This window comes from Aspergillus homomorphus (genome assembly GCF_003184865.1).
Source record: "Aspergillus homomorphus CBS 101889 unplaced genomic scaffold BO97scaffold_6, whole genome shotgun sequence".
Classification (NCBI taxonomy): domain Eukaryota; kingdom Fungi; phylum Ascomycota; class Eurotiomycetes; order Eurotiales; family Aspergillaceae; genus Aspergillus; species Aspergillus homomorphus.
Genome location: NW_020291892.1, coordinates 132,420 through 265,026, shown reverse-complemented (window position 1 = coordinate 265,026; position 132,607 = coordinate 132,420). Strand labels below are relative to the sequence as shown.

The following is a 132,607-nucleotide window of genomic DNA, read 5'->3' as shown; positions in this document are numbered from 1 at the left end:
CCACACTGACGAACACGCCTACCTCGCGGCCCGGCCACTCGTTCACTGTTGCTTCGTCCAATACCTGCGGAGCCGGATTGTATGTGCCGGCACCTTCATCAATAAACACGTGCTGTCCGATCTGGATGGGCTTGAAAGCCATTCCGGTTGCCGAGGTGGCTCGGCCTGCCTGCCAAACGGTGCAGTTGAACTCGGGCGGGGGTTCTTTGCGGGAATCGTAGGAACGCAGCAGGACAGACGATCCATTCCGGGTGGTACCTTTGTAGAGAGCGGTGACCGCACTGAGAAGTCAGTCAAATCCATGTTATTATTTGGAGTGCGAGAGAGCACATACGTTTTGGTTCTATATTCCCGATTGTCATACAACAATGCATCCGGATTTCCCCACCGCAAGCCATTCACAAAAGTAGAATTGCGATGACTACCATGACCAGACGAGTGCGCAGTACCAGTCGTGCTGAAGCTAGCGCGACTGCCCGAGCGCTGAGGAATAGCGACCGCATTAGGACTATAGGGGGCACCAGCGAGCGAATTGCGCGCACTGCCGGAGGCCATGTCGTTACCCTCGGCCTCGAAAACGGTATGTTCCCGGACACATTCGCGGATAGCCTCTTCGAGCCTGGATGCCTTGAAGAGGGTGGACCGAAAGGGAATGCCGGCGATGGTTTTATCGGTTTCGAAAACCCGGCGGGTCATGCGCACATAGACTTCCTTGCAGGTCTCGAGGTCAAGGCGGAGGCGGCCCAGCATGAGGGCGATAAGACCGCCGGTACCAGTGCCGACGATGAGATCGAAATGGTCGCATGGTTTGGGTATCTCTTCACGGCGAGGGGCTTTGCCTTCGCATTCAACGTAGACGCGATACATGAGTTCTTGGAGAATAATGAGCATGGAATAGCCCCGGACGCCACCACCGTCTAAAGATTGAGAGAGAAGAGTTAGTAAGAGAAGAACCATGTAAGCTTTGGTGTTAGAGACGAAGGACCTACCCAAGGAAAGGATCCTCAAGGGCGGACCCTTGGTGGTGTCCTTGCGGCGGAGGTTGACGGAGTAATCCATGACCCCGCGGGGTTGAGACACGATCAGGCGGAAACGATTGTAGGCAGTAGAGGAGGGAGAAGTATCTCTGTTGGGAATAAGGCCAAGGACAGTTCTAATGTGGATGGCGCAATAATGAGAGAGCCTTGGAATTGAGGCAGGGAAAGAAGAAAGAAGGGGAATGGTAGATATGGTCAAGACAGGCGGACAAGAAGGAGAACAGTGTGAAGAATGAATGACTACAAAATGATTAACCAACTAACTACGGATTGGTGATGGAATTGATGGGCGCAGTGGCTGTTGCCGGCTGCTGCGCCACGCCCCGCTGATATAATCATTCTATAGAGCGGGGACGTGTAGGTCAGATGTTAACCCTGTCTGATTGGCCTCATGCAGGGTTGCCGCGCAGGTGGCGGTGCAAGGAAAGTGGGGCGGTGCGTATTCTTGTTTACTATTGTACGAACTTGACGTAATGAAGCGAGCCATCCATCTGCTTCTCTTCTGTGTTCGGAACTTCGGCTCGAGACAGGTATGCAGTGCTGATCATACTATCTACTTGTAATACCTTATTCTGAACTGAATTTTGCTATCACCAGTTGACCTGCTGTTGTACCATGGGATCATTCAGGAACCGGACTTTAATACCCCGAGATATATCATCGATGAATGATGGTCCACGTTGATTCTCATTTCCTGTTCGTACTCTGGGCCCCCAACCAAAAGTCTCAATTGGTCAACCCAGGCCAGTCTATGCAAGCCAGTCAGCCAGTCAGTCAGCCAGCCAAATCGAAGTTAATGCACTTTCCCAGACAACACTCACCGTAAACCATTCGTTCCTCTACTCGTCGAGCGACCACCACCTCATCACCCACCTGCACCTTCTGACCCTCGGAGTCACCGTCAAGGAAGACGTACCGACCGAAGACTGGACTATACTTCGCTCCCTTATCGACCCTACGATCTTTCATCAGTTTCTTTAACACATTACCCGTTTTTCCTTGTGCCATTGCGCCCGTCGCATAGTCGACGTTGAGACTCTGACACCGAATACAGTTGGCCGTCAACAGCAGCCGTGTTTTTCTTTCCTCGTCAGACCCAACCACCACCTCCGCCCAGAAATCCTCCTCGAAGGCCTCGTTTGCGCCAGCTACCACGATGTTTGGGCGAAACTTGGTGACATCCATTTTCAGGTTCCCTTCTAGCCGCTCCGACACGTTGTCCACCGACGTCGCTGACACCAGCAGATACGGGGCCGTATCCGCAAAAGTGATGTGTTCCTCTTCTTCTCTTCTCGAATTGACTCGAGCATAGACAGCCATCCCTCCAAGCACAACCACCAGTAATGCGACCGCCACCGCCGCACTTGACATTCCGAGCCTTGTGCTCTCACCCGTCGCACCCAAGCCCACCAAAAGATTAAACAAAAGCGTTACCCCAGCAATTCCACTTACTGTCCCAACGGTTAGAACGCCCTCGCCTTTAGAATTTCCCTTTCTATTTCCGGGCTTTCCCTTTTTGATCGCCTCGGTATGCGCCGCACTTTTTGTCGGCGCAAAACTGCCCAAGACCCCCCTCGAATGTGGTCCCAGATAGGCCAGCACGACTGGAAACCCGAACCACTCGCTGAACCAACCATTATACTGCGGGCCCATATTATATCCCTTTGTGGGACTCCGATGCATCACGATGGTCAGCTCGTCCAGTCCTCGCGTATCGGGACTGAGGGGAAGGCGGAGGATGCGGCTTGGTTTGCCATTTTCATCAATCGATGCGCCTACAGCCGGCCGATACGTCACCACAATGTGTCCTGGTTCTGTCCCATCCTCACTAGGGTAGATTATATCGGTATAGAAAAGGGACATCTCCGGGAAGACCGGAATGTGCATGTTCTCGAGGGTGCCATCATCCAGAACCTTGAGAAGCATGAACCGGCGATCATAGAGAAAGCCCGTTCGGGTGACGGTGGCGGAGGAGAGGGGAGTCCCCCGAATAGATTTGATGGGGTAAGTGTACAGCTGAACGATGGTCAATTAGCCGAGGGGTCTTAGTCCTTCTGTCGAGAGAATGATACGTCATCATCACTCGAGTGAACCCAAGGGAAGTCAAGTCAGGAGATCGACGTACCTGGCTAATGCGCATGGCTGTGGGTTGGCTGGCTATAGAGGATATTTGGGTTGATGCTTCAATCACTGCTCCATATGGACAGGAAGGCCTTCCTCCCTTGAATCAGTGTGGAGGGCGACATGTTGGGGAGAATTAGTGCGGAGACGGACTGCACGTGCTGATTAGTTAGCTCAGGCATGTACCAGTCTGACTAAGACGCGGTGTTTTGAGCACGACGGATCAGGATGGATGAAACTGGAGTTCAATGATAGGAAGTTATTGTGGATGATGTAGTTAGGTGAGCAATGTAGGTCATATCTTCGCCAGCAGTGCCAACATGGAGCGTAAATGCTACTGCTACTACTACCAGGTAGTCATAGAATCGAGGCGTTGCGAGCAGGCCAGGGGCCAGGAGTGGTGCAATAGGAAGTAGATAGATAGTAGGTAGTACTAAGTTCTAACCGGTACTCGGAAGTCGGGACACAAAGCTGAGGGATTAATCATTATCCGTACCTGGGAATCTCCGAAAGTAATTGGTTGTACAGCCCTGCGCTCACATCCAGATTGTCTGGCGAATAAACCTAGACACACACTATCTGACCTCCTAATTAGCTCAACTCTTCATTCTCATCTATCGTCCATAGCGAACCCTCTCTCTCCCCTCGATTTAATTGAACCTTGTTGGACCCGAGACACAGCCGGTCAAGCCAACCTAAACCGGGCAACGATGGTCAGGAGTCCTCAAATTGGATGGGTGAACTGGGTCCATGACTCTCCATGGCTCCATAGATCCTACCCTTAACCAGGGAACCTCTCAGGAACACCTCTCTCCCACCGTGGACATTCTGGACTCTACCTAAAAACAGACTCGACTCTTGACTTCCTTTTAATTATTATTGCCAAGTACTTACCGGTAGTCTAAGACCCTGTTTTGCCCGGAAGGGAAATTCAGTTTACTAGAAAGACCCCTGGTCTAATCTAGTGTGACGACCAAGAGTCTAGCCTCGGGCGGAGGAATTGTTTGTTGTTTGTTGAATGTTTCCTTAAATTGAGTCGGTTGAAGACCAGCTGATCGAGCCAAGCCCTATACTGTAGTACTGTGCCTGGTGCCTTGCATCCTGCATCACCACCATCGCCACCACCATCATGTCTTTCTCTCTAACGTTTTAGAAGAACACTACCCCGTCTCTTTCCCCGTTCCCCTGCCAGTGGTTTACTACTACACTAAGTAAAACAGTCAGTCAAGCCACACGAGCTGAAGAACGCCTTTCCTTCCCCCCCCTGGCGTGGAGCCCTAGCGAATATTACGGTTCCGCCCCCGCTGGAGGTGAAACGGACTAGTAAAGCAACTAAGCCATCCATGATGAGATTTCATTTAATCTCCCATAGGAAAAAAAGGAAATGAAGAGTAAGTCAGTAGACTAGTCTATTCTAGTGGTCCCTGAAGTGAACTGCTTCGCCAGCAGCCCGTTTCTCCTTTTCTACCCTCCCTCCGCCCTCTTTTCTTCTTCCTCTCTCTCTCTCTCTTCTTCTTCTTCTTCTCTCTCTCTCTCCTTCTCACCCCACGCACTCGCTGTTTCATCTTGACAATCCCGGTCTCTGTACCGATTACGTTCTTTATCTCGACACCGTCGATCAACTCGTTAAACCGTCACTCTTTTTGACACCAATATAAACCCACCGTCAAATCATTCCTCCGCCAATCTCGAGCTCAACACACATATACACACACCGTCAATCATTTCATCATGCGTGTCTCCTCTGCTGCTGTCGTCGCCTCTCTGGCTGCCGGTGCCATTGCGACCGAGTACAAGACCGTGGTTGTGACCGAGTACGCCACTTACTGCCCCAAGGCCACTTCTCTGGCCGCTGGTCCCGGCACTGTCAGCCAAGGCAACCCTTCTGCTGCTCAGGTGAGTTTGTCGATGCCTAAGCCAGCTGCTTCATATTATTTTCTTCTTGGAAGACTTGGAGACTGATTCGTGAACAGCCTACCACCGTCACTATCTCCGGCACCGCCTACACCTACAGCACTCCCCTGGTCACCTCCACCGTGACCCACTGCGACAAGTGGTACGTGCCTCGTGTGCCTCCAAACAAGACCAAGTAAACAGCATGACTGATATGGAGAATCTAGCTCTGCCACCGCTGCTCCTGCCACTGAGACCGGCGCCGCCGTTGTTACTGGCTCCGGTGCCTCTCCCAGCGCGGGCTCCGGCTCCTCTGGTTCTGGCTCCGGTTCCGAGGCCTCCCCTAGCGGTGCCGACGCCGTTGGTACTGGCCCTTCCCCCAGCTCCGGCTCCGGATCTACCCCCGGCTCTACTGGCTCTGAGTCCTCTCCCAGCGGTGCCTCCTCCGGCAACACCGGCTCTACCCCCAGCTCCGGTTCTGACTCCGGTTCGGAGTCCTCCCCTAGCGGTGCCTCTGCTGTCGGCAATGGTGGTTCTCCTAGTGAAGGTTCCGGCTCCTCTGGCTCCCCCGGCTCCCCCGGCGCTGGTGCTTCCGCTCCCAACGGACCCACGGGAGCTCACCCCCAGGGTGCCAAGCCTACCCCCGGACCCAGCGGTATCTTCTCTACCCGTCCCGTGATCCCCTCCGGCCGTCCTTCCTCCTCCAAGCCCATCCCCTCCGCCTCGGCCAGCCCCGTCGCCAGCTCCAGCTCTAGCTCCGGCTCCAGCTCTAGCTCCGGCTCCAGCTCTTCCTCGGCCACCGGCTCTTCCCCCGAGGGTGTTTCTGCCCAGGGCACCGGCTCCAACACCGGTTCTGCCACCAGCCCCTCCGCTCCTGTCTTCACTGGTGGTGCTTCCCGCGCTGCCGTCGGTGCCGGTGCCGGTCTTGCCACCGTCTTCGCCCTCGTCGCCTACCTGCTGTAAATCGCTCTCAAGTCCATTTGAAAGCTAGGGGTTTCTCTAGTGTATAGAAGACCCGGAGGAAGACTGAAAGGACAGATGAAGATGTTGTAGGAGTATCCCTTGTCGACCCGACTTCCTATAATCTTCTCTGCCCTTATTTTCTTCAGTCAGGGCCCGACGTTGGACTATGAAGAGCAACAAAATCAGATTCAAATCCAAATTCAAATCCAACTCACTTACTATGATGATGTATCTTCTACCTCCGTCTGCTGACCATACTTGGTTCTTTATCCCCCCTCCCCTTCCCTTCGGTAGGCAATCTGGGTGGGTGGCGGCCGACTGGGGTAAGAAGTACTAATTTCGTCGTGACTGGAATGATTTAGAAGGGGAAGTGGAAGACGGTCTCCTTTGTTCGCGTGTCAGTGACTTAACCTTGTGTTTGTGCGTGAGAATATCTTTCTGTTTTCATTTCTCACGACTTGCCATATAACTTGGTCTGATTCTTTATGATGGCTTGCTTATTATCTTTCCTCACCCCAACTTCGATGATCCATATTCTGTTTCCCCTGGGCTTGGGCTTTGCATGTCTTTTCATCTTTGGTTTCCTTAATTATCAGCCCTCCTCATCTTTGTGTATAATCTTAATGTCGATGTGTGAGGCGTGTCTCTCTGACATTCAATCGATTCCAAGTTTTATCGATAATTCCCCGAAGGCCGCACGCCTTTAACCCGACCTTGATCTGGTACTGGTAAACTCTAGCTTAAAAGGCGTACCGCAGTCGAGCGAGACCGTGCACATATGGAGAGATTCCCTTGGGTCATGCTCGTTTGGGAAGGCCAGTTCTTCTTGTATACTGGCCCCGAATGTCGTGACACGAGCCGACTAAACATCTTCTAATTAAGATGGTTGGGTTGACAGACACCGTTGGTGGTTAGCAAATCCCGGCTGTTGGGTATTCCAGAAGAAGTCACGTCCTAACGGTTGCCCTTGCCCGAGTAGCTGACCGCTCCGATCAGCGTCTGTACGACCCGGCTACTGGTAAAGGAATATGCGAATATCCGACCGGTCATCATCGGTGGCCATGCAATATTGGATTCAGATCAAACAAAGGTTGATGCTTCCACGTATTCAGGAAGAGCAAGACATCCGCTACCTGCGTATCCTGCTGTCCGCTTGAATAGCACATTAATTCGTGCTCTGAGGCCGCCTTCAACTAGAGTAGGTAGCGTTGTTTCATGGCGTTTATCTCTTTCAATCAATAGTCGACTTTTGTTACGAGTTAGCCTGTCGTTCAATCTAGTCTGTGAGGAACTTGCTCAGTTGTTGTGCCAGCAGCGCCTCATACGTTCGATAACTTCCAGCTTCAATGTTCGATGATTGGATGTCTTCGAAGGATATCCACTCTATCGTAAGTCATTAGCAGAGACCGGCCTTAATGCAAACTTTTCTTCACTTCTTTTCTTGTAAAGCTCAATCAAAGCCAGGAGAGTCTTAATTCACTCGACCGCAATAGGACAAAATGAAAGGGAAGATAGGAACTTAGGGGATCGCTGTCATAGCTGTTACCACTGCAGAGATCCGTGGTAGAACTGCTCCTCGTCTTGATATAGACGGGTAACTGCGGTCGGCGCCAACCCAACACAAGCTTACCTGTGACGCCTGGATGCACTTTCTCGCCGGCATCGTCAATGACATGCGTATCAAACCCAAGCATCGGCTGACTCGCGGATTCTAATCAAACATGAGATGGCAGAGATGATGAGGCAGGCGAGGATGGAAGCAAGAGTGGCGGCGCTGCACACCCCTGAGCCAGTCCAGTGATGGGCGTCGTCCCGGACGGCTACCATCCATCCCGGAACATAGCTTCGGGGAAGGATACACCAATCGAACGGTTTTATTATGCCTGCACAATGCTGGGTTCCCGATTCTCCGCAGTCAGAAATGGGCCACGGCAAAGCTACAGAAGATCCCAACGGTTTTACATTCATAGAGATTGCTGTCGCCCTAACAACGAGAGTCCCTGCCAGCTATCCACTGTCAGAAGCGCAAAGCAAAGCACCCCCAAATATCTGGGAGGCAGACTTGAACATGGCCACCTGCTTCTCTCACAAGCCCTTGTTGTCTGGTAGCTACTCCGGTGGAACTTTTTACCAACAATTGCTGGGCTATGGGGCCTTGAACCCCGATGCCGTAGGACACCATGGCCTGGATGCTCGAACCCGTTATTGTGTCGCGAAGTTGTCGACACCGCGACACCGAAGGGTCTTTAAAAGTTTGGCCGCTGGCTAGCGTTTCCTGTTATCTCAAAAGAAACCACCGTGCGATAGTCGCCTTGCACGAAACACGGCAATATGCATGGCAAACAGGCAAACTCCACCAGTGGAGAATGGGAGCCGCAGGAATCATGGCATTGTGGCCTCGTCAGGGTTTTTGCCCGTCCGGAGTAAGGTCGTGCGGATATCAACATCAGCTATACTGCCGACATAAGCTAATATGGTCGTAGCCGGAACAGCCTCACAAGGGGCAAGGCATTCGACTGACCTTCGATGACACCGGTTGAGCGAATATGCCACTGCGTATAGCATGACGGGTCAAAAAGGATCCAGGGGCGTGAAGAGACGATTGTACCTCTGTATGCATGACCTTGACGGTAAGTTGAGAAAAAAGACTTTGCCCCCGCACTGCACAGGAACTGAACAGATTGCGTACCATGAAATCATCCGAAGACGCAGCCCAGGTGCAGTGAAGTAAGGTTTCCAAGGCTGCTAGCCGTGTATGTAAATGTGCAAACTGGAAAATAGATTAGGTTGTTTTCAATAAGCGAGAGGGAAAGAAATGGTGGTCAACTGAGCTGTCCACGGCGGCAGAGGAGGGAGCTTTCCCCACACGTGGAAGAAGTCCAGTCCTCCCGGGATCAGATCGACCATTTTTCAGCTACCAGCCTAGCACAGGAACAAGGGGAACATGGTCATTTCACATTGCATTCTATCATTTAATAAATTGAGCCTTCTTTTGGTCTTTTGTTTTCAGTACAGATGCATCAACATGAACAGAGCAAAAAATCAAAGGTAAAAGGAAAGGGAGAAAGAAAAAACCTCCAATAGAAGGGAAACAGAACAAAGCACAACTCGAAAGAGTTCAGCCATAGGGTATCATATCGCAATGCCTGCTAAACGGTCGACTGCCATCCTCTCCGCTGGCTTCCAAGCGAATCATTCATTGAAATCTCGTGTCCACCAATGACATCCATCGTGCCCATCTCATTCGTCCACCTTAAGGTGGCTCTCTTTCACCCGTGAAGTTTATCGGCTGCGTCCATTCCGATGAACTTCACCAGGGTGAAGCAGATATGAAAGCAGAATCCATATCCAGTTTGGGGCTGGGCCAAGGGGCATCGAACCACAATAGCAATGGAGAGAAAGAACAAGGAAAGGAAAGAAAGGAGAGAAGAACAAATCCACACACAGATTATTGCAAAAGAGAGAAATGAACAGAAGAAAGGGCGCACGCGAAGCGCGAACCTCTTTAGTAGTCCCGAGAGCTCCTTGATCCCCATGTCTTGAAACATAACACCCTCCTGTAGCCGAAACACCCTGCGATAGATTCAAAAGTTCAGTCCCCACATGACATTGGGAATGCGCAAACGCAATTTGTGCATCAAGCATATCCCGATGCTCAACCTGCATTGGTGGACAAAGGTGCACCTATGGCAGCAAAAGAAAATGGCACTGTTAACTAAGCATGACATATCGGACGGGAAGAATTTGCAGACCGCACTCTGAAGAAGGGCAGGAGGATCAGCAGCCCGTCAAACAACCAATATGAGCAAGTGAAAGGCAGAATAATAGATCGATGTCGTCAGTTAACTCGAAAAGGCTCGGTTAGAAGGGCCACGCATGCAGAAGGTCGAGTCAGGTATAAGACGAAAGAGTGATTTGGGCACTGTCGCCGGCCCGATCTCTGATACTTGGCTATTGTGTCTTTCGCTTCTTGCAAGATTTGAGACCGACGCTGAACGGTCCCAAGGAGCCAGTCGGCTGACCATTTGTACATGATCACAGAATCACAGAATTGTGCACTTGAACGGACGTCGATGACTGCCGTTGCGGTCAGGTCGGAACGACCGAGGATATTCAGGGCCAGGGTCACGGGCTCCTCCTGTCGGCCGCCGATCTTGCGAGCGGCCTTGCTGCTGGCGTTGCTGACGAAGCATGCGCACGACATCATAGAATGCCTTTTCCACGTTAATGCAATTTTTGGCGGAGGCCTCGACGAATTCGCAACCAAGATCTTTGGCAAGAGCCTGTCCTTCCTGTGCTGAAACCGCACGCTCGACAGCCTTGTCGCTCTTGTTGCCGACCAGCATGACCGGCACGGGGAGCGGAGGGCCAGAAGGGGTGTTCATGGGAGAACCCAAGTAGCTGGCACCCGAGGGAGATCCAGAGTTCGCTGACTCCTTTACCATCTTGATCTGATTATAGAACTTCTGTATGCGGGAAAACGAAGCTCTCGACGTGATACTGTAGACAAGCACAAATCCCTCTCCATCCCGAATCCACTGATCCCTCAGTGCTGTATACTCTTCCTGGCCGGCGGTGTCCAACACCTCCAACATGCATGACTGCTGGTCGATTACCACTTGTTTGCGGTAGGAATCTTCAATAGTCGGATCGTAGGTTTCGACAAAGTGATTCAAGCATAACTATAGCACAAGGAAATGGTCAGCTACTGCGAGTGAGGGCGCTGAAAGATCGCGGTGGCGGCTAACCTGAATCGTAAGGGCCGTTTTCCCTACACCACCGTCTCCGAGCACCACCAACTTATAAAGAGTCATTTTTCCCGACATCGTGAGCCAAGTATCGTTCCCGAAGACGATGAATACGATCGGCTTGGTGAGAGTGTCCGGCGATGAATAGAGCCGTGTTATGATTTAGGTCCCGAGTTACGGAGAATGAGGAAGAAGAGAGAAAAGCGAAGGCGAGAGATGTATGCGGGCTCCACGGCGAGCACGGACGCGGAAACGGAGCGTTGCGAAACGATCGGGTCCGAAGAACTAATTGGGTGGTGCGATTAGCCACTGAAATGCAGAGCTTTAGACCGCTGCCCAAGCTTACATATCCACAGCGGAAATGAGATGAACAATGGGCTCCCACGGCATGACCTCGGATAGAGAGCAATGAAAAACAAAAAGGGTGAATATTAGTGAAGCCATACCTGAATCAATTGGCGAAGACAAACAGGCTCGGTAGCAGGCAACGGCAGCGGTCGGTGGTGAGACTGCGTTGGTGATTTTTGAGATATGGTGATGTAGGCGTGGGCGCAATAATTGGAGATGGCTTAGGGGGACTGGAAGTTGAGGTTCAACGAGAGGTCCCGATTTGACTCGAAAAGATCTCAAGTAAGCGGCCACCCACAGCTGCAGAAGGGTACGAGCGGGCGGAGTTTGATTGATTAGCTGGCCCGTAACTCCGTGCAGATTTGGTAGGAGGGAGGGGAGAGTATTAGAGGATCAAAAAGAGAAGAGTGGTGATAATTGAAGAAGTGGGACAAATAGAGCTCGCGCAAGCTTCAAGACACAGGTGAGAATGGATACTTCAACATGAACGCTGCCACGTGAGATGGGGGCGAGGTTGCAGTGAAGAATTGTCAGCAACAGATCAATTGGCAGTGAAGTCAGCCGCGTCGAGGAACCGAACGAACGACTTTCTGAATTTGAGTTGGCGGGTAGGGAGGGGTATATGCGCAGGACCAAGAAGCAAGAAAGGCTTGGCCGGCCAGAGACAAGTGGGAGGGGCAGCCTATAGATCTCGAGAAAAGATAAAAAAAAAAAAAAAAGGAAAAGGGAAAAACCCCGGAGCTGTCGCAAGATGCCGCAACTGGAATCTTGAGAGATTAGGTGAGAAGGAGAAAGTGGAAGAAGACCGAGAGGGGGGGGGGAGGGGTCGATCTGGAGTAAATGGGAAGAGAGAGAGTGTGGGAGGCGGAAGAGAGAGGGGGGAAGAGGATGAGGAAGAAAAGACCGAAGATTGAATTTAGATTGAAGAGGGAAGGGAAGTTTGAAGAAAAAATTGATTAAGTCAAATCAAGTTTGAAAAGGAATGAAGAAAATTGAAGAGAGAGAGAGAGAAAGCACTGCAGAGACTAGGATATTGGAGGAGAATAATAGTTGATAATAATGAGGCAGCGGAGACGTGATCCCTGTCGGAGAACAACAACCGCGGTCTAGTCTGTTGGTAGTGACTTAGTGTAAGATTTGGTGCACTAGGGAAAGGGGAGGAGGGGAGGGGTCGGAGGTGAGGTGGGCCGGGGGAGGGGAAATGTGAGAGGACAAGCAAGCAAAATCAAGGTCGGACGTGGTCGGTAGGTAAGATAAAAGTGTGTCAACTAAGTACTTTATCAGGAGGAAGAAGGAGACGGAGAAGGAGAAGAAGGAGGGAGGGACCTCTGGGAAGAGAGGGAGAGAAGAGGGAATGGTCGAAGTTACAGTAGCTTACCTGATGGCGGGCAAGTCGAAATACATGAGCAGTGCAAATTGACTGCCTACTATTAGACAGCAAGCACCTCTCATACAATACAATACTGTACAGTAAGCCTCTATCCTCTATTAGCCGTCTTCTAGGCAGGAGCAGGCAAGGAACTTCGGAGGCGAGATAGGTTATGTATCTAACATCTTCCAGACAGGTGCTCTTATCAAAGTCTACAATACAATTGCTAGATGCATGTCAAGCTCAAACTCACTCGTTGGAAAAAAATCAGATCGAGTTTTTTTAGAATCCAAGTATCTACGTAGATCCGAGGTAGGAAGTAAAAATTGCCTAGATGATCTCTGACTATCTGTGATAGACTCGGCCCCAAGGGCTTCAATTTACTCTTAGGCTACATATGCACCCAATGCAATTGCTAGGAGTCATTTCTGATACAGGCCTAACAGACAATCCGAGGTTCAAACCCTTTTCAATTTCAAGGCTCGGCATCCGGCTTTGACATCTTTTGAGAACTCGACTCAGCATCGTTTGGATGCCCTTTTAGGTCAGATCATCATTTCCTCGACCGAGCGATCTCCCCGTTCAGGTGCCTGTTCCAGTCATCTGGAATCGTTTCCATGTTCCACCGAGATTCTTTCTCTTTTATGAACGGACAGCAAACCCTTCTCAGCATGCATGAGCCATGAAGTCAGTATTCCTTCAAGACGGTTTCGGGTAGACACGAAGTGGGTGCGTAGCGACACTAGGTTCATGGCCGCACCCCACATACGCATGAAAAGTGTGGTATTGGCCGAGACCCGGTCAGTCAGGAGTTGCACACCAAACTCGACTTTCTTGCCTCAAGCTTGGAGTGGTATCATCCTTGTTTTATGATCGCATGCCTTAGACAGCAGAGGGCTGGCGTGGTTGGGCATCTCTAGCAAGCGAGAATCTTACTAGGTAGGTGTGTCTCAATACTGCTATCCGAAACTCAAATCTCTCGTCTGTATGGACCGATACAGAACACGCGAGGCTCCATCTGTCCCGCGCAGTGGGAAGCTTTTCACGATTGGCGATGTCCTAAGAAGTTCCCGTTCCACTCAAATGCAACGGGGAGAAGGGTAGAATATTCCGCGGCCCCGTAGAAGAAGACTAAAACCCATCTTCTCGATCATCGGGATTCTCAAAGCGTAACCTTCCCGGCTGCAGGATGATGATGCATCGAATCTTCTCCCCGTCGGCCAGAAGAGACATTGGAAGGAGAATATGATGGCAAGGGAGAAGGGGAGGGGTAGGGAAAGAAGCCGAAAAGGTACTGTAGAATCTCATGCCCTTCCAATCTGCCTTGACTATCCTACCACATGCAGAAGTATGCACAATACGAGTACACAAACCTGGCTACAGAACGAAGGCTAATGAGCAGACCGGACTAGAAACACGACGATACCCCTCCGAAGTATATGACGTTTAGGCGAAGCTGCTTCCAGTTCGGTCTAGGTTGGGCCTCACCCCCCGAAGTACGACTTAGTACGAGGGTAATCCGTGATAGCTAAGCAGCCCGGTGGATCCCAATTACCCCCTATTATCATTTATACACGGAAGAAGGTCCAAACTTGGCTTCCAGAATGATGATTGACTGGCTTCTAGAAGGCACTAGCATTCATTTGCGTCAGTCACCGTGCCTCTGACGCAGTACCTATGAATCGATTTCTAACACGGATTGTGCACAGCGATGGTCTTTTCATATGTGGCCATGAGAGAGAGAGGCAACACAGGTATAGGGAAGCAGACGTCGGGCCGGGCCATAGTGTAAGCACGGTAGGTTCCAGTCCCAGTCCCAGTCAGTCTGATTGACTCGACGATTTTAGTCATAGCAGCTTTGTAGACCATAAGTTGCATTGTTGGAAATAGAGAGGAGCTAGGGGCCTTGGATCGACGACTGGCGGAAAGCTGCACTGACTGACTGACTGGATTAGATAGGAGGGGTGTCTTTCACTTAATGCTTATCAAGCACACAGTCTGGGCTGCTGGGATTGATGGACCAGCATAACGGTTCAATCTAAATTAATATCGAACCAGAACCCAGCGGCAATTCCGGGCGAGGGTCACCACTTTCCCCTACATAATCTCCCAGCCCCGGCTTTCATCCCACGTGGAAAGCTGTTAGCTTTCGGAGACTATGCCGTAGCGGTCCGTGATCCCGAATCCGGCGTATATGCGCACTTCAAGGTTGCCAGCACTTCGCAAGATTACCATTTGAGTCTTTTCCTTCTCGGCTAGAGATGTCTGCTGCAGCTGGCTGAAAGACTCTGAGCACTGCACAAAAGCAGCAGGTCCCCGAGTACCCGGCCTATTAGACCTCTTGCGCTATTAATCAGTTGCTGTTGCTATCCCAATTAAACTGACTCAGTCAACAGCAATGGCGGATACCAAATACACTAATCCCGAATAGGCAGAGACCATGGTTATGATGGTAATCATCCATCATGGATCCATCATCCCCATCAATCCAAAGCATTCATGATCCACCATCATCTTTCGTCCTTTACTGACAAAAGAAATGGCCTAACCTCTGATCAATGGCGAAGTGTAGAATATGTGTTGTAGTTAGGTTCGCGAGAAGGAACCGAGAAGGAACCGAGAACTTACCTTACAGTGTTGACGTACCTTCTGTAGGAGGATTTAGACGGTGAGCCAGCCCGGGACAGTAGTAATTAGACATGAGATTAATTGAGTTCTTCACCCCTATTGACCCTTGTATACATATACATGCAGTTAGGTACTCAAGTAGGGAGGTAGGTAGGTAGGTAGGAATCATCACAGATTGTACCAAGGTACCAGGTACATACAACGATACATATACGCATAGACTACCGGATCATGCAGCTAGGATCCTCATGCAAAGAGAACCGGATCATTGGCCGCCAGCGTCCCGCCGCCATGGGTCGGTCGCTGACCTGCGGCAACTGCCTGTTCATCTCCGTGCAACCTGACAGTTACCTCCCGGTCACATCTGGTATAGTAAAAGCAGCACTCTAAATTAGACATGACGTGAATTATCAATAGTGACAAAATATCAGCGAGTAGCCTCAAGCCAGGGGATTAGCCTACCCAGTCTCATTGGAAATAGTACGATCAATCGCTCCTGAACCACAAGTAGCCTGATTTGCGATGCCAATTGATGCTAGAAGTAAGTTTACAATACATGCATCATGGATACCTTTTACCTTACCGTGGTTCAAGCTCCTGGATGCCACCCGGTGCACCGGTTGTTGCAAAGAATAGTAGCGTTTCAGACAGTTCCATGGCCTTTTTTTCCCATCATTCAAACACATCCAATAAATTACATTTCACAGGTCCTGTGATTGAGTATAATTCAGCTCTGAAACCATAAACTCGACCATCAAACCCTGCGTCTCGCCTGTTAGCAAGCTTGTGGCGAGTCGAGGTCCTTCGTGTCCTTTCTGACATTCCCCTTTAGGTGTATTGAGACGAGCTTCATACACTCGGAACTGGAGGAGCACTCTGCGATCTACTTACTAGGACGCTTGATTGCCACGGTTCCACTTGGTACACATGCCATCCAATTCGACCTGAACCTGCTTCCAAGCCAGCTTGGGCAACGGCTGCAGCCCGAGCGCTGGAGATCACCCGGTCTCACTAGGATGAGATGTACGACGATCTCGCTGGGTCGCTGTTGTCTGCAGGGTAAACTGAGGTAAGACCCTACTCCTGTCTTCGGAACAACAACGGTAGTTATAATAAATAGGCCTGGCCTTCTATAACGCAAACAGCTCTTGCGGCTCGCTCCCCAAGTGGGGTCGTTGTTTTCGAGAGAAGGATTACCTGTTATGGTTTTGGACTTGCTGTGTGAAGCTCGTCTGATTGTGTCATCCTAGCACCAACCAGTCCTATTCGTTGCAGGTCCGCAGGCAAGATATTTGGAGTTGGACCCGTCGGACGGATCGTCTGACGGCTGCCCGATCACTTCCTCAACGTCACGCGTCACCCAATAGTCGAATTAATACTGGTGGATGTGGTCAGTATTTATCCTTTCTTAACGATGAATCAATGCCCAACTCACGATTTTGAAGAATGTGATGCTCCTAAAATCCGGCTGGGCGTACATACATGAGGTCTCGTTATAAAGCAGCCCTCAAAATCAGTGATAGATCAGCGGTCACCTATACACGATCATATGTAGGCCGCGCCGAACAGCCATATCGATCCGAGCGATGGTTGTATATGACTGGATGTGCGCTCTCGGGAGTTCTTGCCACAAGAGATACGTTTGATGCCCTCGCTAGGCCAACTACTCCTCAAACCCCTCGAGTGCTCTAAAGTCGGGCAAATCTAGTTCTATACCTCCTGTTTTTGATCTTGCCGTATAACCATTCGTTTATCGTGTTGGAACCAGTCCTCAAGTGTAAAGGGTAGAGACTCGGCCGGGCTAATTAGCCTCTTGCAGTTCTTCGGAAAGTATGTCATCGAAATCAGAATTCAGAAAAGAACATCCGGAAATGATCTCGCCGCTACCGTTGTTGACAATCTTTTTTTTCTTGTTTCGTAACATTGAAACTGTGACTTGGCCTTCACAATCGTTGTTCTTTTAAAATTAAAATTAGCTCCATTGAGTGGGTCTGCACAAGGTATCTTTTAACCATATCGAGCGGGGATAATCCAATCCTCAGATCCTGGCTCAGGATAGAAAACAATAAGCTATATGGTGCTATCAGAATATTTGAGTCATCGGACTGGGTTTGTTCGATGCGCCCAGGGACACCCATAGTCTAGGCATTAGACATAATGGACCCTCCATGCCGGAAACGCTGCCTTACTATCTCTTGAAATGAACGATAGTCAAGTCAATGGCTTATTCTGTCTGCACCAGCATGACAACGTGTGCTGAGTTCCTAGAAATTCACAGGTGATTGCGCATCAAAAGCATACGAGACGAACATCCGGACCTGTCCATGAATTGTGATGGGGCTTTTTTCGAGAATCGAAACAGAGTATCGAGAGTACTGCACGAAGATAGCTCTGTCAGTTCAAGTATCAGTATCCTGCTCGAGGAATCGAGGTTCCGGACCTGTGTATACTGTTGATAAATCGAGGAACTCTTGTCAATCATGGGACGGCCTTCATCGGGTGGTCACGACCGCAGCAGAAATTCGAAAGCCAATGTCTGAAGCTGATACTATAGCATGCGGCCATAATTGGGAGATCGCCGCGTCGCAATCCTTCCTGCCTGATAACATTTGCATACGCTGAACATCTCCGATGCCAAAGGAATGGCATGATACATTTAACCGCATATCGGAGTCTGCGGGGCTGTGATGTGGATGGCCCTCCCTACAATAGCAAATCACGAGGTCCAAACAAGCTAAACATCACATTTACTGGCTTTCAGTGGCGGGGTCACTGTTCTGGGCGAATGCTCAATCGTCGAGCGACCTCGACTAGCCCGCCCGTGGTATCGTCGATCCACTCATCCACATACTGCTCTTTGGCTTGAGCGACTTCTTCGGGAGTGAGGCACTCTTCATTTCGTTCGACATAGATCGTCATGAATCCTAATGCTTTGGCAGCTTTCAAGTCGTAGAGGTGCGCGGCCACCATTGCACAATTGCAGGGTTCCAGTCCAAAGCGCTTGGCCGCGCCAAGATATACCTGCGGCGACGGCTTGTATGCCCCGAAGTGTTGAGCACTAACAATATCCGTGAATGGTAGAGATCCATGGCATTGAAGGTCTTCTAAAAGAGAGACATTGCCATTTGATAAGGTGCAAGTCCGGAACCTGCGATTCAGTAATTCGAGGCCTTCTACTGAACCAGGCCACGGCTCGAGTCGGTGCCAGCTAAGCACAAGCTCCCATTGTTCATCCGCAGTGAATAGCCCTTCCAGATTCCGCTGACGGAGCAACTCTTGAATGGAGCTCAGGTGATGTTTATCAACAGAGAGGAAGTCTTGTGAGGGGTCAAATGTTGTCGTGAAACGGCCGTAGGACGCCCGCCACGCTTGCACCATCATCTGCCAGTCCTTGGACGACATGGTCGTTGCGCGGCGACGTAGGTCCGATGACAGGGATTTCTGGGGGTCTTGTAATGCGCGCTCAGCAGCTTCCCTCAAGGCGCGGGTAACACAATTGCGCCACTCCACAACCGTCCCAAAGACGTCAAAGAACAGCGCCTCGAGACGGGTTATGCTCGCCATGGCAAGTGTGGGAAGGGAGAATGTGAATTGTCCAGTGATTTCTGGGAACAACTGCTTCCACAAGTCCGTGACTGCCCGATTATACTGAAAAAAGGCGGCTCGAGTACACAGGTGAGCTTGATAGCTGGAGCCGAGGATCAGGCTTGATTAGCGGGGTAGTTGACAAGTCAGTAGTCAGTCAGTTAGTTCGTAACTAAGTGAGAGACCATGATGAGTAATGGACATTAGCGCATGTCGACTCGCCTCGCGGCTGAACTGCATTGCATGGGTTAGTAAGTACAAGGTTACTTAGTACAAAGGGACATAAGAGTAAGATAATTGGCGGTCGCGTACTCCGCGATAGTCAGTCCATGTGATGGGCCAGGTTACTAGTGATGAATGAGTGCCATCACATCTCCCATCGTTGCCACGCTGGACTCCTATAGCCTGCCAGTGAGTCTTTCGGGACCCACTCTTTTGAGGTTGATGATTAGAAAGGCTTTCAATCTTTGGATCATAGATGAATGAAATGTTTATTGTATTGTCAAACGGAGAAAGAGGGATGGTCGGGGAGATTCTTGCATTAGTCTTCCCTTGTGTGTGTGTGTGTGTGTGTGTGTGTGTGTGTGTGTGTGGGTGGTTTGTGACAGCTGCAGCTATTGCTGATCTTCTAACGGCGCAATCCCGGTCCGTCATGAAATCATACTTGGCATATAGATACCGGTACAGTACATTCTCCTCCGGCCGTTCCCAATAATTTAATCAATACAGAGACATGGACTCGAGAATGCGAATCCAATCCCTTTTCTTTTACGGTCGCACGGGTAGTTTTGCGATGGCAATCCTTGAGCAGCCATCGCATTGCTGAACGACACCTTCAGCGTCCGAGACATTTCTTTGCGTCGTGCACGGTGACCTGTCAGTCGCAGGTCGCGCGCTCTTACCCCTGATCCGGCGTCCGCCAGGCGCAGAAAGCTACTAGTCGATTGGCCGCGTGGGTCGCCAAGGATGAAGCCAGTCCGAACGAGCCGGGTTGACTATGATACATGGTACTGTTCGTAGTGTACATGGCTCCCTACTAGCCAACTAGGCACATGGTCATCTATTTCAAGCTCAAAAGGTTTAGGCCATCAGTATACTAAGAGCGAGCTTCCTGACTGAACGACCGTTATAGTGCACATCATCATCGCCCTGCGACAGCGATCGGATGCGAATGGACACACTGCTTAATGGGAAATTGCAATTGCCACCTTAATCCCAGTGAAGACTTCATCACCGTACCAGTTGCTTGCCAAGGCCATAAATCACCCTGATATTAATGTCGACCCGCTGATCTGAGATGTGCGCTGCCTGACAGAATGGTAGACTCATAAATCCAGCCCATTCTGATGCGCATACGAACCTTCAAAGGCGCCCTTTGGTGATTCGACCAGCAAAGCTAGACAAGGGCTTGCCGCTTGGTACTCCGCCTCTAATTTCCGGAATGGGGTCACTACCCAAAAGTTGAGCGCCGGCCCGTCCGTCGCTTCTGGTAGTCTTGAACCAGGAACCGGCGGAAATAAGGGGTGGGGAGCTCAAGCTGGGCCGATCCAGATTTGCGTTCGTTCGTTTGTTTTTTTTTTTTGTTTCCCCTCTCCATGAAACTGCTCGGCTTCGACTTCAATTGAGAAATGGCTGGCCCGCCACACCAGGGCAATGCTCCCAATTTGACGAATTGAGCAAGGCGCAATAGGACACTATAATCGCTCTGTCTACTATAGATCAGGGACTGCACGGATGTCGCGCCGGATTATAGGCTCATAGGGCTATTCAGAGGGCTATTGGAATTGCCCAGATTGATGATATTGGGAACACGGGCCACAAGATCCCGATGATCAATTAGAAGCTAGATGAAGATTGGGAGCGTTGCCTGTCTGGCGCCATAATCTCAGTCGGAAAGATTTACGGAGTACTAAGAAGGCTAATCAAACACTGACAGAAGAACAACAGGATTTTGCCTGATTGTCTTATAGGCTTTCTTCCGGTTCATATACGAGAACAAGTTATCGAATTCTTCATCGTACCAGGGCAGCGGATATTATTGAACCAAACAAAGGATACGGTCGTTTCATCGAGCACCTGAAAGCGACATCATAATCATGATGATGCCTCGAGAAAGGAAAAGGGTTGGTTGACCTTAAACCAGTGGAACACCGACTATCTGGGCCCGCAACTAAACTGCCTAGGGCTTGACACGAACCCCCCGTCACCACTGATGCTTCTTAGCCCTGACTGTTTAATCTCTCCTGCACCTACTTACTTCCTTCGCCGCTGCATTAATGACTTGGTGGCTCGTGGAGTCAGTGTTTTCTTTGTCTGTGGGCTTCGGCTTTGTTGACTACCTAATTTCCCCTGATATGAATGTGACTATTTTCTATCCCTCTCTCTTTTAGGGAGGGCAGAGACAGGGATGATCGGCCGCCAAAGCGGACCTCCTTTTCCTTTCTCTCTCCTCCGCCTCCTTTTTCTACTCTCCACTGGTTGAAAGAACAGAACAGCATGACAAAAATAGGGTGTCATGGTGTTTCAGATCCTACAGTCTTGCTCCCCCCCTCTCTTCCCTCCCTCCTCCATTCATTGGAAAAGACTGTCTTCAAACAACATGGGACCTACCGACCATTACACCTGCATCCTCAGCCGATCCCGTCATCCTTTACCTCATATCGATTGGATCGGGATCGCTCTCTAGGCCCGCCGTGGCAAGCTCTGGTGGAGTCATTCGCTGACTTCTCCTCACTAGTAGCTAATTGGTACGTGGAGGTTGCCTTCAATAATCCATTCCGTTTCCCCATCCCACATCCACCTCCCCCTAGCTAACCACCCCCGTCCCTCCTTGGACGAGGCTAAAGCCGTGGTGGCAGGATTGTTGTGCGTTAATCGTTTCGTACGGGTCCGTCGACCAACTCAGCCTGGTCCAATCATTGAGTATGACCGGTCGACTCTCCCCGATGCTCGGACAAGGTTTCTGTGCAGGTGCAAACCCCAATTTAGTTCCTGATCGGGCGTGATCAAACAGACATCTTTGCAGGTTATCTTTTCCTTAGCCTCAGACGGCCGGTCTGGCTAGAATTTCGGAGCGTCTGGGATGTGCATTATTGTAGATAATCACTCACGTTTCCGGTTTCGCGAGCTGCTGTTGCGCCGCTATCAGATTTAGTACTTTGCTGCTGCAGCACATTGTTCCTCCATACTTCCTGCCCGCCTTCCCCGCGTCAAGCACTTCGAATCAGGCTTGTGATACTTTCAAGCACTGCAACCCCCCTCACAGGGTGGCTAGCAACTCTCCGCACCGCAATCGTCCCCCCTGAGTATCTCCAGGACAATATCTGTCTCTCCCCAGTTCAAAGTGTCTGAAAAGATCCGAGGACGCGCAAGTATCGAGAGCTGGTTTGATGTATGCAAATTCATTGTCTCCAACAATGCTACCGGCCACTCGGCCTCCCGGCCCCCTTTCTGAGCACAGAAGGCTGACTGGTCACGATGGATGCTATTCCTTTGTCTAGTAGTTCAATCGCTCACTGCAGCTGCCTCTGGGCCATTACCATATTCTCTGGCGAACGGTCAACGGACCTGTTCTGCGCCACTCAGGAGGCGTACGCGACTTATGTAAAGTCGATGGAAGCTGCATGACATACTGCGACTGGATCTGACCGACCCGTGATAATCACGGTGACGCTTCTATCTGACATCGCCTGACTACGAACGCGATGGCCACCAACACCGTGTATACCAGCTCCTCAGTAGCAAAAGCAACGCCCTCGTCTACACCTCCAAGAACCACGCCCATCCGAATACAGGTGGACTCCCCACACAGTGAACTCTCCTCTCCTAGCTTACTGCCGATTCACAATTTCTCATCTCCGGTAATGATCGATTATGACGACCTTGGTGAGGAAGACAGTCTTTCTCCGCTCGATCCTCGGCGCTTCACCCCAACGCTGCATGCCTCTTTGGTTTCAGAAATCCTATCGCTCCGGCGAGATGTGGAAAATAAACTGAAGGCGATTGAGAATCTGGAGCATACATTGGACGAATCGCGCACAGAGAATGAAAGCCTTAGTGAGCGGCTCTCAAAGAGCCTGAAAGAGTCTCGCTCGCTCAAGCAGCAGCTGCAGCTTTTAGAAGGTGGTTCGTCCTCCGCTATTAGTGAGATAGCTAAGGAGAGGGACCAAGCATTGGAAAATATTGCGGATGTTCGCAAGAAATTGGAGCAAGCACAGAAGAAGGCTCGCACTCGCGAAGAGGAAGCAGAAAGAACAGTGCAGCTGTGGGATCGGGACAAGGATACCTGGGACGGGGAACGCAGAAATCTAGAACGTAAGATCCATGTGGTTGAAGGTCGTTTGAAGGTGGTCTTGAATGAAATGGCTGCAGCACAGGAAGCACGCTCTTTTCATCTCATCCAGGAAAGAGAACGCATATCAGGAGCCAAAGATGAGCTTGCAGGAAAGGGTAGTGATACAGCAAGCATCGCCTCAAGCAGCGAAGGACGCCGCCGGACAAGCATTACGAGTGTGAGCACCGAGAACTGTGACGAATTCGATTACCACAATGTGCGCTACTCCATGGCAAGCATTACCAACCTCCCTGGTGGCAAGGGCGAAGGATTGAATCTAGCACAAGAGCTTGCTTTTGATGAAGATGACGGATTTCAGTCTTTCGACCATCGCTTCAGGCCTGATTCTCCCGAAGCTCTGCCAGAGGAGCGGCCTGCCTCGGTACATTCCCAGCTATCTAGTACGATAAGCATGGGGGCCAAGGCAAGGAGAATCCTCGGGCTTTCCCTTGGTAGCATGGATGGTTATGGTGTCAAGAATGAAGTGGCATCGGAGCCTGGAAGCCCTCTCAAATTCTCTTCAGAGACATATGTGTATCAAGACACAGGGGTGCAGTATTCGCCGCCGCCATCACCTACACTGCATTGTCCATCTAAAACTGACTCCTCGACCCATGCTCCGGATGAAAGTGAGAGTGAAAAAACTGGGTGTATGTGTCAAATGAAGAATAGAAGTACAACACTCACCATTGATATGGTATCGGCTTCTTGTCAAACCGTCGGAGGCCTTCCCACACCTCCTTGGACACCTAAATTAGACGAAGTCTACACGTCCAAACCGATTTCGATGGTCTCATCTTCCATGCAGACCGTTGAGGTTCCAGCTGTGGAAACAGTCGAACGGGGGGCCGCTGTGTCCGATGTCGAGATGAATTCGTCGGGGCTCGAGATCCCAATGATCGCAATACACCCTCCTTGCTCCGAACCACCTTCTCCCCGGGGTAGCGTAATGCTGCCGCCACAAACCAAGAGCGTCTCTTGCCAAGCCAATCTTAGTTCTGGGGTCGAATGTCGAACGATTGGTGTTCAAACAGAGGTGATAAGAATTAGCCAACAGCCGATAAAGTTACCGGCGAGCCTCCTCCCATCAGCTATACCAGACCTGCCGCTTTGCGAACTCACCGAGGATTTTCCCGTTCAGCCGTACTGCCCACCGCCTCCGCGGTCCAAGAAGAGAGAAAGCAAGACTACTCCAAAAATTGAGCCTCTTGAGACAGTGCAAGCTTATCCAGGCAACAACGACAACGGACCTTTGGCTGATGGATTCGAAAATGAGCTCAGGCGGCCGGTTCGCTCGAGTAGCCTCTTTGCTGGTTTTGAACAGGGAAGCGACGATGAAGTACCAGACAAAGCTAACGACGCTCTCACTGATGATGATCTTCTCAACCGGCCGTTTGCTTCTTATACGCTCAAAAGAGGCAAGCTGGTCTCAACACAATGTGGCCCAAGCTTGGATGGAGGAGTTCTGGCCGAAATCGATGAGCATAGGTTGGAGACAGAGGCTCGCTCCCCTGGCCTGCCTCTGGACTATGAACCTAAAGATAGGCCTGGGTCCTCTTGGAGTCAACGAATGGGGCAGGGTCTGCGACAACAAAATTTCCGCAAAGCAGCCATGATCTCCAATGGAGCTGCAGCTCATCAGAAGACCCGTGCTAGAAGTCCCAGTGAGACCGGTGTTGACAACGTTAGTGTGAGCGGGGCGTCCAATATTGCCCCTCCCATTCCTGTGCCAATCCGGCTCAGTTCAAGGAAATTCCCCGCCCGTCGAGACGATGGTCAGCAGAGTATAACACCTCCCAATGATCGAATGGTTCCCGATCGCGGACGTACGCAGATGATGCGGCGTCCAACTCTCCGGCGCGTTCGGTCGGCGGCTGCGATGACACAGATAGAACGGCCTGAAAGCCGATCTTCGCCCACGTCTATTTCGACCTACAGTCCTGATAGTCCACGGCACTCTGGTCTTCCGTACGATGACATCACAGCTCCTTCCGGAAGTCGAGCCATCCAGCGGCGCTCAGCTTTTGTTCCTTCAGCATCTCGCACCTTTCGGCATGGACGACAAGATTCTACCGCTACCTCTGTCCAGCCCACGAGCGTTGTCGATGCTATCGCACAAACCATGGTCGGAGAATGGATGTACAAATATATTAGGAGAAGGAGATCGTTTGGGGGTGTTGGGGAGGCTAAAGAGAATTGGCAAGGACGCAGTGCTGATGAAGTGTCGGCGAACATCACCAACAGCGGTGTCAGGCACAAGCGCTGGGTCTGGCTAGCACCGTACGAGCGAGCCGTAATGTGGAGTAGCAAGCAGCCAACGAGCGGGCCAGCGCTGCTGGGCAAGAATGGCCGCAAGTGTGAGTGCCTTCTTGTGTGACCTATGGCTAGCAGATTGGACTAACGTGACTACAGTGACCATTCAGTCTGTTTTGGATGTCAAGGACGATAACCCGCTGCCAAAAGGATCCAACGCACAGAGCCACTTTAATCGATCCATTCTTATTTTGACGCCGCAACGTGCCCTCAAGTTCACGGCTACGAGTGTTGAGCGACACTATGTCTGGTTGACCGCATTGTCCTTCCTGAGCCATTCTCCTAGGGGGATTCATGATCTGGCTGCCCTGCCTCCAGTGCCACAGGATGAAGGCGCTGCACCTGCCCCGTCGCCTTCGCTTCGCCGCAACCCGATCCGGGACTCGATTCGGATCGCCAAGGGTCGGCCCCGTCCCCGACCAAAGGCCAAGCGGTCTTTCCTCGGTCTGGTCGAACCCGTTCCTGAGCTTCCTACTGGGCTTGCGTCTACTCCGTCGATGGATGCTGCTGATCCGCCGACGGTGCCACGGTTTTCGAATCATTCACGAAAGAGAAGCAACACTACGCCACGGATACCGATGATTCGGAGCTTCTCCAGCCAGGGCTCAATACCGTCAGTGGAATCGACACGAGGCTCTTCAGATACGTACAACGGTCCAACTTACGGGCCAGGACCACGCAGCACGCGGAGCAGCGGCAGCCGACGTACGTCGGAGACTAGCGCGAGAACTGGGAATTTCTTTGACGCGATCGGAACTGTTCGCATGGAGGCATTTATCGATCAAACGAATAAGAACCCAGGGCCTCGGTCTGCCCGACACAGTCGGAAAGCATCCAACGCATGGAGCACAACCCATGATCCAGGTTCGCCCCATGGCGTCGGTGGCGAGCCTAGCCCCCGTGTCGATCCCTTTGTGGAATTCTGAGCAAGCAGCGACAGCACTCTCCCTTCTTACCCTCTCGACTAGACGATAGCAGTCTTCTACTGATCGATTCATTGTATGCACTGCTTTTCCCGATTTCAGCGTGTCCTATCTACGGGCGTCATAGCGTCTTTGATACCACCTCTTACCGCACTTTTCAAGATCATATTGTTTAATTTCTTTAGATTTCTCTTGAATTAGGCCAGGACTATGCAGAGATGTTATCAGTTTTTGCTAGAAATAATGCTGTAGACCGCTGAACAAAAAATTTTCACGCGCGTTCATTAAGCTGTTGATGGGTGGGAATGTATAATTGAGTCGAAATAAATCTCGCCCTCGCTCGGATTATTCACAATAGGAGATAATTAAAGATATAGGGACTCAGATGCAACATCGCTTGACTAATCCCTGACAAAAGTGAGCAATATTATGTCAACGGGCCCTGATTGCTGTAGCCGGCGGACCCCAATCCCCTGTGATGGCCGATCTTCAATGGTTTGCAGGCGTTGGATGGTCATGTGTCTGTCTGTCTGTATATATGCCCTTATTCCTTATCCACAAGGGCTTTCAACAAAGATAGAATCCATGAAGACACTCGGAGGAATTCCCAAGAAACACTTATGATAATCAAACCACCATCGTACTAAATCGTGAACTGATGCTGGATCAGATCACAATTTGGCCGCCTCCTTGACCTCGCCGACTTTCAACTTGGGCGTATATTTCTTCAAAATGCCTTCGTTGTGATACTAAGTAGCCGGAAAGAGGAAAGAATCAGCATGGCACACGCGAGAATGCGGGAAAGGGGGCCCGTGGTAAAATCGGGCATTGGACAAAGGGAATCATGATTCCGAAGTCACATGGGATTCCAGTTGTAGCTCATAGAGGCGGAAATTGAAGGAAATCATGTACAATCCGACACAGAAAAGATGGGCGAGGTGTATGCGACGAGCGACGACACTGTGACTGGACACTCGCGGAGCAGCGGACGCTTCAGGATTCGCTTGCTCTCTTACTTTGGTTGATCGCAAATCACGCAAGGAGACCGATTCCTGGGAAGGAAGGAAAGACAAAATCACGATGCAAATTAAGACAACGAACCTTCCAAAACTGTTTTGTAGCATCCTTGCCTGCAACGCGCTTTAGAATCTTCGCGCCCCCCGGGTGCTCGTCCACAAAGTTTGTGATATCGAAGACGTTGTTGTCAATGATGATGTAAAGACCCTTGTCCGGGGTATTGTGCGCTGCGACATCAGCGGGAGAGAAGGTTTGAGACATTTCCTGTGGGGATTGATCCTGTCCCGAGTTTAAGGTACCAAGATGAGAAGGGGAAGAGGGAAGATGACGAAGTTGAAGTCACGATGATGAACTGATGAGGGGAAGAAGGTGGATGGGATGATGGGGTGGGAACGTGGGGGTGGGCAAAGGCGCGGAGGACGTGCCGAGGTCCACCTGGGGATCCCGTCAGTGAGTGCCTCGGATTGCAATGCAAGGTTGCTGACTGGCTGCTTCTTCGAGAGTGCTCACTCCTCGGGTGATGTTTAGCCCGAGCTAGGTATGTTATCTGGGTTCTTGTTCTTGTTCTTTGTCATTTGACACATATCCCATGATTGAACATTTATACAATCCACAACAACAGACATAGATACAATTAGTCACACAGACGTCCGGCTTCCTCCTCCGCCCCTTCCTCTTCTCATAAGCATCGACGTTAGCCCCGACTCTTCTCTCCAGCCGCTCCCTGTCCCTTGATCTTCTTCTCCAAGCCCAGCGTCTCCAAATCCTTCTTCTTGTAATAGTGTGGAGCGACCTCCACCAACCACTCGGCCTGCAAAGGCATGTTACTGCGCATATACTCCTTACTCGTCAGCACCAGCTCGAAGTAGATCACCCACCGCGGGTTGACCTCGAACAGCGTGCTCGAAGGGTGCAGGTACACTGTCTGTCCGTTCTTCACGGTGCGATAGCTATCACCGCCGCGTTGCAGGCGCGCCGCGTTGGGGAAGAACCCGGCAGTGATGGCCTTCTGGATTGGCACCAGATTATTTGATCCACAGGTGCTCACCGTCACCTCGACCCGATCACAGAGCTTGGCCAGCTGGTCACGAACGTCGCGGGCACGCGTCAAACTGCGCTGCTGCAAAAAGTTCTCCTTAGCCCACACGTAGCTGAAATCTGAGTCGACCCATTGATTCCAGATGTTGAGCAAAGTGAGGTGGTCGCCGCCGTCTTTGATCGTAAACCGATTGCGAGCGCTATCGGCATGGATTTTCTTGTCCTTGGGCCGGAAGAACAAAGCGCTGGCTTCGCCCAACATTGACACAATTGACAAGACCTCTTCCACACAGCCGTACTTGTCCGCGGCAAGAATAGCTTTGGCCAGCATTGGATCGGTCGGAAACTCCGCCATCTGCCTACCAATCTTTGTCAGCTCGCCGCGGTCGTTGAGCGCTCCGAGAGCGTATAATTGCTCCAGGGCGCGAATGATCGTTTCCGCAGGTGGCGGGTCCATGAAGTCAAATTCGAGCAATTGGTCGATGCCCAAAGACTTCAACATCAGAATCACACTGTTCAGGTTCGTCCGCTGGATTTCTGGCGTCGTGCTTTCTTCGAGCTCGTTATGGTAGGCCCACTTCGTGTACAACCTGAAGCACTTTCCTGGGCCAACACGTCCAGCGCGCCCAGCCCTTTGGTTGGCAGAGGCCCGCGAGCACGGTGTCACCACCAGACTTTCCATGCCTGTCCGCGGATTGAAAACATTTTCCTTCACAAAGCCCGGGTCAATTACGTAGACGATTCCATCAATGGTAAGACTTGTCTCGGCAATGTTCGTTGCTAATACCACTTTCCGTGCCTTGGGTGGCGTAGGCTCAAAAATCTTGGTCTGTAGCTCGGAAGGCAAGTTGGCATAAATCGGGCATATTATCATCTCCGGGATCTTACTCCCTAACTTTCGCGCGGTCTCCTGAAGGCTCTGTTCGGCCGCCTCAATCTCCTCTTGACCGGTCAAGAAGACGAGAATATCGCCTTGGCCCTGGGTGATATGAATTTGAAAGACGGTTGTGATAGCCGCAGCCAGGTAATTCGCCTCCGGCTGCGAAGTGTAGTGGATATCCACAGGGTACCGGCGACCAGGGATATTGAAAATGGGTGCATCATCAAAATACTGCTGAAACTTCTGCGCGTCCATTGTCGCAGAAGAAATGAGTAGCTTTAGATCGGGTCGCGCTTTGGCTATGTCTTTCAAAAGCCCGCAGGCAATGTCTGTTGGCACGGTTCGCTCGTGAGCCTCGTCGATCATGAGCGCCGAATACTGCCCTAAATCAGGCTCTGTAAGTAGCTCTCGCAACAACATTCCGTCGGTCATGTACTTGAGTACCGTCTTGTCACTTGTATTGTCTTCGAACCGGATGGCATATCCAACTTCGTTGCCGAGCTTCACCCCCATTTCATCGGCCACACGCGAGGCCACACTCATCGCAGCAACTCGACGAGGCTGGGTGCACCCGACCTTCATGCCACCCTTGGTAAAACCGGCCTCGTGGAGGTACTGAGGAATCTGCGTTGTTTTACCAGAGCCGGTCTCTCCAACAATGATTAGTACTTGGTGATCGTGCACCGCCTGAATGATTTGATCTCGGAATTGATAGATTGGCAGGCTCTTGCGTGTTTCCTCCATAGACTGCGCCTTTTTCTCTGCGGCGTCCAATTGCTCTTGAAGCCTTCGCTGCTCCTGGGTCAGTGGTTTGCGGGTGCCCTCCATCTTGGCATCCATGATGAAATTGATCTTCTGTGAGTCGTCGAATACATATTCGTAGTCTCCCTCGTCGACGAACTCTGCGCGGTTAATCTGGGCTTTGGCCTTCGCCGTCTGCTCCAACTCCCACTCCTCATGCTCTGTGATGAATCGCTCCTGGCCATGCTCGTCACGGTCTACATATCTTTTGTAGAGCGCTTCTTCCTTCTTCTTGCGATCGATTTTGCCCTTCTCGGTGATGTAGTCCTCTGGCATCATGTAGCCATCTCGGTGATCGTCTATTTTGAGCCGTTCCTCTGCAAGCCGCAGGACTTCCCGGTTTCGAGCAAACTCCTCCTTTTCTCGCCGGGTCAAACTGGGATTATCACGTAACTCCGCCGTCTCCTCCGCGACCTGTCGGCGCAGCAAAGCCAAGCGTTCTGTCTCTCGTTTCTTGAGATATTCCTGCCGCGACCGCAACCGGATTTCAGGCATTACGGCTTCTCGAGCAGAAGCATCGTCAGCCAACGCTCGTCGCCGCGCAGCCTCGCCCGTTTTAGTCCGGTCTTCGACAATCTTCTTTGATCTACCATCATCTTTCTTGGCCAATCGTTTGGCAAATTCATCCCGCTCCTCAAGGTCTCGCTTCCGCTCCAATTCTTTTCTCTCCTCGGGATCCAGATCAACGGACGCATTAGACCGTGGGGATGTAGAACCATCCTCCAATCGGGTCCGCTTCGAGGGCGACTCCTCAAAGTCACTAACCTGCTCAGCGCCTTGATTTAATTCCTCCTCTGGGATTTCCTCATCGCCCCAGCGATCCTCGAAATCCTCCATATCTCGGTGTCGCAGCCTCTTAGTACGGTGACGGTCTTGTTCCCTGGACGCCTCCTCCCGACTACGATCGCGCTTTCGATTCTCGTCTTTTTCCGGACGACTGCGACCGTCAGATTCTTTGCCATTTCGCCCACTGCTCCACTCTTTCGCGTTGTTTCTCCGTCCATCCCTTCGAGTCTCGACATTCAAGGGGCTCAGTGATTCCCGTGCATCTGGAAAGTCATCCGCCATGTCCAAAAGGCGGTATTTCTTCCTCGGTGTGGTATTCACGCGGCCCTTGCTCGTCGCATGGCTGCTGCTTCCACTGATACCAGCCTTTGTGCCTGTGCCGACCCGTCGGTACAGCTCCGCACAGAAGGATCTGACTCCATCTGGACTACCTTCCAGGAAAGGGAGGAGCTTGTCTTGTAGTTCGATAGCTGACTTGGCCGAGCTGGCGGTTGCGAGTACGTAGTCTACCACGGTAGGATCGGACGCGTTTGTCAGACGTAAGAGGGAGTCGGACACAAATGTCTTGTGATCCATTGCGCTTAGCAGAAGATTGTCGAGGTCAAGGCGCGGAGGGATAATCGGCCGAGGTATCTGGGTTATCAGCCGTCCATAGGACGCCAGTGTGATCGGTCTTTCAAGACGTTCCGATTTGTTTGTGTCGGGTATCAGGTTTGCTGATTTAGTCGCATACCAGGGATTCGACGGCGTATAACACGGACAGTGAGGCGATGGGCAGCCGGTGAAATGTAAACGAGGCAGCAAGCGCGACGAAAATAGGTGGGTGGGAAGAGAACCTTGAAGCTCCATGCCAAGACGTCGGCGGTCGGTGGCAAACTTCCGCCCTGGCTTCAAAATACTAGTAGATAGGATTTGCACGCACATTTTCTTCAATACAGTCTCAGCTGCCACGCTACAAATTCATTATGGCGCGAATCAACAGTCTGTAGTGGTATTTGCCCAACATTCTTTTATCAGCATTACTTTGCTCGACTAAATACGGCCGTTTCCTGTCTGCCAGGACATATAGAGACATACATAATAAGAGGAATGAGACGTTGAAAGTGAATCGAAAACGACGCTGAGAGGCAAATAGTACAGCCAAGGGATATTTGATACATGGACATGTAGAGAAAAGGGGAGGTCATCAAATGCTCAAAGTGCACGGACAAAAACTGCGGTCATACTAGTCCGTCCGAGCCTCTGCAGCCAGGGAATCCATCATAGCAGACAAGTTAACGTCCAGCAAAAGGAATGGAGAAAGGGGAATCAAACAAGACCTGCCGCATAGTTTATTATAAACATCCTTGCTCAAAATGCAGGACTGAACGCAGGAGGAAGCAGATCAGGGTCATATGTCACTTCAGTCATCACGAATTGCAGAAACCCAATCATGCGGAACACACAGGTACAGGGCTAAGAGAAGAGGATTGATCAAGGATGAGAAGGACAGATGTCGGCGATATGTGAAATGCCAGTAGTCTCGCTAAGTAAGCGACCCATTGATAAAAACAAAAGAAATGTGCGAAAAGGAAATGAGTGGAGACCCCCCATTCGATGAAACCGGATACGTCAGTCAGTCATATCAACATTATCCGGTTCATGCGAGATGGTCGGTTGGCAATCTCGATTCCATCATGGTCATCGAGATAGTCAAATGGACATTAAGATTGATAGTTCGGAATCTCACATAGAACGCCGTCATTAGATGGTATTGTAAAGGAAAGCGCCAACTCCGTCCAAATGCATTAGATATGTCAAGTCGTACTGGTCAAACATCGATCATCTCTGCGTCTTCAACGAGGACCTCATCGGCAGGACCCCAGTTGCCTTCGTAAACGATGGCTCCAGCTCGACGTCGGCCAGCAACGAACTGCACACCGTACGTATCAAGGACTTGCTCTGCCGTGGGTCGATCAAGCGGTTCAGGTGAAATCATCCATCGCACAATCTTGTCTAAAGCTTGCTCATGGTTTGCATCGACCATGAAGCCAGGAGGATCAACAAGCTCGCCAGATCGAGCAAGGGAAACTGCGTTTCGATCAGTGGACTCTCGAGCTCCGAGAAAGCTGTCCATTCCAAAATCGTCATCCCCAAAGTCGGATGCACACAGTTCTTCGAATGACGGCTCCTCTAGGATTGGGTTCCCGGATGCATCGCGAAATATGCTTGTTTCGAAGCTGTATGTCAAGCTAGGAATGTCACTCATGTCACCGTTCCGCAGTTTTTGCCACGAAAGCCCATTATCGGGCAATTCAACATTTCCAGCAATTTCGAACATAATCAAGCCGAGGGAGAAGATATCCGCCGGCTTGTCAAAGCGACCCATCAAAATTTCGGGGCCAATATATTCACGGTCACCTTCGCCTTCGATTCCATCGTCAGCTGGCCAACGTGCTGCCATGCCAAAATCGGCAATCTTCAAAACACCTTCGAAGGTGATCAGGATATTTGCTGGTTTCAGGTCGAGATGGATGAACCCCATTTCATGGATGCGTTTTAGACCCTAGAGCATTTTGTTAGCACTTTCTCGACTACCATGTGTCCTGCGAAGAATAGAGTTGGGTCGTACCGTTGACAGCTCCATCAAGATCTTCCAGATCCGAAAATCGTCTAACCGTGCCTTGAGTCCAACTTGAGCGAGGAAGACATCCAAGCTACCTTCTTCGCAGAACTCCGTCTGGATATAAAGGTGACCATTATCTTCCCAACTGTCCATAAAAGAGATGATGTGATCCGAATTCGTCAGTGATTTAAGTATATCCACTTCCCGGATCCGACGTTCACGGTCTTTGAGCCCAGAGTATGGCTGTTTAGATTTCTTCACAGCCCATACTTGCTCGGTGAAAACTCTAGGAGTGTCGGTTCCTTCCGAGAGTAATGATGACCTTGACATTTGCTGAGGTTCCACGACGCGGTAGACCTGAGAAAATTCACCTGTGCCAACCAGTTCTACTCGTTCAAAACGCGAAGTCAGGCTTGGATCCACGTCGGGTACATGGTAACCAGCCAATGGTAGGCTAGGACGCTTTCCTGACTGAAAGAATGAATCACGCGGACCAGTTGGGGTTGCTGGGAGGTTGGAAGAGTCAAAATCTGGTCTGGTGGATTGCTGATCGTTAGATATTGATAGCCCACTCGGATCAGGGAACAGGTGATCTTGGGGTGTGTGAGGTGATCCCCGCTGGAATCGGTCGTGCAGTGGGCTGGAGCTGGTCCCTTTAACTTCCGCGAGCCTTTCTAAGGAGGCGATCTGTGAGATGGGAGGGGGATAAGTGCGAGAAGGAAAGAAACTCTGCTTCGTAGGAGTCGGGGGAAAGTCTGTTTCGCAGAAAGATTGACTGTTTGGTCGGCCAGACGGTGACTGAGATGCGAACAAGTCATCACCATCGATGCTCGCGAAACTACCACGACGGGATACCTCCGGTTTGCTGAACGAACTTCCAAAGATCCCCATACCTCTTGCAAAAGGCCCCGGTTTTTGTCGAGCACTTGGTGGGTTGAACGGCGTTGGAGGAACTATGTCCGACCGACGGACCGAGGCTGATATGTCCAGAGGTCGCTCTGGCTGAAGCTTGGACCCAGGAAAAAGGTTGATTGGCCGTTTACATGGGGTATCCGGCATGTTTTTGCTGAATCCGAGGCCACTCTGCGGGTCTTCTGCATTGCGGTTCTTCTTGGAGATGAGGCCTGTGGACATGAAAGCAGCCGGTAGAGGTTTGACTAGCTTGTAGTTCTCTGGCGTTGCGAACGAGTCCATAGAGGACGTCGAATCCTCACGAGTCAAGTGTCGTAATGGTACTGGTCGCGCGCTTCCCGCAGGAAGCGATTTGGAGAAATCAAAGACTCCCCTTGGGCGATCGGCCTTGTGGACAGGTTCATGGGTAGGAGAGTCGTCAACCAAGCTCGAACCAGAAGATGACTGCGTGATGGTTCTTGAAAGCGGATGGGCAGCAGGACGCGACTGCCCGGCGTTGCCTCCTGTGGACGAGAACAGCGAGCTGCCAGACACAGCTCGAGAAGCAAACGGACTCTCTCGGTTAGGTTGGAAAAGGTTGTTATCCAGGGACATACGTGGCCGTACAGTTAGTGGAGAACCGGTTTCTGCAGATTCGAACGAGTCACCACTAGGCTTCGCACGAGAGAATAGTGAACGATCACTCTGTCGCTGCTGGAGAGTAGAGCGCCGGAGAGATGATGATCGTTTTGGGATGGTAGCGAAAGGGCTGAATGGGGTGGTGTTCGTTGGGAAAGGCGGCGTCGTGGCCTCGGGTGAAGATTCGACGTTAGAGTCTTCTTCGATCTGAGAAGCATCTTCATTATCAAAGATGCTGAACTCGCCCGACAAGCTTGTGGCCTGGACGCTGCGCCTTTTCGCCGAAGGGCTGCCGCGAGATGCCCGATCCAGGTTCATGATTCCGTCGCTGCGTTTCAGTGGGCTGACTGTGGCATACGAGCCAAATGTCCCGCTGCGTCGCTTCTCAACGCGAGAATGTGTTTGCCGGGGTGCCAGGGTAGATTCTGCACATACGAGAGTTTCACTGGGATGTATATCGACCGTGGAGTTGCTGAGAGACGGAAGAGCGAGCCCAGGTCTTGCGGGAGAATTCTCCACGCCTGGCGTTGTTGGGTTTGATTGGGCAGGCTTCGCGTTTCCCTGGTCTGTAGAGATATTCAGGGCGCGTTTGACGGGACTTCTCGGAGACGTGCGCACACGACGCATAACCGGTCTCGTTATTTTGCCGCTTGGGGGATACGGTACGGCGAAGGGCGACTGGTGGGATGAACTGGGGAAGAGGACAAAGTTGCTCTGTGCAGGTCTTCGTGAAGGCGACAGAGGTGAGGAGATGAAAGGCGCACTCTTGGACGGTGAGTGATGTCGAGGTGCCAGCAGTGAGAAGTTTGAGTTTTTCGAAGGTGAGCGCGACAATGACCGGCGCAGTTGTCGAATAGCCGTATTAGCGTCCATGTGGTGAATACCACCATGTGATGGGAGGTGCAATGTGCCACCCGCATCGCGGTGCGGCGAGAAGGTTGCAACCATAGTGACTGTTGATGAGTAGTAAGTCCGAGAAAACAAGCTTGTGAAGACCCAAGTAGGGCTTGGGAGCAGACCAGAGCCTGTGTCGGTTATGCGAATCCTATTATCTCCAATTCACACAAATCAACAGAGGTATACCTTCCAGACTCGTCAAATCGTGGCAAGCGGCCACAACAAAAGACAACCTTGAGAACGAAGCCTGTGGCGGGGCGTCCTGCTCCAGCTTAACCAGTAATCGACGCGATATTTGTTTGTAGTGGAATGCTTGAGATGTAAGGTGCAGCGTTGGTGGTTGGGCTTGCGGAGAATAGGCTGGCGATGCGACACGACGATTGAATGAACATTACCAGCTTAGGTCGAGACCGTGGGGGCTTCGAGAGCGCTTGTAGAAGCCTCCATACACCCCCAGAGAAGAGCAATTCTCCCCGTGTGTATGTGGATAGTCGCAGGATGTAATTCGGGAAACAAGCGGCCTTCTTCGCGCTCTCAGGCACCCGGGGAGGGGGCACGCGCCTGAAACAGACACACGCACACCACGCACACAACGTTCTTCCAGGCCTGCGCAGTATGCCTCGGTGCTTGAGACGAAACAGACCTCTATGGAATGTTTCAAAGTGACAACACAGACGTCAAAACAAGCAGGCGCGACGCGAAGATGCAGGAGCGACAGGAACGAGGACGGACGCGATAAGAATTCCAAGACAGTGCGACCAGCTGCAAGTGTGCGCGAGATGGAGGCAGGCGAGTTGCAGCGCAGGACGTGAGAGAATTGATTCTGATTTGATGAGAAAGGAACCAGCAGCAGCAAGATTCACCACCCTTCCGTCTCCCTTTCTTCCTTTAAAACCTGGATGACTGCGCTGCTGCGGTAGAAGTGACCGCGAGCGCAAGGGGTGGCAGCCTGAGAACCCAAAAAAAGAACAGATGATAGCCAGGCGAAGTCAAAGAGGGCGAGACGAAGGAAGGGATGGGGATGGAGTAGAAGGATGGACGACCAAATGGAGTATGGGAGGGGCTGGCGACAGGGCGGAAGTTGCGGTATGCAGAGCCAACCTTTCAATAATAATGATTCAATCGTCCGAGGGGTTTCCCTTATGGGGAGGAAAGTTCGTGAGTTAACTTTGGAGGGGAAAGCCGATAGTCGTTTGATGACGATAATAAAAGTGGAGGGGAGAGGGGGAGAGAGGTTGGTGAGGGCGAGCGAGGGTAGGAGGGAAAGAGAACGAAAAATTCAGTATCAAAAAAAAAAAAGTCAGAGGGCGCAAGAGAAGGCCAACGTTGTAGTTGGTAGTTAGTGAGTGAGCAGTTAGTAGGAGGGAGGTACAATAATAGGAAGAGAGGGAGGGAGGACCTGACCAGAACAAGGACGGTTCAGGTACCCGGCCAAGGTGGGAGAGTCCTTCTCTCGCTCTTCGACCAGCCAAACTCTCCAAGGCGGGACTCGATGTTTCTCTTCGCACGCGCAAGTCGCGTCGTTTGTTGTTGACGGCTGGCTTTTTTGAGCTTAGCGCCGGGAGCGTCACGCGTAACACCAAGGATTCCCCGTGGATCATACGATACATACCGGTAATTTTCATTTTCTGCGCTTCCTCTTCTTCAGCATCGTCGTATTCTTGCCATCTCCGCGCCCCGCCTCTTTGCAGCTCTTTACCCTCCATCAGACCATTTCGCATATACAGCAACCTCAGCAGTGAAAGATAGAAAGGATCTTGGAGGACCGGGAAAAGGCCAACACCTATGTGCACTGTCTCACAGCTATCTGTAAGCGCTTTTTCTGAGCATACTCAATCTCAGGATACTGTTCTTCTCGAACAGCACTGCCGGTCTGAAGCTACTCTCACCGCATATCAAGTTGCAATTAGGAATTCCGGAACCCGGCCATTGAGAGTCTCGGTTGTGACGGTTAGTGTGATAAAAGGGTAAGGCAAATACTAGGTACGAGATCCGCGACGATACACCTGTACCAAGCGAGAGAAGGTCCCAGATGACTTCATCAGTGCCACTTTTGCCCCCCATCATCCAACACTTACTGTACGGAGTACTTATCCATCCTATCGATAATGTCGATAAGGCACGCGGAGGTTCGAACGGCGATCGGATCACCCTTTACCCTTCCAGATGGTTTATCTACTCGTAACTAAACTCCCTTGCATGTGCGCCAGAATAATTCCATGGATCATCCCCCTCCTCCATGAACAGACATCTGAGATTAAAGATGTGCTGTCCGGTAGGAATGTTATGTATGTTAACCAAACATTGGATTTGGCTTTGCGACTTTTTCATTCCATTATCTTTTGGCATTTTTCGTTTCCTCTTTTCCACCACAATCAATGTTTCCAGAAATCTTGCATCTACCTTCAATCTATCAATCACCCATTATTGTTGGTTGTTTCCGACAATCATCCAAAGGTCGTTCTGCTCGGGCACAATTAGGGCCACTGGGGCACGGCTTTTTTCTCCTTGCTCGAGAACGGTTCATTGTCCGTCCTCGACAGTGCTTGCTCTCTGATCTCTTCAACGCTCTAGGCTCGCCTGCTACCACTAACCTGGTGTCCAATTCTTCCCACATTATCTAGTATACACCACCACCCTCCCCCTCCGCAACACGTGTTGGTCCTAATAATTTCCTTCTGCCTGTTCTCGGCATGTCCGAAGCAGACAGGAACACGGTGCTTTTTAAGTACCGGACGCGTAAGTTCAGTGTTGTGTATACCTAAACATGCATGCCGGCTATGCAAATTTGAAATACCTTTCCGTATGTATCTGCGGCCGGGCTGAGATTCGGGCATCACCCCCACACGATCTTTCCTTACCCACTCGAATTTAAGCGCCTGGGAGATATGAAACGGTCTGGTTGCCTCAGGCAGTTGAAGTCCCATGAGATCGAAAACTATGATGCACAACATGATATTTCTTGCTGTAGCGCTTCCGAGGTGATTCGCTTTTGCTGCCGCTCTCCTGGCCCGCCAGCCTGGATTACCATCTTATCAAGCTCCCGCAAGCCAATGTTTTTGATCATGCCTGAGGACCTGGCCATCTTCTAAATCGTCGGCAAAAGAAGATCTGTGCCCAGTTGCGAGCCATACTTATCCTGAAGCGAGTTAATCTGGTAGTAAGCTTGATTTTTCCAAGTCTTCAGCAATAATTGAGCCGATCGCAGAGGAGCCATAAAATTAACCCTTGATTCGATTTATTGACCGTTACCTACCGGTAGGTTCTAGTCTACGAGGGGCGGCCTAGGGCCACCTCAGGCACGCCAACTGGTAGTATGACTCAGCAAGGTCTAATGAAGTTAGTTAGTTAGTTTATTGGTTGGATGGAGGGGAATCAATCATCCCTCCCTTGGAAGTTGGGTGCCCCGGCCGCCGCGGGCCCTACTAGGCTAGTACGGGTAATAGGTGCCTATCTCAGTATCCATTCTCCCCGCCACTCCCTTACACCGCACCTTCTGGGTTTAGCAACTTCAGGATTTATCCATTCAGTTTTCCTCAGTCCTCCCTGCTCCTCTTTCCACGACTCCACAGTACACACTCTGGGGTTGGCTATCACTTGGCAGACTTCTTCCACAATCTACCTGGCCATGGCGACACCCGGTCGATCTCAGGACTGTCTGGATGCAAACAATCATTCGGATCTGTTGCCTTGAATTATTCCCTCACTGCCCCATCTGTAAAAGCCGCCCATTCCTACTGTGTCTGCTAGGATTGTTTTGAAGATGACCCCCATGGGTAATGGCCGCTTTTGGCCAGTGTAGATTCGAGATTTGCTCGCAGCACCCCATGTCGGTTTCGCCGTCCACATAACCTCAGGTGAGATCTTGCCTGGGCTCGAGAATTCCGAAGCCAGGTCCATCAACAAGGCGAGGAGCCGTACGACTCCACTCATACGTCTGCTTTCGATCCAGCTACGCACAATCGTGGAGCTTCGCAGCCTTATGGTGAGCTTCTCAACCTTACTCGACCCCAGCGTAGATGTCCAGCTCGATTGCGCTCTACCGTTCCATTACCGGTGTGGGATTTCACGCACCTAGTCTGCCTGGTCGCTCAATCTCCTTGTCTCAGAGAAATAAGTAATGGTTATGAATGGTTGAAGGACACCGCAGAGCCTACATGTGCACATTCACACACATGGTATGGCTATGGTTGACACGCACCTAGTGGGGACGCAGCTCGCTCTCTTGACATTCTGGGTCCCGTGGCCTCTATCGGTTCTATGCTAATCAGTAGCCTTTTTGAGTCACTTGAAGTTGTGTAAAGTAAGCCAGAATCTCGACGAATGTACCAAGCCTGGAGAAGCTGGCATTTGTACTTTTAACGGCCTCCACCCACAGGTGAGGTGGATCTGCGAAAGAAAGCACCTCCGCAGTTACAGCAAACCCAAGCAAGTCTCTGGTCGGCTAGGAAGGCTGTCGACTTTAAGAGGGGCATCTTGAAGGTGGTCATGTATACAATATGGTTATATCTTTCCTTGCCTTTCCTCATTCGAGGAATATGTAGGGCTAGAGAGGAGAGAGCACTACCTGACGGCTATAAGCTTGGCTATATAATTACTCACGTAGGCGTTGGTCATAGTAATAGTGATTAGTTCTCGCTCAATGCAGACTGTACGAAGCCATCAGGTTGTAGATGTCAGTTTTGATATCCAAATCGGTGCAGCAAGGGGATGGGGCCTATGCAACCTTCAGGTGCCATGTACAAGATACAGGCTCAGTAGTTCATGACCTAGCCTGAAATCGGCCCATCACTAAATATCGGGTCAACGAATGTTGATTGATACAGAGAATGTGGTGATAACAACACATCATTACACTCTTGGATCTTTGACTTATCTAGGCTGTTTGTGGTAGGCGCGATATATATGTTATATGAAGCATAACTTACCAACCGAACTGGCGCCACAATAGTCTTCGTGTACAAGAGCATTGAAGAATCAGATATTCTATGATCAATTCTTGGTTGAACTCCAAATTAAATTGTCTGATCCCAGGCTCTGAAGCCACATAATAAGTTGGTATCGCGAGTAGTTCTTCAATCTATTAGTCTCTAACTCTTCGTTGCTTAATCATTAAATGCATTCTCTCCCGCGATGGACTTTGCATGAGGCGCATCTGCTGAACAACACATAGCTTATGGGTTACAATCATTATAATCCACAAGCTATACTTGACTGATATGATTTGATCTGCCCATCGGAAATACTGGGTCCTAACACGCGTACTCATCTGCCACCAATGGGTAAAGTAGTATTTGGTTCAAGTCAAATCACTTGAAAGATTATCACAGCCTTCTCTCAAGCACTTTCCCAAGTATTCTTAGCATCAATGCTAGCTTGTCCTTGGCCAGGACAACTGGAGAGCGCGACGCTGCGCTGTCCATAGCTTATGGATACTTATCACATCTTCTGGCAATGGTGACAGGAACTGTTAGTTACCGACTAGTTATTCATAGCATTTACAAAGCCCTATGGCAGTTTATTCTAGAACTATTAATTGACAGATCAAGAACTCTTGAAAGAGCGTTGTCAAGTAGGGCAGCAAGATAAATTGACTAGCTTCAGCTTTAGAAGCTGCAGAGCACTTGAGGTATTGTCGATCAGTAGGCGTATTCTAGCCAAGGTCTTCATGTCTACTTAGTAAATTATCACTTATCTCCTGCGGAGAGAGGACATCTGGTCATACTGACCAGCCTGCCCCCAAGCCAAAATTGAATATTGCAGACAGAAAATCATACCACTTGAAGATTTGAGTTTTGCTGGTTCAAAATCCCACATTGGACATGGTGAGCAGGCATAAAGATATTTTGAGACCGCTTTCTCTGCCATTAGCCATGTTCTATACTAGACGCAAAGTGAAGTGGGCAGAGGGGCACTTATGGGGCCCACATATCAACATACTGCATTGACTTCGCTGCAGAAGGCCGGCTATCCGTGAAGCACCAACTGGGATTCATATGGAAGGCATAATTCAACCTAGTATGCAGTTCATCGGTGACTGTGCATACTACATACTCCCATGTAAATCGAAGATCAACTAGCTTATTATCTTTTCTGTTGAGCATGTTGCTCAACTCTTATCTCAGTCCATTCGAGCTATGAACCTCGCGTTATTCGTCCTCATCGCGTGTCCAGAGTTCCTCTTCTAGCAAGCGCGAGTATTAACCTAAGATGATGCTTATAGCGCTCTAACAATATCTTTGCCTTGAGTAGATAGCAGCTTATATACATATAGCTTAGTAAATACCGGACAGTTCTAAGGCTCCTGGAGTAAGCCTGCTACCTGTATCATGTGGCCTTGCATACAAGAATCGGCCAGGAGAATTTTAACAATCGATTTTATTCATGTTTGGAATGAATTTCTACCAACCATATCCGACCTAGAAGGCAAAGCCAACCCGATCCTAGATATAGCTTGCCTTCTCCAACAACTGCTATACATCAATTAGAGTTGAGCATCCATATAGCTGCAGTAGATGCCATCAACCCTAGATTGTCCTGTTATGCTCATACCTTTCGACGACAAAACCTGTAAGTGGGCGGGCTAGAATCTAGAGTATGTTAGTGGTTCACCTTGGAACCATGATGAAGTGTAGGAGAGCTTAATTTACTCGCCCAATCATTTGAAAAGTGCTTCAAACAGCCCTTGCAACTGAATATTTCAATATACTGTCCTAATATCAAATGTATCTTAGGAAGCACATGAAAGAAGTATGTATAACAGAAACATAATTGATTCAACTTAGCTCTTACCCCAGGGATTCCATAATGCCCGCGGATGTTTGACCGAATGTACTAAGTATTTGCTAGAATGAAAGACGTGAGATGAACCGAGTGGTACTTATTATATTTATTCGTTTTGTTTTGGGGCAATTCTTCAACTCCTTCATAGATAGACAACAGAGTGCTAGCAGCCACTGGGGCGCTGTAGCTCTACGCTCAACTCACACAACATACTCCAATGCAGAACCCCCATTCCGACAACTGGATTTTAACCATGAAGAGAACGTTATAAGTCAATATTCCCAGTTTTGAGAGTAAGGCGGAAGTATTGAAAGTCCAGAAAGGGCTAAATCCACCTCGGCCAATGATGGCTAAGTTGGCGTCGTCATGGCTGGTCTAGGATATTGGCAATCTTTCATTGACATCTGATGAATCAAACCGCAAGTTAAGGTTATCTCTAGAAAGTCCTCAGCCAAAGATGGCCAAAAGCTTTATGCTTGTGTAGGAGTATCACTCCGACTCTTTTGCTACTCGATCACTTTCCTGGATGGTCTACAGGACCCTGCATATCACCCTTAGTCATATCGCTCCTACCGCGGGGAAGAAATCAGAGACTGCATCGTGTCATACACTGGTAGGTTTCAAGAACTCACAGGCCATTTTTAGCATTCATGAGAGTCTCGTAGACCGTCTACGCTGTTGGCGCTGAATGTTGTGCATGATGCATCATGTCTTTTGCAGCCCCATGACATGAGCGGGATATTTCAGTGGCAGACGACAAAAGTTATGGGCAACGACTCAGCTGGACTGGCTGTATTCGCCAATGCAGTTCGTCATCTCATTGGCGATCCCATTGAGATGACAGGTTCACGGGTTAAACGGAAAGATCGTCATTTCATCCATGACAGAGCTCCAACTAGTGTATATGAAGGTCAACCAACTAGAACAAATACATTCATAATCAACAAGGGCGGCCCGGGAGAGGGGTTAGTGAGGGGTAGCTGGTCTCTTCTCAAGTGCTTAACCAAACATCATCCGGGACCCTTGGCGTAGGCGGGGTCAGACCTCATGGATCCATTAAGACTCGCCTCGAAACGATCACAAAGAATCACACCATCCTCAGGCAAAGTAGAGTTATAGTATAAGGCTGTGTTGGTGGGGCGACCGAGTCGTAACCTGCTTTTATTAGAACGCCTGGCCAGCACTGTCGACTCGCTGTTCGGATCAGTAATTAGACCAAGCACACTTAAAGTCTAGTTTCTATCCCGAGGAGTATGCATTGAGGAGTGATGTGACACTGTGATACAAGCTTAGCTATGATTTAACTTGACCGGCATGGTCCTGGAAACCCATAATCACAAGCTCAGCTCGAACCTACAACCGTTGATAACTCTCGCCGTTCCATGAAAGGCAATGAGTATATCCACAACGCAACCATCAGCAAAGAGTCTAGTAACGAGAAGATTCTCAGTGATATCGACCAGGATTTTTTTTCGTGATTAATCCGGTGATATGGATGTACTGAGAGATCTCAGCATATAGAACTCTGCGGGTTTCTCAAGCGAGCGATTGCGTCAAAAGAGATGGTTATTCGTGCATGTCGCCTAGAGGCAGGTAAGTCGATAATTGCGGCGAGGCTACTCAATAATCGACTCCTGAGGGAGGCTTATGCTTTAGCTCAGAGTTCAAGGAGGATTGAAGGCTTACACTCACAGTCTAATACTTGGGACAAGATTATTGAAAGCGTACAGTTGCCGGTATATTGGCCGGAACCGCACAAATCATATTCTGTCTGGCTGTATTGTAACAAGAGAAGCGTGACAGGACGAATACAAGGCCGGGGTTAGTTGATTTTTCCGACATCGGGCGACTGCGGATCTAATCTAAGCGTTCATCACCATCATCATCCCACTCTTCCACATTCCACTTCCAGGATTCTACACCGGACATGCTGCGGGGCACTCAGAATGTTGTCTGGTCTCGGGGGTCGGACTCTTCACCCACTTTATGTATTGCCATTTGTTCCATTATCTCGGCCCTGCAACTAACACTTGTGATCCACCTTCTTTTCCAATTTCAAAACACAACAAGGACTGTTGGTACCTTTTACTCATATCCTTGGGCCGGCGGAACCGCGTGTCTATTCAAAAAGCCATTCCCGGCCCGCTGTCAAACCATGGCCGGACGGGTGTGCTGATGCGCAATAAACGCAAGAAAAGATAGAAGAGAACCAAAAAGAAAGAGAGGAGAGAGAATTGCATATAAAAGGCTTAGAATATAGAGAAGGAAAATAGTAAGAAAGAAAGAAAGTGTGCCGTAGGAATCAGAATCCTAACAGTGAGGTGGGGTGGAAGCCTACTCTCATCCTTAACAGGATCCGTTGCCGCAGAAAATAATCTTATCCAATCTTTGACTCCTCAGAACAAAAAAATAGGTTGTATCTAGGGTAAAATCCATTTAATTCGTAGGTTATCAGATCTTTTTCCCCCTTACTCCGAATGAATGGAAAGTTTTAATTTATCCGCTTCTATTAAGAATTCTGTATTCCATTTTCGGCGCGCCTGACTCCGTTCTCTCTACCAGTGGCCCCCCTCCAATGATTAATCCACCGGTGCATATAACTACCTATGATCCCTCGCCAGCAATACCGCGGTTTTCCCTCTTTCTCTCTCGTGCGCGCTCTCTCCCCTCTCCATCTTTCTCTTCCAAAGAGTCTCCTCCCAACGGTGTTTTATGCCCCCTCCCCCGTCTCAATCTTGAAACAAAGTCCCCCCACCTCCCCCCTCCCATCCCCATCCTATCTTCCCTTTTGCCGCAGTTTTCCTATCACAGCTGGTAACAATGGAATCCGTTACTCGGAAGCCTGAAGTGAGCTTCCAGAGCCATCGCAACATGTCTTCTAAGCAGCAGCGGGAGCCATCCCGACTAAGAGCTAGCCCCCAGGACGAGCTGCACGATCTGCTCTGTGTGGGTTTTGGTCCTGCATCGCTCGCAATTGCAATTGCCTTGAACGATGCGCTGGATCCTTGCTTGAACAAGTCCACCTCCAGCTCTGGCTGGCAGCCCAGAGTCTGCTTTCTAGAGCGTCAGAAGCAATTTGCCTGGCATCCAGGCATGCTGCTGCCTGGATCGAAAATGCAAATTTCCTTCATCAAGGACCTGGCCACCCTCCGTGATCCTCGCAGCAGTTTCACTTTCCTCAACTACCTCCACCAAAAGGAGCGGTTGATTCACTTCACAAACCTGGGCACGTTCACCCCAGCCCGCCTGGAGTTCGAAGATTATATGCGATGGTGTGCGCAAAGATTCTCCGAAGTAGTTTCCTACGGAGAAGAGGTGATCGATGTGGTTCCGGGCAAGAGCGATCCCATGAGCTCGGTTGTCGACTATTTCACCGTTCACTCCCGAAACGTCGAAACCGGGGAGATCTCCTCCAGGACGGCACGCAAGGTCGTGGTCGCGCTCGGTGGCAGTCCAAAGATGCCGCCTGGTCTTCCCCAAGACCCTCGGATCCTGCATTCGTCCCAATACTGTACCAACCTACCCGCTCTACTCAATGACAAGCGCCAGCCTTACAACGTCGCTGTCCTTGGAAGCGGCCAAAGTGCAGCAGAAATCTTTCATGACCTCCAAAAGCGTTATCCCAACTCGAAGACTACCCTGATCATGCGAGACACTGCCATGCGACCCAGCGATGATTCTCCATTGTAAGCAGAATCTACTCATATTCCTCATCCTTTAGTGCCGTGAGCTGACCCAGAGTCTCAGCGTCAACGAACTCTTCAACCCTGAGAGAACTGATAAATTCTACAATCTCTCCTCCGCTGAACGTCAACGCTCCCTCAAGGCCGACAAGGCCACCAATTACAGCGTGGTACGGCTCGAGCTTATTGAGCAGATTTTCGACGACATGTACACCCAGCGCATTCAGAACCCCGACGAGAGTCAGTGGCAACATCGCATTCTGCCCGGCCGCAAAGTCACTCGAGTCGAACATCATGGACCCCAAAGTCGAATGCGGATACACGTTCGGGCTGCCAAGGATGGAGCGGACAGCTTGGTTGGTGATGGCAAAGAAACATTGGAGGTGGACGCTCTTATGGTGGCGACGGGCTACAACCGCAATGCACACGAACAACTGTTAAAAAACGTGCAGCATCTGCGACCGGCGGGGCAGGATATGTGGACCCCCGGTCGGGATTATCGGGTCGCTATGGATACCGACAAAGTTAGCGCCTATGCAGGTATCTGGCTTCAGGGCTGCAATGAGAAGACGCACGGCCTGAGCGACAGTCTTCTGTCGGTTTTGGCCGCTCGAGGCGGAGAGATGGTGGATTCAATTTTTGGTGAACAGCTCGCGGGTGCAGCGGTGCCGGCCACCAGATTGCGCGCCATGTTGTAATACAAATTTTCGGCCCAGGGAGTCATTCGCAGGTCTCCCTCGTCGTCGACATATCTTGCGGATGCCAACTAATACTTTGAAGACTGGATGGGGAAAAAAGGGAATGGAGGCGAGAATAGAGGGGTGTAAGAGTGCCAAAAGAGGCCTGCTTCAGGATTTACCCCGCTGTAAACAGTATATCTGTCGATCAATTTCTTCGTTCCAGGTTGTACATACTATACTATAACCACACCCATACCGAAATATCCCCTTAGCATATTACATAAAGAATATGAAGCCATCGTTACTTTGAATGCTTGAGTCCCTGCCGATGTGCAGCGGCGATCAAGCCAAGGGACTCACTGTAACCTACATGTAAATCTGGTAGGGATATTCAATGACCGAATGAATGCTGGATAGTCTGCTCCAATTTTCTGGAATCATCGCACGGCCTAGCAAGCGATAGTAGCCGAGGGAAGGAGGGGAACACAGTGCGACGGCCTCAGGCTGGCTTCAAGACGGACGTACAGTGTGGTACACAGCAGTGCAACTGCAGTGCCTAGCACGGTCCCGCTGACGTCAAGCGATTGGTGCTGATTGGCCCCCACGATGACAAACGGCTACACGAAGGGATAAGTTACACAGGCGGGAGTTAGGGTGAATCCAAATCACACGCCCGAAGAAGAAGAGAAGGAATGAGAGAGGAAAGGAGCGACAGTAGGAAGAGAAATGAACCCCTAGTGGAATGGAGCTCTAAAAGTGGTCTCACTCCTCTGTCATTGTCCATCCTTTCTTACCCTGAGGAAAATTGAGCCGCGCACTACCAGCTGGATCTCAACCAAGGTCGAAGGGAGAATTATCGGGAGAGATCCCGATAATCTGATCTGATAAAAATTTTCACTCGTTATCTGATGGCGCCATCCCGCAACAATTGTACTGTAAATCGCGCAGTTCCGCCCGGGCACTTCTGGGACTCGACCGCACGTACCTGGCAAAGACATGCTCCACAGCGTACATGTACTGTACATGCGAAAAGGTATGTATTCATCTTATTACTTAGTACATTGCAGAGATGAATAGATTGCGCTGGCATTACTCGATAGATAGGTAGTAAGGTACGGTACTATCGCCTCCCGGGCCCTCTAGGCCTCTTCTCTTTTAGTCTGTGCTGACGGGACGGGTCCACGGTGACGGTGTGCATCACAAATACCGCATATGCGAGGGAGCATCACGGCCCACCCACTGATTCAGCTGATTGATTAGATGAAACCTTTCTCCGAATCCGCTCAGCTTGGCGACTGCAACTCATCGGTCTTGCGCTGGGGTTTTCGACCTTGCGAACCGAGGGTTTCGCTCGGAGCTTTTCCATAGAGTCGGAAACTTCTAAAAACATCCGACCAGAACGCAGCTCCGGTCTAGTGATCGGTTACGGTCAATGACTCGTTGACCGGGGGCGCGCTGATGATTGATAAAAATCCAAACGCCCCACTTCCTCCCATGTGGTGTCCACAATACCAAGGCCCTAACAGTAAAAGACGAGGAACTAAAGGAGAAGAAACCGCTCCTGCTGCCCAGTTCGGATAGCGCCTCAATCAATCAGATCATAGGCAAGAGTCTCCATGATCCCGAAGTCTAGGAGCAATTTTTTTGGTTGCCGTAACAGCAAGCCGTCACTGCCTGAAGACTTGATTAAACTTTAATCTGCGAGATCAATATTGGTGCAAGGGGACCATAGCAAGTGTTGCCAGTAGATCCATTCATCATGCCATTACCCCCCCCCCCCCCCCCCCTTTTTTTTTTCCCGGGGAATCATTCGCCCCCTCGGTGGTGATTACCCGGCTGGGATGATTTGACGACCGTTCGCCTATCTTCTCCTGTATTGCTTGGCTAGTCTATGCTCGCTTGTGGTGCCATAGCGTATGCTGCTTCTGTATCCGGTTTCTTTCGTCTGACAGTCGGATGCATGCATGCATACCTCCAGGGTAAGCACTGCACGGGATCATGTCTAGAACATGTAGCTGGGTCCCATCCATCCAGTCACTACTGTGGATTCCGCGGTGGTCAGGACCAGCGTGTGTTATAGGGAATAGAAAGTCCTTAGTCGGACATATCACTGGACAAGCTAGCTGAGCCCAACCGCTGTCATCGCAAAGCTCCCACGTGTTTCGGTTCTGCACAGGGACAAAAGAAAAGGTAAGTAATTGTTGGTTCAACAAAATCCCCCTTTCGAACTGGAAAATATCTTGGATCTACTAGGTAGTAGGTACACAACCCCGATCAGCGGTGTCTCTCGTCAGTCAGGACCGCCACGCTCCACATTAAGTCACACCTCAAGTCCGGCGATGGCCGGCAAGTCTTCATGCACCGAGCGTAGGTGGGCTGCGTTTCATCTAGGTATACACTGCATATCAAATGTCTGTCTTACACGTTGCATGGGGTTTATAACATGATTTGCCCTAATCAATCAGTATCCCCCTCCCCTCAAAGATCCATATCAGATCAGCCGAATCAACACAAGACAAAACAGACAAGCCCACTCATCGTTAGCCCATCGCGAAGACCATGTAAGTCGCGACCTAGAGACCTCGGGCGGGGAGAACATTGCCCGTTCATTTCTGACACCCGTCCAATCAAAGCTTCCAAGCCCCAAGCTCCAGCCGAAGGTCGATGGTGAAAACCGTTTGAACAGGAAATGTTGGGCTACACAGAAACGGAGACGCATTCAGATTCTCCACATGATTGGTTTCCGTTTATTATTACGAGAGACTGCGGCCATTGTCGGGCTTGTTCTTGATTTACCCGGAAGAGGTCTAAAGACCCGACAAAGTCTTCGAAGGTAAGTGCTACCCCAATTGAGGAAACCGAGGGAAGCGAAGAGAGAAACCTAAGAGGAGAGAACTAGAATGGCAAGGAAAGTGCGATGTGCAAGCTAACGACCAGAGCATGTCGATTCTTTCTTCATGGTGGTGATGGTGGTTGCCTGCCGAGATAAGATCTTAGCGTGAGCCCCCTTTGGGCGCCAAGGGGGTTTGTGTTTTCTGCGACATCGGATTTTTCGGCTCTCTGATTCCAGGTTCGGTACCAGTCAATGGACGGTATATTTGGTATGCTCTGTACGGACACCGTATATACAAGAAACATACAGCACAACAATCGTTACATGCTGGGGGTTGTCTTCGGCGGGTCTTTGCAGCTTCCACTGTATCTCTCGCCCCCAAGCTTATTTTCTCTTGGTGCGCTTCTGGCTTCTCATCACGACATTAAAACCAAATCTGACAGTGAGTTGTCAGCAAGAGTTCTGCCAGCAACAGGGGTTTGCAAATTGGTCAACACGAACACACCCCGCTGCCTTTGGAGCATTTTGCTATCCATGGCTGCCAAATTGACAGTCACTTTACCACTTCAACATTTTCTACCAGTATATGCCACCGCAATCACTTCTAAGCAGGAACTCTATAGGCGCGGCTATGATAGTTCCCAGCACTTCATATGCAGATAGCGGCGGCGCCCGCTAGCTCAGATACATCCGATGAAGTTCGTGTGTTACTGGCATGAATGAATGGATAGAAATTACTATAATATATCATTTATGTGCAAGCATAATACATGAAGATTGTGGTGAACACTTGCCACCAGGGAACAAGTGCCACACGCGACCAAATCGCACAGGCATATCCTGATACACAATTCGTGCCAGTTGATTTACGCCCTTCCTCCCCTCCCGAAAAGATGTCACAGTGTCTGGTTTTAGGCCAGGCTTATATCGCTAAGTAATAGGGGAGGTGCGAAGTCATCTAGGCATTTTGCTCCAGATCATTGTCGGCCACGCTGCGATACGCCCCGCCACTGTGCATCCGCATTGGGGCCTCATACATCCGGTTATAGTTGACAATTTCACCACCGAGCATACCAGAACCTGGCTCTCGTCGTCCAAAGTAGGGAGCCGGATCGCACCAGAAATCTTGACAATTGGTGACGATGCCGCGTGAAAACGGATTTTTAGGCCGAGCGGCACGTGGGCCATCCCGCAATCCGTCTCGAGCCGTTGCGAAAAATGTATCGATCCCTAATAGAGAGGACCATTGTTGCAGGCAGCCATTCCTCTGGTGTCGGTGAGAAGCATTCTGCGCCAAAGCCGGGTTGGGACCTTGGCCGGCCGGCGAGAGGCCAGCTGCATCTAATGAGGTTGTACCTGCAGTCAAAGCTGAGGCAAATGCTCGTGAGCTTGGATAACTCCGGTCAATCGAATGACCACGCATGTTCTCGTAAGTCGTCTGGTTTCGGGAGATCTGAACAAGCTGAACGGCACAAAGCATGGTTATCCAGACAAGCTGAATGACAACCCATATATCAAGTACTAGAGTGAACGTGTCACGGAGTACGAGATCACAGAGTTTGTCATTGATGACGTTGCATTTGGGATTCACGGGAGCCGGCAGAGCGTTGATATCTTGAGATCTGTCAGCCGAATCACGCTCCTTTTGGGCATCCGCTTTGAACCTGTAATATGAGAGATGGGCAACGCACATGTAAATGTCAGGCGTAAGAATAAGATGATGCCAATTTCCAAGCAGATGATATACGAGACAAAGTGACGCAAGTTGTTCGCTCCAACACAATTGTCGATCCAGGGGCAATGACTGTCAGAGGTTAGTGCATTCCCAACGAACGCTTGGCGGGGATCTCACTGATCATGCTTTGCGACGCATCGTCCACAGCGCTTGCAATGCTTGCTTCGTAATGGCTTCCGAATCATACATGAAACACAAAAGTTCTCTTCATCGAATTTCCACAGCTCGAAGAGTTCGGTGACTACGGCTCGTTGCTGATTCCGACTGCCCATTTTTGGGACGAAGCCCGGATCTCCGAGCATCGCGCAGAAATAGAAAAATGCTGTCAGAGAAAAGAACACAGTAAAGGAGATGTTCGAAAACGGTGACAAAGAATACGTCACTAAGCGCACACGAAAGGGTTAGTTGAACGATTTCCAATCGGCTCATTACCCAGATCCTGCCTCAGGTATAGAGAAGGCGAAGAAAGTAGAGAAAATTGAGGATTCTCACCAGGTAGCAAATAAAAGGCGTATCTAAAGCCGACCCAGAAAAGAGAACCTGCAAAAACCCCAGACAGGTATGGCTTATTTCAGGATGAGCGCTGACACAGGACAAGACCTGGGGACAATCGATACGTACCGTCTTTTGAAGAATTCGGTACTCCGAGGGGCCTTGATTAGCAACCTTTTGAGCCATCCATTGCATTGCATAAACCGTAAGCAGCATTAGGGGAACAGCAAGAAATACAACCAAATTGCTGAGTATCCAGACAGCGACGAAGATCATAAAGAAAGGCCACAGAAAGAAGAACTTCGACATGGCATTCTTACTCCGCACCCAGGGCGTCAGGCCCATAGGCAGCATCTTCGTGTTCCCGTCGAAATCGAAGCCACATTCATCCAAAGCGCGATACCATACCCGCGTCGAATTCATCTCGCTCGCTACGGTGACTGGCGTTTTACCATCCCGGGTCTTTGCGAACCTATCGGCACCATACTCTATGAGCTTATGGACACAGGGCAGAGAGCCCTTGACCAGAGCCCAATGCAGAGGGGTAAGTCCGCCGTCATCAACAGCATTGGCGTTTGCGCCCCAGCGCAAATATATATCCACACACGCAGGGTATCCTTTATACGCCGCCCACATGAGGCCTGTGTGACCTTGTTGGTCGGGGACATCCACCGGTATTTCTTGATGTAGAAGAAGCACGAGAAGAAATGCATTTCCATCAATCGTGGCAAGATGTAGAATATTGTAGCCTTGGACATCGGTAAGAAGAGGATCTGCGCCGCGCTGTAGTAGAAGGTGCACGATATAGTAGTGACAGCGTTGCGCCGCCCACATCGCCGGAGTGGCTACTGACTCTCCTCCTTTGGCATTCACATCGGCACCAGCATCCAGCAAGAACTTGCACATGGCATATTGATTATTGATAGCAGCCCACTGAATCACGAGGCCACAACCATCAGTCAGCAATCCGCGACATAAGAGGGCAAGCAATGGGGAAAGCATAAACCAGGACATAGGCTCTCAGATCTTACAAGTCACATAGAACATACATGTAATGGGGTAATGCCTTCTTCATCTTTGTAGTTGGCCGAGAAATTTTTCTCGTCAAATAATTTCTGCATGACTGGAATTTCTCCTATGCGAGCAATCTGCATAATGTCCTCGCCGAGTCGAATGGCGCCCTTGACATTGCTACGCTCGGTCTTCATGCTTTGAAGTTCGACGGTCGCATCCTGCTGAACCAGTTTTGGAGGACTAGTACTGCTCTTGCTGCTTGGCATGGCCGGTGGACTAAGTCCCAGACCTGCAGAATTGGTGCTGTTCTGCGGACCGGTCGAGGAAGTCCCTGACGACATTTCGCATGTAGCGCAGTTGTGGCGAGGGTGAGATATGGACGTATGTCGGCGGGAGGAGAGGAAGGCTGGCAGAGCAGTTTCGGGGACGCAGGGAGTAAAATCGGTGGAATCGTTTGGCAGTTGACTAGTTGGGAAAGTAGCCTTGACACATCTAAAGAATCATTGCGAGATCCAAGATGCTGAAAGATCGACGGCGAAGAAGAAGGCTTATGGCCCAAACGTGCCACCTGTTCGTTATAACTGCCTTTAAAAAAAAAAGATAATGATGCGGGAAAATAGTCACCGGGCGAACGGGGGTTCAGAATAACCTGGACGGAGAACACTGACTGTTTTGTTGTATGGCAGAGTCGACGAAGAGGGAGACTTGGATTTGGTAAGATGCGCATTCGGGGCTGGGGCTGGGCTGAACGGCTGCCTGGGGGCCTGGAGGCCTGCGGCTATCTATGGGGATGGCACTCAGCCACACGGGCATTAATAATGTGTCCCTAAATTGACCAGGTTGACTACCGCAACTACCTAGTGGATAATTGCCCAGTGAAGTTCACATCTTTCCGCTATTGAACATCCGAGCACATTGCGGTAAGAAAAAAAGAAAGAAAAAAAAAGATATTTATAAGTGAAGAGAACCAAACAAACAAAAAAAAAAAATACAAAAAAATCCAGCGCCTTTGTGGCTAAACTAAGGAAGCCAAAAAAGAAAAGAAATAGGATATTGCCAAACGCAAATAGTATATATACTATCTCGCCATCCCCAGATCCTCTGCCACAAATTGCTCAGCTTCGATAAAGTAGTTTGCCAGCTAGGCAGCTAGGCAGCCGCATTATGACAAGAAATTTTTTTCCTTTTCCCATGCCTGCTCTCACTTAAATTCATGCGTCAGTGGTTTAGCACCGCCACTTTATACCCATTAAACGGTGAGTTTGGTTACCGACCAAGAAGCATCCCAGTCCAATCTCACTAGGCATCACTTCAAGAAATATGCAAAAAAATCACACATCCTAAAAGATGCTGAGCAAGCAGGCGCATGTCGCTTCTATACAAGCAGCGGAGTATAGAACAAGGTCAGGGAAGTAGTCAACATGCTCTCACTCTTGATGTGAACAGTCCTCAACTGCTTCGGTAGACATGCTGCTAGTATGATCCAATCTTGCTTGAAGCAGCCTTGCCTGCTCAAAAAGCATCTGGGCATCAACTCGTAAATCGAAATCTGCCAAAAAACAGAAACTGACTTCTAGTTTTGAAAGCTCACGTTCGGTCACACCGCCGACTCTGGCTACCCGACTATGCGGATAGCTTAGGTCCTCCAGCGTTTTCATTGCAACTCGAAGCCCTGCGAGAACTAGACGGTGCATATTCCTTCCATTGACTTGTATCACTCTCTCAGTAGTAACCATTTTGGTGATATACATGCTCGCAGCCAGATAAACGCCCGTGGACATGGGACAATATTGGTGGAGACGCAGTAGGTACTCGCTCAGCGTGATCGGGGGTACCCGTTTTGAAAGGAATCTCTTCGACAGCACGCTTTGTTGAATAAGGTCGTGTCTTAAACTATCGTAGCTTGCTGGAAAGCAATGCAACTCTGAGGCGCTGATGGGTGTGCTCTCGCCACTGGAGATGTGGTCACCAGGGTTCTGGATACCGGTAGGGGCTGCGGTTATTTTGGTGTATTGTAAATCTTCCGTGGATGCTTTTACAAGGATTTCGATGCTGGAGCATAATAACCTCAGCGCGGTGCGCGGAGAGATTTGGAAAACATCGGCGACAAGCCAAGCCTTCGAGTCATCTTCAGTCCCAGACTGTGAACCAATTTGATCGGAATCTTTTGCTGGGGTTGTAACAGGAAGTAACTGTTGAGCCCCTTCACGTTCACCACTATAACGGCTCATTGTGGGGTTCTGCGTACAAAGACAGAGATAAGTGCGGCAGTATGTAGAGCGGCCTTGGACCTACAGGCGAAGATCAACCTTTCAGATACGGATAGCATGGTATGTCTGATCCCGGCGTGTGAATATACGATTGAATCCACATCAATTGTCTGCTGGGTCATGCATACGTCGGGATTGGAGGGAAGAAAGGTCCGATGGTGCGTGTAAAGACGAGCCTTTCAGATAGCTGGTTATGGGAGAGAATAGGCTAACTGCTGCAGGAGCGGTCGATACCTCGGTCAACTTCTGATCAATCGGTGCAACAGTCAACTCACCAAGTATAGGACGTCGCGGCAGATTGATAAGACAGCAGCTTGGATAAATATGTAGGGACAAGACACATCTGGACACCAGTCTGCTCGTCTCAAACACAAATGGCAATTTAGGAGAGACGTGCTGAAGATGCAATGGACCGGACATTAGTTCGCCCGGTTGTGTACACCCAACCCGATCTTGCCAAACACTTTATTGTCAAAGAATGTCCAAGAATGTCGGTTCGATTTGCGCTAGACCCGCAGAAAGAGTCCGTTAGAACAATCTTGAATTACAGCCTTGACTACCCTGTCTCGCCAATGAATTATAGAATTTATGTTATTATATCTAGCCAAGCATTGTCCAAGACAATCTGCAAATAGAGCCATAAAGGCTCTGTGGACGTCATCATATCATTAGCTTGGAAATCCAGTCACTCGTGGATCATGAAGACCAAATTTGTATATGCACAAGTCCGGGACTTTTTATAATCTTTCCACGAACTCGGTCTAGTCCTAGAAATTCGACGTCTGTCCGTTCCATCTCTTCAAGAAACTTGCCGGAAACGAATCGGGTCTATAAAGCACACCAGGCTCCAGTCTCTCTAGCTCTTCCTCAATATATTGCAATACAGACTCAAGTTCAGCAATCCTGTTCTCGCTGTTGACACTCGTTAATGAGGCCTTAGGTTCTGAATTGGTCTGGAGTCGAGGCAGAAGAGATTGGATTGCCCAATCTGTGGCGAACAAATCAGCGTCTAACGGTGAATCTGCAGCTAAGCTGTAACCGTGTAAAGAATCTACCAAACTGCATCTCCTTGCCTGCAAGTATTCCAAGGGCCCACCTATTCCTTTAGATGATAAATTGTCCAAGATCAAGCCTACTCTGCGTTGAAGCCCTGTGAAAGCTTGGAGTCCGAAGAGCGGAGCAGTACAACTTGCTGAAGGGGCGTGTAGAAATGCTTCCTGTGGGGCTTGAATCCTCGCCATTTTCCGCTTCTCAGCAGACGAAGCCGAAAGCAGATCACTCGTTTCAGTTCTGTATGCAGCAGTGAAGGCTTCCAGTGCCCCACAGGACGAATCCTGATCCTGTAAGCCCATGGCGATCTCTCTCGTGGACGATGCCATCTTCGAGACTATGTCTCCAAGCTATGAAGAGATCAGCATTTGCGCCCAGTATGTTATAGAATGTGACATACATGGTGCAGTTTCTGATGAGCGGCCGTGCGGAGCGCCCCGTGCTGTTCCTGGATCCCATGCAGTATGGGCTCCACGAGTTGCTTTTTAGTGGACATTTCTGCTAGAATTTCGATCTCGGGATACAACGACTCCAGTTCTTCTTCCAGAGCACCCAATGCTGACTCGGCTCGTGTTTCGCCCGTTTGTATGGTGGCATGATCCGTCTGCACACTTTCCAAGTACAAGCGGTCAAGCCGATACCGTATCTCTCCAGCGACATACTGAGCATGATGTATACCCAGTTCTATGGCCCGCTTGGAGATAAAAGCATCATCCCCCGCGTACTGAAGGCCGTGCCCAAATCTCTCAAGGCATGCGAGTTGTCCATCATCGGCTTTTAATCGAGTAGTCAGAGACGAGAGTAAGCCTCTCCCTTCCGTGGCTACCTTCTCCAACTCCAATCTGACGTTGAGTTCTAATTCACGAGACATCTCATCAGACTGAACGAATTATGAGCGGCTTTCTCGTATTTTCTTCGACTGCCCCAGTGACTTACTGCGACTGAAGCGGTCTGTCTCCCTGATAGAACTTGCGCACGTAACCTATCCGCATCTCTCTCAAGCTCAAACTCCCGTTCTTCCTTCCGCTGGAGTTGTATACTTATAAATTGTGATTGTGAAGAGACTATGGCAGTTTGTCGTCGTATCGCGACCGTGGAAGCGTTGAGTAAATTAATTGAGTGCCGAAGTTCTTCGTCAGATAACGGTCGCGTTGCGCGCGTAATTCGACTGCTGAGGAGGTTGCTCAAGTCGTCTGAGTCCTCGAGGGCGGAGTACCTGCAAGCTCAGATAAGAGCAAAAGTCAATGATTATTGAGCATCGGTCATAAGTGGAGGGATGTGTTGAATACAATGTAAACTCTTCCTGCGATAATAGCAAGTCGGGTATGACATGCTCCGACACCCAGTTGGCGTGAGCTGTAGCGCCTGCTTCACTGGTCAAGGCTGACAGGACCTTATTCCGACTGATCGGGATCTTGCGTTCCTTGGATTCATTAATGATGATATATGCTTGCTCCATTGAATTGACTAGTTCGTTTATCGATATGCTGGCCTTCCTTGGAACACACTTCGGCGGTCGCCTGGAAATCCACCAGTCAGCCTCGGCAGTCAAACTACGGAAGTTCCGCCGGACTCCCCGTTCTCCCACAACATCATTGGCCTACAGGCTAGATAGGTCAACATATTGCCGGCCCGGGGAGAACGACCCCTACTCAAATTATGTTTGGACATATTTTGGCTCGCAAAGCATCTTCTAACAAGAGCAATTAGTTGCATAGGCCAATCACTAATGAGCTCGGCTGTTATGGAAAATTACATCAAATATGGACAGAACCCGAGATGCTTTTCTAGCAGACCTATCATGCCTCTGACTCGCCTTGTGTCTCAATCTTGGGATAATACCATGTGCTCACGGCTATGATCACATACACCAACACGCACAGGCCCCCTTCGAGGTAATTAGACTTGCCGTCGCGGAGGAAGTTGCCAACAACCAGAATGGACAACACTACCAAGACAATCATGAAGATCTCAAAGTTCAAGCCCAAGTCTTTTCCAAGACCCCATCCCACAATCACTGCCAGAGGCGCATTCAATAACGCCGTCTGAATTGATGGCCCAAGGCAGTGGAAAAGGGCGAAGTTGATCTGGTTATCCCTATATACGGAGTCAGCACAGCGAGCAGACGAAGGGGCTTTTGCAATGCATAGTCGGGAGCCGTCGCAGGAAGTACACCTACCAGGCTTCATCAATTGCAGTCAGATGCTCTGCCGCTTTCTCGACCAAAGGCACAAGGATCAACCCGACAAAATTGTCGGACACTCCTCTCTCAACAATGTGCTCGATCTCCTCCACCAAGAAAACCGCCGCCATGCAAACAAAAGCGAGAGATGCTGCAATGGCGATGAAGCATTCTAGTAAGGTGAGCTTTGCGCGCTTCAATTCTTTTTCTCGGTCCTCATCCTGATGCTCGTCAAATTCGAGGACTTCGTCGAAGATACTGTGGTGACTATGAAGATTATAAAATAGATACCTGAACCAGTCAGCAAAAGACTCTAGACGCGAATGCTGCCGTGGAGACGACCACCTACATCAGGAAGGCGACTAGGAGGATTACTGCAGTAGCTCGACTGATGACTAAAGTAGATTGATTCAGCACTTCCGGGGTGATTTGTGTATGCGTTGAACTGCTACTCAAGGTGGAGTAGAAGGCACTGGGGATCAGCAGTCCGAAACCCGCAACCAGCAACAGCCCGGAGCCTACTTCGCTCACGGCTTCATGGAATGACTGCTCTTCCCGCCCGATGCCACCAAAGAAGAAACAAAGCCCAAGGCAGAGTAACAGATTTGCCAGCACGGAGCCCAGAATTGCAGCCTGGATGACTGGGATGAGGTCGCCATTCTTGTCGTTATGAATCAAGACCATGAAGAGAACAATTTCAACCACAGAGCTTAGTGTTGTCTCTAAGAGAACGCCAAGGACTTTGGGAAGCTTCTTCGCAAGCTCTCCTCCGGCGAACCCAAGCAGATTCGCGGATGGAACCATAGCGATATAATTGAGGGCGAAGACCCAAACATGAAGATCAGGCCGAGCAAAGTGGATGGCAACAGCAGCGGGAACAAAGGGCCAAAGAACATTGACCAGCATGGATAACGTACAGGTGCTCCGAAAACAGACCCGTATAAAGTGAACAGGGTGAATACCCGTTCGGCCGCTCTCTCCAGCAGTATCAATACGAAACAGTCCATAATGTCGCTTGCGGTCTTGTCCACTGTGCGTAGGAAGCAGTGTATCATTGCCTTGCGGTCCATCAACAGCTTGTGTAGGGTCTCGCGATAAAACCCCGAGAGCTTTTTCAGAGCCAGCCTGTCGGCCGGAGTGGACACGCCGGCTCATATTGCTTGTATTTCACGAAATCCGGGAGGACCGTGTAAGTGAACACTTTGGCTTGATCTTCACCGACTGCGTAGTGAAAGTAATCTATTTTCGAGTGTTGTAGGTTGCTTGGGAGGAGGGTCGCAAGATAGAGAGAGGCTGGGCCCGCACGTCTTACTGCTGATGGGCAAAAGCTGACATGGTGTAGGGGGAGAAAGAAACGGCTCAGGGGAAGATATATATCTGGCAAAATGCACAGGCAACCCTCCGAGATTATGCATGATGGGCAAGAGGTGCGCTCATATAGGTATGGGGATATGAAGATTCGAGACCTAAGAACAAAACACGAGTCTTGGCAAATGAGTTGGCGGCGAATGGTTATCGCATGGGGGTCTAATTCCATGCTAGGCCGTTCTTGGGTTTGAGATCATACTTAGTACTTCCAGTCACTAACTTACTACGGAGTAGGTAGTAGATGATCACATACTACTCTGTACTTTGTAGTCCATCCAGCACCGGTGATTATACCACACACAATACTAGATATTGTTTTGCTTTTCCCCGAGGGTCCTGACAGAGGCTGAAGCGAACTTGATGCTCCAGCAATGAATGGTCAGCAGCAAACAGTACAATCAGTGTGTAAATTGGCTTGACTATGCTACGTGTGTAGATACCCTCCCTTCTCGTGGGTGGTATAGTACGAATACTAAGTACAGTACTATCGCTAAGCATATGTACAGTACAGTACTGTACTTCCCGTAGTACCTAGGGTCAAGGTTCCACCAAGTTCCAAGTTGATACCCAGACCTTGCCTAGACGGGGACCAACTGGGGCCATGGAAGACACTGTGAAGCCTTGGCCAGCGTATGAGCATCGATGATGTCAAATAGTGGAAGCTCAGTGGCGCCCCCGCCAAGCTGAACACAGCCACAGTAGACTAGGCCTGATGCTCAATTGTCCAGACTCTCGACTTATCCGGCCAGACGGTGAAGAACCTTGAAGCTGAGTCTGGACTATTATGAGGGACCAGGAGGCAAGTAGAAAAGTTCAAGGGCAATTCATTCTCCGGGAGGGCGGACGGCATGCTGGGAATGATTCGATAATATCCATGATACTACTAGTAAGTACCAAGTACAGTACAACAACTTGTGTACAGTATGTACTGTAGATACACGCATACGATACAGGCTTTGGCGGGGGCTCGGATGCGCGCGAGGCCCTGGGCCGAAGCGACGCAGAAACTCTATGACTTCTATTCTGTACCTTTTATCTAGCTGATTTTGATTTTACATTACTACCATATCATTTACCATGGATGTCACTATAGTTTCGATTGGTGGTCAGTTGAGCCACTCCCGAGAGACGAACGTCTTGCAGGCATGATCCGGCCCAGTTAACGGCTACCGTCGGGCGAGGGGAGGGGAGGAAATGGGTGGATTACGAGATTTTTTATCTAGTTTTTCTCATCCCCTCACTATAACACCTCTTCCCCCCCCCTCGCTATCTTTACCTGCGGTGTACTTAGAACTACCACAGAGGCTAGTTGGGAAATACCTTCGAAACGCCATTTCCCTGTCATTCCCCAACTGCTCGGACGCCCACCACTTATCATGTCCTCTACAACCGCCTCCACCGCCCCTCCAGTGGCCCTCGAGACGATCACTCAGCACATCGGCAACACGCCTTTGGTACGGTTGAACAGGATACCGCGCAGCTTGGGCATCGAGGCCGCGGTGTATGCGAAATTGGAATGCTTCAATGCGGGGGGCAGCGTGAAGGATAGGATTGCTTTGCGCATGATTGAAGAGGCCGAACGATCGGGGCGCATTAAGCCTGGTGATACCTTGATTGAGCCTACCAGTGGGAACACGTACGTCCGCTTGAGGCTTTGACTATGCTCCATCCAGAAAATATGAACTAAATTCCCAAATTGACGCTTAGTGGTATTGGTCTTGCTCTTGTCGCCGCTGTCAAAGGTGAGTCGTCTCGCCCAGATTAGTTGATCACTTCTCTCCGGTAGTCGATATCTAACCCCATCTCTCGCTTGCATTAGGCTACAAGACAATCATCACCCTTCCCGAGAAGATGTCTGCTGAAAAGGTCGCCGTATTACGAGCCTTGAATGCCACCATCATTCGTACACCCAACGAAGCTGCATTCGATTCTCCTGAGTCCCACATTGGGGTTGCAAAGCGTCTCGAAAAGGAACTTCCGAATGCCCATATCCTGGATCAGTACGGCAATGAGAACAACCCATTGGCTCATGAGCTGGGCACAGCCGAGGAGATATGGGCCCAAACGCAGGGACAAATTTCGGCAATCATTGCTGGTGCAGGAACCGGCGGAACCATCACCGGTCTAGCTCGGGGCCTTAAGAAACATAATTCCCGTGTTCAAGTCATAGCTGCCGACCCCCATGGATCAATCCTGGCTCTTCCCGCAACATTGAACCAGGAGCATCTAAATGAGCCCTACAAGGTGGAGGGGATTGGATACGACTTCATCCCCGAAGTACTGGATCAGCAGCTCGTTGACAAGTGGTACAAGACCGCCGATAAGGAGTCATTTCAGTATGCTCGCCGCCTAATTGCAGAGGAAGGGCTTTTGGTCGGTGGAAGCAGTGGAAGTGCCATTGCGGCTTTGGCCCAGGCCGCCAAAGATCAAAGATTCACCAAGGACGACGTGGTTGTTGTAATATTACCGGACAGCATTAGAAGCTATCTTACCAAGGTTTGTCACAGGTCTCCTACAATATCTGAGGTGACTAAGGTTCTGACTGATCTCAGTTTGCGGATGATGACTGGCTTGCTGCGAATGGGCTTCTGTTGACCGCCCCGGTCGTCGCTGATGTAGCGTCCATGCCTCCAACGCTGAACCCTCAAGGACAACAGGACGCATTTTCTGGCTCAAAGGTCAAAGCTCTGAGACTTAAACCGATTACCACGGTCCGGTCGAATATTCCATGCGAAACCGCCATCGAAATGATGCGCGACAGAGGATTTGATCAACTCCCGGTCTTGGCAGCCTCTGGGAAAAAGCTTGTTGGACTGCTTACCCTAGGGAACATCCTGAGTCGGCTTACCCACGGACGTGCGACAGGGAAGAGTCCTGTTGCGGATGTCATGTTTGATTTCGGTAAAATCCCTGAAGTTGTCACGGACCCCAGAGATATCGGATTGGCAAGCCCGCAAAACGAGCAGCAAAAAACCCAGGTCACAAGCCGGAAATTTGTTGAGATCACCATGGAAACTCCCCTCAGTGTCCTGAATAGATTCCTGGAATGGAACAGCGCAGCGGTCGTCACTGAGAGAGACGAAAACGGAGCAATGAAGCCAGTAGCCGTTGCCACGAAAGTCGACCTGTTAAGCTGGATGCTCCGTCACAATGAGAACAGCACCCAAGGGCCTCAGTAATGGCACCCAATTCACCGTCTAGCAATGGTTGTTTTTTTTTTTTTTTTTCTCTTCTTTTTTGGTGGAATGGGTCACTCTATTTGGTTTATTTTTATCTTTTTTACCTGGCGTCTGGGGCTGCTGAACATCATCGGCCACTGCAATATGCTTATCGTCAGGCCTCACTCACATCAGGAAAATAATTGGATACATGTAGGGTCTCAAGCTTGGTGATGCCAGGTGTGTTCACATGTGAACTCGGGCGCTGGTCAACAGTGCCACCACTCGAAAACCGCCTTTCGATAAGGGGGGCCAAGTGGGCATAGGAGAGGGCTGAATGTACTGTGATCTTTCGGCAACGTGAAACCAGTCAGCTGAGATCACCGGCTCATTGTTGTTAGTACATGACGACGGAACATCGTAATCTGTAACGGCTGTGAGACATCTTGAAAGAGCTCTTCCTTTACTGGCGATCAATCACAAAGACCTTGAATTATGGACTCGGTTCAATCTATCTTCTCTAAAGGTTGGGATGAGGTTTTGCCGCTGCAATGTGTGTAGGATCACTGGGCGAGCCTCCGTCAGAGAACATAGCCTCGAGGATGATGTTGGTTGCATTGATTATTTATCTGGCCGCAATCGAAGTCGGCGGGACCTCTCCGGGGCCAATACACAGTACATTCTCATTGCCAAGCTTGTGCAGCAACCAGCACCGCAGACAGCTGCTGCGCCCGACGCCGAAGCAACAGGATACTCAGATTGTAATTGGCAAGACAAGGGGCAAGACAAGGGGCATAACAGGTCGCGGTCCAGAAATGAATGCTCTATTATCTGATTTTGTTTTGACATTGGGTCTTCTCAAAAGTGCTCTCGACCCTTTCCAGTACTTCACATGTCAATGTTGTTTGATGCCCATCGTGGAGAAAATGCCATGAGTGTACAGTGCAGAGGTGAATGATCACCAAGGATATTTCGTTTCTCACGCCTTGTTGCACAATATCTTGAGAATATACAGGGCGACATATAAAACCCTGGGGTCCTATACCAGCCCACGGGCAACGGCGCACTCTGCAAATCTGGAATTGTATGCCCTACAGACACTGGCCGATCCATTCCTCCCACTTGCGGACCCCAGATCCAAGGTTTCTCTCTCCATCACCCATAACTGCTCCTCCTCCGACGTCTACTACTATACCGACATCGTCCTTGAAAGCCTGGAATGAGAATTTACCGTGGTGATCGCTGCCGCCGAGAATATCGTCATCGCCATCGACGTTCTCAGAATCAAGACTAGCATCCAGGAGGCTTTTGCTTCGAGAGTTCCGGACTCTATTAATCTCATCTTCCAACCTTTCCCGCACGGACCCGGGCGGCAAGGCCGTGAAAAGGTCTTGCTTGTTGGCAGCCACAAGCACAGGAATCTCAAATGCCACTTTCTTTCCCCTACTCAGAGCACGTTTCTGGAGAATCAGAAGCACATCGTATAAGTAATTGGCCGCATCTCGTAGATTCTCCGGGTCGGCGAGTACTGCGGTGTCGACCATGTACAGGACACCACGCAACTTCGACTTCGCTTCCTTTGACGTTGACATGGAAAGCAACCGCGAGATACCTTGAGATGCTCGTAGTTTGCCATGACCAGGAGTATCCCACAACCGGTATTTGACTGGATTTTTGGCAACATCCTTTAACGAAGTGTCATTCAACGACCTATAGCGATTTGATGCAGTTGGCACCGAGGCGGGGAGGCTGATTGTCGCCGCGGTGGATATTTGTGACGTATGCGTGACTCGAGTATCTTTACGCGTAGTGTGTGACGACTTTGCTTCAAGCTGTTACTCATGAGAGGTCTGTCAGCTATACGTGGAGGGCGGAAGAGCCTTCTGCGGGGAGAGGTTGGGGAGTCAGACCAGAGTCAGGAGAGCGGTCTTTCCAGCCCCATTCGGACCCAAAAGCAAAAAATTGCTAGAAGGTGGAGAAGCCACCGTTCGGTAAAAAAAGAGATGCAATAGAACGGGAAGTCCAAAGGCGATGAAAACCGTGACAGCAATCGCGAGAGGGCTGCCCTCGAGCAGGCTAGTGGCTATGGCTTCCAATGAGGCCCAATCCCCTTGCAACCGCATCGTGGTTAGACGCGCTCGTGGGATAAGTTGTAGACCGCAAGATGGCACAGGCACAGAATGGAGGACAGTAATGACGGAGTTGTGGTTGAAAGCAAACAAGATGAGAAGCCCAGAGAACACGAGGAGGCAATTAATATACGTAGCTAGATGGATAAGATTAACTCGACCGGAGGTGGGACACTCATGGCTGACGCTAAACCGCCTTCAACCTTAGCCTCAACCAGCCATACGCGCTAAGTGACTGTAACGTACGGTGTACTTCGTACGGAGCAGTTAGTAAGTGGTGTGGTAGCAGATCAGGAATAAAAAGTACGAGTATATAGTCAGTGACCGACCAAATAGTTGACCCGTTCTGTTGGGCGCACGAGTCTGTAAGCAGGTCACTAATACAAACTAGTTTAAGTCTTTTCGTAGGTATTTAGGCCGCTTGACCGCCTGCAGTGACTGCCGGGATCGCCTGGCAGACTTCTCAAGGTATAAGTTTGACAGCCTGGAGAGTCACTCGTTGTGTCCTGATCCCTTTTAGGCGCGCGTTCCTCGCAGTCCTGCGGTGGAGTGGAGTGGAGTGGTGCCAGTGCAGCGTAAGAGAAGACCTGCATACCATCGGATCGCAGGGGTAACGGAAGGGCGTCAACAACTCTACTTCATTCCTTTCTTATTCTGTCCCACTTGACTTTCTCCAGGCCATCCACGTACTTCGCATCACTCTTTGTTCTGTCTTTCTTTCTGGTACCTGAACCTCTCAGGTTATTCTTTTCCCATTCGTCTCTCGCTACACCATGAAAGTCACACACTCAATTCTGTTTCTCTTTGCACTGCTTCCCCAAGCCCTCGCCGATGTCGAATTTGTGTTTCCATCACCCAGCGCCATTTTGCGAACTGGGGATGTCCTCACGGCCCAGTGGAGAGAATCGGGCAGGCTTCCCCATATCTCTGAACTCATACATTATGATCTTTATCTCTGCGTCGGCGGGGAGTTAGCGGGAACACATGTGGGGCTCCCGCCTAGACCAAGTATCATTGATCTATTTGTCGGACGTCTACTGATCACTGAGAGTGCGACAGGAGGTTGCAGTTCTGCTTTCGAAAGATACTGTGTTTGCAAGAGGTAACTCGATATCTTTCAAGCTGGATCCCAGCATAAGCGGCAATACTACAGATACATAGTAAGGGGACTCTGCCAGGGTGCATTTGCGGTGGCAGTCTGGCACCAAGCCCATCGCTAACAGTGGCGTCACCGATAGCTTTCTGAAAATGATCTCTTGGGGCCCGGATGCCTCGGTCATCAACTTTTCTAAGGATTTTACCATAACTAACATGGCCGGCCCTAACTCAACATCTGTCTCGCAAGGGCCGTCTCCTACAATAGATGACTTCGCAATTTCTGATGGTGATTTGATCGAGCCAGTGGAGCTACGGAAGAGACAAGTTGATGGAGAGGCCTTTACAGTACCATATCAGTTGCAGACTGGTCCAACCAGATATGCACCAATGGCCAAGAAGCCTGCAAGCACGATTCCAGCCAGGTCGCCAACCCCCCAGTTTCCAGCAAGCGCATATACCATTGCCACAACGTATCTTCCCCCGGCAACGGTTGAAATAACCATCGCCGCATCTGTGACATACTCTGTCGTTAGTATTGAAAATACGGTATGTTTCACCTCGATGCTTTTCTCCCGCCGATACCTTAGCATAGGTGACGGGCTTGATTATTGAGTTGATGGTGACTTGGACAGGCCTCGCCCGCACCGCATCTGCACGACGCACAAATGAAGCGATACTTGGAAAGATGGAAGGATTAGGCCCGGAGCCTCATGGCAACATTGGTACTATCTCAGTAGCACATTGCCAACCTTCCTTTTCTTATTTCTCAATCGAGAGCCGGGCCAATGAATGTTGTACTTTTATACAGTTTTATCGTTCCTTGACTATAATGTATGGTACAACGCCCTATCAAACAGGTTTCTGACGAACTATATATGGTTCTTTCCCATATTTGTGTGCTCTATGTCTAGCACAGCAGCATTATACTGTAAATTCAAGTGAGCATGGAAGGTCGTGGCATGTTTCTAGTCCAGCACAAAGCGCGTCTCGTCCCACTCCTATGATCATTATGATCTGCAGAGTGGTATAAGCATTGGGGGTGCGAAGTCCCAGGCTGTAGCGAATAAGGACGAACGAACATGATTCTTAGACCCTGGTGGTGATCCTTCAGACAGGCCCAAGCACACGCGTGATTGAGGCTCGAATGAACCATCGTCCACGCAAAGCCATGCAGATTTGGTGGAGTTTATCGACGTGAAGTGTCATCTATCTGCAGAAAAGCAATATTTTCCCGAAGTGCCACATATTCACTATCAGCATAACCAAGTAGAGCTTGTATTTGGGTGCTTCTGTGGCCCTTGATGCGCTCAATCTCCATGCTCCCATAGTTGACTAGGGCACGCCCAACCTCCTTAGGCTCTTTCCCATGTTGAAGGAAATCACCATCGAGCGAATCGGGCGAAACTTTCCCAGTTACAACTAGTCGTACTACTTCTTGTTGGGAGAAATGACCTTCGACCCCCAGGACGCCGGCAGGAAGAAGACCGGCCTTTTTCTGGAGAGCGCTGTATGCACCGTGATCTAAGTAAACTGTGCCTCGAGGCTTCATTCCGTGAAGTAGCCAAAATGACCTGGACTGGATTGGATTTTCAGACGGAACAAAGCGTGTATGTAATGGGGGCAGAGTCTGCGAGATGCGTGTTGGGACCTCGGAGCTCTCAGACGATTCAAGCTCTGCATCTGTTGCAGTAGCCTTCTGGCTCAGCTGGAGATAGTTGACTATATCATGGACGTTTCCCGGCTTCGAACTTTTGGTGATGATGGTCATTACGCCGGCGCTAGTTCCTAGCTTTGCAGCGACGATCTTTGTACTCATACCACCAGTCCCTAGAGATGATCCAGCTGACGAGACGTCCGCTTCCAATGTAGAGATATCTGTGACAACTTCGATTGGGCGCGCGTCAGGGTTAGTACGGGGATTGGCAGTGTAAAGACAATCGACATCGGTCATCAAAAAGAGGTAGTCTGCCTTGACCATGGCAGCTGTGATCGCCGAAAGTGTATCGTTGTCACCAAATTTGATTTCCTTACAGGATTAGTGTGATGATCTGCGACAAGAGGCGTGGACGAAGGTTCGACGTACGGAAACAGCCAAAGTGTCATTTTCATTGACAATCGGGATTACGCCCATGTCAAATAATTGCGAAAATGTATTTTGGGCATTGATATATTGCGTCCTCTAGCGGTGTGTTAGGGGGGCGCATATTGGTGCCAGTCGACGAGGATGCTTACGTCTGCAATATCGTTCCTAGTCAACAGTATTTGTGCTACTGGGAGACGCAGATGCGCAAACAACCCGTCCCAGAGGCTCATGAGTCTACACTGGCCAACTGCCGCTAATGCCTGGATTTCAATGGTCAGTATTCGCGGATCTGATGTCTGACAAATTGTTTTTGTATTTTGTACCTGTATGCGAGGTAAATGCTTGGGTCTCTCTTCCACATCCATTCTCCGCAACCCCACACCGACAGCGCCTGAAGAAACAAGAACAACATTGTGGCCTTGTTTGCGAAGCTTAGCAACCGTCTCAACTATGAGCGTGAGGATAGATAGTATAGGTTCATGGGTGTTCTCGTCTACTATGGAACTGGTTCCTAGCGTAACGTTAGTTTCTGGTCGTAGTCAAGCATTGTGTACTCCACACCTAGTTTGATGACAATAGTCAGACACTTGAAAGCCATTTTGATGTAAAACCGCAGAAATATAACTTTAGGTCGCAATTGAGTACATCACACAGGGTTACTGTGGGGCGCCGGAAGTTGGTTGTACACTTTGCTCTGGTCGCCCGTGAGTCAGCTGCGATGACAGGCCTCCTCCGGAGGCGTTATCCATTTCTCAGGGCGATGCCCGCGGAGATCATTTTCTGCCATCTTCTACCGCCCATGCAGCGAGTTGCCGCGGAATCGACTGTTGAGGCAGGCATATGGAATACTGCTAGTTCTTTACTAGCAGCATAGCTGATCCCAAGTAACCCGCTCGCAGGTCCTACTCACAATGGCGGATCCGCGGGCAACCGAAGCTTCAACAAAGCATGAAGTCCCTAATCGCAGTGACTTCATTCCTGGTAACGACACCTGGACTCAGTGGCGCAACATCTTCGCTATCCTGACTGGTAAAATGAGCGATGAGGGGAAAGAACAATTTCGTTCCGCTCGGGACGCACGAAACGAGGTTGCGGACTGCACGCGCTGCGAGAATCAGCGAGATTACCTATTGCAGTTCAGTGAGTCGGCCCGTGCCTGCCTGCAATGAAGATATATGGACTCAACGTTGCGGGATAAGTCACTAATCGGGTACTTCCAAGGTCCGGTGATTCGATTCATGAGCGACAGTATCCGACAGCTTGGAGGAGATCTTTCCAGTCATAATATATACTGCCGCCGATGCACCAGTCGGAAGGCAGGGGGGTTTGATCCTGACTACGGTATCCTGCTCTGCGCGAATGAGATGAAGGATCAGGGCCATTTAGAGGATACATTAGCGCATGAAATGGTTCATGCCTATGATCACCTCAGATTCAAAGTCGACTGGTCAAATAATTTAAGGCACGCGGCTTGTGCAGAGGTAAAGAGCCATACCCTCTACCGGAGTCTTTTGCGCTTCGTGGGGACACAGTAAAATGACTGATCTTGTGTAGATTCGAGCCAGCTCGCTTAGTGGAGAATGCAGATGGGCACGAGAATTTTTCCGCCGGGGTCAGTGGAAACTGACACAACAACACCAAGAATGTGTACGACGAAGAGCAATCTTGTCAGTCCGAGCAAGGCCAGGATGCAAGGACGAAGCCCATGCTGAGAAGGTTGTAAACGAAGTGTGGGACAGCTGCTTCAGAGATACCCGCCCCTTCGACGAAATCTATCGCTAGCACTTAAGATGATGATTCCATTCCGTTTAAACCCTTACACAAAGTGTGTGCTATGCATTCAACTGGAATCCTCAGGGTGTCCGTGACACGGATTCAAGTTCCATCGCTAACTCAAGAAAACCGGCATCCGTTCTAACAATAACACCAGCTCTATCAACTCCGCTGTGACAAACCATAAGAGTATTGTAAATAAAGAAACTATAAATGAACAAGATCTCCTAAACTCCAATTCTCCCAGGGATGCAGCCGCTATATTTATGCCTTGACTTCCTTTGGTGTACTGGAGCCCCGTTTCGCGGTTTGCTCTTCTTTCACACAGTGCTTGAGAATCCAGGGATGACGTTGGATTTCATCCAGAGAAATTCGTTTCTCCGGGTCAAGCACAAGCAGCTATGGGTTGTTAGCAAGGCGTTCAGCTAGAACATGAAGTTTTTACATACTCTCTTGATTAGATCCTTTGCTTCGGGACTCACAAAAGACGGCACAGTCATGTCGGCTCTGGCAATGCGTCTCTGCGTCATGACAGGGGTATCTTCAAAGGGAGCTTCCCCAACTAGGAACTCATATGTCAAGACACCGAGACTCCACAGATCGACTTTCTCATTATAGAAGTTGTCCTGGGATCCAGGTTTAAGCATCTCAGGAGGAAGATAATCCAGCGTCCCACACATGGTTTGTCTTCTATTATTTGGTGCATGGACACTCCACCCAAAGTCGCTAATCTTAATCTCACCATGAATGCCGACAAGGATATTTTCTGGCTTGATGTCTCGGTGCATGACGTGCTTCTTGTGTAGGTATTTCAAGGCGGCAGCCATCTGAGCAATGTACTGTGCAGCCTTCCACTCAGGAAAACGATGTTCTTTTCGGAGATGTTTGTATAGTTCCCCACGCCCAGCAAACTCGAGGATAAGGAAAATCCGCTTGCTGTCATGAAAGTGACCATAAAGCCTCAGAACGTTAGGATGACGAAGATTGCTTTGTATCTCGATCTCTCGTCGAACTTGCTTTTGCACACCACCTTGCTGCAACTCGGATTTATGCAACACCTTTAGCGCGCATACAAAGCCGGAAGATCGCTCTTTAGCGAGATATACTCGACCAAATTTCCCCTTACCCAAAGGTTTGCCAATTTCAAACATTCCCAAATGCAACTTTTTCGGAGACGGCTGGTCGTAAAGCGGAGCTGGGTGCCGTTGTTCCCCATTCTCGTCAAAATTACGGTGTGATAGTGCACTTTGAGAACTTTTGATTGGTGATAGACTGGCATTCATGGCGTTTACTTTATTCTCGTTTGTATTTTGTAAAGCGAGCTTGAGTAGATTGGATCGACTGGCGCCGTTGTATTGCCCTGTGCTCGACAAAGGCATGGCTGTTGCGAGAGAGCTCTGATAGATATCGTTAACAGATGCACGACCGAGAGAGAGTCTCGGAAAGCTTGAATACCTTAGTCTTCGGATAGGTTCCCCCATTGTTCACACTATCATTCTCCTCCTTGACTGAAAGGCGCTCAAGGCGCGCTTCAAGTGTCTTGGTTGCCATTTGGTGATGGCGCCTAAGAAGATACGTATTTTCCGGAGGAGCTTGGAATAGAGCAGTGCGAGTAGAGAGCCTTCGTTTCTCCGGGAAGATTCCTGGGCTCAATCCCACAGTTCAGAAGTGTACAAAGAAACAGAATTGGGAGTTCAATTAAAATGATGGTCCAGTTGAAGGTGAACTGAAAGCCCCAGTTGTCCTCGGGTGTTTGTCGATTTCGGGGACATGCTCGGTCGCCCCAGCAACTCGTCGGTCCGCCTCCCCTTCCGACACCGCGGGGTATGATCTGGGGGCTCGAATGACTGCTCTGCCAACTGCCAAACAGAGCTCACCACCGCAGGACTTTCTTCAAACCAGAATGAATCCTCTAGGGAACAAGCTTTTCGGAGAGGTGGATACCACCGCAATGCCACCTCTTCCTCTAAGACCAAAGTCGATGGCAATCAATGGCTTCACGATCACCACTCAAAAACTTCCGATACTGAAGGCAGAGCCCATAGAGAAGATGACGAAGGATTTAGGGGTCGCCCCGCCGGAAATGATTTTCGGAGACAATTTTGTGGAGATCGAGCATGAGGGAACCCCTTGGAAAATTACATTCAATGCTTTTGATGCTTTGGATCGGGTTGATAAATCTGGCGAGTCCATGCTACAAGTTGCCTACTCAAAACAATGGCAAAGGAGCAGGTATGGAAAGACTTAGATTCCGGTTCCGTTTAGGTTCTTCAAGCGGAGGTCTTAAGGCTCACTTCCTACAGGGAAAAGACTCATGAGGGAATCAAGGACATTGTCAAGCCCTTCGACTGGTCATACAGCACGGATTACACAGGGACACTTGGCCCTGGTAGTCGACCATTCGAGGCAACGACCAGACGTATACCAACTGATTTGCTCAAGCGACCAGATCCGATCATGTTCTATGATGATGTTATTCTTTATGAAGACGAATTAGCTGACAATGGGATCGCCATGTTCTCATGTAAGATACGCGTTATGCCGGCCCGACTCTTGTTGCTCGCCCGATTCTTTTTGAGACTCGATAATGTTCTGCTTCGACTCAGGGATACTAGGGTCTATATTGATTTCACTACTGGGGAAGTAATACGAGAATATCAATCTAGGGAATGTGATTATGAAACGGTGAGACAGGTAGGTCCCGTCACCTTGAATGCTATAATATAGTTAATGAGTTTTTCAAGGCTCTGGCCTGTACAAGGGACGATGTTCCAGCCGCTATGAGAGACCCCACCAGGCTTTCAGACTTTTTGCCTGTTATTGAGACACGTCTGGAAAGGACTGTCCTGAAGTCAAATGACCAATCTGAGTCGGAGATCGAGTCTATTCCCCTTTCTGGTCCATCTTAGGGACTAACTCGGTGATCTCGGATCCCATTAGCCCTTATTCAATAGGTGGGATGGGTGTATTTTGCCATCGGCATGGTGCGAAGTCTACGGACTTCGACCCCTAGCACTTGCGGTTACATGTCGGCTGTATCTGACAGCAAAATCTACCAACAGAGTGAAACTCGGAGCACGGCGCGGTTTGAGTCATCCGCAAGGACTTCACGAGTTAGATTATAATCCAGCCAAGGGACAAAGCGAAAGCTCTACAATGATTTAGCACACTAGGCTTTCTGTTTGACGCAGATCAGAATACTGTACTTGAGAGTGGGTAGTCATGTCTTGCGATGAGGTGAGGCTTAATGATCTGTATGATTCGTAATGACGCTCTCTCTAACTAATACCGCAAAATAATACTAAGAGTGCAAATGGTGCAAACCCGGACGCCAAGCTATGATGATGACAATTGAACTCTATCTTCAAGAGCTTTCGAGCTTTTTACACGTATGATACAGACTCGGCTCGCTGAATTCCGATAACATGCAGCCTCACAGTATGTCCTACATTGCAACGAGGCCCATGTGGACACAAGGGTTGTATCTATCGCAATATTCAAGAATTCAGGTCTGTCTTTGAGATGCACTTGAGACTCTTCCGGTCATCCTAACCCGAACTCTCTAGGTTATGCCTCCCATTAAACTTTCAAGATCATACTTAGCCTCACGTCGATTGATGTGCAGCGCAAGGAATTTCAGACAAAAGCCGGCTACCAAGTTTCTTATCCCAGCACCGCGCTACCTCAACCAGACGCCGGGACGCACCGTAACGTCGGCTTCTAAATTCAACTTGCAAAGTACTCGAGCTTCATCGCAGCTAGCTCAGGCAATTGCTTCACGTCCTGGCACACCTGCAGAGACTTACGTTGCTTATGGAATGACGCAGAAGCTCTTTGAGGCTTGCTCGAGCCAAGCAGAGTACACTATACCGCAGTTGAACCACAAAGGAGGACAGGTTCCTAAGACCGATGCAGGAGAGGACCTAGGAGTAGGTGAAGGATGGTGGTATGAAGGTTTGTTTGTCTCCATATGTAGCCAGCTAACAGGTAGATTCGTTCTCTTCGTCTGGTGTTGACAAATGAATTTTCACTAGAACTGGGCCTCCTCCCCACTTTTTCCACATGGTCACAAGTCACTTTCTTGCACATGTACCTATTGACAGCCCGACTACGCGCTCTACCACCCGAAAGGTTTCAGACTTACTCACAACATTTGATCGACCATTTTTCGCACAATGCCGAGCAACGCATGGATCTACTTCATGGCCTGAGCAGCCGTGCCATAAGAAATAAATTTCTGAAGGACCTATTTATTCAGTGGCGTGGTGCGTTAGCAGCTTATGATGAAGGCATCATCAAAGGTGACGCTGTACTTGGCGCTGCTGTTTGGAGGAACTTATGGAAAGCCAGTCATACCGCACCCAACGGCGGAGAAATGGACTGGGCCAAGGTTGCCCTTGTCGTTGCGTATATGCGACGGGTGCTGCAAGATCTCTCTCATGTGAATGCGTCAGATTTGGCACTTCGGTTGGGACCCCAAAAGGGAGGGGAGCCTGGCCTATTTTCATTCTCTCATGCAGACCAGAAGCTGGTACAGGGGAAATGATGGTTGTTTGGCACTGTAATACAGGTTGGAAACAGTTGATATCGGCAGGCGGTTGCAGATTTCGAAAGCGGAGGGGGAAAAAGACCAGAAAAGAAAAGAGAAAGAAAGAATCTTCAACAGTACTGATTGGAGTTGGTCAATCGAACTTTTGGTCACAGGCCATTTTGCACCCAGTTATATACATAGTAAACATTCCTTCCTCAGAATTACAGTCAAGGTTTTCACAACGTAGGGGTGGGAATATATTGTAATATGTAAGAGGATGAGGATCCACCGGCATGTTCAGTCAATCGCGGGCCCTTAAGGTGTCTAGAAGCATGATGCCAAGGTGGCGGCAGATATATCACGCATCTTTCTTCCCAAACAAGTCTTTCTCGACCATGGCGCGGCAGATGGGATGATAGAAGTCCTTGTTTTGCTCGAAGGTCTCAATAGCGACTGCACGATCGACTTTCTGCAAGCTTCGATACCTAATAAAATAAATCAGCTTTGAACTTACTTGCGAGTTTTGGGCCTACATACAAAGGTCTCACGAATTTCATCCTACCGATCCTACCAAGCAATCGTGTTGTCGGCCCAAGGACAGTGCTGTCACCAGCTTTCAAACCAACTTGAAGATACAGGTTGGCGACTTCTATGTTTTCGCTCTTCGCAAAGCCATACACGTCCCCCATGAGCCTCGACAGCTCCGGTGTCAGTGGGTTCTCAAAAAGAAGGACTTGTTCTAAGAAGACAACGATTTGGTTGGCTGTCAAGTCCTTGATATCGCTTGGCTGCGGGTTGAAAGTGGAGCTGGGAAGGGTGCTCCACTTTTTCGAGAGGCTATAGACAACATCAACAAGCGATGTATCGAACTCCGGCTTGGGAGGCAAGCCCGGGGCATAAAACCATTTATCCCAGTCAAGATCTTTCAATAGCTTGGAAGCCTGGGTGTCAGACTGGAAAAACTCTAGCATAGCCGCTTTGAACTCAAAGGAATCCAGAGATTTTTCCTTGAAAAGTGTGAAGTACTGCATGGAAGGCATTCAAAATTAGTGAGACTTCTGTCTTCATTGGGGGTTGGGCAAATACATGGGGGATGAACTGGTCAAACTTATGCTTTCCAACCAGATTTTCCAAGTAAAACAGAAAGTTGAATCCCTTCTCGTATGGGATGCTGGAGAACGCATCATCAGGATCTTTTCCTTTTAGATCGGTGACGAGCTTGGTGAATTCATGGTCATGTCCAAAATGCTCCACGGAGTCTGTGAGCGCTTTCCAACCTATGATAGCGGAGAAGTGCCGATACGGCTCGCCATGGCTTTCGAATCATTAGCGTAAGCAAAACGAGTTGGCCAAAGCGTCTACTACTTACACCGCAGCAAGGATCTGCATTGTAGTCAGCAGTCAGCAAAATAGAGTATGAATGCTGTCGACAAACGACAAGTAAAGTGGCAGAAAAGCTTGACTTACCCGCCTTTCTAAATAAGTGGTCCAGCCCTCGTTGAGCCAGAAATGCTCCCATGAAGCATTAGTGACAAGATTTCCACTCCAGCTATGCGCAAGCTCATGGGCAATGACATCAATGTTTTCCCTGTCCTGATTGTCGAGGTCAGCACACACCGGTAAGGTATGTGCATGAGGATCGCATTATACTGACCTTGGAGATAATACTGGGTGTGGCAAAAGTGAAGATCGGGTTTTCCATTCCCCCGTAAGGAAAGCTTGGCGGGAGAATCAAAACATTGTATTTGCCCCAAGCGTATGGGTAGACAATTTTCTAGGCCAGTGTTAGAAGGACGTAGCACCTAGGCTCTGACCGCACACACCTCTATTGCTTCAATGAACTTCTCCGTATCGGCTTCGAGCTCCCATTGGCATTCACCGAGCTGGTCTGGACTGGTAGCAACAACACTTCGGGGGCCAATGCCTGCCTCGGAGATATCGCTGCGAATAGTGGATTTAGCAATTCGGTAATCAGGCCTGGTTCACGCAGAAGTCGGTCCGCTTACCCGCTAGCCAGAGCGAAAAGATAGCTTGGAATTGGCACTCGCTGGTGAAACCGGTACAGTGTATTTTCGTTAGGAAGGGGCGTTTCCAACGAATCACGGACGGGCAGACCACTCGCGATCACAGGCAATGGTGACGAGATGTTGAAGTCAATAGTACACTTGACGTCAGGCGTATCTTGACATGGAAATATAGAGCGAGCGTGAATAGCCTGGCATTGAGAAACTGGTAAGATAAGCAGGCATAGTCAGTATACAAAATAGCACTCATGATGGCATTTGCCATTAAGATGGACAGACTCGTGAAGCGGAAGGGTCTAACTCACACATGTACGGATGCTTTTTGTTCGAGGTTTGGGCCGGAGTCAGCCACTGGAGGGCAGTGCATTTCTGAGTGGTCTGAAGAGCGATCTGGGGAATTGTTAGACCAGGAATGAGGATTATTTCCGATAAAGTACATACCTCGATCACAATCATCTCATTCTTTTTCACGCTCCGGTCAAGCTTGATCTTCAGTGCACTGCCGTATGGGTCGCAAGGCGGAAGAAGCTCCCAGCTCAAAGGCCTGCCATCAAGATTGACACTACTGATATCCACATGATTCGAGTCCAAGACAATCTCGTGGGACTCGCCATCGGTGGCTGACTTGAATGTCTGAAGGACGCTGCCCACAAGCTTTTTTTCACGAAAGAGTATGTCAAAATTGGCGGTAATGTGGGTGCAACGCCAGTCGTTGTAATTGCTGAGGGTGTTGGGATCCCTTGCGGCATTAACGGCAGTCGCCATGCTACTACGAGTGGAGGCGCGAGAAAATTGAGCAGTCCAAGATATGCGGATGAGGGGTCTGAAGCCGGTAGTAGATGGAGATGTGCGAATTGTACCCCGCGAAAAGCTTGTTCGCCAGAATAGGGCCAGAGAAGCGCCGTGCATAACCAGATTAAAAATAACACTAAAAGAAATATGTCTTACACAGTGTGCCTGCCCCTCCGGTGATGCTGCGGTAGTCCACTACAGGGACAGCGAGTGACCTAGTGGTATTGGATGGGTGACCAGGCAACCGCAGGTAAGCGGTTTTCGAACCATGTGACTAAGACTATCTAGTAGCACAGTGCCAAATGAACTTGCAGTACGGAGTAATTTGCCCACAATGTGGTACCAGACCAACATGTCATGGTTAACCCGCGCAACCGAGTGGTTACCGTGACGGAACACCCATACCTTAGTTATAAAATAGTTATAATATCAATAATTTAGTAGAATCTATATTTAAAATATCCAGATTTTACTATACTCTAGAAAAGTAAGAATTAGTTTAAATTTATATAATACCAGTACTTTAATTCTATACTTAATTAACTTTTTCTTTTTATACTTCTAATTCTTTCTTTTTAATTATTTATAGAAGAAGAATATAGAATATTATTTTAATAATTATATTTTAAAAATAATTTAAAATTAGAAATTTTTTTTATAAATACTAGATTTTTTACTTTAACTAACTATAATTTATTAATAAAGAACTTTATTATAATATAAGATATTATTAATAAATTTTAAAATTATTAATAGCTACAGTAGTAAACTACTAAATTAAAATAAAAAATTTAATAATATAATATTAATCTTATATTAAATTATTAATAAAAAACTTTATTATTCTTAAATAATTTAAAATTAGATATTAAAATTAAGAATATTTTTTAATTTAAATTATTTTTTAATATCTAGAAGTAATAAGAATAATTTTATAATTTAAATTATAATTTTTAAGAGATATCTTTTAAATTTAATATTAATTATTAAAAAATTCTTAAAGCTATTAATTATATAAGTATTATTTTTTAAAAAAATAAATACTAATATTTTAAAGAATTATTTTTAAAATAAAAAAAATTTCTTAATTATTTATAGATTTTTTTTATTAAATAAATTCTTTTTTTATAAGAAATACTACTATATTTAAATTAGATATAATAAATTAATTTAAATAAATATAATAATAAAATAATTAAAATTTATATAAATATTATATTTATTTTAATATACTAGAATAATATTTTTTTAAAATAATAAAAAAAAATAAAGTTTTATTTTCTTTATTAAATTATTCTCTAATTTTAATTAATATATTAAAAAATATATTTATTAATTATCTAAAGAATATAATAAAATAATATTAATTATTATTTATTATTAGAATCTATATTTATAATAATAAAAATAGAAATAAAAATAAGAAAATCTAAATATATTATAAAAATAATTTTTTTTAATAAAAAAATATTATATTATTTAAGATCTTATATTTATAATCTAATTTAAAAATAATTATATTATTATTTATATAATAGTACTAAATATTTTATAAATTAGTATTCTAAAAAAAATAAAAAACTTAACTAAATCTAAAAATTAAAAGTTAAAGAAGTTAATTTAGAAAATTAATTAAAATTAAAATTTTATTTTTTATTTTAATTTAATTTTTTAAGATAAATATAATTAATAAAATCTTAATACTTATATAAATATTAAATATTAATAAAATATTTATAAATATAGATACTAGTATTAAATATAATATTATTAATATTTAATTTATATAATATTTTTTTATTAAAATTTTACTATAATTTTTAAATTTAAAAATTATTAATAATAATAATTTCTAATTATAAAATATAGAATATCTTTATTAAAATAATTAACTTAAAAAAAATTAATAATAGTTTACTAGATTTTATATAATAATTTATTATAATTTTAATAATATTTTTATTTTATTATCTATAACTACTATTAATAATTATAAAATCTATTTAAATTTATAGAATAAGATATAATAATTTAAATTTTATAATATATAAGAATTATATCTTTAAAAATTTATTAAAATATATTAAAATTATATTTATATATATATTTTAATTAAGTTACCAGAGAAGTTATAACTATTTATAAAAAATAAAATATTAAAATATTTATAAAATAATAATATTTTAATAGAATTTTAAGATTTTTAGAATATTTTTTTCTTTAATTAATTTAAAATATTATTTAATTATTATAGAAATAATTATATTATTAATCTTATTAATAATAAAAAACTTTTATTTAATTTTATTTACTTTTTATCTAAAAAGAAATTATTAATTTTAAAATAATATATTAATAAAAATTTAAAAAATAAAAAATTTAATTATTTAAAAGTCCTGTAGAATCCTTTATTTTATTTATATTTAAAAAAAATAAAAGTTTATATTTTTATATAGATTATTATAACTTTAATAAAATTATAATTAAAAATTATTATTTTTTTTATTTATTACTAAAATTTTCAATTATCTTATAAAATATAAATATTTTAATAAAATTAATATATAGAATATTTATTATTAAATTTATATTAAAAAAAATAAATAAAAGATTATATTTTAAATATATTATAATTATTTTAAATATTTAATTATATTATTTAATTTAATTAATATTCTTATTTTCTTTTAAAATTATATTTATTTTATATTATATAATATTTTTAATATTATTTATATTATTTATTTAAATAATATTCTTATCTTCTTAATAATAAAATCTAATTATATTAAATATATTAAGTAAGTTCTAAATTAATTAAAAAAAATAAATTTATATATTAAAATTTTAAAATATTCTTTCTTCTAGATCTAAAATAAATTTTTTAATTATATAATATTTTTTTAAAATATTATTATAGATTCTTAATAAATAAATATTATTATTTTTTAATTATTATTAAAAAACTTTTATAAAATATAAGTTTTTTTTAGATTTTATAATTTTTATTAATAATTTATTTATAATTTTTTATTACTTATCTTATCTTTAATTAACTTATTAAAAAATAATTAAAATAATAAAAAACTTAATTTATATTATCTTATATTTAATAAATAACTAGTATTTTATTAATTTATTAATATATTCTAAAGAATATTATTACTTTATTTCTTTAATTTTAAATTATTAATCTAAATTAAAATTAATATTTATAAAAAAAAATAATTAAAAATTTTATATAATCAGGATTTATAAACTAATTCTATATAATTATTATTTAATTAAAAAAATTTATTAAAGTAAAATTAAATTAGATAATTCTAGACTAAGAGTTATTTATTATTATTTATTTATTTAAATACTAGTATTAATATCTAAAAAAAGTTTAATATATTATTAAAATTTTATTAGATTATATAAATCTTTAAATTTTTATAAATTAACTATAATTAAATAAATACTAAGTATATTAATATATAAAATTAATATTTTATAATTTTATTATTAAGTATAAATTAAAAAAAAACTAATTTTATTAATATTTTATCTAAGTTTTTTAATATATTAAATAGTAATTATAATAATATTATTATATAAATATTTTAGGTTTATTTAGTTTATTACTTAATAATATCTTAGAAAAAATTTTAATTTAGATATAATAAAATATCTTTATAAAAAAAATCTAAATTTAATATTTATATAATATTAAATAATTTTATAAAATATATTAGTATAGAATTAGTTAACTAAATTATAATTTATTTATTAGATTTAATTTAAACTACTAAAGTTTTAGTAATAAAATAAATTAATAAAATTAAGAATATTTATAATAATAAAATTAATAAAGATTTAAAAAGTTTAATTAAATAATTATAATTTAAGAACTTAGATATTATATAATAAAAAACTATTATTTATAATTAAAAAATAAGATATTACTATAGATATATTATTATATTTTAAAAAAAGATTATATATATTTAAATTAAATAATTTTTATAAAAAATTTTATAATATTATTATAATAATCTACTAGTAGATTATTTTTAAAAAAATAAAATAAAATAATTTATTAGAAGAAAATTCTACTAGATAAATTTATAAAAATAAATAAAAATTATATAATAATATATTTAATTTATTAATATTAAATAGCCTCTAAATATTATCTATATAAAAAATTTAAAAGTTTATTAATTTTATTATAATTTTAGATTAAAATTATTATAAATTTTATTATTAAATTACTAGAATTTTACTATTAAAAAACTTAGATTAATTTAATATTTATTATTATTAATTATTTTATAAAATTATATTATTTTTTATTTATATTATATATAATAGATATAAAATAGTTAACTAATATTTTTTATTAAAAGATTAAACTAAAATATAAATTATTTATAAATATAATTATTAATAGAAAATTTATATTTATTAATTAATTCTAGTTAAATTTCTATTTCTAAATTAAAATAAAAAAAATTATTAATAATATTCTATTCTTAAACTAATAGCTAAATTAAAAAAGTAAATTAAATTTTAAAATATTATTTAAAATATTTTATTATAGAAAATTAAAATTATTAAATTAATATATTATCTAAAATTAAATTTACTTATAATAACTATAAAAATATATTTATTAAAATTATTTTTTTTAAAATTTTTATAAACTATATTCCAGAGTTTAATTATAAATTAAGAATAATTTTATAAAAATAAGAATATTATTTATTATAAAAAAAACTAAAAAAATTTAATAATTTTTAAAAAAACTTATAATATAATTAATAAAATATTATTAAAAAATAAATATTTTATTATAATAACTATTATAATATTTTACTTTTTAAAAAAAAGATAAAATAGTATATATTTTTAAAAAAAAATTTAATTAAATTATTTACTAAAAACCTAAAATTTAAAAAAATAATTTATAAATTAATATCTAAATTTATTAAATTATTTAAAATTATAGATATAATTAAGAAATAAATATTTTATTTATATTTATTAATAAAATATAATTATTTATATAATATTTTCTATATATCTTTTTTAAAATTTTAAAAAATTAAGAAAAATAAAATTAAAATATTATTTATATCTAATCTAGATAATAATAATAAATAAGAAGTAGAATAAATACTAGATAATCTAATATTATAAAATAATTAGTTCTATTTTATAAAATAAAAAAAATAATCTTTAAAATATAATTAATAATTACTAATTAAAAACTTAGTAAATATTCTATAAAAAATATATAAATTTAAGAAAATAAAATCTAAGAAAAAAAACCTAAATAATAAATAAATTATTATATAATATTTATATAATTTATTTCTAGAATAATAATAAAATTAAATAATATAATATAAATATTATTAGTAATAATTTTTTTATAATTCTTATATTTTTAGATATTAATAATCTAATATTTAATAATATTTTTTTATAAGAAATAAAATATAATAAAATAAAACTATCTTTCTTATAAAATTAAAAAAATATTATATTTAATATAGTATTTACTAGTAATATTAATTTTTTAAATATATTTTATTATCTTAGCTAGATCTAGCTGTTAAGATCTTAACTAGATCTAATTATTAAAATTATAAATATATATATAATATATATAAAAATTAATAATAATATAATATAATATAAAACCCAGAATATATAATTATAAAAAAATATAAAATAATAATATATTATATTTAATTAAGTTATAGTTATATTTATTATATAATTTAAAATATAAATATAATTAATATCTATTTAATAATAATAATAATAATAAAAAATTATATAATAAAATATTATTATTATTAAAATAAAAAAATATTTATAAGCTATATATAATTTAAATAAGAAAATTTTATTTTATTTTATTAATTATAATTTTCTTTATTTTATTTTTATTAATAAAATAATATATAACTTTAATAATTATAGTATTTAAATAAAAAATAATAATATAAATCTAAAATAAATAATTAATATTATTTAATAAAAGTACTAGAAATTTATAACTAATTTTAATCTAAAATATAAAAATATAATAAAATTTAATTTAATTATAATAAATATTTATATTTTTCTACTAAATTATTAGTAAAACTAATTTAAATTATAAAAAATATTTATAATTATAGTTTTTTTAATAATTATTATTAATTTATACTTAGAATAATAAATATACTTTATATCTATAAATATTATAGTAAAAAAATATATAATAAAATTATATAATTTATAAATAATAAGATTTTATTCTTTATTATTATTATATTAAAAAAATTAAATTATTTAAAAATTATTATTAACTTCTTAATATTTCTAAATATTCTAATTATAATTTATAATATAATTAATTAAATTCTTCTACTTAATATAAAAGAATTTATAATAATATAATTAATTTTTTTTATAATATATTAATAATATTTTATATTTAATATTATATTAAAATAGTAATTATATTTAAATAATTTATTTATTTCTATATTAAACTACTTTATTAAAATTCTAAAATATTTTAAATAAAATAATATCTCTAGATTAAGAGATATTATAAATAGAAAATAGTAATTTATATATATAATTATTATAATAAATAATAGATTTTATATTTATTTATTAGTTTTTTAGTACTATTAAGTAATAAAAAATATAGAATAATATTTATATATATTTTAATAAATATTTATTAATAAAAACAGTTTAAAAATAAATACTTTATAATAAAAAATAATAAAATCTAGAAAATCCTAATATTAATAAAATAAAAAAAAAGAGAAAAAAATATAAAAAAATTATTATTATTATAATAAAAATAATATTATATTTCTAAAATAAAAAAATATTATTTAAAATATTATAATTTAATATAAATTAATACTATTATTTTCTGTTATTAATTATTATATTTATAAAAATAGTTAATTTAATTATTAAATTAATAATATTATATTATTATCTTATAGCTGAGAATAGCTATTATTAAAAAAACTAAATTATTATAATTAATATATATAATTAAATAATTACTATAATAAAATATCTATATCTTAACTATAAAATAGTTATAATATTAATAATTTAGTAGAATTTATATCTTAAATATCTAGGCCTTACTATATTTTAGAAAGATAAGGATTAGTCTATATCTATACAATACCAGTACTTTAATTCTACACCTAGCTAACCTTTTCCCTTTACACAACGGCAAAGGGTGGTTGCCCGGAAAGGTTGATTCTTGTCAGTTCAAGAACTGTACTACTCTGTATATAATAAATATAATAATCTAAATCATTTTTACATATGTTTTTTTATTTTCTGTTATTCCTATCCATTTTTATTATCTAACTTAACCATTTTATTAATTAACTATTATATCTATTATCTATACTTGTAAAAATATGTATATATATATATAATTACTAATTTTTATAGATATTAATCTTTCAGAACTAGTATCTATAATATTTTTCATTATATTTAGAAATTCTACTTTTCAGTTGCTTTCTATATTACTAAATAAATAAAATTTTTATTTACTTATTATGAAAATACTTTCTTATATCAACTATCATTTATTGAATATTATTATCTTAATTTATTCTTATCTCAGCTACACATAATATTAAGTTCTAGATTATATATATTATTTTCTTCTTCTTTAAAAAGAGTTATTCTAATTAAATATGAATATACTTAAGTTTACCTAGCAGAATAAGGTTTTTTTAAAAGATCTGGCTTGTATAATTCAAGTAGTTCAAAGACTGGTTGGTCTAAATAGCACTGATGGTATTGTTTTATAAGTGTGTAAGGAAGTAATTCTGTGTAAGGTACAGTACAAGGTACTTGACATGGGCATCAAGCGGTCCAACGCCCGGGTGTACCCAAGCTATGCCAGTTCCGGGTACTTAGACTTAGCTGACCTCCTAATAGGATACCCTAGTACGATCCGGTAGCAGCTACCCATAAACTCAATTCATTCAATTAGGTTCTACAGCCATTGCAAGCCTGTGCTAACCTGCATTCTTCTCTCTTGTATTATAGTTGAATACCATTGATACCTGTTCGGCCTTTGTCCAGCAATTCGTTGGTTTCATGCGGCTCACTAATCCTCAATTGCTGCTTTTGTTGTGGAAAATTCATCTTGGATAATGGATACTCCCCAGGTGCAAGTTGGGGTGCCGGAGGAAGCTCATACTCCTGGAAACACTCAGTCCCACAATGCAGAAAGCATAAATACTCCTGATGGGGATTTGAACACTGTTTCAAAAGCAGGCAATGATTCTCAGACTGCAACAACACCGGATATTGTCATGTCTGACGCGCGTCCAGCTCCTGAGCAAGAGCCAAAACCATCAGACCCTAGAAGAAATGCTGGCCTTCAATTTCTTGAGTAAGAACCCATCTTGTTCTCTACCCTGCACATTCTTTCAATCATATGTGCCTTTGACATGCCACTAACGGCGCGGTTTCTTTGGTCTTCAACTGCTGGAGAGCATTCGGCGCTTACATCCCTCAGTTTCTTGACATCGCCTATTGTGGAACTTGTTGTCGGGTCTGGTCAATCCAGGACCGTCTTGACTGCGCACCAAAGCCTACTTCTAGAATCCCCGCTCCTCACGGAGAAAGTTGCAACATTCGGAGAATCAGGTCCTGTAAGCTCATATCTGCTCATCCTGCTATTGACCAGACACACGCGACGCTAACATTGCCTAGCGGCGCATCGAGCTTCCAGCAGAGGATGTAGAAGCTTTCGGCTATTTTCTGCAGTTCCAGTACACGCGTGACTATTCTACCGCTCGCGCTGAAGCTCATACTGGGCAAGAAGCTGTAGTTGGAGATGACGACAGCGGAGAACAGCTGCTGAAACACGCGCGCGTGTATACCTTAGCGGAAAAATTGGGAATACCATCGCTGAAAACCATCGCACACTCAAAGATTCATCGTATCAACAGCACATCTCAAGGAGAGATTGCCTACGCCCGATATGTGTACACGAATACCCCCGCTGACGATGTCACTATTCGCAAACCAGTAGCTACATTTTGGGCTCTGCGAAGCCATGTGTTACGTCATGAAGCTGAGGACGAATTTAAGAAGCTATGCATAGATGTGCCTCAATTTTGCTACGACGTGCTCAGCCTTGTCCTGGACCAGAAGGAGAAACGTGCACAAGATAGGGCAGAGGCAGAGTCGGGGGTCAAAGGAAGTGGAAGGAAGCGACTACGCAGTGGTCTCTAGTTTTCAGGTCTGCACCGAATGACAAGTGCATTTAATCGGAGACTTTCTGCTTTTTGATTTAGAGTGCTGTGTTCGAGACATGTGCTATTCAGAAAATATTATGATTTGCCGATCTAATTCGGATCTCTTTCCCAAGTTACTGTTCCTAATTCTTGATTCAGAACTCTTCATGTTCTAGCAAAGCACACACGTACTGTACCAGTATTGGAAAAGTGACTACGGATTTTCGGTATATGCACATGCTAACCCATTCAGTTGACATAAAAGGCGCAATTAGACCATGCTTTCAAACCAAGATTGGCTTGGACAGCCAAGGGTAAGACAACTCGAAGGTTATATGAGATTAGCGATGATAAATAATGGCTAAATGTCTATAAGGCCAAGCTTTCCACTTCTTCGATAGTTTTTGGTGCTGTGGTAAGATTTTCAAACCCATTTGTCGTGATATGGATATTATCTTCAATACGGACTCCACCTACACTCCAATATCTTTCCAGGACATCAGTGTTGATGTATGCATTTGTTTCGTCGGAGTTGAGGAAGGGCTCAATTATGAAGCGGCAGAAATAGATCTGATCCAGTTAGCGACTCCTCAACGGTACCAGCGTACGGGATTTGTATACTTACTCCTGGCTCCACAGTGATAACCGAACCTGCGGGCAAATGACCCCTTACACGAAGATACTTAAACATGGTGTCCTCGTCTTCATAGTTCGGGTTGCCTCCGGTATCATGAGTGTCCATACCCAAATAGTGTCCCAATCCGTGGGGGAAAAATGCCACGCTGATTCTCTTTTCCAACAATTCGTTGTCGGGGCCACGAAGGATTCCCAGATTTTTCAACCCTTTGATGGCAACACTGTGAGCATGCGCGTGTACATCCTCCCACTGAATGCCTTCTTTCAACATTTCAATGCATTCCATCTGCATCTGCAAAACCAATTCGTAAATCTGGCGGACTTCGGGGCGAAATTTGCCACCCAAAGGAAAGACTCGGGTGATGTCAGCACAATACGTGCTATACTCCCCTCCAGCATCTATTAGCACGCTTGCCTTCCTCTGTTTCGTAGTTGCATCGACCAAGCTGTCGTCATTCTTGCCGTAATGAAGCGTGGCTCCATTCTCGCCGCATGCGACAATTGGATGATATGCTTGTTCGCGGGCACCGTGGGCAATGCATGTTGCTATGAAAGCGCCCTCAATCTCGCGCTCATTAGTGGCAGACTTGGAGGCTTTGATGGCCGCGACATGAGCCTTGGCGGATATGTCATTCGCTTTTCTCAAAAGCGCAACCTCATATTCATCCTTGACGACACGACAATTCCCAATGACACTTTGAAGTGAAGAAGTGTTAACCTCGACAAACCCCTGAAACCTCGTGCTGTCAGAGACTTGGTCACCAATCACAAACGCAACTGCTTTTCCCGCATTATTCTCAGCGATCAGAGAAAGTGCGGCGTTCACTTCAGGCGTAGGCAGCACACAGTCGACATCGTAACGCTTCTGCGCCTCCACCGCAGACATTGGGAGGCCAGACCAGATCACAGCCTCTGGATCAGCTGGTGGGATGAAAAGCGTAAGTTCGTCAAGATCAATGTTGTAGATGAGGTAGGAATCCGGCAGCAAGCATCCTGATAGATAGAAGAAGGGACGGCGTTGTCTAGTAAAAACTGCTCGTTAGCACTGCAAGCTGAAAAGCCGAATTCCGATGATCCTCAATACCTAAATGGCATGGCCTCATCATTATCTTCAATGAGTCGAGTTTTTTGTGCTTCGAGGTAGATAATTCCGTGGGAGCCATGCCCACGAGATTGGAGACCTTCAGCCACTCGGCGTGCGTGAGCCTTCGCAGGATATTTACCTGCTAGGATTGATTCCAGAGAAGTCATGCTGATTCAAACTTTATGTGTACCGATCAAAGTGAAGAATGATGTGAGGTGAGAAAAATGTTCGCGGAGGGGCGGGGGGTTTGCGGGGTTGGTTCAACAAATACTAAGCAGATCGTACCGCCCTACCGATAATACCAATAAGCCACGATAGAACACTCAATCTTTCTATCAGATTACTCGTATATGTGCAAATGTCATTTTTCGGAATCTTCCCAGAGTCATAGCTTCCAGTCCCTGGGCGGATGACTACAATGATTACACACCTTCTCGGATCACACTATTGTATATTCTGTAAATCAACATAACGTATGCAATCAGGCATGGTGAGACTCTATCTGAAAGCATCACTGCCTTGACTAGCAGAAGCAATTACATCCTCAAAATCCAACTCCCATCGATCAACATCGGCAAATTTCTTTGCCTGCAGTCTCAACTCTTCGCTTAGATACCTGCTTTTAAGCGGTTCAGATGCCGACGGCGTGTCTAAGTTCAGATCATCCGAGCCAAGCGGCGACGACAACGGCGATGATAACGGCGACAAAAGAGCCTGTAGCTCAGGCTCCTGAAATAAGTTGCTAATTACATGGGACGACTTATCCGACGACTTCATCCCTTTCTTGCCGTTCTGGATTTGACGACCACATCTCTTTCCAGGCTCAGCCATATCATTTGTTGTTCGCTCGTTCTGTTGGTGGATATTAGACCTCGGGAGTCTTGGCTCACGAGTGTGGTTTCGGGGTACTTGATAAGACTTTCCAGGGGGCAGGTGATTCAATTCATCTTCATAATGCTCCTCATTGGAACACCTAGTCAACATGCCCCGTTTTCCTGGGTTGGACCCCAAACGTTTGCGCTGAATTTTGGTTTTGCGAGGTAGTAGTTCATCTTGAAGGGCCAATGTTGGTAGATTCGTGCTCACATTGTTTTTTTGCACGAGGGGAATCTCCAACACTTTTATAGAGGAAGCCGAAGGCTGTTCAGCATAGATGACAGAGGGCGTAGATGTCTGACTTGTCACAGGACTGCTGCTCATAGGTGGTGCCATTGTTTCGCCGGAGGCCCCGGGCGACAGTCGAGGTTGGGTTAATGTTAATCGGGCTGGAGTCTCATATTCCTGTCCCCTGATCGACGCAGCTGGAGAGTGCCGCGCTGCTTCCGAGTGTGGCACATATGGAGCCTCCGCAAGAGATGATTTACGCTTGCGCTGCTTGTTGCTAGAAGGCGATGGAGGTTCGGGTGGTGATAATGACAACGCTGCTGCTGCTGCGGCTTCATGTCCCGTTATGAGTGACTTGCCCCTCGATATACTCAGGGGTGTAGATTCATCCTCAGGGCTTAACCCTCCCAGGAAGTCTTCGTCGTCCAAGTCTGAAGAATTTTCATCCGCTTGCATCATCTGCAGAATGCTAGGCTGCCGTGGCCTTCTTCTGAAATTGCTCAATATCGAACTCTCAAAAGCTGGAGTACCTGGAATCTTAGAGTTTCCATCACATTTCCGACCGGCGATAGAGAGAGTAGATGAGTAGCCACGAGCCCTTGTGACTGGACGAGTGCTCGTTGCCCCACGCTCTTCCAGGGGTGACGATTCAATGGCATAATCGTAGGTTTTGTTTACAGGCGTCTGATCTTTGTGATGCTGGGCAAAATTGGTGTCCGAAAGCTCTGCCTTATGCCCGGCGGTCGGGTCATCATTCGAGCTTCTAGAATTATTTTGCGTCGACCCGGCATTGTCTGTGAAGTGAAGAAGACCCTTGTTACCATTATTGGAAACTTCGGAGGTCAATCGATTACGCTTCGTAGGAGGTCTCGGCATATTTCTCTCGAGCGGCCGAACTTTGGGAAACTCGAATAGAAAGACTAAGCCTTATCAATATCTGATCGATTGAACCAAGAAAGAGTAGCGCTTATATCAAGTGTTGGTGGTGATCCGTTGCGAAGCTCAGAAAATGCAGTTCGGGAGTCTATCTGATAATTAAAAACGCGGAGTGTGGGGAACGCGTACGCGTATAGCTGTAAGTCTGAGGAAACAGTTTTTGAAAAGGGCGACTTGAAGCTTTCAGACTTCAATCTACCAGCTGTTCTTGAGGATATATAAAGCTGAATTCATCGCAGGGCTAAACTCTCTGGGTGGCCGTCCTGATGATAGGTTTCCTGCTCTGGGTGCAGCTCAGTCCACTGTGTTGAGCTAGTTACTGATATATCTTACATAATATCATGTACAGTACCCTACCATCAACTGGTCAATTTGCTGATACCGATTAACCGGCATAACACAGATCATAGCACTACAATAAGTGATGTACGGTACCATAGTACTCAGCTGGGAAGAGACAGACCAAACTAGAGCCACTGATCAATGCGGCCTCTATCTTCTAGAAGATTAGTAGGCTGCGAGTTAATTTGACCTAATACCTGATCGACTTGGCAGAAATTACCATAAATGAGAAAAATTCCGCGAGTGGTATATCATGTCATTGCCATCTGACAAGGTAGGCTCAAGATGTCAGACGAAGCAGGGGTTCTTTACTTCCTAGCTCACAAGTCAGGTTGTAAAAGAATCAAGGGGTGAGATGTACAAAGTCCTGTTGTCTTGGCCCTAGGCAACTGATCAAGGCAGGGCCACTCGGAGGGGAAGTGATTCGAGTTCAAGCCATGGTTTCCAGATGCAGAGAGGAAACATTGTGAATGGGTCTCTATACCTGGCTATACTAGCAGAAGAAGCAAAGAGCTTTACCGGTGGCATTACCTCCTTAACAGTGTAGCTCTAGATTCGACCTAACCAGTAGAGGCATGTGATATAGGCCTAGCCCGTGAGTAGAAGGGAAAACAGATCATTGTGGAAAGTTTCTGATATGATCTCAGGACCTGCGTCTACAATTTTCCAAGCACATACTAGAGCAAGGTTGGGCCTCGAGACCTAGCATTTATTTGAATGTCTACACCAAGTTCGGCTGACGGGGAGAGCGCTCCATGCTTGCAAGCGACAAGCATAGTGAGGAGGCTCCTGACGGGACAGGCTAATCTGATATCACTGCTGTTGAATCTCTGAAACCCGGTTGCTGTCGCAAATAACGGCTCTAGGGAGCATTACGCCATCGCACGTATAGTCACTAGCCCAGCACAATGGAGGATGACATCATGGGAAAGAATCCACATCATACTCTATCTACGCTAGTCCGCGAATCTGGATATAAGCCATCGAAGGGGAATACTTGCAATGACAACATACTGCTCTGGCAATCAACATTAGTGAACACGACCACACATACTTTACCCTGGTTGGTCCACGGTCCTGGCAGCGCTTGCCCAACGAGGATGTCAGGTTCAAAACCTTGAAGGGAATTGGCGTCACTGCTCCAAGGTTCCCCACATTTCCCAATTTTGGCGAGGCGATCTAATGGTTGAAGCCGGGTGTTCTCATACACTGAGATCGTTCAGAAGTACTTGGCCATCTACGTCATCGAGATAATCAAAAAGTGCTTCAAGTCTATATAAATCAGTAGCGGCTGCTGCAAACAATCGTTAACTCTGACTACATGACAATCAAATCCTAATACTCATAAGCCCGCCTCAAGTCTCTAATCAAGTACCCGGTTTACTTATCATCTGCAATACCACCATGTCCAACATCATGAACCCTATCGACGACCCATCATACAACGTTGACGCGACTGAGCAAGCCTTTGGTACCAACCGTATGTATCCCAACCACGGTGCCAGTGCCTATAACAATGCGCCTGTCGGCAGCAACTCCCACGGAAATCTTTCTCAATCCATCGCTTCGGCCAAGCCACAGTCGGGTAGCTTTGGTAATGCCCCAAGGGGAGCCACTAATTCATATAACACCTTCGGCACCTCAACTACCCATCCGTTGAGACAAGAAACATCATCGATTTCAAACATTGCATCGCCTACTACAACCCTGGGTACAAGCACCGGTCATGGTTTCCAGGAAGATCTTTCCGATCAATCGGCTCGACACAACACCATCGGTTCATCGACAAAGCTCAACGATGGATCCCGTGGTGAGCTCATGGATCATTTACCATCAGCGGACTCTCGTCTAGGACACATGAAAGAGAATATAGATACTCCACGAGGGGAGACCAATCGTGACAGCGCCCGGCTGGCTCAATATAGCACTCCATCGACACAGCTCAGTCGTGGAAGTCATCCCTCAGACCAACTGTCATCTTCGAGAGAGCCTCATCTAGGACATATGACAGCGAGCACGGGAACTCCATGTGCGGAAACCAACCGTGACAGCGCTCAAGCAGCTCGGTACAGCACCGGTGCGTCGAAAGAGCTCGACAGTGGAAGCCATCCCTCGGATCAAGTATCGCATTCGAGAGAACCTCATCTGGCGCACGCGACACAAAGTATCGATACCCCACGTGCTGGAACCGACCGTAACAGCACCCAGGACGAACAGCACAACATCATACCCAGTGACGATACCGCCGATCTCAGATCGGCATCTCGCGGTACTGGAGCACGGACGGCCAACGGTGCTGCCAGCTCGCGAAGCCATGGTGAGGTCAAAGATGAAGCAAGCTCTTCTGCTGAGAGAACAAAGGACCGCATGGAGGGGAACTTGGACAGCGATCTGAACGGAGAGAAAGTGAACGGCATTGCAGGTGTGATTCCTATTTCCGGCAGTGCTGGCCCGACCACCACAAAGACGTTCAACCCCCATGCTACAGTAGACGGCAGCAACCATCACAACACCGCCACTCAGCCTTCCAACCCAGCAGAGACCCGCAACGGCGACATGGAGCACAGTCCACGAGACGTCCGTACCCAGTCCTCTAACATAGGTAGCAGTAGCTACAATACCCCGGGTAGCGGTCACGCACAGAGCACGGCCGAGCCCTTGGAGAGCCACAATCCGCGAAAAGGTAGCGTTGGTATGACGTCAGATGTGAAGAGTTCCGAGGCTTTCGGTTCTCAGCGAGCTGCATAGGTGGATGCATAGATTATATGTTGTATAGCTAGTCTTACCTTGTACCCTGGATATGACCATTGCAATGAATGTAAATATTTTGCTTGTGTGCGCGTGGAATGCTAGTTAGCAGTCAAGTGTGCGTTTGAGTCGACTGGATCTCTTCTACTTTCCCTCCCTCACATCCGTGTATTTTTGTAACCGCCCGGGACCCCGTGTAATTGATGGCACCTAAATATTGGTAGTAATATGGTACTGACAATGCCATACATGCACAATCCGGTGTTGTAATGTAATCAATAAGCATGTAATCTATGTAGGCGAGTACTCTATAGTCTATCTGAGTATTCTAAATAACATAGCTATCACTTGGAGGTAAACACCTTAAGAACTAAAAGGTATTTAAAAAGATACTGCTATACTATATTATATATATGTCATATGTAAACCCTTTCCGAAGGACTGTAGATAGAGATTAAGAAACTACAAAATGTTATGGCAGACGAAGGACTCAGATAAGATGATGATTCGAATCTTGATTCCTCTCGTTGAGAAGACGATGTAACGGTGTTCGGCCCTCCCCGACAATTTTGCCGTTTCATGCCGCCTTTGGCGGAACTCTTAGTAAGGAACTCCGTTCCAGGAACTCTCCTCGGCATCTATCTACATTTCATCCAATGACTTCATCTCGAACATGCCAACCATAATAGACGAAGACGATCGGCTTAACTACATGAATCAGAATGACGATAGCAAGCAAGGAGTAAACCATGCGGAGATGCCAGGCCGCGATAGCAGCCCTGCGTCTTCTGGCACAGGATCTATATAGAATACTAAAATTATATATGAGATTGGGCATATTTAAGATTATCTCATAAATAATATCAGTAGATATAATAACTTGAATATAGATATCAAGCTCTATAAGATATCGATAGGAAACCATCGAAAGATTGAAGATAGCTCTATACAGAATATCAAGATAAACTAAAATTTTCATATAAGCTATTAAGTAATAATATTACATCATATACATCTATTTAGTTATCGGTAACTATTTGTCGGAACTTTTGGATACCCTTGTCACTTTGCTACTGGCACACAACCGCCAATATTCAATTTGGAGGGTTTTATTATACTCATGTAGCTTAAAATTCTGGGTATATTAGCTGTGTAAGCAATACAGTGCCAATTGCCAAGGACCTTCCGAGCTGAACTCGATCAGATGATACTACAGTGTGAGGAAATTATTACTTGTACGAGTATATGAAGAGTAGACCTGATTAAAAATCTCAGATCTGCCGGGTTTATCCAAGATTTATGATACCATTTGCAGAGTTTGTACCCCTTCCTGGTCTCTGGTTTCATCAGAGCCTCATAACTTGCTTAAAGAGGAAGCGGTCGAGTTAAACTGAGACGGTCAGGCAGATTTGCCACAGGCCTACTGTTTTACATTCTGAAGCGACCCGGGCATTTACTCGTACTTGACCCCAGCCCCCCGGATGGAGTTCATCACGGGCCGCCGGGGCCGGGGGTCCACGTCACTCCACCTCACTGGGGACTGGCACACATCATGGATTCCCTAATCAGGTTTAGCTCATGCTTATTTTGCCAGCTTCTTCCCATACACTTCGGGCGGTGTGTGAGCGCTTCATGAAGGCGGTATTTTTCAAACTAAGCATTTTGGGGGCAATCCCCGGGGGGCTGGTGCATACAAAGTCTTCCTACGAGTGTACTCCGTAGTTGACGGTCTCTGTCTCTGACTTCTTATGGGCATCGTTGCATGTCAAACATGTCAGCACTCACAGCCTCATTCATATTGTGGCGGACAACCAGCCATATCTTGGCTCATGCTCCAGTCACGACGATTTTCGTCATTCCCTTCATCTTGCGTCAAGAAAGGCGGGGCGGGGGTTTGGGGTGGGTGGGGTGTTGGCGGGAGTCGTAGTCGTATCATACCTGGTGGTAGAGACCATTTAACATACGAATGCCGCCTCCGATTGCCTTCCTTCCTGCCCCGTAATCAGCGTGGTACTAATATCCGGATGCCTGCTTCTCTTCGAATCATATTTGGCGGCTAAAGCTAGTATGAACTAGTAAGCAGACAGTGGTCTTACGTTCATTCTTGATTGGAGGGGATGGCTTGGTCCTTGCAGGCCAGGACATCTTTGCGCTTGGTCAACTGCCTCGTCCCATTTTGTCTAAAGAGCATCATGGAAAGCCTGTGAATATGGGCTTGAAAATGCTTCGCCCGTGTAATCACGCCTCGGCAGATGAATCTTCTTGACAAATGTTCATCGCCATCCCCTTCGCCCACATAAGACAGCCTTGACTTTGCTCGGTCTTCCTACCGCAGAGTCCTCCTCCCATTGATTGTCTCACGCTCTTTCTGTATTGTCCCTCCCGCTCCCCAAACCAGTCAATAAGGACCGAGCCATGACTTCCCATGACAGGGAAGAAGAACTGGATGCTCCCTTGTCCCGCAAGCGCTATCACACTGAAGCCGCTGATTATCCTCGACGGCGTGCAACTATAGCAGTATGTCTATTTGGCTTCCATTTCTTCACTTGAATTGCGATGCCAAAGTGCCACCCCTTCCCATTCAGAGCTCCAGAGATTGGCTTTGCCAGGAGTGCCTCGAATTGGATACGTGATACCTCGCTGATTTTACCGTTGACGGCGGTGACAGTGTCAGATCTGTCGTGTACGCAAAACAAGATGCAATGGCGCCCGTCCGAGATGCCAGCTCTGTATTGATCTTGATGCGGAGTGTATTTATCGAGAGCCGGGCATCAAGCTAGATGCTGGTGACAAGCTAATCATTGAACGACTTGACAGAATCGAGGGCCTTTTGCGTTCTAGGCTGGTCGGGGAGGCCACCAGTCATTCTCCCCTGTCTTCAATCACATCCGAGACTGTGAACGACCCCGCAGGCAACGACGACCCTGTAATCAATATGACTGAAAGCGCCGCGATGTCGTCCAGGACATCTGTGGTCGGGCTTGGTTCCTGGGCCAACCCACCAACAAACATCTCAACAATGCCTAAACTACATACGACGCCGGCTTTGAATCTATTGCAATGGCCATTGATTCGAGATCTTGTCGCTGCACCCTACGATCCTCACACTTTGTTGCAGCTAGAGATGGCCCGTGAGCCGCTCCGGATGCCATCATATGTTGGACTCGACCTATCCAATGCCATCACATATGTTCAGGCATTTTTTGCACGCGTTAATGTTTGGTATGCCTGCGTCAATCCATATACCTGGCCTCGTTACTACGACACGGCCATCTCATCTAGCTTTCAAGAAGGAGCTGAGAGCTGTATCGTTCTCCTGGTCCTGGCACTAGGCTGTGCGAGTCAATATGGAAGCATATCAACTCTTTCGCCGGAAGCGGACCCACCAGGGCTGCCATACTTCGTTGCCGCATGGGGCCTTTTGCCCAACATTACAATGCGCAACTCTGTACTTGCTGCTCAATGTAACATTCTAGCCTCTGCTTATTTGTTCTACTTGGTCAGGCCACTGGAGGCTTGGACACTACTCTCAAGTGCTAGCTTGAAGCTACAGCTGCTTTTCGGCAATCCGTCCCGTGTCTCTGCTCAATGGAGGGAGTTGAGCACAAGACTATACTGGAATGCTCTTCTACACGAGAGCGATCTACTGGCGGAACTAGACCTTCCACACTCCGGGATTGTGCACTATGAAGAGCTTGTTGACCTTCCAGGTGGCTTCGAGCAGGAGGACGACGAGGATGAAGATCAAAGCAACACACCTCGGGAAGATCTCACTGTAGAATCGATGGTAGGGCACGACGAGCTCTGGTATTTCTTAGCCGAAATCGCTCTGAGAAGGCTTCTTAACCGAGTCAGCCATGTCATCTATCAAAAGGACAATTCACTTACCCTTGCGTCGCTTGGGCCGATTGCCTTGGAGCTAGATTTTCAGCTTTCTCAGTGGTACGAAGGGCTCCCCATTCCTATCAGATTCCCCCTTTCCTCGCTACGGACTTCGAACTCAATTCAGACTGTTCTGAGACTCCGATACTTTGCATGTCGCACGATTATTTACCGTCCATACATCCTGGCGGTGCTTCAACATGAACAGACATCCAGAGATCCAATGGTGAGAGAATGTTGTCGGCGATGTCTGGATGCAACTTTGAATCAGCTCGACCATATAAGCAGTCACCGTGAAGGTCATCTCCCATACCTTTGGCAGGGTGCCCTCTCAATGGTCTCGCAGACATTGTTGATTATGGGATCAACCATGTCTCCAGCGCTTTCAGTACTTCTACCTCCAGCGGCTCGAGTCGATGCAATCATCAGCGGCGTCATAGAGGAAGTCAGTCGATATGCGCATCTTGCTCCAAGTCTCAAGCTCTCTGCGGAGATTATCCGCGACGCGGAGGAAAGACGGCAGGCGTGTCTCAGATCCATGACCAAGCCAACCAAAAAGGCCATTTGATTAGCCGCTTATCAGCCAAGATACAATCAAACTTTAAGAGAAGCTCGAAGACAAGAGGGACTCCTCATGCTTACCGCAAGGCGTGTCTCGTATGACCAGGGGATTTAAACCTGAAGCTTTTCCCGCGGCGTCTCAAGTCTCATCTGGCTTGAAGCAGCATTTGATGGCTAGTATATGTTTGGGTATCAATATACTCAGAATAAGTCTATTATACCAACTGACAAGACAGTCTGAATGTTGCACCAGGAGGTGAAAATAGTGCTAGATCAATAAAGCAGAGTATTATTAGGCATAGTAGTGTTCAGATAAGCACCCACTCACTCCCCCTTTTGATGAACTTATCCAGCATTAATCCGATATCGTTCAGTGCAAATCGACATATGTAGAAGCCAAAGAATTCTGCGGCATGGCGAGTGCTTAATTCAAGGCCAACAAGGGTGGGAGAAGAATGCTTCAGACCGGGATCTTCAACCTGTTGTGCGATTTGATCTGAGCATTCCGCATTAGCTAGCTTACGAGCATAAGAGACTGCCCCAGACAGCATAGTTAGCTCACCTAGAACTTGAACGGCATCACAAAGCCGGGCGAGGGCTCCCATGTAGTTGTTAGCTCCATTGGATTGCAAATGCGAAACATTGCGTCTATTGTGCTGAGAAGCAGGTACCGAAGTCATTGGGACAGTATTACTAGTCGAGAAATCCTTGCTTGACTCTTTCGAGGCAGATGTTGAGGTTGTGACAGCAAGGCCAGAATTCTTAGAACGCAATTTGCGCCATGATGTTAAGTAGGACTTGCTAGGTCCTGTCGATGGCTTAGATACCAAAGCATCAAGATTCGCTGTATCGTCGGAGGATAGGGTAGATTTCAGAAGAGCCATGGCCCCTTGCACCCCAACTTCGCTTCCGACCTTCTTTGATAGCAGCATCTGCACCTGGTCAAGTACACTCTCCAATGACTGCATTTCCTCTAATACTGCATCGGCATCATAAGTATCAACCTGGGCCAATTTGAGCAATGCAGCCGTCAGCAAGTCACAGCTTGAGACTTTTTCCTCCACTGCCCTTAATTTCACATTTTTCACGCGCCAAACATCTCGTGGAACGAAAAGCTTCGTGGATATGTAGCCTCCGCGAGGATGCGCTATTGTCTGGTAGATGCATCGCATGAGCCAGAATGGCCGTAAGAGAAACGATTCAGGACATGGCTCCAGAGGAAGAGGGGGGTCAGCAACCATCACATTTGGCGAACCCGGACTAGTTGGAGAGTGAATGTTCGTGTCAAACAAATTGAGGCCTCCGCTCGGTGGGCCAGTTACAGGGATGTTATGTCCGGTTGGTGTGGGCAGGGTAGGTAAAGTAGCAGTCATCGGCCCTTTCTGGGCTTCTGACACAAGGAAAACATTATCTGATGGCGTGTTTGGAGACTCGAAGGGCACTCCTGTCCCGGACGTTGAAATATTCCGCGTCCGAAAAGGTCCCAACCCGGTATGTAATCTGCCCAGACTATCTGGCGCCGACGGTACTTTACCAATAGATCGAGTTGGCGAAGGTAGTTTCGTATGCCGAACGTTGCCACTACCTTGGGCCCTTCCGACTGTTGCACTTGCCAGGATATCTTCAGTAAAAGAGCCCACTGATACGTTGCGCTTCTTTGATAGTACAATTGAACGCAAGCCAGAAGCGGAGCCTAATGCCTTGTTTGTTTGATTGATGATGCCCGGCAATGGCGTATCCCTAGAGATCGTTTCTGAGCGGAAGGTGAATGAGTCTGGGGGTCGCATCAAGGAACCATCCAATTGACTGTCGAAATGAGGTTTCGTCTCGATCTTCAGCTCGGTTGTTGGCTGTCCTGACAACCTTCGTGCTCGTACACTTGACCCTACCATTGAGCCAAATGCCGGCTTCGTCATCTGATTTACGAGGTCATTATTTGGCGCAGTAGAAGTGCAGGTGTCGATAATATTTTCGGGTGCGATATGTGGTTCCATATCCGTTGTTCCGGGGTTAGTGGTTGGCCTGACATTATCCCGTGACCGACTCGACTGGCTGCTTGTGCCTGGCTGCCTGGGCAGGGCGGATTTAGACTGAATGCCAAATTCAAAATCATCCATCACATAGCCTCTCGTCATCTCATCTAACAGGCGCTCCTCTTCCTCAGCATCATCTAAGTACCCTAGTTCAAGACTGGGGTGACCGTTAAGATATGGCTCGTCAGAGGCATTGGGCATCTTCTGGCTATGTGTTGAAGACGTTCCTGTTTCTTTCTCTGATTCGCCGGCCATTTGCTTCGCCAATTGAAGAGTTATACAGGCAAATCCTGCAACATCGCTTTTGTCAACCTCGGATTCGGCTGCCAGCTCTAGGCTCTCATCATAAGCGGCCTCGACGGCTGCATCCAGAGCTGCATCAAATTCAGCTTCAGTACCGTAATTTGATTGATCGCCTTTTCTATGACGTAAATAAATAGACGAAGAATTTGAGTGGGTAGAAGAAGGTGAAGAAGCACCGGACTCGTCGATAGTATCGAGCCAGGACGTTGTTTCGTGAACACCTTTGACATGAGCACCCAACGACGACATCTCGGACAATGGCGCATCGATGGCGCATCGACCAGTGATAGACTCGGGATCAGATTCGGTGTAGGTTATCGAACCCCTGGAGTACTCGTTGGATCGATATTGCGGCTGGGACTTGTTCCCCTTTGGTGCCAATGCCCGACTCGCCCAGTCATCATTGGGAAGAATTGGGTTTGCATCGTCATCAAAAGCGGATGGTAACAGCGACAGCCGCCGCGGAGAGCGCTGTCCGGCAGTCATCGTCCCTACCATTTCTGAGACCGACTGCGCATCGGAGCCGTGCTGTGAGCCGGTAGAGCCCTCGCCTATTGATAATCCGCCTTTGTTGTCCTGTACTGACGAGTATTCGACGTAGGACTCTTCACTGCGAGGCCGCTCAGGGAGGGCTTTGCTGTCCATACTCCGTATTGAGAAGTCCATACGTTGGAGCTCGGTCACACGAATCATGTAGGTATCACGCTTTTTTTTTATCTCAGCCCGCAATACTGGTTTCTATCTGGTGCAGGGAAACTCACTATTTCTTGAAGTTTATGCCTCTCGTCTTCGCCCCCATCGCTTCGATCCATTACCGACTGAAGTAACTGGCAAGCATCGTTGTAAGCTTCCATCGCTCCCTCAAAATTTGCGGCGTTGTCGAGTAGGACGGCGGTGTTCGCTTTCTGTAGAGCTTTTGAGAGCATTGCTTTCTGGGATTGGCCTCGCTTCCTCCGCTCATGACCCTTGCTTTTCACGGGAGACAATTGCAAATTCGTCGGGACCGGTAGGTCCAAGCCCTGAGTACGAGGGCTATGTGATTCTGAGGCATACTGGGCAGTAAAGTGATCGGGTTCTAATCTCCCGTTTTCAAGCCCTAAATTGCTTCTCTCAGTCCACGGGTTCTGAAACAAGCTAGGTAGAGGCTGGGTGCTCTGAAACAATTGTGTATCGGGGTGCGAAGACATTGTATTCGAGGCACCTGGGGTAAATGTGGCAGCCTCACTCGCGGTCGATGCGGAGTTTTCGTGGCGATTTAGAGGTACCGATTCCTGCGTACGATGATGGCGATGAAGATGCCCGGAATCTGTACGTACAATTGGTGCGTGTGAAGGTTTCGATTCCGACTTTCCGTTTGGACTCATTGGATCATTCAATAATTCGTTGCTTGTGAAAAACACTCTGGACGAACCTCGACGGTGAAATGTTGACGAATCTCTGCTAGATATCGTCGACTGAGACCAACGATTCAGACTTCCAAGTCCTTCCCGAATGTCGTTGTCCCCAAGGTTAGACTTTGCTATTACACCAATATCTGATGTGGCTCCCGCCGCTGTGGGTGTTGTTGAACGAAATCCGGACGTCTTATGTGTATATTTTGCATCATAGTGTGAAGTAACCTCATGCGATATTGATTGAGGGAAGTGTGAGCCTAGCATTGATTCGCATTCTTGATCTGCCGGGAGTTTGGAAGACATTGTGCAGCAGAGGCGATGCTGGCAGCAAATTTTAGGCTCGCCAGCAGAAGAAGCTTGCCAGGAAATTTTCCTGATAGTTCTGTGTCTTCGAGATTTAAATGTATTTCTCGATTCACCTACACGATGAACAGGCAGGTGACGTCTTGAGTGGATGAAAAAAAGTGCTGCTGTCACGGAGAGTGGTGTTGGTAAAGGCGAGTGCAATATGATTCATGCTTTGAATTATAGAGGAAGTGATTAAGTCGTGAGGAGAGCGACCGCGTGGTCTGCGATTATGAGGCTGACAAGAGCCGTCCTAGCGCACAGCTTGAACTTCGAACTGGAAAGTAACTGTAAAATGAAGGCGCGGTAAATGTCACTCCTGCCTTGCATTTGGGGCAAGTTAGATTCCAGGTACGTGAGTCCACAGTACGTTTTGCGCAACTTGTGGCAACGCGATTGCGAAGCAAAAATCAGGCATGCAGGAGAATGATTCTCGATCGTGCTTATCAAAGTAACCAGCTTTTTGTATTGCCAAAGGAGCGGCCCAAGGGCCAACGAAATACGGTACTCTTCAAGATGGCAATAATGCGCTAGGGTACTCAGGGGCATTTGCGGAGATACAGCACGTCCCTCGATAAGGAGGTACAGTACCGGCTGGACGAGTACAGACGGCAGGGGCTGCCAAGCCTCCTACTAATCCCAGTGTAGTGGCGGGATAGTGTGGGGTAGATACGCCATGTGGAGGATGTCGGACAGAACTTTGAAGCCCTGAGCACAATAGAACGCAAAGCTCATTCAATTATTCTCAGTAGGGCATTAAAAAAAATCTTTTGTTTACTACAAAGATTACCACAGTCGATGAAAGTATGACCCTGCTAATTTCGACCGTTTCTAGTCATTTGATTTTCTGAAGAAAACAGGACCTGTTACTATCATATCTCAAAGTACGCAGTTACGCTTGCAGGCTCCACTGCTCCTATTACGAGACACGGGCTTAACTGGCATCGAGATCGAATTCAATGCTGAATCTATGGATGAAAGCATACATTTGGGGCACACTCCATAAGAGGTTATTACAGTAATATGACCAGTATAGTACAGACAATTGATGCCGCTAGTTCAAGGTGTAAGAGGCACCACTTAGGCGTAGAGTTAGTCTCTCTGCCCTTGGAAAGCGGTTATAAGACTGAGCCGCAAGCCGTGAGCATGGGTTAGATTACTTGCTTTGAGAACTGGATTTAAGTGGTAGTCTTGCTGATCAGGCGTACCTAATCTTCCCCACTCCCCTCGTCGCTTGTAGCCTCAATGTTCTTGCGCGCAATTTCATGAACCGAGGCATTTGCCTCCTCCGTTTCATTTCCACCTGTTGACTGTTGCAAATCCTTGGCGTCATACGACGGCCGGGGAACTGATTGACCGTGGTTTCTCATTGCAAGCTCGATTTCGGGTAACAGAGTCACAAGTGCCGAGTACTGATCGATAGGAAGAGAAATCCCCTGACAAAGCATTAGGATGTGTGTGAATGAGTTTCTTTTCGAGTTACCTTTCTGCCGGGAAGGTTATGGCCATCTTTCTCATAATACTCCCTGATATTGACCATTACTTTCCCTCGGAAGTTTGAAATTGTCACACGACGCGACTTCGACAGCTCCCAGTAACGGTCGCCATTCGCATCCACATTTGGCAATGCCTTTAATTGCGGATCTCGGGAATCTGATAATTTGTCCGGCTTCGCTCTCTTCAGCTGACGGTGCTCGCTGGACCTAGGATCACTGTCGTGATCGAGTGTGTGCTTCTTCACCTTGGATGTCATGTTCACATATTCCGGATGCCCTGGTAGAGGTTGCAATATACAGAAATGATGAAGCCAGGAGATAGCGAAGTTGTGAATCTTGACTTCGGTACTAACCAAAACTTCACATTTCCATGTGAGAAAGATTTAAGTTGGACAGTAGGAAGGAAGTAAATAGTGTCTAGTATGCGACAAGGTAACATGCAACTGGTTTGAAGGTTGCTTTGTTTGATCTGTTTATGCTGTTTGCACGGGAGCCTGCAGACTCAGATCATTCTGTAATAATGTACTCTGTAATCAGTAACATATTTGGTAAGTGAGTACGGAGTAGCGCGCGCAAGTGAGCGGCACAGAGCTGTATTTAGTATTGATTCAAAATATTTTAAACTTATTGCGACGCGTGTAAGTGCGGAGCATTATACTAGATCCTGTTCTTCAGAGAACTCCTAAACTGTATTTTGATTAATTAGATATTAGATCTCTAATTAACTGGTTTCATAGCTTTATTAGTACTTTAATTAGCTATAGAAAAGCTTAGTAAAAAATAATTATATAACTTAATTTTACTACTACTTATTATATCAGCCAGCTCTCAGCCTGGGAAAGATTAAAATTTAGTAAAAAACTTTACTACCTTTTTTATTTATTTATTACTTACTTATTTACATTTAGTGAAAGATATTTAATAAAAGGCCTTGTTTATTTACTAGTTTATTTTATAAGAAGTGCTTAATAAAAGGCTTTATTATCTTATTTATTCGTTTATTTACTCTTTTTTTACTTAGTAGAGGATATTTGGTAAAAAAGCTTATTACTTTATTTATTTATTTAATTAAATTATTTAGTCACTTATTTTTTTTACTTATTAATAGGTGTTTGAAGAAATAATTTAGAAAATTATTGTTATGATATATATATTACATATCTCTGTTGTACTCAGTCCTTTAATTTAACAGATTTAACTAAGGATAAACAGGACCTAGTATAATCCAATAACAGGAATACTTGATAATCTTTAATAAACAAACAGTAAGAGTAAATATATTAGTTTTATAAGAATTTTTTCAAAAAGTCTATATCTTATTTAAAAAATATTCTATGGTGGTTGATGGTAAAAGCTGAGAAGTATAATTAATGTAAGAAGATTGAATTAGGGAGAAATCTTAGGAATAGTAAAAACTGATAGATCAAAAAAGTCTCGTGCTAAGGTAATATAGAAGATAATAAAAAATAATAGAATTATTAAGTAAATTAAGTATTATTATATATACTAACTTGGTAAGTTCAATAATGTTATAAAATAATATTATATATTATATATAATAATATAATAGAGATGTTAATAAATATATAAGAAAATAATATATAATTTATAGAAAAAAATCAATAGAAATTTAAAGAAAATAGTATACTATAATTAAGATAATTAGTATTTTATTGAATTATAAATCAGATTATGTACTATAATATTTTTTTAATAAATTTATATATTATTAATAAAATTATATCTAGATTAGTAGACAATATACTTAGTAATAGATTCTCTAATATATATATATAAAATAATATATTTTTTAAAGAATAGTAGAAACTTTCTAATATTTTTTACTAAAAGTCTTTGGTTAATAATATAAAATAATTTAAATATTATATAGTTATAGAAAACTATCTTTATAGAAACAAGGTTGAATTATATAATTACAATAATAAAATAAATAGAATATAACTCTAAAAAACTAAAATAGTATAAATAATATTTGATAACTTTAGTAGTAGAAAGTATATTAATATATTATTATATTAATTTAATTTTAATATTGTTAATAATGGAAAGAATATTATATATATATATACAGATAAATAGAATTACTAATACAAAAATATAAATTTATACTTTATATTATATATCTTAATATAAATAATAGTAAACTTAAAGGTTTTCTTAGTATTAGATAATAATAATAATCTTAATTGGTATTAATCTTAATAATAAATATTTTTTAGAAATATTTAGGGTATTTTTGAAACTTATTCAATATATAATAGTAATAATCTTAATTATAGTATAAGATAAGTAGAAAGATATAGTATTTATAAAACTATCTAGAAGAAAGTTTCTTATAAAGCTGCACTTCAAAAAAATAGAAGATACTATTAGTATGATATATAAAAATATTCTAAAATATTAATGAATATCTTCTTAAAGAAATACTATTTCAGTAAAAGAAAAAAATATATAAAAGTTATTTAGATATTATATTATTTTTATTTTTACTATACTACTTTTTAGAAGAAAACATAATTTTAAAAGTTATAAAACCATATAATCTTTATAATAAAGGAGTATTAATATAAATTATATAAAAATACAAAAATCTAATTTCTCTTAATTAATTCTAATTAAGATAATCAAAATATCAGATTAAAGATTAATATTTAAAATAAGTAGTTTATTATTGTTAAATAATAGAGTATTATAAATAAATATTAGTTTTTCCAGAACACTAGATTATTTAGTTAATAAATAATTATTATGATGTAATATCTGTTTTTATTAAAATAAATAGTTATGTATTCAAATACATTAATATAAAAATATTAACTTAATAAACTAGATTATCTATAAATCTAATACTTATTCCTTATATATATAAATACTTTTTTATTTTAATTATAAGAGTAGCTATATTCTTTATTGAAAAAATGAATGAATGTTTTTCCTAGCTATTATAAAGATAAAGAGATGTAAAAAAAAATATAAATTCAATAATAATAATAATATTCCTACTAAACTTATTCTTATATCTTTTAGCTTTACTAGTAAAGATAATACTAATAATATTATGATTATAAAATTTAATAATAATATTCACAAAATCTCTAATTATCATATCCATTAAGATATTTTTATTAATTTATTTATATAGATAATCTAGTACTTAAATATCAAGAAATTAGTAATAATATATAATATAAATAGTCTAATAAGATATATAAGAGAAAAGTAGTAAGAATAAAAAACTTTTATTCTATTTAATTATAAATAATATTTAATATTAGAAGCTAAAAGCCAGTGAAAAGAAAAGTAAATTTAAAGTTAAAATTAAAATACTTTTATTATTATTATTTTTTAAAAAAAAGTTTGGTTAAAAATAATAAGATTAACATTTTTATCTATAGAATAATTGTATTCCTTTAATAAAGAAAAAGTATATAATATTTAAATCTAATACTATTATTATAATCAATATTACTATCTCTATAATATTATTTATTATAAGACAAAAGTTTATTTAAAATATTATTAAAAATGATATTTAACCCTATAGAACTAACTAAGAAAGATAATATAATAAAAATATAGAAATATTACGGAAAAGAATCAAAAAGAGAAATATTAGAAAATCGCAAACAAACATAAAATAAATAATAAAAATAGAGAAAGATATTTTTATAAAAGAGAAAAAAATAAGAAATTAAATTATATGAAAGTAATAAATATAGTAAAAGATTAAGGAATTAATATCAAAAAGAAAATATTATAAATAATCTATTATATATTATAATTATTATTTATATTATTATTAGACTTATAATAGTTTATTTATGTTTAAATTATCTTTCATATTTTAAGTATATTCTTGAATCAATTATTTCATAAAAATGAAATTAATTTTCATTACTTATTTTAGATTAATGAAGACTTTTTATATTTAAAATGAAAAGATCTATATTCTTAAATATAACTTTTAACTAAAATAATGAATATTATATTATAAATCTATTATATTACTAAAAATTTAAATTTATAAATTAAATAATAAATACATTTAAAGATTCTTAAAAAACTAATATACTACTACTTAAACATATTTTAAATACTATATATTCTAGATATTAGTAAAATATAATTATTATATAATTTTAAATAAATTTTATTTTTAACTAAAAGTTTTATTACTTGAATAAAATATATATTTTCTTTTATATTTAGTTTTGATAATATATAGTCTTATTTCTAACTAAAGTAATTTATTTGAAAATTAGAAATTATTTAATTTTATATTAAATAATAACTTATAAAAAGATTATTCATAAGTATTGATAATTTTTTATTTATATTTATAATAATACTTACAGATATATAAATATTATATTTTATAATTTAAAACAGATATATATATATATAAATATTAGTTCTGTTATTTACAGTATTTACTTTAGTTATTTATCTAATTATAAATAATATATAATAAAATAATATGAATTAATAATTAATATTCTAAATAATTCTTTTTAATAATGAGATAAGAATTTTATATTAGAATTAAAAAGAAATTTAAAAGAAATTAAAAAGAAATTTTATAATTATATAGTTTATAGTAATTAATTATATAATATTTTAATTAATTATTTTTTATATTACTTTTCCTGTGATAAGATTAATATATTTTAAAAATTTATTAATAATAATTATTATTTTGTTTAATTAACTAATTTCTGGAAATCTAATAATAAAGTTTATTATTATAATATAAGATAGAATTATAGAATTAATTATATATTATAAATTATTATATAATCTATATTTAATATATTTTATTTATCAAATAAGTTAGATAATACTTAATATATTTATATAAAAGATAATTATTTTAATAATGAATTAAATTCCTTAAAATTTAAATATATTTATTATATTCTTAGTATTTTTAGATATTATAAACTGATTTTAATATATACAGTTATAATTTTTAAATAATTATTTATCTTTTAAATTTATTAGTAATATTCTTAAAGTATACAAAATATATTATTATTTTTTTATACAATAAAAAAATATCTAGACTTTATTTTAATATTTCTAGAATAATTTTAGTTCTTAAATTCTATAAATATATAATATAAATATATAATATAAATATATAATATAAATATATTTTTTAAATACTAGTATAGATTTAACTATTATTACTATATAAATATTTTAACCTAGAAATTTATCTAGATTAAAGTTTTTTAAAATATATTAAATATTTTATAGGATAGATAGAAAAGAGTATTAATAATTATACTTTTTTTAAATAATAATATATTTAATATTTTATAATTATATATATAGTAAAGCTCTAGCTAGCCTAAGATTTAATTATTATAAAATAATTAAATTAAATAAAGTCTTTATTAATAAATTAATTATACTTATATAATTAACATAAATTATAATTGAGAATTATATTATTGATATTATATAATAAATTTTTTTAAAAACTTAGATTAAAGAAGAAACTTCTAGTTTTATAACCTAATCATTTAATTTTAATTTAGTTAAATAATAATTAAAATACAGGATTAGCTGTATTTCTTTCTGTAATAAAAAGATTAATATATTTTTATATTTATTTTTTTTATTTAGATAATATATTAATTCTATAAGATCTTTTTAATGTATATCTAGATTAATATATAATTATTATATTTTATTAAGATATTATAGGAACTTCTTATCTGTTAACTAGAATTAGAAATTTATAAATAAATTTAGCTTAGTTTTATATAGTATAAATTTTATCATCTTTGAATATTACTCTCTAGTATAGCTTTTAATTAAGGGGGTAAGTCTAAGTATAACAGTATTTCTTTGCTGCAGGGGGTCTGCACGTTGAACATAATATTCAATGGTGTGACGCCTTTAGCTTGCTAACAGAAGCCTTGTCGACCGGAATTATAATAATTCTAGGATTACTGGTTCTAAGATTAATTATTCCTGGCCTAGTTATTCTAGTAGATACTCTACAATTATTGAGTCTAGTTTTTCTTAGTATCTACTAGTCTTTACTAGAGGAATATTTTTATATTAAATTATTAAAAAAAAGTAGTTTCAGTTATAACTTTTATTAGTAGGTTCATATAGATAGGTAATTTTAAATTAAGATAAATCTACATAGATAGATAATTTTAAATTAAGATAAATTTATATAGTAGATAATTAATTATAAATATTTTTTAATAAAATATCTAATAGTTTTAAATTACTATCTAAGTAAATATTTAGATTAATTTTTTAGTCTAAATAGTTTATATAAAAAATATAATTATATATTTTATAGTTTTATTAAAATCTAATTTAAATTAGAATAGAATCTTTATTCCAGAGTAAACAAAATATTATTAATTAATAAATTCCAGAGTAAATAAAATATTATTAATTAATCAAAATTAAGTAAATCTTTTTTTATATTATTTAAGAAGAAATACTAGTTTAATATTATATCTCTAAGATATTTTTATAAATTATGATATACTATTAACTTATTTCTATATCTAGTAATGATTTTAATCTATTTTATAAATATTTTTATTCCTATATTATATAATTTATTTATATTATTTTATATAAAGCTTATTTCTTATATCAGGATAAAAATAACTGATCTTATTAGGTTTTAAAAACATATTTATTATTTAGAGAAGTAGTTAGACTGGTTAAACTAATAAATATTAATTTAAAGAAGAGAAAGATCTAGTAGATAAATTTTAGAAATTTTATAATTATTAAAGCTACTACTAGTAGCTAAATTAATATTAGAAAAATAAATTAAAATAGTACTAAAATAACTAATTTCAAAATACTTAGTTTTAGAATATTCAACTTAAATTCTAGAATTACTGATTCTGCTATTAGGAATTTCATTATTAATATTTTTATAATTTATTTTATAAATTAAGATTATATAAATTATTATTTATATTTATATTTAGATAATTATTAGCTATTTTTATAATATTAATTTATTATTTTAAAGTTATAAATTTTTAAAGTATTTATTTCTAGTTACTATAAATTATATTAATTATATATAAGATATTATTAAAAATATTTTTAAAATTAATATAATATAACTATTTTTATAAAGTCTATAATAAATTATATTATAGAATCTTTAAAAAAATATATAATATCAAATAAATTTTAGATATTATAATTTTATATATTTTATATTATTTAATTATATAATATACTACTAGTCTTTTTAATATTTATTTCTATTTTAAAAAGATATCTTTAATAATAAAGAAATAAATATTATTTAATATATTATTAAGTTAATATTACAGAAAATCTGATTCTAATATTAAAAAATATTAATATATAATTTAATATATTATATTAAATTAAGGAATAGGCCTTAGAAGAAATAATTTATTAAAGATTTATAAAGTTTTTATTTTTATAAAAAAGCAGAACTGTTATATTTTATTAAAAAGATATCATTAAAAAGATTTTCAATATTAAATTAAAAATATAACTAAATAAAAAAATACAAAATAAATATTATTATTTTAACTACTTTTATAATTAATACTAGTATATAATCCTCTATATTATATTATCTAATAGTAAATAAAGATTTTTTATAATATTATAAAAATAATTTAGACTATAAACAAGTCTATAGAATATAATATTTTTATTAATAATTAAGTTATATATATTTTATAAAAGATATAAAATACTTATAAAACTTAAATTATTTACCTTTATATATAAAACTAAGCTAATAGAATCTACTATAATTATATAAAGATTAGTTAAGAAGTATATAATATTATAATTTAATTAAAAATGAAAATTACATATTTTTAGTATTATAGTATCTATATTAAGATTTTTATTATATAAAAGATTATATTTAATCATATTAATTATAAAGATATTAATATATTTATTTTTAATTAATATTTTTATTCTTATATAATATATTGAAAATATTAGAGTACATATATTGTTTCTTATTTGAATAGATAGAAATGATATATTAACTAACTAAATACAGATATTAGAACTTTAATTATTAATAAATTTAAAGAAATAATTATAATCTTTTATTAATATTATACTAATATTGATATTAACTAGAATATTAATTACTAAATATACAAAAATAAGTTTTTTTTAATTATGACTAGATTCTTAATTTATATCTTAATTTAAATTTAAATAAATATTAAGAAGTTATTATAGTAGTTAAAATAAATAATTTAATTTATTTAGGTAAAAATAAATATTTTATTCAAAAATATATTTAGGCTAATAAATAAACTAGTTTAAAATATATAATCTTTAATAATAAAAGTTTTAATCAAAATTCATATAAGTTTATAATATTCTTTTCTTTATAATTAGTAGATTATAGGAAATATAATCTAAATTCTTTATAGATCTATATTTGATATTGTAACTAATTTCTTTTAAAAATAATATAGTTAATGTTATTAATTTAGTATTTATCTTCTTAATTATCATAATAATAATGATTAGTATAAAAAGATTATACCTAATATAAGATTATATATAATTATATAATATTAAATATAACTGGTATAATTAGTATTTTTGAAATATAAAATAATATTATTTTTTAACTTATTTTTTATCTAAGATTATTATATTGATTATATCTATCATTATTAATATAATATTAAGGAACTTATTAGATTTTAAAATATAGATAAAATAATAATAATATAAAACAATATTGAATATAAAATTATTATATAGTTAATATATATAATAATAAGGTCTTGGTTTTAAATAATATATATATATATTATATTATAAATTTTTAAATTATTACTATGTATATAATCTTTCTAGAAAGACTATTTAAAATATTCTTATTTATTAGATATCTAATTTTTGGGGATATATATACTTTTTTCAGAATATACAAATTTAAAATATGTATTAAAATATAACTTATTTTTTTATTTCTAATTTTTATTCTTATTTAACCAGAAATTCAATAACATAATATCAAGTAAAGCTAGATTAAAAATTTATTTTTGTATACTTTTTTATATATTTATTTTTACTACATATATTTCTTAAGAATAATAATATTTATAAAAATGTTTTCTTATTTTATAAAGTTAAGAATTTATTTATTTTCTAGTTTATAGATATTATTCTCACAATTAATATTTTATATTTTCTTTTATAAATAATTTTAACTGAAGTTAATACTATCTTTGAGAGGAAAATCTGAAAGAATAGAACTATATTTTTATATGATAATAAGAAACTATTTATTTTAATAAATACCAATAGAGATATTAAAATATTTTAATCAATTAAAATCTTATTTTAAAAACTAATAAGAATTAATTATTATATTTTTATTACAAGTTCTAGATATAATTCTAGAATATGTATTATTTAAGTATAAATATAAAATAATAAGATTATTATTATTAGATAATTTCAAAAGAATTACTCTATTATTCATAAAAGTCTTATTAATTAAAATTATATTAATTTTAGAATTATTATTTTTAAACTTGATTATTTTTTATTTTATTACTTTAACAAATATTCTAGAATTATTCAATCTACTTTTTCTTATTATTTACTTGTCTTTATTAAGAAAATATTTTTATATTAAATTATTTAAGAAAATTCATTTTCATTATATCTCTTATTAATAGATCTATATATATATATTTCTAAATTAAAATAGATTTATATAATATTAAATTAATTAAAAAAGTTTTTTGATAAGATATTTGATGATCTCTAATTAAAAAAACTGCATAATACTACTTTTCATAACAGATCTTAATAAGACTTATTTTTGTAAATATTTGAACATTATATAATTACTAAAAAAGAAAACTTTAAATCAATCAATTAAATCAATAAATAAGATTTCTTAAAAGGCTTAATTGAAAGTAGAAAACTTATTCTAAATTTCTTTGTTTATCTAAACTAGAAGAGAATCTACTTCTCTAAATCTTAGCTAATTGAATTAATAGAGATAAATAAGAATTTAAGTATTATATCTGATAGTTTAATTAGTTTAATATAAGTAAAATCTACTAGTCTTTTTTAAAATACTTAGTTAATTTTAATTCTAAGTATTTTAAATAAATAATTACTTGATTATTTATTTTTAAAAAATCAAGAATTTCCTTATGGAATATAGATTCATTTTATATAACTAGTGTATATTTGATATGATTTAGAATATCAGAGCAAGAAGTTGTTTACTGTATTAATATATGTAGCAATGAATAAATAAATTATAAGAATTAATAAATTAATAAAGTAAGAAAGCTTAAATGAATAAGCAGATAGAATATCAGCTACTTAATATTATATCTAAAGATAGTAATAAACAGCAGTATTAGCTATTATTAATAATATTATAATTAAACTAATCAGTAATCTTATTAATCTTATTAAATATAGAATAAGTAAATAAATGAATATATTTATAAATAAATATTTAGTAAAAATTATAAAAGAAATTGAATATATATAAATCAAGATATAGGAAATTAGAAAAGTAAAGAGAAAAAGAATATCTAAATAAATAAATAAAAATTATAAATTAGTTTAAAAAGTAGATTTATTTATTTAATAAATTAGTGGATACAGGCCTCTATATTGTTAATTTATATAGGTATATTAATATATTTAAGAAAATAGTTATAATTAATATATTTAATATAATCTTTATTCAATAATGATAATAATCATAATAGAGCAGTAAATAATAATTATAATTATATCTATAATTATATAAATATTTAGTTATATACTCTAGAGTATATAGATTAAGAATATAATAAAGATATATTAATTAAAGTTAAGAAAATTAGATAAACTAGAAAATGATAATAATGGAAAAATAATAAAAATAATAGAATTAAATAGTTATTAACTAGGTTAATTACTTTATTCTTACTATAATTATTAAATAGAAAATATATTTTCTTTTATTTATTAACTTAATTATTTATATATTTATATAAAAAAAGAAGTGGGAGGAATCTAAGTTAAATAAAATTTATAAAAAGATTTATAAAAGAGTAGAATATTTAATTCTTATTAAAAAAATAGAAAATAAAAAATAAAATTAAGAAGTTTTAATATATTTTAATAAGAGAAGAAAAATTATATTATAAAAGGTTATATATATATATAAAAGAATCTAGATATTTATATAATTTATAAATTAATTAAGAATAAAAGAACTAAATAATATATCTATTATTTTATAAGATTTATGAAAAAATAAAAATAATTAAGGTATTAGAGAATAGTTAATTTTTAAATTAGTATAAATAAATAATATTAATAATATATCTATTAATAATAAAGTTTTATTCTATTTACTTTTATACTAATTATTAAATTATTAAATTTTCTATTTTTTATAATACTTTAATTATATAGGATATGAAAGTTTTTATATATAAAAAACTAAAACTTATTATATATTATATATAATATAGTAAAATTTATAGATAAATAATTCTTATAGATTATATTCAATTAATTAAAAGTAATAAAGATTTAGTATAATATTTATATACTTCTAGATTTTTATAATAAGAAAAATAAAAATATTATTTAGTTAATATTAAGAAATAATTACTTATTTTTAACTAGACTTTATATAGAATTAATAATAAATTAGTCATCTCTTAAACTAGTTATATAAATAAAAAGAATTTTTATTATTTGAGTAGATATTTCTTATTAAATCTTATAATTTTTTATAAGTAATTTGTTAATAATATTTATTAATATCTTTACTTATATGAGTATTTTTAATATTTGCAGTATTTTATCTATACTTTTAGAAATGATTATAAATTATATTATATTAAAATAAAAAATAGTTAAATAATTAAAAAAATAAAATAAGAAATAATAGAGCAGATGAAATATAAAGTAATAAAATAATTAAAAGGAATATAAAATAAATTAAAAAGGAGAATAGTTAAGTAGTTAAATAAATAATTAAACTAAAAAAAAATAATAAATTAATAAAGGAAAATAAATAAATAAATAAATAAGAATATAAAGAAAATTTTCAAAAATAATATTAAATGTCTTTTATATAATAATATATTTATTAATTTTCAAATTCTCTAATTAAGTTATTTATATAAATATTCTACTCTAGGTATTATTTATTAAATTTAGAATTATAATCTTTATAATATAGAAGAAACTTTTTTATATATATATTATTATAATAAGAGTAATTAATAATACTAATTTTAAGAAAATATTTAATATTACATTTTAATATTATTCTTATACTATTAGTTATTCTATATTATAAATAATTATCTATATCTTTACTAAGATAGATTGTTTTTTATTAGTATAGATTTAAACTAGATAATTGAAATAACTAGATAAATTTTCTATATTAAAAATAATTTAAATTTATAGATAAGTTTATTTTTATATTCAAATATATATAAAAAGAACTAATATATTATTAATTAAACTTATTTTTAATTATATATATATAATATAGATAGTATATAATCTTTATATAAATATAAATAAATATATAATTTAATAGGAAATTTAGTAAATTTATATATTTTATTAAAATATATATTTATCTAGATAATAATAAAATTAAATATTTTTTAGTATTTATATATATATCTATATATATTTATTTTTGTTTTGAATTTATCTAGTAAACTTTTATAAAATATAAAAACTTATATTAAATATTAATTTATATAATTTTTTTTCATATAATAATACTTAGAGAACTATTAATTACTAAAATAATAAAATTAATATAATCAGTTTATATAGTATAATTAAGATATTAGATATAAATATATTTAAATATATTTTTAATTATTCAAATAATTTATTCTATTTATTTATTTATTTATAGATATTAAATAGTATTATAATATTATTAGATATTTAATATTTTAAATATTCTTTACTAAAATTTTAGTATAAAATAGATATTATAATTAGAAATAAACATAATTAATAAATTTTAATTATAGATTTATAAGTATATAATAAATTTTTTTTATTAAAATATCTTCTACTTAGATATACCAGAGATTAACTTAATTTATTTAATAATTATATTATATATTATTAATATTAAATATAGTTATATATAAACAGAAAAGTAATAATAAAATAAAATAATAAAATATAAAATAATAGAAATATATATATAATATATTACAACTTACTATATAATTAATAATATCAGGTCTTATTAATTATATTAGATAATATTTAATATATTTTTATAAATTCTTATATTTTTTGTATGGTATAATATCTTATATTATATTATAATATAAGTTAAAATGTTAATAACTATAGTTATTATATATTATTTAGAAAGGTTTTTAGATTAATGAATATAAAACAAAAAACTGAGGTTTCTTAATAATTTCTTTTTTATCAATCTTAATATACTCAAGTATATAAGATACTTTATTATTAATAATATAAAGTAAAAAGATATCTAGATATTTATTTACTATAGCTAAGGTTTTTAATATATAAAAATCAGTTATATATATTATATATAAATTTTTTTTAAATATATCAGATAACTAAACAGATAAACTAAGAAATATTAATTTAAAATAATTTTTACTATTAAATTCAGAAGTATAAGATATGTTTTTAATAAATAATTATAGAAATATATCTATAATTATATTTACAAAACCTAGTTAATAAAAGACCTTAAGAATAAATATTTCAATAAATTAAGATATTTAAATAAGATAAAGATATGAGTCTTTAAATATAACTACATTAAAAATAGTTTATTTATTATTTATTATTATATATATAGTCTATATATCTTACTAGAAGTAACTTAGTAATAGTATTTTATATTATATAATAAAATTTATATATAATTCAAATTAAATAATTAATTTTAAGTTTAGTTAGCTAGTAGTTTTTCTCTATTGATATTAAAATATAATTAAAAAATATAACTAAATATATTATAATTTTTAAAGAATATATAATAATATTAATATATTTTTATTAATATAATATATTATAATACTATATTCTTCTTAGAGAATTATAAAATTAATATATATCTATATATCTAGATAGAAATATGTAAAAAACCACTTTTGAATAGAAATATTTTATAATTCAATAAATAGACTATATTCTATATTTATAAAAATAGATATAATAATATTTATATAATATTAATAAATATAATTCTTTATTAAAAATAAATTTTTAAGTAGTATTATTTTTTACTCTTATAAAATTCTAGTATATTATATATATTATAGAGTTTAACAGTATAAATAATTAGCTAATAAATTCTAGAGTAAAATGAAAAAATAAATAAATATAAAACTATACAAAAATAAATTATACAAAATATAGTACTAAATATATATACATATAATATTTCTAGATTTGGTTATTTCTTAAACTAATAGCCCAGGAGATTCTAATAATTATATTATAATATAAAAGAAAATAAAAAAATACTAATAAAAATAATTAAAATAGTTAGAATAATTAAAATAATAATAGTATATATATTACCTCTATTAATCTTAAAATAAATATTATATATAATATTTATAATATATTTTTATATTTTAGAATTAATTCTATAAATATATTTTCTATATTATAGAGTTTATAATACTAAAGATGACTATTTCTCCAATTAATTTTTAATATTATTATATTTAAGTAATAAAGTAAATAGATATTTTACTATATATTGAAAATATAGTATATTATACTTATTTTAGTAAACTTAAATATTATTATTATTTATAGTAATATATATCTTCATATAAACTATAGTTTAACTATAATTAATAAAGTAATTTTATCAGTAATATAATTTTTTAGAATACTATCTAAAATATTAATAAATAAAAGATGAATTCTTACTATAAAGTAATATTTTATATAGTTTTTTTTATATATCTTTTATGTAAATAAATAAATATACTACTAGATACTTAATTAAATACTTTCTTATTTATTAATATAATAATAAAAGTTTTTATTATTAATATTTCTAAGTTTAAACTTAATTTATTTATTAGTATAGATATACTTAGCTACTTAGCTAGAAGAATATTATTTTCAAATATAATCTCTAAATTGTTTATATTAGTTGATATAATAATTCTCTATTATAATATAGGCCTAAATATGATATAATTAAATTACTATTCTAGTATATATTTAAAAAGTATATAATCATTTATTACATATAAAAATAAATATACTAGTTAAAACTAAAGCTAAAACTTACTTAGTTAATCATTTTAATTATATATTTTAATTATATAATAATATAGGCTTATCTATATATATTTAGTAAATTCTTACCTTTTTCTTGTGTAAGATTCCCGCATAGGTGTAATTATAGATATTAAATATATTATAACTTTTTATATTAATAAGAATATATCTGAACCCTTGTACTTAAGTCTAAATATTTAAATAAATAAATATATATATATATATATATCTATATAAATATAGTATCTATAATCTTAATAATACTGAATATTAAATTTAATAAGTATATTATATAAATAATTATTATATATATAGATTAATAAATGGTTTGAATATATTTATTTATCTGGTTATAGCTTATTAATAGTAGATACTAATAATATCTTTATCTAATTTTTATTCAAGAATTAAGTTTTATTAAAACTAAAAGATGAGTTAAAGAATAATATATTTTATTTTTAAACTTTAATTTTTATAGTATCTAAAAATAAAATTATAATGTTTAATAATAGTATTTTTCTATATAATAATTTAGAGATAATTATATACCTCTATAAAACATTCAAAATATATAAAATATAAATTAATTAGAGATTTCTAATATAAATATTATTAATATTACTAAAGAGAATTAGATATAAATCTTTTTAAAAAAATAAAAGAAATACATTCCTAAATCTTATTTTTATTATATATTTAAGATTTATTATATATTTAAAGAATAAATAATTTATTAATAAAATACTTAATCATTTATAAATATAAGGTAAATACTTATTTATATAAATATATATTTTGTTTATTTATCTAAGACTCATTATATAAAAATATATATTTAATTCTAATAACCCTAGTAAGTTACTTATATCAAAAAGATATATAATTATTAATTTATATAATATCAATTATAAAAATAAATTTAATCTTTATCTAGTTTTATTATAAAATTTTTTTTTAATTATTTATTGACTATATTTATATCATAGTAATAAATATCTATATACTTTTTATTCATAATATTTTTTATTATAGTTATTATAACTATCTTATTATTATTATATATTAAGAATATAAATAATTTTATATTATTATTATAAGATATAATAATTTTATTTTATATATATAATAATAAACAAATCTTAGTTTTATAAAATTTTATAAATTTACTTATGTATAGATTAATAATCTAATTATTTTACTTAATATCTATATTTAATATTTAGATAGCTATAAAATAAGAATATTAAATTTAAATTATACAAAATACCTATAATATTCTTATTAATTTAATTATTTAATCAATATATTCATAGCTTAAATTTTGATATTTCTATAAATAAACCTATAATAGAATATAAATCGGAGTTAGAAAGAGATAACACATCAAATCTTATTTATTTTGATTAATAAAAAGCAAAAAGTGAAGCTCTTAAAAAGGGGAAAATACAGTATAAATAAGAATTTATAAAGTTCTTCCAGCCAGCCAGCTAGCCAGTCAGCTAGTTAATACTACCGCTGTTATAGCTGTACAGGAATATTATAATCTTAGAAACTGTATTCAGGTACTTTCCTTATATTATATTAGAATTAAGATATTATTAATTATTATAGTTACAGGCCGATAAAGAGATATTATCCTTTAATAAATAAAAATAACTAATAAATATAGGTTTAATTCTTAATATAATGTATAAGTCTTTTTTAATATATTTAAAATATATTTTATTCTAGGTAACCTAGGGAAATTACTAATTTTATAATAAATTAATTTATTAATATAATCTACAAAACTGGGCTTCTTAATTTCAAATATATGAGATAATAATATATAAACTGGGTGTTTTAATAATATTAGTATACTATAATTTATAAAATATAATTTTAAATTAGTTAAATCTACTAAAAAACCTAGTTTAATTCTTGAAATAAAGAAAGAATACCTGGAATTCTATCTCTAATTTAAAAAGTATATATAAAATAATATATTAAGTAATCTTATCTTTATACATAAAGTAATAATCTATATAAACTAATACTATAATATTTAAAAAGTCTAGTATTATATTTATAAGAAATATAAGATTCTATATATTTAATACCACTAAAAAAGCAAAACAGATTTTATAATTTAAGGTATATTATTATATATTAAAAAAATAAATTTTTGTAAATTAGTTCTTAGATTTATTAATTTAATAAAATTTTATATATATTTCTAAATCTAAACCTACTAAGAAGAAATAGGAAACTAAAAAGAAAATCTAGATTTTAAATATAAAATATAAAATAGTTTACTATAAATAATAAAAGCTAAATAATAAATTTAAATATATAAATTCTTAATAAGAAAAAACACTAGGCTAGTAGTCTATTTAATAGTTTACTAAAAAATTAAAATAAACTTATTTAAAAGAAGATTTATTGGTATTAATACTAGAAGATAGAGATAATATTTTTTATACTAATCTATATATAAATTAATAATCTTTTGGAATTCCTTATTTTATATCTCTAGTTTTTTATAAAATAATATAAAATTAATTAATTTAATATTCTAATTAATAAAAACAGGTTACTGGTCTCTAAATATTATTTTATATATATATTATTCTCTATACAGAAGTTTTAAAGATTTCTTGAATAACTAAAGAACTTATTTAATTTAAATATGATTAAAGCTGCTTAATCCTAGTTTAAATATTATATAACTTCTTAAGATATAATAAGAAATAAGTAGACTATAAAATCAAGATAATAAAAAATCTAGACTAAATTACTTTAAAAATAAATACAGCTTTAGATTTGATAGTTAATTTATTATATTAATAAGATTATTAAATTTAATAGTAGAAATAATTATATTAAGAATTATCTTAATACTAATTTAAGAACTTAGTAAAACATATATTATAAAAATAAATTATTTAAATATTAGAATCTTAAAGAAGGCCTTCTTTAATAAGGATTATAGTATTATAATATTAAGAACTTATTAGATATACTCTAAAAAACTAATTTTCAGCTTTATTCAATATTTATTTTAAATTTTTATTAATTTCTTTATAGATCTTTGTATATTTAATATATTATATAAATTAGTATAGTAAGCTGTATACCTGTAATATACTAAGAGAATTAATATTGTTCTATAACTTTTCTGTTGGATCTGGAGACAGAAGACGTATAACTTATGGTAAGGTTGATTGATTGATTGATGATTATGTATGCCTTATCCAGGCTTTAAATACATGAAGGTCAAATACGCGATACGAAAGAGGAAGGCGGAAGCCATAAGGTAGGAGCCACCAGGCCGCTAGCTAGCAGCCCTGCGGTGCCTGTCACATTTTCATACACGACTCTGTATTCAAAAAAATATACTAATATTATTATATTTTTTCAGAAATCATCATATATTTAATTATATTGTTTAATTATAACTTAATATTTGTAAAGAAAATCTATTAGTTAATTAAATTTAAAAATTAATTATTTAATTTGGACTTTATACAAATTCTATTATAAAATATAAATTATTATTACTAAATTATCTCTAATAGTATATATAAATTATATATTTATAATAATACTAAATAAATAAACTTTATTTATATAATTTCATAAATACTTAAGTCTCTGTCTTACATAAATATTTTAATTTATTTAAATATTTATTTTTAAGATTTATTATTAATCAGGTTTCATAAATATAGTTAAAAATATATTTTTATATTTATAAATTAAAAAAGTATTCTATATTTTAAAATATAATCTTAAGAACTTCTTTAAGTTAATATATATAATATATATATTATAATATATATTAGTTTATTAATTTAACTGTCTAATAGATTTAAGAATTATTTATATATAATATATATAATTAATTTTTATGTATCAAAAATTCTAATTATCCTAAATAAGTATCTTGATATTTATATTATATATTATTAATAATGATTTACTCTATATACTCTCAAGTATATTAAGATTAATAAAAAGAAAATTATGGAGAAAACTTAATTTTTGATTTTTATTTATTATCTTATGAGCTCTTTTGAATAGTATATAACAATTATAATTATTAAGATTTTAATAAATATTATAGTATACTAAAAGTTCAAAAATCTGTAAAAGTATATTGAGTATTATCTAATATATTTAATTAATAAGACTTGATATTATTAATTATATAGTGATTTATAATCTAGTATGAATATATTTATATTATTTTGTATTTTAATACTTAACTTTATTATTACTCTTCTTCTTATATATAATTATAATTAATCTTTAATAATCATTTATAAATTTAATAAATAAATTAATCTAATCTTTAGTTCTTTTAAGTAAAAAATATTCTAATAAAAAAAACTTCAGTTATATATTTATATGAAGTTTATTAATTATATTTATTTTTAATTATAGTATTTATTTTCCATTGAAGTTCTAGTAAAGAATATTTAAAATATTAGATATTTTATAATCTTATAGTATTACTTTATATTTATAAATAAATAAATAAAATAATTTATATAAATAATTAAGAATATATTCTAGTATATTTATATTTAATATTTTAAGTATATTATTTAGATTAATTATATTAAAATTATTATTTTACTAATTAATAATTCTTTAAGTATTATTATATAAAAGATACTATATAAATTTATATTTGATATAATTCTTTATATTTTTAAAAGCTATACTAGATAAATCCACTATAAAAATAAATAATTATCTATATATATATAAATATTAAATGAATAATTAAGTTTATTATAATCTAAATAAAAATATAATATAATATAATATATAAGATTATTAGATTATTATTGATTTATATATTTATCTGTATTTATATAAAGATTATATATTATTTATATTTTATATACATAGAATTAAAAATAAATCTAATTACTAATATATTAGTCCTCTTTATATAAAAAAGTATAAAATTAGACTTATCTATAACTTTAATTACTCTTAATATAGGAAATCTCTTTACTTATTTTGATTATCTAGCTTAAATTTATATTAATAAAAGATAATTTATATAACTAAAAGTATAAATACTTATCTTTAGTATTAGATAGTTAGTAGTATAAAAATAATAGTAAATATAAAATTAAATATATTCTTAAAATTAGTAATTGTTGGATCTAGAGACAGAAGATATATAACTTATAGTAAGATTAATTAATTAATTAATTATATATACCTTATCCAGGCTTTAAATATATGAAGATTAAATATATAATATAAAAAAAAATAAAAGTTATAAGATAGAAATTACTAGATTATTAACTAATAATTTTATAATATTTATTATAGAATAATCTTCTTATCTCTAAATTATCTATAATTTAAAGAAGAATATAGAAAAAATAAAAAAAAGTAAATAAAATAAATAAATAAGAAGATTTATATATTTTTATTAAAGAAATAGTTATTAAGCTGTATATTTTTATTAGATAATAATTTATTATTAATACTAATAGTTAAATTATCTACTATAAAGTAGAATATAAAATTAATATTAAAATTAAAAATATTTATTTTATTAGTAATCTTTTTAATAATACTCTAGAATATATTAAAGAAAATAATAATTTTTTTAAAAATATTTTTAATATTATTTACTATTCTATTTATTTACTATAAAAATAGAATAATTAATATAATATTTATTTTAAAAAAAATTTATTACTGATTATTATATATCTTATTATATTTTTATTATTAGTTTTTTTAATAAGAAAAATAATTAATACTAAAAATAAATAGTAATTAATATTATAATATATATAATTTTTTTTATTATTTAACTAAAAGTCTTAGATAAATATTTTATAATAAAAACTAGTTAATTTATTTTTAAGAAAATTATTAAACTTTCTTTAGAAGTAAAAATATAAATTAAAATATTTAATTTATTTTTTATAAAAAAGTTTTTTAATCTATATTAATATTATAAATATTTTTAATAAATTTTATTTAATACTAGTAACTATAGTAGAAAAAATAAAAATAATTAAAATTATAGAAATAATAAAATTAATTATAATAAAAATAATAATATTAATAGAAATAGTAAAATTAATAATAGATAAAAATATAAAAATATTTAATAAAATTAAAAAAATTATATATTTATTTATAAAATTATTTATTATATTAGATTAAGCTTCTATATTTATAACTAGAATTATAAAATATCTTTATCTTTTTTATATATTTTAGATTTAGATATAGTTATAATTTAAAAAAAGAATAAATTAATTAAATAATAATATAATACTTAACTTTAACTTTTTATTATTATAAATATAAACTATAACTAAATTTATATTATAAAAATATTATTTATTAATAAAAATAAAATATTTTAATATTTTTTATATAAAACTTTTTAATTATTTATATTTTTATATCTAATAATATAAAAATACTAGAATATTTATATTTTTAGATTTAATTTTTTTAATATTTTCTAAATATATTAGATAATATCTAATAATAATATTCTTTAAAAAAATTTTATAAATTTTAAAATCTTACTATTCTAATAATAATTAAAATTTTTAAACTTATCTAATACTATTATAAAATATATAATTTTTTTTTATTATTAGATAAAATATATATTTATATATCTAAATTAAGAATATATTTTTATAAAAAATATAATAAAAATATATATAATTTTTTTTATAAATACTATTTTATATTTAATAATATTAGATTTTAAAAAATATTTAGTTACTAGATATATCTAAATATTAAATAATTATATTTTATATAATAATTATTTATATTATATTAAATTTTATAATTTAATTATAAATAGCTAGATTATCTATATATTTTTATTATATTTATTTCTTTATATATTTCTATTCTTTAATATTTTTTTAGAAATTATAAAATTTAGTTATAAATTTCTTAATATTTATATAATTTTAAATTTTAACTAAATTTTTAAAGTTTTTTAATACTAATTTTACAGCTGGAGTAGTATTATTTTAATATATTTTTTTATTCTAAGAATTAAAGAAAATCTAATTATAATAAAAAATAATAAAGAAAAAAATAATAATAAATAAAATAAAATATAGAATTAAATAAATTTTTAATAAAATATAAAAAATATAAAATATAAGTAAAAAAAAAAAAACAGGATATAAATAATATATATTTATAAAAAAAAAGAAATAAGGATAAAGTAATAAAATAAAAAAAAATAATATAAAAAATAAAAAATAAAAAAAAGAAAAGATAAAAAAAAATAAAAAAATAAATAAAAAATAAAAATAGAGAAGAAGTTATTAGATATATTATAAATAAATAAAATTATATAAAAATAAATCTAGTAATAATATATAATATAATAATAAAAATTATTTTATAATAAATTTCTAAATATAAAAATCCTTAAGAAGATTATTAATATTAAAATTATTTTTATTAATTTATTTATTATACTTTAGTTTATAGTTAATATATTATATAAAATATTATATTATATAAAATTAATTTTTATAAAAATAGTCTAGTATAAAATAAAAATTAAAAATAAAATTAATTTTATATTTAATATAATTTTTTTATACTTTTAGTAATTATATATAAATATAATTCTATAAATTATTATTTTTAAAAATAAATTTAAATTAAATAATAAAAATAATAAAATAGATTTACTAGATTTTAGATAATTTAAATCTATATATTAAATAATTAATATTAATTAAGATTATAAGTAAACTAGTATATTATTAATTTAATTTATTTTTAATAAATTTAAATTTTATTTAGTTTATTAGTAGGTTATAACTCTTATAAAAATATAAATATATTTTATTATTAATATTAAATTTTATAAACTAATAAATTTAATTATAAATATATTTTATTTAAATTATTATAAATTTATATATTTTCTTAATATTAAACTATATCTTAAAATATTAATTAATTAAAAAATATTAAATAAATAGTTATAAAACTTAAAGATTTATACTAAATATTAATATATATAAATTAATTTTAATAATTAAATTTAAAAAGATATTAATAATATTAATAATTTAAAATAAATAAATAATTTATTTTATATAATAATATTATATATATATATACTAGAATATAATTTTAATTATCTAGTTAATATATTTTATTTAATTATTTATTTATAAATATTATATTATAGAGTAATATTATTAGATATTAAATTTTTTAAATATTCTAAATTAAAAATTATTAAAGAAATAAGTATCTCTATTAAAAATAAAAATTTAAAAAAATCTTAATTATATTTTTATAAATATATAACTAGATAATATTCTTATAAAATAATAAATTAAATAATATAATTAAATATAAAACTAATATATTTTATAAATTCATTAATAAAAATTATAAATTAATTATATTTATTAAATATAATTTTATTAGTAGAATTTATAATATTCTTTAGATTAAATATAAAAAAATATTAAATTAATAAAAAATTAATAATAAAATCTATTATTAATATATAAAATAATATAATAATAAAAATAATTAATTATAAATTATTATATAACTTATATTAATAAATTTTATTAAACAGATATATAAAATATTATATTATTTTAATAAAATATAAGTTTATTAATAACTAGAAAATATTTTTTAAGATTTTAATAATTATTATTATTATATATTATCTAAAATAATTCTCCAGATAAGAATTATAAAATATAAATTTATTATTTTTAGTATATTATATTATTATTTATAGATATATTTTTAAGTATATAAAAAAGTTTATTATCTTTAAAAATATATAAAAGTATTATTTTAATATTTATTTATAAAATATAAATAATCTATAAGATATATATATCTTTAGAGTATATTACTTAGATTTTTATTTTAAAATCTTTAAATAAAATTATAACTGATATAGAATACCTAATAATTTTATATATATAGATTAATAGAAAAATAGTTTATATCTTAAATATAAATATCTAATTAGTTTTAAGAAAATTATCTAAATTAAATAATATATATAGAATATCTTTAGCTAGAAAATAAAATAAAATATTAATTAAATTATTTAATTTATTAGATCTATAATATATAAACAAGTAATATTATTATATATATTATAATATATAAGTAAAATAGAAATTTAGATATTTAAATATTACTATATTAAATATAGTCTTTTATATAAGATTAATTATATTTATATAATCTATATAAATAACTGTAAATATATAAACTACTTTTAAAAAATATTTAATTTTATAAAATATTTAGATAAAATAAAAAATCTTAAGTTTAGTTAACTAATAATTATATTTATATAATATAAGAGTATAACTTAAAAATAAAACTAGTTATATTTAAATATAAAAAGATAGTTTAGTAAAGTTATTATAGATTTTTATTAAATTAATATAATATAAAACTATACTATATTCTTAATAAAAAATATTAAAATTAATATATAACTAATATTTAAGCTGGAAATATACTAGTATTTTAATTTTATAAATATTCTTATTATTAATAAACTTAGTTTAGAGATTCTTAAATATTATAATCTTTTTTTTAATAGATATTTATATTATTTTAATAAAATATATTTTACAGGCTCTATTCTTCTAGTTTAATAATTATTTTAAAAAATTATATTTTTTTATTTTAGAGTAGCTGTATATATATAATATATTAAAAAATATAATAATATAAATAGCTGATAATATCTAAGTAATATTTTAATATAGTAAATATAGAAGAGAATTTAAAAAAATAAATAATTATTAATTTATTAGCTAAAGTAGTAAAACTAAAATTATTTATTTATTAATTAAGAAAACTAGATTAATAAAAAAATAATATATACTTTTATAAACTTAAATCTAATATTTATATTTTATAATTATCTAAAAATAAAATATAGATATTTAATATATTTATTAAAATTATAAGATATAATAATTAAATTATTAATATATATATAGTAAAATATATAATATTTTTTAAAATTAAAATTTATTTATTTCTAGATATAAGATACTGAGTTAATAAAATCTATAATAATAATATAAAAAATTTCTTAACTATAATATATTATAATAGTAAAGTAATTATAGTAAAATTATTTAATATATTATTAATAAAAGTACTTATAGGTATCTATTATTATAATATAAATATAATTAATTAATATCTAGATAATATTATTTTAGAGAGATATTAGATATAGGTTAAAAACTATATATTTATTTATTTTATAAAGATTAATAATTATATATTCTTTAGTCTTATATTTACTAATAATTAAATTAATAATTATTTTTTAAATAATAAAGACTAGATATATTATAAAATAATAACTAGTAGTATAAGATATCTTATTTTAATTATATAAAAAAATAAATATTTTATTAATTATATCTTAATTTTTAATACTAATATAATATATATATAGCTTAAGAAGCCTATTATTATTATTTTCTATAGAAATTTTAAATTATTAATTCTTAGAAATATTAATTATATTAATATTAGATTTATTTAATATTATCTAGATATTATATTTATTAAATATTATCTAGATATTATATTTATTAAATATTATCTAGATATTATATTTATTAAATATTATCTAGATATTATATTTATTAAATATTTTTTAAGATATTAGACTTAATTTATATTTTTATTATATATTATAATATTATTCTTAAAATATATAGTAAAATTAATAAATATAAAATCTATAATATAAAGAGATTAAAAATTTTTAAATAGATATAATTTCTTAATTTTTAACTTTATAACTAATATATTAATATTTAATATATTTATAATTTCTATTATAAAAACTTTAGCTGTATCTAGCTAATTTTAATATATATATAATATATATCTTATTAAGATAACTATTTTATATATCTATATTATTAATAATTAAGAAAAAACAGATTATAAAAATTAAAATTTAAGAATAATATATCTAAATTATATTTATTAAAAAAATTTATAAATATAAACTCAGCTATATTATTCTATATATAATATATTATAATATATTTATTATTTATAATAGTATTTAATTATATACATTTAATTACTACTATATCTTTAGATATATAATTTATTATCTAAATAAAAAAAAGCTAAAATTTATAAAACAAAAATAAATTACTAGACTTAGTTATAGTATAAATTAAAAAATATAATTTATATTTTTTATTAGTATAGCTTTTATCTTAATTAGAATATAAATAATATTATAAAAAAATATTATAATATATTTAATAGAATATACTAGAACATTAATATATTTTTTAACTTAAATCTATATATCTATAAATAAATTATTATATTTTTTTAAATAAATATACTAATAATTATAGTCTAGTAGAATTTCTTTTTATCTAATAATATCTATACTAATAAATATATTTATCTTAAACTTAGGATTATTAATTATAAATATATATATAATAATATAATTAAATTTAGTTTTATTATCTAGCAGCTTAATAAAAATATTAATAATTAAAAATATTATATTTAAATATAGAAAATAAACCTATAATAATATATATTTTATAAATATATAAACTTAAATTAATATTAATTATCTTAATATCTTTACTAATAAAATAAAACTTAATATTTTTAATTATAAATATAAAGATTTTACTAATTAAAGTAGAATTATAGTTTATATTAAAATTAATTAATTTAAAATTATTTTTTTATTAAGATCTACCCTAGTTGTAGTAGTATATTAAGTATATAAAATATTAATATTAATATTTTTTTTATAATAAATAAAAATAAGAATATTTAATAATATTAAGATTACTAGTATCTCTATAACAAATAGCTTAGTATAAACTAGATATAAAAATAGAGATAATAGTATAATTATATTAGTATTTAGTAACTTAAGAAGATATAATCTCTTAGAAGATTTATTTTTAGGAAAATCTCTATTCTATATTTTTATACCTTATATTTTTACTTTTTATATTATAGAATCTACTTTAGGCTTTTTATTTATAGATTATAATATTTAGATTAATAAAACTTCTGTTTTTATAGCTAAGATCTTAGTATTTTTATTTTTTAATATAAAAATTAAAGCTTTAAATATATCTTCTAATATAATATTTTTATTATTCTTATTATTTTAAGTATCTTTTTTATATTTATTATCTATATCTATTTTCTATATATTTATATTATTATAGATATAAGAAATATAGTAATATAATTAATTATATAATATAAAAATAGTTTAATAATAGTTATATATAACTATAATCTTATTTTTAATAAAATATAGAAAAGTAAAATATATATAATTATCTTTATTCTTATAATTATATTACTTAATATATTTATTAAAAATATCTTTATAATAGATATTATTATTTTTATTATATTTATAAATATTATTATATTTAAGATTATTTATATCTGCTTTAGTAAATTTATTAAATAGTATTTAATTAATAATAATTTTTTTAAACTAGAAACTAGATTTATTCTTATTTTAAATAGAAGTTTAGTAAGCTTAATTATATTTATTTTAATAATTTTAAAATTACTTAATATTATTCTTATTCTTTATTTTATTTTATAGATAATTAGTAAAGAATAACTAGTTTAAATAAAGAAACTATTATTATAATTAAAATTATAGATATTATTAAAATTAAATAAATTATCTCTATTCTGAAAAGCTAAAATTATTATTATATTTATTATTATATTATTAATATCTATTAAAATAATTATTATATAATTTATATCTACTATAATTACTATAATTATTACTATATTAATAATTATTATATTTATTAAAATTATTATTATATTAATTATATCTGTACTAGTAGTTTTAAAAATAATTATTATATTATCTATAATATCTAAAATTATTATTATAATTAGTATTACTATAATTATAATTATTAATATATTTAAAATTATTATATTTATAACTATAGCCTCTATTATACTAATATTAATTAAAAATATTTTATTTATTATTAAATTAATATTATTATAGATATATTTTACTATTAAAATAAGTAAAAAATTCTATTATAGTAATTATTTATATAAATAGATTAATATAAATAATAAAATTAAAGTATAGATATATTTATATAACTAATAACTAATTATATATATTATTAATAAAGAAAGATTTATAGTTTTAGATAATATTCTAGATAAAAACCTAAATTAATTAGTTTTAATATATATTTATCTAATTATATTTAAATATAATCTATAAATAACTTAAGATTTATATAATATCTAATTTAAAATAAAAATAAAGATTTTTAAGGATCTCTACTTCTAAGAATATATTAGTATATATATTTTTTTTATAATTATTAAAAAATAAATACTAGTTAAATACAGCTCTATAAAAATAACTAGTTAAATTAATATAAATTATAAATTTTTAATATATATAAATTATATTCTTAACCCTATTAATAAAGAAATTAATATTCTTAAAATATATAATATATCTTAGTTATTTAAAGTACTATTCTAAATTTATATTAGAATAGAAGTAACTAATATT

The 132,607-nt window shown here is 39.2% G+C and overlaps 34 protein-coding genes across 34 annotated transcripts in view; 13 read left to right on the top strand and 21 right to left on the bottom strand.

Annotated features, from left to right (window-relative positions):
- BO97DRAFT_385246 (putative Patatin-like serine hydrolase) overlaps positions 1–1,271 on the bottom strand; it is a 2,448-nt gene extending 1,177 nt beyond the window's left edge. The window contains exons 1-3 of the mRNA XM_025693460.1: positions 990–1,271; positions 335–917; positions 1–281 (exon numbers count right to left, since the gene is read on the bottom strand). The exon at positions 1–281 is cut by the window's left edge and continues 1,177 nt beyond it. Coding sequence (XP_025554205.1) covers positions 1–281; positions 335–917; positions 990–1,059 — 934 coding nt within the window. The 5' untranslated portion in view covers positions 1,060–1,271. The remainder of the gene's footprint in view (positions 282–334; positions 918–989) is intronic.
- Positions 1,272–1,547: 276 nt separating this feature from the next.
- BO97DRAFT_441100 (MOSC domain protein) lies at positions 1,548–3,630 on the bottom strand. Its single transcript, XM_025698136.1, has 3 exons — positions 3,163–3,630; positions 1,859–3,053; positions 1,548–1,786 (listed from the first exon to the last, which is right to left on the bottom strand). The coding sequence occupies exons 1-3, from the start codon at positions 3,175–3,177 to the stop codon at positions 1,764–1,766; spliced, it is 1,233 nt and encodes a 410-aa protein (XP_025554204.1). The 5' UTR covers positions 3,178–3,630; the 3' UTR covers positions 1,548–1,763.
- A 1,259-nt stretch (positions 3,631–4,889) lies between these two features.
- On the top strand, positions 4,890–6,014 carry BO97DRAFT_421844 (putative GPI anchored protein; the record flags this gene model as incomplete). The annotated part of the gene is made up of 3 exons (XM_025696735.1): positions 4,890–5,054; positions 5,132–5,214; positions 5,279–6,014. The coding sequence occupies 3 exons, from the start codon at positions 4,890–4,892 to the stop codon at positions 6,012–6,014; spliced, it is 984 nt and encodes a 327-aa protein (XP_025554203.1).
- A 3,167-nt stretch (positions 6,015–9,181) lies between these two features.
- BO97DRAFT_237092 (uncharacterized protein) lies at positions 9,182–9,868 on the bottom strand. The gene has a single exon (XM_025690752.1). The coding sequence runs from the start codon at positions 9,678–9,680 to the stop codon at positions 9,297–9,299; it is 384 nt and encodes a 127-aa protein (XP_025554202.1). The 5' UTR covers positions 9,681–9,868; the 3' UTR covers positions 9,182–9,296.
- Positions 9,869–10,057: 189 nt separating this feature from the next.
- On the bottom strand, positions 10,058–10,840 carry rasB (Ras small monomeric GTPase RasB; the record flags this gene model as incomplete). Its single annotated transcript, XM_025691541.1, has 2 exons — positions 10,058–10,696; positions 10,763–10,840. The coding sequence occupies 2 exons, from the start codon at positions 10,838–10,840 to the stop codon at positions 10,058–10,060; spliced, it is 717 nt and encodes a 238-aa protein (XP_025554201.1).
- A 6,503-nt stretch (positions 10,841–17,343) lies between these two features.
- Positions 17,344–17,802, top strand: BO97DRAFT_237055 (uncharacterized protein). Its single transcript, XM_025690750.1, has one exon. It carries the CDS (start codon positions 17,442–17,444, stop codon positions 17,727–17,729), a length of 288 nt encoding a protein of 95 aa, XP_025554200.1. The 5' UTR covers positions 17,344–17,441; the 3' UTR covers positions 17,730–17,802.
- Positions 17,591–18,758, bottom strand: BO97DRAFT_237067 (haloacid dehalogenase, type II). Its single transcript, XM_025690751.1, has one exon. It carries the CDS (start codon positions 18,669–18,671, stop codon positions 17,877–17,879), a length of 795 nt encoding a protein of 264 aa, XP_025554199.1. The 5' UTR covers positions 18,672–18,758; the 3' UTR covers positions 17,591–17,876.
- On the bottom strand, positions 18,759–19,396 carry BO97DRAFT_237053 (uncharacterized protein). Its single transcript, XM_025690749.1, has 2 exons — positions 19,005–19,396; positions 18,759–18,926 (listed from the first exon to the last, which is right to left on the bottom strand). The coding sequence occupies exons 1-2, from the start codon at positions 19,344–19,346 to the stop codon at positions 18,846–18,848; spliced, it is 423 nt and encodes a 140-aa protein (XP_025554198.1). The 5' UTR covers positions 19,347–19,396; the 3' UTR covers positions 18,759–18,845.
- Positions 19,397–22,396: 3,000 nt separating this feature from the next.
- BO97DRAFT_385236 (putative nuclear migration protein) lies at positions 22,397–26,425 on the top strand (the record flags this gene model as incomplete). Its single annotated transcript, XM_025693459.1, has 2 exons — positions 22,397–25,382; positions 25,438–26,425. 2 exons carry the CDS (start codon positions 22,397–22,399, stop codon positions 26,262–26,264), a joined length of 3,813 nt encoding a protein of 1,270 aa, XP_025554197.1. The 3' UTR covers positions 26,265–26,425.
- Positions 26,426–26,535: 110 nt separating this feature from the next.
- Positions 26,536–27,647, bottom strand: BO97DRAFT_403675 (cytochrome b5-like heme/steroid binding domain-containing protein). Its single transcript, XM_025694793.1, has 2 exons — positions 27,363–27,647; positions 26,536–27,010 (listed from the first exon to the last, which is right to left on the bottom strand). Exons 1-2 carry the CDS (start codon positions 27,537–27,539, stop codon positions 26,933–26,935), a joined length of 255 nt encoding a protein of 84 aa, XP_025554196.1. The 5' UTR covers positions 27,540–27,647; the 3' UTR covers positions 26,536–26,932.
- A 4,634-nt stretch (positions 27,648–32,281) lies between these two features.
- BO97DRAFT_236991 (tyrosine protein kinase SWE1) lies at positions 32,282–36,164 on the bottom strand. The gene is made up of 2 exons (XM_025690748.1): positions 33,395–36,164; positions 32,282–33,328 (listed from the first exon to the last, which is right to left on the bottom strand). Exons 1-2 carry the CDS (start codon positions 35,864–35,866, stop codon positions 32,594–32,596), a joined length of 3,207 nt encoding a protein of 1,068 aa, XP_025554195.1. The 5' UTR covers positions 35,867–36,164; the 3' UTR covers positions 32,282–32,593.
- Positions 36,165–39,426: 3,262 nt separating this feature from the next.
- Positions 39,427–40,025, bottom strand: BO97DRAFT_403672 (uncharacterized protein). Its single transcript, XM_025694792.1, has one exon. The coding sequence runs from the start codon at positions 39,746–39,748 to the stop codon at positions 39,488–39,490; it is 261 nt and encodes an 86-aa protein (XP_025554194.1). The 5' UTR covers positions 39,749–40,025; the 3' UTR covers positions 39,427–39,487.
- A 5,299-nt stretch (positions 40,026–45,324) lies between these two features.
- On the top strand, positions 45,325–47,203 carry BO97DRAFT_441092 (lysine N(6)-hydroxylase/L-ornithine N(5)-oxygenase family protein). Its single transcript, XM_025698135.1, has 2 exons — positions 45,325–46,284; positions 46,346–47,203. Exons 1-2 carry the CDS (start codon positions 45,419–45,421, stop codon positions 46,977–46,979), a joined length of 1,500 nt encoding a protein of 499 aa, XP_025554193.1. The 5' UTR covers positions 45,325–45,418; the 3' UTR covers positions 46,980–47,203.
- Positions 47,204–50,495: 3,292 nt separating this feature from the next.
- BO97DRAFT_236668 (palmitoyltransferase akr1) lies at positions 50,496–53,125 on the bottom strand. The gene is made up of 6 exons (XM_025690747.1): positions 53,053–53,125; positions 52,151–52,954; positions 52,022–52,094; positions 51,647–51,911; positions 51,486–51,598; positions 50,496–51,408 (listed from the first exon to the last, which is right to left on the bottom strand). Exons 2-6 carry the CDS (start codon positions 52,925–52,927, stop codon positions 50,753–50,755), a joined length of 1,884 nt encoding a protein of 627 aa, XP_025554192.1. The 5' UTR covers positions 52,928–52,954; positions 53,053–53,125; the 3' UTR covers positions 50,496–50,752.
- A 1,103-nt stretch (positions 53,126–54,228) lies between these two features.
- On the bottom strand, positions 54,229–55,666 carry BO97DRAFT_403668 (putative cyclin-dependent protein kinase complex component; the record flags this gene model as incomplete). Its single annotated transcript, XM_025694791.1, has 2 exons — positions 55,581–55,666; positions 54,229–55,520 (listed from the first exon to the last, which is right to left on the bottom strand). A coding segment is annotated over exon 2 (701 nt), but the record flags the coding sequence as incomplete, so codon positions are not given.
- Positions 55,667–55,980: 314 nt separating this feature from the next.
- Positions 55,981–57,846, bottom strand: BO97DRAFT_385215 (uncharacterized protein). The gene is made up of 4 exons (XM_025693458.1): positions 57,645–57,846; positions 57,292–57,571; positions 56,756–57,235; positions 55,981–56,705 (listed from the first exon to the last, which is right to left on the bottom strand). The coding sequence occupies exons 1-4, from the start codon at positions 57,812–57,814 to the stop codon at positions 56,073–56,075; spliced, it is 1,563 nt and encodes a 520-aa protein (XP_025554190.1). The 5' UTR covers positions 57,815–57,846; the 3' UTR covers positions 55,981–56,072.
- Positions 57,847–58,127: 281 nt separating this feature from the next.
- On the bottom strand, positions 58,128–59,985 carry BO97DRAFT_385212 (hydrogen/calcium exchanger domain-containing protein). Its single transcript, XM_025693457.1, has 3 exons — positions 58,887–59,985; positions 58,535–58,828; positions 58,128–58,452 (listed from the first exon to the last, which is right to left on the bottom strand). The coding sequence occupies exons 1-3, from the start codon at positions 59,690–59,692 to the stop codon at positions 58,155–58,157; spliced, it is 1,398 nt and encodes a 465-aa protein (XP_025554189.1). The 5' UTR covers positions 59,693–59,985; the 3' UTR covers positions 58,128–58,154.
- A 1,296-nt stretch (positions 59,986–61,281) lies between these two features.
- BO97DRAFT_363619 (cystathionine beta-synthase CYS4) lies at positions 61,282–63,154 on the top strand (the record flags this gene model as incomplete). Its single annotated transcript, XM_025692511.1, has 4 exons — positions 61,282–61,541; positions 61,613–61,647; positions 61,725–62,401; positions 62,458–63,154. The coding sequence occupies 4 exons, from the start codon at positions 61,282–61,284 to the stop codon at positions 63,082–63,084; spliced, it is 1,599 nt and encodes a 532-aa protein (XP_025554188.1). The 3' UTR covers positions 63,085–63,154.
- A 195-nt stretch (positions 63,155–63,349) lies between these two features.
- On the top strand, positions 63,350–64,076 carry BO97DRAFT_236370 (uncharacterized protein). The gene has a single exon (XM_025690745.1). The coding sequence runs from the start codon at positions 63,615–63,617 to the stop codon at positions 63,996–63,998; it is 384 nt and encodes a 127-aa protein (XP_025554187.1). The 5' UTR covers positions 63,350–63,614; the 3' UTR covers positions 63,999–64,076.
- BO97DRAFT_403665 (signal recognition particle receptor subunit beta) lies at positions 63,884–65,322 on the bottom strand. The gene is made up of 2 exons (XM_025694790.1): positions 64,974–65,322; positions 63,884–64,895 (listed from the first exon to the last, which is right to left on the bottom strand). The coding sequence occupies exons 1-2, from the start codon at positions 65,184–65,186 to the stop codon at positions 64,155–64,157; spliced, it is 954 nt and encodes a 317-aa protein (XP_025554186.1). The 5' UTR covers positions 65,187–65,322; the 3' UTR covers positions 63,884–64,154.
- A 287-nt stretch (positions 65,323–65,609) lies between these two features.
- BO97DRAFT_385205 (putative beta-1,6-glucan biosynthesis protein (Knh1)) lies at positions 65,610–67,154 on the top strand. Its single transcript, XM_025693456.1, has 4 exons — positions 65,610–66,178; positions 66,252–66,352; positions 66,431–66,836; positions 66,923–67,154. The coding sequence occupies exons 1-4, from the start codon at positions 65,966–65,968 to the stop codon at positions 66,986–66,988; spliced, it is 786 nt and encodes a 261-aa protein (XP_025554185.1). The 5' UTR covers positions 65,610–65,965; the 3' UTR covers positions 66,989–67,154.
- On the bottom strand, positions 67,106–69,082 carry BO97DRAFT_363612 (glutamate 5-kinase). Its single transcript, XM_025692510.1, has 5 exons — positions 68,935–69,082; positions 68,697–68,884; positions 68,523–68,633; positions 68,374–68,469; positions 67,106–68,316 (listed from the first exon to the last, which is right to left on the bottom strand). The coding sequence occupies exons 1-5, from the start codon at positions 68,969–68,971 to the stop codon at positions 67,477–67,479; spliced, it is 1,272 nt and encodes a 423-aa protein (XP_025554184.1). The 5' UTR covers positions 68,972–69,082; the 3' UTR covers positions 67,106–67,476.
- A 163-nt stretch (positions 69,083–69,245) lies between these two features.
- BO97DRAFT_385199 (mitochondrial inner membrane protease ATP23) lies at positions 69,246–70,324 on the top strand. Its single transcript, XM_025693455.1, has 3 exons — positions 69,246–69,513; positions 69,595–69,854; positions 69,928–70,324. The coding sequence occupies exons 1-3, from the start codon at positions 69,285–69,287 to the stop codon at positions 70,153–70,155; spliced, it is 717 nt and encodes a 238-aa protein (XP_025554183.1). The 5' UTR covers positions 69,246–69,284; the 3' UTR covers positions 70,156–70,324.
- On the bottom strand, positions 70,257–71,854 carry BO97DRAFT_385197 (aurora family serine/threonine-protein kinase). The gene is made up of 3 exons (XM_025693454.1): positions 71,602–71,854; positions 70,596–71,543; positions 70,257–70,545 (listed from the first exon to the last, which is right to left on the bottom strand). The coding sequence occupies exons 1-3, from the start codon at positions 71,695–71,697 to the stop codon at positions 70,411–70,413; spliced, it is 1,179 nt and encodes a 392-aa protein (XP_025554182.1). The 5' UTR covers positions 71,698–71,854; the 3' UTR covers positions 70,257–70,410.
- Positions 71,855–72,049: 195 nt separating this feature from the next.
- On the top strand, positions 72,050–73,055 carry BO97DRAFT_432244 (TIP41 family protein; the record flags this gene model as incomplete). Its single annotated transcript, XM_025697526.1, has 3 exons — positions 72,050–72,378; positions 72,450–72,840; positions 72,891–73,055. The coding sequence occupies 3 exons, from the start codon at positions 72,050–72,052 to the stop codon at positions 73,053–73,055; spliced, it is 885 nt and encodes a 294-aa protein (XP_025554181.1).
- Positions 73,056–73,524: 469 nt separating this feature from the next.
- On the top strand, positions 73,525–74,888 carry BO97DRAFT_403661 (uncharacterized protein). The gene is made up of 3 exons (XM_025694789.1): positions 73,525–73,655; positions 73,713–74,100; positions 74,181–74,888. The coding sequence occupies exons 1-3, from the start codon at positions 73,587–73,589 to the stop codon at positions 74,690–74,692; spliced, it is 969 nt and encodes a 322-aa protein (XP_025554180.1). The 5' UTR covers positions 73,525–73,586; the 3' UTR covers positions 74,693–74,888.
- BO97DRAFT_403660 (bifunctional aminopeptidase/epoxide hydrolase) lies at positions 74,749–77,695 on the bottom strand. The gene is made up of 10 exons (XM_025694788.1): positions 77,143–77,695; positions 77,007–77,091; positions 76,684–76,906; positions 76,501–76,618; positions 76,332–76,451; positions 76,145–76,270; positions 76,047–76,060; positions 75,764–75,992; positions 75,215–75,702; positions 74,749–75,162 (listed from the first exon to the last, which is right to left on the bottom strand). The coding sequence occupies exons 1-10, from the start codon at positions 77,464–77,466 to the stop codon at positions 75,036–75,038; spliced, it is 1,854 nt and encodes a 617-aa protein (XP_025554179.1). The 5' UTR covers positions 77,467–77,695; the 3' UTR covers positions 74,749–75,035.
- Positions 77,696–85,528: 7,833 nt separating this feature from the next.
- BO97DRAFT_403659 (uncharacterized protein) lies at positions 85,529–86,816 on the top strand. The gene is made up of 3 exons (XM_025694787.1): positions 85,529–85,927; positions 86,054–86,189; positions 86,251–86,816. Exons 1-3 carry the CDS (start codon positions 85,686–85,688, stop codon positions 86,773–86,775), a joined length of 903 nt encoding a protein of 300 aa, XP_025554178.1. The 5' UTR covers positions 85,529–85,685; the 3' UTR covers positions 86,776–86,816.
- A 289-nt stretch (positions 86,817–87,105) lies between these two features.
- BO97DRAFT_441079 (aminopeptidase P family protein) lies at positions 87,106–88,725 on the bottom strand. The gene is made up of 3 exons (XM_025698134.1): positions 88,498–88,725; positions 87,403–88,435; positions 87,106–87,347 (listed from the first exon to the last, which is right to left on the bottom strand). The coding sequence occupies exons 1-3, from the start codon at positions 88,662–88,664 to the stop codon at positions 87,147–87,149; spliced, it is 1,401 nt and encodes a 466-aa protein (XP_025554177.1). The 5' UTR covers positions 88,665–88,725; the 3' UTR covers positions 87,106–87,146.
- A 221-nt stretch (positions 88,726–88,946) lies between these two features.
- Positions 88,947–90,810, bottom strand: BO97DRAFT_403657 (uncharacterized protein). The gene has a single exon (XM_025694786.1). It carries the CDS (start codon positions 90,475–90,477, stop codon positions 88,996–88,998), a length of 1,482 nt encoding a protein of 493 aa, XP_025554176.1. The 5' UTR covers positions 90,478–90,810; the 3' UTR covers positions 88,947–88,995.
- Positions 90,811–91,915: 1,105 nt separating this feature from the next.
- Positions 91,916–93,761, top strand: BO97DRAFT_403656 (uncharacterized protein). Its single transcript, XM_025694785.1, has one exon. The coding sequence runs from the start codon at positions 92,284–92,286 to the stop codon at positions 93,625–93,627; it is 1,344 nt and encodes a 447-aa protein (XP_025554175.1). The 5' UTR covers positions 91,916–92,283; the 3' UTR covers positions 93,628–93,761.
- Positions 93,762–95,640: 1,879 nt separating this feature from the next.
- BO97DRAFT_385178 (putative C6 finger domain protein) lies at positions 95,641–98,540 on the top strand. Its single transcript, XM_025693453.1, has 2 exons — positions 95,641–96,144; positions 96,302–98,540. Exons 1-2 carry the CDS (start codon positions 96,043–96,045, stop codon positions 98,075–98,077), a joined length of 1,878 nt encoding a protein of 625 aa, XP_025554174.1. The 5' UTR covers positions 95,641–96,042; the 3' UTR covers positions 98,078–98,540.
- Positions 98,078–102,221, bottom strand: BO97DRAFT_236156 (uncharacterized protein). The gene is made up of 3 exons (XM_025690744.1): positions 101,168–102,221; positions 98,633–101,111; positions 98,078–98,566 (listed from the first exon to the last, which is right to left on the bottom strand). The coding sequence occupies exons 1-3, from the start codon at positions 102,101–102,103 to the stop codon at positions 98,379–98,381; spliced, it is 3,603 nt and encodes a 1,200-aa protein (XP_025554173.1). The 5' UTR covers positions 102,104–102,221; the 3' UTR covers positions 98,078–98,378.
- Positions 102,222–103,195: 974 nt separating this feature from the next.
- BO97DRAFT_403654 (transcriptional coactivator p15/PC4 family protein) lies at positions 103,196–104,063 on the bottom strand. Its single transcript, XM_025694784.1, has 3 exons — positions 103,629–104,063; positions 103,354–103,581; positions 103,196–103,271 (listed from the first exon to the last, which is right to left on the bottom strand). Exons 1-2 carry the CDS (start codon positions 103,896–103,898, stop codon positions 103,354–103,356), a joined length of 498 nt encoding a protein of 165 aa, XP_025554172.1. The 5' UTR covers positions 103,899–104,063; the 3' UTR covers positions 103,196–103,271.
- Between the last annotated feature and the right edge of the window lie 28,544 nt (positions 104,064–132,607).

What these genes read in the sequence shown, in the direction of transcription:
- BO97DRAFT_441100 (XM_025698136.1), bottom strand. An exon ending in AGAGGAACGAATGGTTTACG is followed by an intron (nt 1,787 to 1,858) that starts GTGAGTGTTGTC and finishes TGGCTTGCATAG; the next exon opens with ACTGGCCTGGGTTGACCAAT.
- BO97DRAFT_237092 (XM_025690752.1), bottom strand. Translation starts at nt 9,680, where the DNA reads ATGCAGGTTGAGCATCGGGATATGCTTGATGCACAAATTGCGTTTGCG.
- BO97DRAFT_237055 (XM_025690750.1), top strand. Translation starts at nt 17,442, where the DNA reads ATGGGGCTTTTTTCGAGAATCGAAACAGAGTATCGAGAGTACTGCACG.
- BO97DRAFT_237067 (XM_025690751.1), bottom strand. Translation starts at nt 18,671, where the DNA reads ATGGCGAGCATAACCCGTCTCGAGGCGCTGTTCTTTGACGTCTTTGGG.
- BO97DRAFT_237053 (XM_025690749.1), bottom strand. Translation starts at nt 19,346, where the DNA reads ATGACGGACCGGGATTGCGCCGTTAGAAGATCAGCAATAGCTGCAGCT. An exon ending in CATGGACTGACTATCGCGGA is followed by an intron (nt 18,927 to 19,004) that starts GTACGCGACCGC and finishes CATGCAATGCAG; the next exon opens with TTCAGCCGCGAGGCGAGTCG.
- BO97DRAFT_403675 (XM_025694793.1), bottom strand. Translation starts at nt 27,539, where the DNA reads ATGTCTCAAACCTTCTCTCCCGCTGATGTCGCAGCGCACAATACCCCG. An exon ending in CTACAAAACAGTTTTGGAAG is followed by an intron (nt 27,011 to 27,362) that starts GTTCGTTGTCTT and finishes CCGGCTACTTAG; the next exon opens with TATCACAACGAAGGCATTTT.
- BO97DRAFT_236991 (XM_025690748.1), bottom strand. Translation starts at nt 35,866, where the DNA reads ATGGTTGCAACCTTCTCGCCGCACCGCGATGCGGGTGGCACATTGCAC. An exon ending in TCTTGATGGAGCTGTCAACG is followed by an intron (nt 33,329 to 33,394) that starts GTACGACCCAAC and finishes AAAATGCTCTAG; the next exon opens with GGTCTAAAACGCATCCATGA.
- BO97DRAFT_403672 (XM_025694792.1), bottom strand. Translation starts at nt 39,748, where the DNA reads ATGAGTGGAGTCGTACGGCTCCTCGCCTTGTTGATGGACCTGGCTTCG.
- BO97DRAFT_441092 (XM_025698135.1), top strand. Translation starts at nt 45,419, where the DNA reads ATGGAATCCGTTACTCGGAAGCCTGAAGTGAGCTTCCAGAGCCATCGC. An exon ending in CCCAGCGATGATTCTCCATT is followed by an intron (nt 46,285 to 46,345) that starts GTAAGCAGAATC and finishes CCAGAGTCTCAG; the next exon opens with CGTCAACGAACTCTTCAACC.
- BO97DRAFT_236668 (XM_025690747.1), bottom strand. Translation starts at nt 52,927, where the DNA reads ATGTGCAAGTTCTTGCTGGATGCTGGTGCCGATGTGAATGCCAAAGGA. An exon ending in ACCGAATTCTTCAAAAGACG is followed by an intron (nt 52,095 to 52,150) that starts GTACGTATCGAT and finishes TCCTGAAATAAG; the next exon opens with CCATACCTGTCTGGGGTTTT. An exon ending in CGCCTTTTATTTGCTACCTG is followed by an intron (nt 51,912 to 52,021) that starts GTGAGAATCCTC and finishes GTGTGCGCTTAG; the next exon opens with TGACGTATTCTTTGTCACCG.
- BO97DRAFT_385215 (XM_025693458.1), bottom strand. Translation starts at nt 57,814, where the DNA reads ATGGAGCAAGCATATATCATCATTAATGAATCCAAGGAACGCAAGATC. An exon ending in GACAGACCGCTTCAGTCGCA is followed by an intron (nt 57,236 to 57,291) that starts GTAAGTCACTGG and finishes TAATTCGTTCAG; the next exon opens with TCTGATGAGATGTCTCGTGA. An exon ending in CTCATCAGAAACTGCACCAT is followed by an intron (nt 56,706 to 56,755) that starts GTATGTCACATT and finishes ATCTCTTCATAG; the next exon opens with CTTGGAGACATAGTCTCGAA.
- BO97DRAFT_385212 (XM_025693457.1), bottom strand. Translation starts at nt 59,692, where the DNA reads ATGAGCCGGCGTGTCCACTCCGGCCGACAGGCTGGCTCTGAAAAAGCT. An exon ending in CTCCTAGTCGCCTTCCTGAT is followed by an intron (nt 58,829 to 58,886) that starts GTAGGTGGTCGT and finishes TGACTGGTTCAG; the next exon opens with GTATCTATTTTATAATCTTC. An exon ending in ACTGCAATTGATGAAGCCTG is followed by an intron (nt 58,453 to 58,534) that starts GTAGGTGTACTT and finishes CTCCGTATATAG; the next exon opens with GGATAACCAGATCAACTTCG.
- BO97DRAFT_236370 (XM_025690745.1), top strand. Translation starts at nt 63,615, where the DNA reads ATGTGTGTAGGATCACTGGGCGAGCCTCCGTCAGAGAACATAGCCTCG.
- BO97DRAFT_403665 (XM_025694790.1), bottom strand. Translation starts at nt 65,186, where the DNA reads ATGCGGTTGCAAGGGGATTGGGCCTCATTGGAAGCCATAGCCACTAGC. An exon ending in AGACCGCTCTCCTGACTCTG is followed by an intron (nt 64,896 to 64,973) that starts GTCTGACTCCCC and finishes CATGAGTAACAG; the next exon opens with CTTGAAGCAAAGTCGTCACA.
- BO97DRAFT_385205 (XM_025693456.1), top strand. Translation starts at nt 65,966, where the DNA reads ATGAAAGTCACACACTCAATTCTGTTTCTCTTTGCACTGCTTCCCCAA. An exon ending in GGGAGTTAGCGGGAACACAT is followed by an intron (nt 66,179 to 66,251) that starts GTGGGGCTCCCG and finishes AGAGTGCGACAG; the next exon opens with GAGGTTGCAGTTCTGCTTTC. An exon ending in TCGTTAGTATTGAAAATACG is followed by an intron (nt 66,837 to 66,922) that starts GTATGTTTCACC and finishes TGACTTGGACAG; the next exon opens with GCCTCGCCCGCACCGCATCT.
- BO97DRAFT_363612 (XM_025692510.1), bottom strand. Translation starts at nt 68,971, where the DNA reads ATGGCTTTCAAGTGTCTGACTATTGTCATCAAACTAG. An exon ending in AGCATTTACCTCGCATACAG is followed by an intron (nt 68,634 to 68,696) that starts GTACAAAATACA and finishes ATTGAAATCCAG; the next exon opens with GCATTAGCGGCAGTTGGCCA. An exon ending in ATGACACTTTGGCTGTTTCC is followed by an intron (nt 68,317 to 68,373) that starts GTACGTCGAACC and finishes TAATCCTGTAAG; the next exon opens with GAAATCAAATTTGGTGACAA.
- BO97DRAFT_385199 (XM_025693455.1), top strand. Translation starts at nt 69,285, where the DNA reads ATGGCGGATCCGCGGGCAACCGAAGCTTCAACAAAGCATGAAGTCCCT. An exon ending in AGATTACCTATTGCAGTTCA is followed by an intron (nt 69,514 to 69,594) that starts GTGAGTCGGCCC and finishes GGTACTTCCAAG; the next exon opens with GTCCGGTGATTCGATTCATG. An exon ending in GGCACGCGGCTTGTGCAGAG is followed by an intron (nt 69,855 to 69,927) that starts GTAAAGAGCCAT and finishes GATCTTGTGTAG; the next exon opens with ATTCGAGCCAGCTCGCTTAG.
- BO97DRAFT_385197 (XM_025693454.1), bottom strand. Translation starts at nt 71,697, where the DNA reads ATGGCAACCAAGACACTTGAAGCGCGCCTTGAGCGCCTTTCAGTCAAG. An exon ending in GAACCTATCCGAAGACTAAG is followed by an intron (nt 71,544 to 71,601) that starts GTATTCAAGCTT and finishes GATATCTATCAG; the next exon opens with AGCTCTCTCGCAACAGCCAT. An exon ending in CAAAGGATCTAATCAAGAGA is followed by an intron (nt 70,546 to 70,595) that starts GTATGTAAAAAC and finishes AACAACCCATAG; the next exon opens with CTGCTTGTGCTTGACCCGGA.
- BO97DRAFT_403661 (XM_025694789.1), top strand. Translation starts at nt 73,587, where the DNA reads ATGTCCTACATTGCAACGAGGCCCATGTGGACACAAGGGTTGTATCTA. An exon ending in CGCAATATTCAAGAATTCAG is followed by an intron (nt 73,656 to 73,712) that starts GTCTGTCTTTGA and finishes CGAACTCTCTAG; the next exon opens with GTTATGCCTCCCATTAAACT. An exon ending in TGAAGGATGGTGGTATGAAG is followed by an intron (nt 74,101 to 74,180) that starts GTTTGTTTGTCT and finishes AATTTTCACTAG; the next exon opens with AACTGGGCCTCCTCCCCACT.
- BO97DRAFT_403660 (XM_025694788.1), bottom strand. Translation starts at nt 77,466, where the DNA reads ATGGCGACTGCCGTTAATGCCGCAAGGGATCCCAACACCCTCAGCAAT. An exon ending in CTTTTCGCTCTGGCTAGCGG is followed by an intron (nt 76,619 to 76,683) that starts GTAAGCGGACCG and finishes CACTATTCGCAG; the next exon opens with CGATATCTCCGAGGCAGGCA. An exon ending in ATGAAATTCGTGAGACCTTT is followed by an intron (nt 75,163 to 75,214) that starts GTATGTAGGCCC and finishes TTATTTTATTAG; the next exon opens with GTATCGAAGCTTGCAGAAAG.
- BO97DRAFT_403659 (XM_025694787.1), top strand. Translation starts at nt 85,686, where the DNA reads ATGGATACTCCCCAGGTGCAAGTTGGGGTGCCGGAGGAAGCTCATACT. An exon ending in GCTGGCCTTCAATTTCTTGA is followed by an intron (nt 85,928 to 86,053) that starts GTAAGAACCCAT and finishes TACATCCCTCAG; the next exon opens with TTTCTTGACATCGCCTATTG. An exon ending in CATTCGGAGAATCAGGTCCT is followed by an intron (nt 86,190 to 86,250) that starts GTAAGCTCATAT and finishes AACATTGCCTAG; the next exon opens with CGGCGCATCGAGCTTCCAGC.
- BO97DRAFT_441079 (XM_025698134.1), bottom strand. Translation starts at nt 88,664, where the DNA reads ATGACTTCTCTGGAATCAATCCTAGCAGGTAAATATCCTGCGAAGGCT. An exon ending in GATGAGGCCATGCCATTTAG is followed by an intron (nt 88,436 to 88,497) that starts GTATTGAGGATC and finishes AGTTTTTACTAG; the next exon opens with ACAACGCCGTCCCTTCTTCT. An exon ending in TTATCACTGTGGAGCCAGGA is followed by an intron (nt 87,348 to 87,402) that starts GTAAGTATACAA and finishes TAACTGGATCAG; the next exon opens with ATCTATTTCTGCCGCTTCAT.
- BO97DRAFT_403657 (XM_025694786.1), bottom strand. Translation starts at nt 90,477, where the DNA reads ATGCCGAGACCTCCTACGAAGCGTAATCGATTGACCTCCGAAGTTTCC.
- BO97DRAFT_403656 (XM_025694785.1), top strand. Translation starts at nt 92,284, where the DNA reads ATGTCCAACATCATGAACCCTATCGACGACCCATCATACAACGTTGAC.
- BO97DRAFT_385178 (XM_025693453.1), top strand. Translation starts at nt 96,043, where the DNA reads ATGACTTCCCATGACAGGGAAGAAGAACTGGATGCTCCCTTGTCCCGC. An exon ending in GACGGCGTGCAACTATAGCA is followed by an intron (nt 96,145 to 96,301) that starts GTATGTCTATTT and finishes TGACAGTGTCAG; the next exon opens with ATCTGTCGTGTACGCAAAAC.
- BO97DRAFT_236156 (XM_025690744.1), bottom strand. Translation starts at nt 102,103, where the DNA reads ATGTCTTCCAAACTCCCGGCAGATCAAGAATGCGAATCAATGCTAGGC. An exon ending in GGCATAAACTTCAAGAAATA is followed by an intron (nt 101,112 to 101,167) that starts GTGAGTTTCCCT and finishes ATAAAAAAAAAG; the next exon opens with CGTGATACCTACATGATTCG. An exon ending in TGATGCCGTTCAAGTTCTAG is followed by an intron (nt 98,567 to 98,632) that starts GTGAGCTAACTA and finishes CGGAATGCTCAG; the next exon opens with ATCAAATCGCACAACAGGTT.
- BO97DRAFT_403654 (XM_025694784.1), bottom strand. Translation starts at nt 103,898, where the DNA reads ATGACATCCAAGGTGAAGAAGCACACACTCGATCACGACAGTGATCCT. An exon ending in ATAACCTTCCCGGCAGAAAG is followed by an intron (nt 103,582 to 103,628) that starts GTAACTCGAAAA and finishes ATGCTTTGTCAG; the next exon opens with GGGATTTCTCTTCCTATCGA.